Genomic DNA, 144,179 nt, shown 5'->3' on the forward strand with positions numbered 1-144,179 from the left:
AATATAAGCAATTTAACACCAAATTAGTTACGAGGAGTACCCAGTAGTTAATTCCTTAGAGAGCAAATGAGAGAGGAGATGTAGCAATTATTCTATAAAGTCATCTTTAAATAGATCTGAAAAGCATTACTAATATCCAAAGTGATTTTTTTTTTCATTTTTGTGTAAAGAAATGTTGTGTAAGAAATTCTATTTCTCAGAACGCTGGGATGTTTTATAGAGCCTTAAAGAAAGCTGGGAAAGTATAAGAATCTTTTTACACCACTAAGCACAACAACAAGCACTGTTCAAGCTGGCAACATCCAGAGCCCTGTAATAGCCATTATTCCTTCAGAATTTGGAGCTAAGCTAGGAAATTGTTAGATGGCACAATGATCCAAGTATTTCCACTCTGCTCAACACTTCAGAGGTTGAGTTTTTGTCTAGAATAAAGTTAAAAAGATAAAATATTTTACAAACAAAGTGAAAAAGGTTTCCTTTAATGAGTTGTTAAATTTAATAATTCTACATCCTTCCTGACACATTAATCAGTATGATTTATTATGGCAGGAAAGACAAATTCAGAGAAATGGAAAGAAATCCCAACAGCAAATTTGTGCTAAGTCCACTGTTATCATACAAAGATAAGACTCTTTCCTAAGGAGTCTGTCTACAGTGAGATAGGTTTGCTTTAAAAATTTAATATCAGCTTTTATGACTGAAAGAAAAAAACTGAAATAAAACATGAGCATAAAGGAAAGAAATTATACAAAAAATTACTATAATTATGAACATCAAAGTTATTTATCAAAACTCCATCTTCTTTATGCTAATTATTTTCCCAACAGATTATTCTGAATAGGATGAAGCCATCTCAGTCATGAAAGAAAACTAGTGTTTTCCTGTTCCCTGATAATTAGTCATTCATATTTAGATAGCCTTCATTCACTACTGCACAGGTGCCTCAACCTTTGCCACACAACGTGGAGCTGTATTTAAAGAAATACTCTTTGAATACATGCATAGGAATAATAGAAAACTGTATTAACAGCTTAATCGCCCTGCTCTCTCTGAACAAGAGATCTGTCATGTGAAATTCATCTTTTTTTTTTTTTTTTGTCAGAAACATGCACAAAACAGTTCTGACACTAAAATATGACAACGTTGTATCAGCAAGCCTGCTTCAGCAGCCCTGCTAATTTAACACCCTATTCAGCAGATATTTAATTTCCGTGGCTGTTGGCCATGAAGTTTCAGTGAACTTCTATGGGTTGGCACCTGCAGAGCTTAATTCCAATTCCATAAACATAAATTCCTGCCTTCCTCATTGCAGCTATGTTAACTGCTGACTCTGGCTACAATTCTCCTGCATGTCCTACTCCCATAACTATATATAGCAGTCAGCATTACATGTCCATCAGAATGATCAACTTATGTTTGGATAGACCACAAGTAATGACAAAGTTGTGGGAGGAAAATGAGGTAGGAATAATAGAAATACAGGTGTGCTCAGAGGTGTTAAAACTGAAAAGGTTCTCTGATCTATGTATTCCCCTCTGAAAAGGTTATTTACTTACAGGGAGTAGATATCAGAAAAAAAATACCTTTACTCTGAAGGATGACCTATCCCTGAAAGTGTTCGAGGTGTGACAGCTCTGAGAAACCTGGTCTAGGAAGGTGTCCCTGCTCCATGGCAGGGGGGTGGAACTATATAATCTTTAACCTTCCAACCCAAGGTATTCTATGATTATGATCTTCTAATCAGGATCTTCTAAAGGAGAGGGACTGTTAGGGTGCTCCACTGCCTCAGTAACAATGAGCTTTATTCTCCCAGTGATGCTGATTGGTGCATTGTCACCATTGTATTTTCTGAAAAATCTCTTTGCCCAGGATTTTCTCCTGGGAAGCTGAGAAGCCTCAGGGAAAAATGAAAAGAGTAATTATCTGATTTGCTTCTTCTGTATTTTGCTGCTTTGGAATGTGGTTGGAGATTGTTTATCCAGCAGGTGTTTGTTCCATTGGTTTTCTGTGAATTGTTTTGACTTAATGGCCAATCAGGGCCAAGCTGCCTCAGGACTCTGAAGAGAGAGTCATGAGTTTTCATTAGTATCTCTTAGCCTTCTGTTTGTATCCTTTCTGTATTCTTTAGTATAGTTTAGTTTAGTATTCTTTAATGTTATATAGATAATAAAATAATAACTTAGCCTTCTGAGAACATGGAGTCAGATTCATCATTCCTTCTGATGATGGAGGTCCCAGAAAATGCAACAGCCCTCCTCTTCAGGCTTCAGCGGGCTTGCACAGCAGACTTCTTAAACAGTGAGGGAAGGCAGGAGTTAAATAAGCAGTGTGTAAGATATAGAGAGAGCTATCAAGTTTAAAACAGAAAATTCAAGAGCCTTCATGGATTTGATGAATAATATAGGTATAATTGAAATAAATACTCCCAGATAAAATGGAATTTGAGGTTCATTGTTCTAAATCACTAATGGCTAGAAATGGAAAACTGTAGCATTATTATTATTATATTAACTTTATTGGCAATTCAGTTTTCCAAAAACCTACTAATCTTCTTGTCTATGCACAGTAACTTGCCTTTATTTCAGATCTCAGCAACAAAGCTCAAACTGCCCTTGCACTGGTTAGCCTGGAAGAATACCACAGGACTCAGTGCTCCCCATCATGGTTAATTTAGGTGAGTGCCTCTGTGTTGTGGATGTCATGTGACAGCCATCCAGTCAATATCTGTACAGCCAGCTACAGTCGGTAGATGTACCTGCAGTCAATGTGCATCAATATTGAGTAAATGGATGTTGTCTTGTTCCACTGGAATGTTGTAGGCACCTGCTCAGGAAGTGCAGCTTTATTAATGAGAACTTTAACTTTATTAAAGTGCATATCCAAGGGACTCTTCAAACCTAAGTGCATATTCCATTCCTGACTGTTGTCACTGATTGAGAAATATGTATTTTGACTAGGTCTCTGTCAGAATTCCTAGGATCTTTGAGCTGGAGAACCTCACTGTGGCTGGGTTCTGCACTGCCAGCTGTGCCCTGACCATAGATCCTTCTCATACAGCATCACCTCAGGGTTCCCAGCATCAGAAATTAGATTTTATAACTGCTATCACCCTTTTTGGGCTACTAATGAATAGTTATCTGCATTGTGAGTGCATTTCTTATGGGATGTGAAAAGAACTGGCACCTCCTCAGGGCAAAGCAGCTCTTGAGCTTTTTGCTGTGCACATAGGACCAGACCTCTGCCCCTGTGCTGGTAACCTGAGCTAACCTGACTGCAGCAGAAACGTGTTGCATTTTTTTCCAGCCCTCCTACACAGCGTGATGAACTCTGACAGTGAATTTCATCTCCCCAGCCCACTTATGAGCAGTACCCACAGTAATGAGGAACTGTGGCAAGGAGGGCAGTCGGATATTTTTAGAATCAGGAAAACCCCTCAATTTTCCATAAGACAATAAAATATACTACTGCATGCACTTCAGCAAAAAATTCACAACCTGGTCTTCAGTGGTGTTTTTTTTAACTCTTGGAAATTGAACAGTATGCTGAAGTTCCATTTTAACTGGTTTTCCTCATTAATTTGGCCTCATTTCACAAATGCAGACTGCTTGTACCAAGCTTTTATACACTTCTTTTACTTTCTCTCTCTAGTGTGCCAATAAAAGTGTTTTTCATCTGAAGTCCTGTATTTATTACTTTCAGTGTCACTTAAAGGAATAAATCTATCATGGAGCAAAGTGCAAGTCAATAAAGTAATGTACATATATCAGAAAAACTTACCAGCTAAGGTACCTAGTATGTTAGAGAAAATAGAATTCCTTGAAATATACAGTAAGGTAATATTCTTAACTGTAGTTGTAAATTCTCCAGTGAACCAATAAAAGCTTGCTTTTATGCTCTAATAAAAGTCAGTTTTAAATATCTTAGGATGCCTTAGCCTGTTTCAACCTCATCCCTATAGAATTGCTCCTTTAAGTAGAAAATATATTTTATCAAACTTTCCTTAAAAATAATTTAAAAAAATCTTTATTGTTACCATGGCTTCCACAGAAAATCTGTAATGAAGACCTCTATATCCTAAAAGCTCCAGACTCACTAAAACTATATGATTACATAAAATAATGACCTGGAGGGGAGCTATAGAAGTAAAATAAATATCCACAGCCACTTAAGCTGTGCATCTTCTCCTGTTTTTCTGGATGTCTCAGCATAAGCCAGAATGATCCAAAGCTTACCTTAATGGAGTGATCCTTTGGCTACCTAATTGAATTGGCAGGAAGGTTTCACTCTCTCTTTTTATTTTTTTTTTTTTTCAGATGTTTTGCTGGGAATTTGAGAAGCCCAGACAGCAAAGGGATCTATTTGGTGGACTCATCTCTCAGTGTGTGGGCTGAGTGGTTGGCTAGACAACCTTCGGGCTGGCTTCTGTCAAAAATTTTGACGGAACCATCACACCATCCACGGGAACAAAATACCATCTGTAGTGGGCATTATGAGTGCACTAAAAAACAGGCAGATGAACAGGCACACATGGACATTTGTGAAGGAAACTGCATGGCAGTATGAAAGGCAGAAATGTGCAAGCCTCGCTCAGCAATAACAAAAAATCTCTATATTATCAGAGATAATAAAGCACAGCTCCACACCAGCCTCTGTGGAGAGAATTAACTCTACCCCAGCCAAGACCAGCACAAACTCTTAGAGTTTTCTTCAAGATAAGGACTGGTTTGCAAGACTTGGGTATTGCAAATAGCTCCTCTCAGACAGGCCATATGGCCCTGCCACACCACACTGGTTTCAGGATTCTGGGTACGCTGAGAGTCGGTGACTTTCAGATTACATTTGCTCAGTTCACATGCAAAACAGTGTTTTGTTTGGATTTTATTACTAGCAGTTCTGTCACAGCCTGCTTAAATCTGAAAGCCAAGCTACTTTTTTTCTTCCCAGCTCATGCATTTTCCAGTAGAAATGAGGTCTCTGGTGGCCTAATTTCACCCCTGCTCAAACTGACACTAGTCTTGTCCTTAATAAGGGCTTCAATCTATGCAACTTTACAGAAGGTGTAAGAGATGAGGAGATTACACATATAAAGGCAAATATGTTATGACAGAAGAACTGACATCCAGATGTAAATCATTCTCTTTTTGGATTGGCACAGCAGCAGGAAATAAAGAAGAAACCACATACCTGGCAACACTTGCTGCATTTAGATGTGCAACAGGAACACTCAGACAAAGCAAAATCAGAAGTCTTTTTCCCCAATCACTTTTCTGACAATTTCATAATGACACAAATTTTGTGTAGTTTGACTGTGCTCTGTGCACATTCATCAGTTTTTTTTTTTCTAGGGTGTTTAATACCGCACCTCTTTTAGTACTGAATGCATTTTTTGCCATTATAATTTCCAGTTCTTCTGAACCTGACATTTTTTTTCAGATTGAGCTTATTTGTGCAAATGGCATACTGCAAACAGTCTGTGAGTACACTATGCAATTCTTTAAAGAAATAAAATTATTTTCACTGGTTAGCATTGTGATAAGAGTTTAGATATTGCAGTGACAAAACATGTAAATATTTAGCAGCTAATTTATGAATATTAAATGTTGATATTTTGTAATATTGAAGACAATAGAAAAACAAAATTGTTTTTACTGCCTTATCTACCAGCTGAAGAGGTTGTCAAGATTTCCAAGTGCTTGATGATGTCCAGTGACACAGCTCAGAAGACTAATTACCAGCCAAGCCAAAAGGCAGATGAAAGGAGACATTTTTCTCTTTGAGGAGAAACGAGACTGACTAATTTGCAGAAGAAACGTATCAAGAGGGAATATTCTGCTCTGATGTTCTGTTTTGACTATGCACAATGTCTTAGCAAAGACAATACAGACAAAACACTACTGTCAAAATAGAAGCAAAAAGATCCTCTATGCAAGCAGATATCAGCTCCTTGATGGAATGATTTGTGCCCAGCATTATTATTTATGCTGCTCAGCTGTCCTGAAGCTCTGATTGCTGTTGTTACCACCTTTGCTAGGATGATCCGGAAGGAAATCCTGCCTGCCTCAAATCAGATGCTTCTTTTAAAAGAAAAAGACTGATAACTGGTGTAAGGGCAGTGCTGTCAGCCTTACTTTGCTGATTGGGATCTGAAGTACTGCTTGATACATTCCAGGATGCTGGAAAAGCTAGAAATGAAGCCCATATGGCCACAGTGACAAAACCACCCTTTCTTATCATTGGACAGGACAAGGGGGAATGCTTTCAAACTTAAAGAGATTAGGTTTAGAATAATATTAGGAAAAAGATAATCTTTACTGAGGATGGCAAGGTGCTGGCATAGTTTGCCCAGAGATGCTGTGGTTGCCCCATGCCTGGAAGAGTTCAAAGCCAGGTTGGATGGAGCTCTGAGCAATCCAGTCTGGTGAAAGTTGTCTCTATTCTAGCAGGGGGGTGGGAATGAGATGATCTTTAAAGTCCCTTCCAAGCCAGGCCATTATCAGCAATTATGGTGGGTTAAAATGAAATAGGAGCTTTGAGCAGTATCTCTGAGGAAGAGAACACAAAAGAGAGGGAAGGGAAGGGAAGGGAAGGGAAGGGAAGGGAAGGGAAGGGAAGGGAAGGGAAGGGAAGGGAAGGGAAGGGAAGGGAAGGGAAGGGAAGGGAAGGGAAGGGAAGGGAAGGTCCAAATTTCTCAGCTGAGCACAGCAAGGATGTGTAACAGACCCTTGGGACCTCAGTACGTGCTGCAGTTCTAGGGCACACTTCACTGTACATGAATTACAGTCTGACCCAGCACCAGCAATGGCCCTGTGGCTGGGAAGCTTCTGAAGAGCTGCAGCACAGGTCTCTGAGAAGCACTGAGACACATTCTTGAGCCTCATTTCAATCCTTAAGTTCCTGACTGTGTTTCCTTAGAAACTAACCTAAGGTTAAAAGTCTTCCAGAAAAGGGCTACATATGCTTTTATCAACCTCAGTGTAATTTTAGTTTTGTACAGGACTTGTCCTTCCCACCTTCCTGCAGCTGTCCTTGTGTTTATTCTTTGTCACACTGTTCTCACCTGAAATTAGCCACTGTCAAGAGCAGAGGCTCAGAAATGGTCATTGTGGGAGGAAAAAACTTCACCTGTTTTGATTTTCTTAGTAGGTAACTCCACTGCAGCATTCAGTTTCAGGTTAAAAACTTTGCTTTCATTATGAACTAGAAGTAAGGCATTACTGATCAGATATATATATATATATATATATATATATATATATGCTGTGCTGTTACCGTAATTATTGGTCTCGAGTCTTCTCACTTACATTTCATTTTAGGACTTGCAGGTAGAAAAATTAGACTATTCCTCCAGAGGGAAAATTGTGCTTTCTGATCAAGTCTATTTAAATTTTCAGAATTGAATCCACAGCATGCAGAGACGTCTGTGTTCCAGAAAAGCACCTTCCCTAACTCCAGTACTTTTTATGACCATTTAGTTCACCTTTGTTCTCTTCCTCTATTTCACAAAGATGACATGAGTAATGATTATTATATTAGCTCTGGTACCATGAAAGCAGACTTACAGCATAATTCTCTTCCTCCTTAGGGAACTGATATTTTTAATCACAGCATAAGAAAACCTAGTCTGTAGCCAGAATATTTTTTCCCCTATTTCTGTTTCTTTATTTGTTGTTTTGATGCAATAAATTGATTAGATAGGCTAGCCAGTAGTTTCATAATCCTGTTCTGAGCCTACCAGAATTAATTAATGTTCACATGATACTATTCAGGAAGTGTGTTTTAAAAAGCAGAATACTCATTATGATATAATTGTCAAGGATGCCAATTCACATGGAATAATTGCCAGTAGTTATAGGGATATTGCAAAGGGGCAGCACAGCTCTCAGGTGAGGAGGTGTCCAGGGTGCAGCGTGCGGTCCTGTGTGACCACATCTCATCAGATCTGATTCTCCCTCATCAGATCTCACCAGATCAGATTTCCCCTGCCCTGGCTGCAGGTATCAGTGTAATATCAGTGCAGAGGATGTCAAAGAGCTACAGAATGGGTCTGGGTCCAGTGAAATGGGAAACAGCATTAACTGGCTTCACAACACCATGTGTCAGGTGTGCTCAGTGTCCAGTCCCAACACAATCTGGTCTTGAACACAGTGCTTTGGAAAAGACTTGAGACACTTTTGATCCAATACTCTTGCCTCAAATAATCCAAAATTAATAAAAAAGGCACGTGAAAGTGTATCTGGAGACCTTTTTAGCAGCTTGGTTGCTGTCTGGTAAACATTTCTCAGCATCCACACAAGAAGTAACTTGATAGCTGCACTTACAGACTGCCAAAATGGGCTTCATGTCCATCTTGTCCAGCTTGTTTTTGGTACTGCTCTTTTACCTGGTCTGTCCCACCACAAAAGAAGAGGAAAACCTCAGATTTTGTTAGTGCACAAACACAAGCAGCTTTCAGCAAGAACTTCCTAGCACACCCAAATTTCTTTAAATTTATTGCCGAGGTCAGTGCCGAAGGGTTTTCTCTCAGTCTAATCTCTCTAAGCCCAAAAAGTCAGCCAGTGATGACTCAAGCCCTTGTTATTACAACAACATCACAGAGCTTCTCAAATTTATCAGTGAATCAAAGGGTCATCTGAGGTACTTAAACACTACGAAATTCTGAACACTACAAGATTCTGGAAACTGTGGTGTTCCTATGGATGATTCCTCAGTGTCCTGGCTGCAGAGATTGGGCAGAGTTTAGCACCATGTGGGCACAGCTAGATGGAAAAAAACAGGCTTTGGGACTATCTAATTGCAGCCTTGCTGTGCCTGAAGGGAGCTTGCAAAAAAATGGAGAGAGACTATTCACAAGGGCCTGGAGTGACAGGACAAGGGGGAATAGCTTCGCACTGACAGAGAATAGGTTTAGATTAGAGATTGAGAATAAATTCCTTACTGTGAGGGTGGTGAGGCACTGAAACAGGTTTCCCAGAGAAGCTGTGGCTGCCCCTGGATCCCTGGGAGTGTTCATGGCCAAGTTGGATGGAGCTCTGAGCAACCTGGCCCAGTGGAAGATCTCCCTGCCCATGGCAGGGGAGCTGGAATAAGGAGCTATTTAAGGTCCCTTCAAACCATTCTATGATTCAATGAGGATTCTGTGGCTTCAAGGTGACATTTAAAGAATTATATTCTTTGTCAAAATACAAAGTCTTGAAGTAAGCCAACATTTATACTCCTTTGCCACTTCTGTTTTGCACCTTGCATCTGCAGTGGTACACGTGAGTACTGCACACCTGAAGAGCTCTATAGCCCTGAATTCCTGAAACACATTAACAGCACTGGAATGGGCTAAGGCATACAAATCATTGTTAAAGGAAAAGTGGTTGCCACAGCTCTGGGATAGAGCTAAATGTGATCTTCAGAGGCTATTAAGTTAATGCTGTATCATATTGAACAAAGTAAAGTTAACCCCTGATGATTCATGTCCCTTCCACCACAGCTTAATAAATGGATACAGAAGTTATATTGATTTTCATGGATGAGCAAGTAGATCTGAAATCTGAAAACTTGATGAAATATAAATTATGGAATATGGACCATGTGTGATGATCTCATAACCGAGTGAGAAGTCTATTGCTTGAAGAAAGTATGCTGAACTAAAAAGAGTTATTTTGACACACTATCACAATATGTTCTTTCTTTCTTTCTTTCTTTCTTTCTTTCTTTCTTTCTTTCTTTCTTTCTTCCTTCCTTCCTTCCGCCACTTCCTTCCGCCACTTCCTTCCGCCACTTCCGCCACTTCCGCCACTTCCGCCACTTCCGCCACTTCCTTCCGCCACTTCCTTCCGCCACTTCCTTCCTTCCTTCAGCCACTTCCTTCCGCCACTTCCTTCCTTCCGCCACTTCCTTCCTTCCGCCACTTCCTTCCGCCACTTCCTTCCTTCCGCCACTTCCTTCCTTCCTTCCAATACAGTTTGTCAAACTTCTCCTTGTTCTCATTGGGATTCTCAGAAGCTTTGACTCTATCTGCAGAAAGTTCTAATATGGAATACCTAGTTTGTCTTAAAAGGGAAAGTATTAACAGGAAAGTAGCAATGTGAAAAGGGCAACTTCATTCAATACCACTGAATGAAGAAATATGAAGAAAAACTAAGGTTTTGTTGTTTTTTAAATGCGAATTTGACCATCAGGTCCCAGATTCATTGTAATTAGAATAATGAGGAAAAAAAATTACAAGCTATTTTCTACACAATAGTTTCCTCTGGATTTACTTTGTGGAGGATTTCAACCATTATTCCTATAAAAAAAATTTACTTTTTCATAATACAGAAGGGAAAACTCTCAAACTTGTAACTCAGATTTTAACCAAAATTAAGAACTTTTCCTAAGTAAATTTTTGCCAGCTTGCCCTGCAACTGTGAAAATATTTGACATCTCATTCCTAGTCTCTGTGTTTCAAGATGGAAAACAATTTTTATGTGAATGGAAAACTAGGAAGAACACTTAAGAAGAGAGAAAAAACTCCAAAAGTTAAAGTAAAAATTAATTTCCACTCAGATTTTCCTACAGCAAAGCTGTTGCAAGTTCTCAAAGATGCCTTGTGGTTATATTAATTTCCTTAACATGCTTAGGAGACTGGTAGAAATAAAGTGCCTTGCAGCATATGCAATTTATCTCCTACCTTTTTCTGATGTTTTTAAGACCTAGACAAGAGAAATTATTTCCTGAGTTAATTCAGCACCACAACATTCCCATAGCCAACTAAGACCACTAATTCTATCACAGTTCCCATGCATCTACTTGGCTGCAATTCTGCAGTCCATCTTACTGAAAAAACCCTCTCAGGTTTTGCATATTAGGCAGCTGGAACAGCCACAAACACTGAGATGTTTTGCATTTAATGATTTAATCAATTTTGCTCCCTGCTCTCTACAGAGAGGAATTGTGTGCAGCCAACATTGGTGGAGTAGAAGTTGGGGCAATAAAGAGGAATAAAAGAGAGGTAAAGCAGCATCCAAAGGAAAAGATGCATCTAGTGAATGATCATGATGTACTGGAGTTATCTCCATGAGTGGGAAATTTACTTCTAACTTGAAGAATAACAAATATTTAATCATGAAAGCAAAAAAGGTCGAGGATAAAACAGTATGTTTCTGTTGGCAGTTGAATTACTCAATTTGAGTGCAGGACAGGAGATTGGCTTCATGCAAAAATCCAGGAACAGGGAAAGGAGAATCTACAAAGAAAGAAGAGGAAAATAGCCTGATATTATTTTTTAAAAAATAATTATAAAAATAATTATATTAATTTTTGCATGTTTACTCCTAATTAATCATGCAAAAATCCAGGAAGAAGGGAAAGGAGAATCTACAAAGAAAGAAGAGGAAAATAGCCTGATATTATTTTTTAAAAAATAATTATAAAAATAATTATATTAATTTTTGCATGTTTACTCCTAATTAATCATGCAAAAATCCAGGAAGAAGGGAAAGGAGACTCTACAAAGAAAGAAGAGGAAAATAGCCTGATATTATTTTTTTTTTAAATAATTATATGGAGGAATAAGAAAGTAGCAGTTGTGCACTTATAGGTGCCAAGACACTTTCCTGACACGCCCCTGACCCCAGTAGGCGCACTCTTAATATTTCAATTATTTGTTTAGCTTTATTTCCTTCCAGAAAAACCCAAGTCAACCCAACCAACCAATCCACTTAAAAAAGGCACAAGTACCTAAACCTGATCACTTGGCTAATGTTAAGCTAGGAAGATACAGCAATCTAACATTCCTGACGGTATCAGTTATGCCTCTAGAACTCTTTAAATTCCAGAAAAAAGATGGATACATGTACCAAATGACATGACCAATGTCCTTTTCAGTTTTATGGCTGAAGAAGCTTGTGCAGAACATAGGAATTAGTAAGTTTTTGCATTACTTTGTGACAGATAACATCATGCTTACAGCATTTGATTATTTATAGATATCATCACTCTATTTCAGTTGTGGGGAATATTATAGTCTAATATGTACACACATGTAGAATATGCACCAACATGTATTACCATATAACTATATATATATGTATGCCTATATAATATATATTCTCTCATACTTGACACATTTGCATCTCCTTGAAACTAAATGTAAAAAAATATAGTTTTCAAGATTTTTCTCCTATTGAAGTAATCCTAATTAATCAACAACTCCAAAAGAACAGATATTTAGTCCATAATGTGAGCTTTCAAAGATGAATCAGCAGGTTTTCTGTTGCTGCTTATAGGTATAGTTTAAAATATCATGAGCAGTTCTACTGCTCTGATGCTTCCAGAACTAAGATAATAGACACCAAAGGCTGACTCCATAGTAGCTTTTAGTCTTTATTCTTTTATTTTACTGTTATTTCTTATTTAGTTTTATTTAGCTGAACTGTGAAAAGTAACTTTTATTGTTAGTTAAATAGTATATTTACCTCAGCAAAGTACTTGTTAGCAATATTTTGATAAAAAGAGAATCCAAACCCATTCAGAGACACTGGCCTTCACTCGGGAAGATGATCCAAAAAGGTTAAGAGTCATCCTTAATTTTCTCACCTGTGGAGCTGTCCATATGGTGGAAGCTTTGTTGGCAATACCAAGTCAGCAGTTTCACTACATCCATTCCTCAGTAGCTGAGTTGCAAAACTGCAGCTCACTTGCAAAACTGAGGGCAAGGGGTCACACCACATACAGAAGAATGGCCTGGTAACTCCAAAAGAAATAACAAGCATTGTGATCAGTTTTGTGCAGCAAATTTCCTCCAAGAGGACATGAAGCAATTTCCATCCCATCTCCTCATGGATACTACCTGTCATTTGATGTTCAACTGTGGAGACCTGAAGGCATTCCAAGTTTGGAAACTCACAAACCCATGGGTCAGTTTGTGCAATATAGTGTTTGACAAGAATCATTTTAATGAGCATATATCCTTAAGGTATGCCACATATTTAAAGTCAGAGAATGTATTGCACAAGCTTATTACGTGGAGCTTTTGTTGTACCAAGTGCAGCCAGCACTCTTGAAGCGCCTGTGTTTGTTTTTACTTAGGTTTACTTAGGATAAAGTCCCTCAGATGTTTGTTTTTGAAGCAGTATCCTGGGTCGTATATCCTCTTGCAAGAAAAATAAGCTTTGTCAGATGTTCTTAAGGAAGGGAATCTTCTCCTCTTCTATAGAGGTACTAATCTTTCCCAGGATTTTACTAATCCAAATTTTTGTATTGGAATTTTATGTCTTTAATTTCTAGATTTCTTTGGGGGGGATGCAGATTCCATCAATTTGCTTTCCTTGAACAAAACTTTCAATTTTTGAAAGAAGTTTTAATTCAACAATGTAGTCTCACGAGATTATTCAGTCTTCTCTGTAAAGACGAAGTAAAATCTACTGATTAGACTTGAGAGGATGGTTGTTTTTTTTTATTATTTCATGTATGTTATCCATTCAACTAGCTGATGCAGAGTATTTTATGTGGGTTAACTTCCCCCTTCCCCAAGTGCACTTCAAGAAGTTACAGAGATTAAGTGATGGAAAGGAGGAAAACAGAACAATTTAAGAGCTGTAGCATGTTACAGATGGTGTCAGTTGCCAAAGCTCAGTTTTGGACAGAAGCATGAAAGCCAAGTCTCCAGAGTTGCTGGCATCCCCAGCATTGATTAAACCTCATTGGGAATGCAAGAGCAGTAGTTCTAACTGGCACTCCTGCTTCTGCAAGGTAGGGAGGATCACAAATAGCTTAGCTCATGAAAAGAGATACCAGATATCTGTCTAGGAGAAAATGAATTCTCTGTCCTGCTGAATCAGCCACCTTATTGCTGCAGAGCTGAATTAGCAACAAGTGACATCTGCAACAGAATTAAGCTCAGCTCTCCAGGAATTAGAGTCCTGAAACAGTGAGGAGTTGCTGCCACCATCATCACCCTCTAAAATATTCAGAGTTGTGAGGCCATGGTAGTTCCCCCCATTGAAGGCAGATCTATGATGCAGCAATGCCCTGAGGCGTAAGTAGTGTTTCCTCTGAGAACCCCACAATTTGTTCAAGACAAAAAAATCCATGAGGGTCACTGATTTAGTGTTACATGTTAGATTAGAACAGCAATAAGACATTTGGGACAGCTTCTTCCAGAGCTTCATCATCACAGCTCATTTGCTTCCAGTCAGAAAGCTAGATCATGTTAAGAATGAGCCATACTTTCTTGTCTTTTAAATGAAATGCTACAAGGCCACTCAACAAGGCAATGTAAGGTACGAATGAAAGGCAGTAATCTTGCTAGAGCTGAACATTTTCCATAATTGGAATTGTAATGGTTACATGTGCTTGATCTAACAAGTCTATGCTTGTAGGTTTTGCCTAATTTGCATCTAGGTAGCAGCCAGACTCTAGTTTTTCTCCACCCCATCCTCTTCCTCTTCTCAAGCTGTATTCATGTCACTATAGGACACGAAACAACACGAGCGCACACACCGCTGCTCTCAAGGTGAAGAAGAAAAGGGAAGTTTATTTTCTGACTCCAACATTTATAGTTTTACAAAAGTGACAGTGGATTGGAGGGTGAAAGTGCCACCTCTCCAATGACACTGGACAAACCAACAGTCCATCACATTTCTCCTCCTCCATGAAAGAATGCAAAACAATGAGTTATTTACAGAAAATGTGTGAGAAAGTTCGCTACAAGAATGTCAACATCAGAAGGCTTAGAAAATCTTAAAAAATCAGGGTGACACATTCATACAAGCTGCCCATCTTCATTGCAGAAAACTTTCACTTTTAAACTGTTCCAATACACAAAAAAATTCCCAAATGTACACAAGTCTGAGGCATTGACTGCCCAGACTGAAAGGCCTTGGCACCCAGTTATCAGCAGCTGAAGCACAAGAGTAAGGCAGCATTCTCCTCATCACCTCCTATGCTTCCAGAGAGGGGCAGCTTTGGTGAGCCTTGACTTTCACAATTGGGGTTAAAACAAAGCCAGGGCTGTGAAGAAATGTGCAAGAAATGTGTTCTGTGTGGGAATGAAAAGACCAAGGTAGCAAGGACAGCAGCACCTAACCATTACTCTTCAGCAGTGAAGCTTAAGAATTAGGATGATTCCTTCTCATAGAGAGGAATTAAAGAGCTGAGCCACTGGATGTGAAGTCCACAGTTATCCTTCAGTGTTCTGAGGCTTTAGCCTGCTGTTATACTGCAGACATCTACAGTGTCTCTGATCTTGGCCTCTCTCCCATCAAATTTGGGTTGAAGAAGTTACACACCAGAGGGTTGTCATCTCCCTAAATTGAGCTCTTTCTTAGTGGAAATCTGGACTTAAGTGATAGAAGTTTAATCAGATCTGGTGTGTGCACATGAGGATGTCATGAGCTGGGAGGAAATATAAAGATTTCAAGCTATAAGCCTTTTCAAGGCCAGCAAGGAAATGCAGGTCAGAGATCCAGGGATTTCTTACTTCTGCTTCAGTCCCAGGCAGAGATTGCCAGGCTAGAAGTTCACACAAGGTTGGGAAGCATTGACTACATAGCACTGATGTAAACTGATTTTCTTGTGCCAGAGTTCTTGCATGGAATTTTGGTGTGGCTCTTCAAGAAGGATAATGATTTTTTTTCCAGGAAACATGTTTCTCCTTGAAGTTTTTTAAGTGGTATTGTTATGGCTGGCAAGAGTGGACCAGAAAGGCAGCAGGAAATATTTGAATCATCGGCTGCTGACATCCAAATAGCCCCGGGAGCCACATGAGATAATCTTGTGGGTTTCTGGTGTCTCTTTTGCTTTGCTCTTGTATTCCTTCCTCGGTTGGTCCTGCTGCCATTAACTCAGAGTCCACAAAGCTCAGGCAGCAGAGGAGTCAGAAGTTACCTCTGCACACGTGTTCCTTGCACTCTAGGTGTATCCAGCTTGATATTGAGCATATTTGGTCAGCTTTGACACAACATACTCTCTTTCACTCCCTCACTGGAGAACCCATCAGTCAGGCTGGCTAAGAGATATGAGCTGATGTATCCCAGCTGGGAGGAACAGATTCAAGCAGTTCTTTCTGTGAAGAAGACTTGGGGTGATGTTGCCAGCACCAATATTGCCCCTTCTCCTGCTTGGAAGAGAGAGGAACACGTGCACCACAAACTCATAACACAAAGTGTGGTGAGAGTTTTTGCAAACAAATTGCAAAATTTGATCAGAATGCATTAGAAAACAGGAGAAGGCTGTGAAACAAAGGTCTTATTTTCTCTGCTACCCGAATGCTGATTTTAGCTTAGTTTGTTAAAAAGTTCAGACATTGACAAAATCAAAGACAGAGGAACAAGCAGAACTCCTTGTTCTACTTAAGAAATACTAAGTCCTTTCCAGAGAAGAAGAAAGAGAAGACATCCCTCCCATTCCACAGCAGCCTGAGTACTCTCACTTCTTAATCCCATGGTGGATCTTGTGTGTCAGCATCAGAACTTAACAGAACCTTGCTGTTTAGGACACCAGGACTGAACAGCACTGCAGAGCTGCTTTCATGGCATTATGGGGCTTGCAGGACATGGTTCACACTTATCATGAGGAGCAAGAATGAGCTGCAGTTTTATGAGCATCTGCAGAGTTCAGGAGACCAACTGCTGAAGGAAGAGGGTTCACACAGGGTAGCATTGCAGGATTCTTGCAGAAACACCCTCAGAATTATCAAATTGGGATAAAAGGGTGAAGTGCAGAGGAACAGAATAAGCATTGGTAGAGGCAAGGAGAAGAGAGAAGCTTTGCAATGAAGCGCTAGAAAGAAAAAATCACTATGCACCCAAAACAAATACATGACATTCCTTTTGTCTCCACAGCCTTGAACCCTTTCTGTCAGTAGGTACAAATGCCTCCAGGGGAAAGAAGAAACAGAAAAACACAACCCACAGCTCAGTTCCACATGGAAAGGAAAGATCCTGAGGCTGTCAGGTGATCTCTACTGCTGGGCAGACCTGAGTCATCTTTATTGGCTAGGGCATCTCCTCTAAATCACATTTTCTTTTCAAATGCCTGAAAGCAGTTTAGAAGGAAAGAATGGGTGTGTTGGCCCAGTAGTCTTGTTTTAAGAAACAGAGAAAGTTTTTAGGAGAAAATAAGCACAAAATCAGATTAAACAATCACAAGGGTCACAGCAAGAGGGAAATGTGCAGTACATATTTCATACAAGGTACAAGACACGTAAATACTGTTAGTGGCTGTAATACATAGCTGTCATCACCTCTGGTAGGCAGAGAAAACAGGATAACACTATGAAAGAGGAATATTAATCTCAATACTTTTACTCTCAGAAATTTCCTGTGTGAATTTGACAATCACCAATAACCAGGGCTTGAGTTCTCATTCAAGTCAAGGATCAAATAAAGATATGCACATGCTTGTTATCATCCAAAGATAGAAGTTAAATTCCTCCAGTAGAGACCAGCTGGACTTGGAAGCTGGGCATATCTCATAAGAGAATATTGCTATGCACTTGTTGCTTCCACTGAGAAGACAGGGAAAGAAAGGGCTAGACATTTGACTCAGCTGTTAATTCCTGTGAACAACTACTTTTACCCAGAAAAATAAAATTTGAACAATAGTTGTTTTCATTTACCTCCTTGCCTTGAATATGTTTTCGTAGTAAAGTTCTAAAGTTGTCAAAATGTTCTTTTTGGCAGTTTGAAACTCAGTTTACTATCTCAGTTTGGGACAGAACTGCTGCTGACTTAGAATTGCTGCTGGTTTGAGAATCAGGCGTAATTAACAAGCAGACTTCCATTACTGATTAGTCTGATCCAAGCCTGAGAGATATTAATAATTTGGGCCTCTATCCATGAAGAGTTTGCTGAGGAACTAGATTTAATGGGACGTTAAGGGGGATAAGCATGTCATTTTAGTAGATGCAAGATATTAAAAAAATTTGTGAACTTAAAATTTTTGTGCTGATATATAAAAAAAGTCCTGTGGCCTTTAAGAAATCCTGTTTCTCTAAACCGCTTTGTTCTTTCTTTTTCTTTTTTTTTTTTTTAAAGCTACTTCTGCTATATGTTACATCTAAATGGATTATACTAGAAGGAAATTCAATTACTTTGGTGCTCCTTGGCAGAGCTCGTTGTAGCTGTCAGTCCTGCTGCATTGCACGTTCAGCAGGCACAGTGGCATTTTGTGCTGTGCAATGCAGCACGCTGCAGAAACACCCGAGGCAGTGCTGAATTGGCTGTCCTGGGAGCTGCACAGCCCCAGGTGGGAACGCTGCCAGGGGAACCGGGGGACCACTGGGCCCAGCTAGGCAAACCAGTAGCTACCTGAGATCCAAGTAGTCTGGGAATTTCTAAGCCACACCACATTGTGCAGGGTGGACATAAATTTTGAAGGCACTTGAATACCAAATAATGGTACAGTTCCATTCTCCTCTCCTGTTCCCCTTTTATTTATTTATTTATTTTTCTTTTGACTTGCATTAAACTTATGGGTGAATGCTACCTCAGTTGATGCCAAAAGGGGTGAAGGAAACTTAAATTTTTTTGCCATCCCCTGCCCTCCTCTACTACATCTTATATTTTCTTAAATGTTTTTAACATCAGTAGTGAATTCTTTTCCGTAGCTACAGAATAAATAACCCATTAAAAATATAATGCCATTATGGCCCCAAGAAACTTGGCAGAAGGAGCTAAGTAGCTTAAACCATTTTTGTAAGCCAACGAGATATCAAATTGATGGAGTTCTAGCAAAGTTATCTAATAAATTACCCATGTGCAAGCCACTCTTTCTCCTCCTACTTTCAGTTGTGCACCAGGGCAGCTCCAAAGACTAAACTCATGGGCAAATGCCAGAAGGATTTTACATATGAGTGAGAAAACTAAAAAGAAAATATTCATTGCTGACAAATGAACTCAGGAAACAACTGTAAGTCAGATTTTAAACAGAATTTCATGAAAGTAGAGTATAGAGCTCTGCCACTTTGGGGAATCACGAAGTAGAGGAACTCTACTGCAAAGAGCAACTATTCCAACTTAATGTACTTTTTTTACTCTTCTAGCTTTACTTGAAAACTGATTAGTGATACTGAATAGTAGTAATCCTTTAAAATTTTCCAAATCTGGTCTTTTAAGTATTCATAAAGCATTGAGAAGCATTTAATGCTCATATTTATTAAAAAAATATTTGCCTACTTTTTGAAACAACACTGCTCAATTTACCAATGTTCTTCTTTGATTTATTAAATAATTTCACTCAGAAGAAAAGTTACCTTAGAAAAGTACCTAGCCCTGAGTTGAAGATAGCAACATTTTGAAAGCTTCATATTCAGCTAAACTGTTCTCTTTCCAATTTCTTATTTTCTAAATGAGGAAATAAAAGTTTGCAACATGGCAAATAAATGATGCCAGAGAAAACACAGTCTTTCTTCAAAGAGTAATTTAATGGACATACAAGTTGTTAGGATTAAGCCAAATTAATTATAAAATTTTAATGCACTGAATGTTATTCATATTCTGGGTACCAACATCTTGAAATATGTATTGTTAGGCTTCAGAATTAGAATGCAATTATTGTATTTGATAAAATTCTACGTTGCCCAGTCACTTCACAACACTGTATACAATTTTGGCTAATAAACCAGCACAAAGCATGTCAGAAAAGTGATGCATCATTTACTAAAGACAGAATGTGTTATCGTTCTCTTGAATTCTGCTAATTTCATTGGAAAAGAGGTGGTGTGGATGCCTGGAGCCTTTCTTTAGCTGTGCAAATATACAACTGCTGCATTTCAAAATGACTTTAGGGGCTGGCAAGCTAAGAAAACTTGCAAGGGTGTAAGAAAAAGATAGAGGACCTTTTCAGTATCTATGGGTGGTATTCAACACATGATTCCCATCAGTTTAGAGGGGTTTGTCCCTTATTATCCATTCATCATTTCTGAGACAGTAAGAGACTCTACATTCCAGAAAACCAGTAACACCTTTCTAAATTCTCCCACCTCCTTTGGCTGGACATCACTTGAGATCCAAGATTATTCGAAGAAACTTGAACTCTCTCATATCAGCAACTTAGAAAAAGGTTAAAAACATATGGATTACCAAAAATGCTTTAAAATTCTCATTGTATTCATCCTAGGTCTGGATTGTGCTCTTCTCTTTCTGCATCAGTTTTATATGAAGGAAAGGTTGAATCTCAGATGCCATGGAGATTCAAGGTAACTTCTCCATTTCAGAATTTATTGTTCAGTATGATCACTGCTCAACTTACCTATATACACAGAGAAAAATTAGTTATTGCCTGGCAGAATAAATTCATTGGAAGAAATCTGTACCAGTCAAACAAACAAATAACTCTGCTATTAAATCAAAAAAGTTGGCAGCAAAACACAACAGTGCTTAAAAAAAATTTCCAATGCTACTTATGAACCTCAAGGATTTGGGGCTTTTTTTTAGTAAAAAACTGATCCTAGGTAGTTTTAAGGCAGCTAGGAATCCATCAAATGTTTTAAAATCCATAATAATCTGAGATGTATTGACTTCTAAACCTGGCTATAACCATCCAAAGGGAAAATGACTTAACAATATGCCATATATGATCTTTGAGTTCTGAGAAAGATGAAATTAACTGGTAAACCATCTAGTAATTTGCATACAAGATGTCCCTTAAACACATCTGCAGTGATCTATCACATTTAAAAGCAAAGTAAACGAAGTACACGAGTAATCACAGAAATCTCTGAACTGTGTTTGTTGATAAAACCTCAGCGCGACTCTGAAGAATGAGCAGGTCTTGAAAAGATCCAGAGAATTACCGGTGCATTTTTGGAGTGACAGCAATATGGGTTTAACTACAATATCTTCTGGGGCAATGGGCAAAGGGGACTTTCCAGTGTATATACTTATAGTCTACTGTGTGCATGTGCTTTCCAGGTATACACCTGTGTACATATATTCCCACATTTCCAAGCTGGCAACAGGACATTTTTATTCTTCTTAGGGAAAACACGGACCAGGAAGGTCTACAAAGCCATTAACAGCTATGAAACCCAAACCTGGGTATGGATCACACTCCCAAGCCACGGGGACAGTGACTAACCCTAAATGACCTGGCAACGGGGCTGGGAGGGACCCGCTGCTCTGCAGCCTCCAACCAGGAGTGGGAAACGACCGCACACCGGGAACCTGTGCCCGAACTTCTGCGGGGAAGGGGCTGAGCAGGAGGGGCTGGGGCTGGATCAGGGGCTGGGGCTGGGACAGGGCTTGGGGCAAGGGCTGGAACTGGGATAGGAGTTGGGAAAGGGGCTGGATCAGGGGTTGGGGCTGGGACAGGCGTTGGGGCTGGGACAGGGGTTGGGGCAGGCGCTGGGAAAGGGGTTGGGAAAGGGGTTGGATCAGGGGCTGGGGCTGGGATAGGAGTTGGGAAAGGGGTTGGATCAGGGGCTGGATAAGGGGTTGGGGCAGGGGCTGGAGGTGAGACAGGGGCTGGGGTTGGGACAGGGATTGGGACAGGGGCAGGGACTAGAGCTGGGACAGGGATTGGGGCAGGGCTGGATCAGGGGCTGGAGCTGGGACAGGGTTTGGGGCTGGGACAGGGGTTTGGGCTGGAGCTGGGATAGGGGTTGGGGCAGGGATAGGGGTTGGGGGCAGGGGCTGGCGCTGTCGCTGGGGCTGGGGGCGGTGCGGGGGCGGTCCCTCCCCGGGGGAAGCCGATAAATGCCGGGCGGCGGGCGGTGGGGAGGTGGCGGAGGGCAGCAGCGGAGCTCAGTGCGCGGCTCTCGCTCCCCGGCGGCATCGCCCTGCCCTGAGCGCCTCTCGGAGCCAGCCGGCAGCGGGGCAGCGCCATGGGGGCCGCAGGAGGGCTGGGGCTGGCCGTGCTGGCGGCCGCGGTGCTGTGCGGGCCGGGGGCGCTAGCCGGGCGCGTCCTCAGCGGTGAGTGCGCGGAGCGGGAGCGCAGCGCTCCGGGAGCGGACCCGGGACCGAGCCCGCTGGCCAAAGCCGGGACCGAACCGGGACCGAGCCCGCTGGCCAAAGCCGGGACCGAACCGGGACCGAGCCCGCTGGCCAAAGCCGGGTCCGAACCGGGACCGAGCCCGCTGCCGAACCGCTCGCATCGGCGGCGAGCGAGCGCCGGGAGCGCATCCCGGGCGCACCTGGCCCGGCGGAGCGGGGACGCTGCTGCTGCTGCGGGGAACGCGGGGGGATGCGGGGCCAGCGCGGGGGGTGCGGGGTCCCGAGGCAGCCCCAAGCCCTGCCCTGCCCCGGTTCATTGCCGGCTGCGTTCGAATTGCTTCAAAAGATGGAGCGTCTTGCCAAGGAGCGCGTCTGTCTGTGCGCTGAGTTTTGTTGGCGGCTGGACGGGGATGTTTCTTCTTTGTGTGCGCTTTTGTTGGGAGGAGAGGGCAAACTTTTAAGAGCGTGCGGTGTAAAATAGTTTTGTTGGGTGTGGGTGAGTCCGCAACTCTCAAAACCAAAAGGGAGACAATACTTTGGAAACCTGTATCTAGCATTGGAGCTTAGGTTTAAGAGCTGTAGACTCCCACTGTGTGTTTGCAGTATGCAGGTGTATATGCTCAGAAACCGGTAAATTTAGTGAAAAGACCCCTTTTAAGCTTAACTGTCTCCAGACTAAAGCTGACAGGCTCTTGGGGATATGTTGTGTGTGCCTATAGATCCATGCATTTGCCTGGAAACAAAGATTTACACACTCCACTCTGTTTCTTAGCAAGTTGTGTGTGCATGTGTGGCTAAGAACGTGGCTCTTACAAACTATCTCCAAATCATTTGTATACTTTTGTTTCAGAGGATGTAACAATAGCATATCAAAACTTTTTTGTAGGTTTTTTTTGTTTGTTGCAAGCATTTGATTGCTGAATTCAGATAACTTTCTTAGTTGCAGTCACTGGACCATTTTGATGATGCTCTATTTGAAGTAGGTTCTAATGCTATAGCTGAGATGACTTCTTGGGGTTTTGTAAACCAGCATCTTCAGGAAATAATAGTGAAGTAGCAGTGCTTCCAACACTTTGAAAAAGCTTGCTTGCCTCAACACTAACCTGAAACCTTTCATTGACCTCTGTTATACTGTGAATTATACTGGCTTATATGATACATCAAAGTTCTAAGTATTACAATTTATATGACTGCTATGTAACACTGGGGTTTTTTTAAAGGAATAGTGGAGATTAATTATCTATGAGATGCATTTGGCATTAGCAGCCTCAGTGCAGGAATCCATGTGGCTGAGGAAACCCAGTCCCTTAATGTTCCAGCTGCAGCTTCTGTGTTTAACTGAGACATAGGAAACTGAGATGCAGCTTTTAAAGCCATGTGTGATGTGTGTATACTGCCTCGTCAGACTGTTCCTGGATGCACATTAGGCTTTGGGGATTTTGGGAGGGCACAGACTCTGCCCCATATTTCCCTGAAGCATTTCAAACCATGTGATGAGCTTCATGTCACTGAATCATGCTGATGATTCTTGTCTGATAGAATACAGGAGAGGGTTTGAAGCCACTTGAAGCAGATAGAACCATTTTATGTATTATTAGTTTATTGGTTGAAGTTGTATTCATTAGATAAAGGTTTCCTAGATAATAGCAACCACATTTATTTATTTATGCTTATTGCAGATATTCTTATGTACTGGAAGAACTTCCCCCCCCCCCCCCCCCCTTTCTTTCTCTCAAGGACCACACCCATATTCTGGCACATGCACATGGATAGGTGCAGTACCAGCAGTAGCTGACACTATTTTAGGCAAGAAGTATTACCACTGAATAATTGGGCAGTGTGTGCTGTCACCTGACTCCCATCTATCTTACCTCTCTCTTGCATAAGAACCAGCAGTTTGGACTTAAGCAAGCTTATGTTTGAAATCATAAGTCTATACCTTAAACAGACCTATTCCTAAAAAAAAAAATAAATGTTTATGCTTCAGTCATGATTAATAATCTGGCATAGTAGGAAATTCCACTGCTCTCATTCCAAATAAATATATAGTTCCTATCACTCCCCCAAGCTGATTGTGAGGCTGCTTGAGTGCTGGCTGGACCTTGTGAAGAGTCCCATTGACTGCAGTAAGTTTGCAGCAGACCTAGCAATAAATGCAAATTTGCTACCATTTTGATCACAGTGTCAAGAGGATAGAGAAGAAAAGGCCCGCCTTTTTGAAATGCCATTTTTTAAAGTAAAGGGTTTCTGTTGCTTTTTCCAAGTATATTAGATTTCCTAGGATATAATTAAAACCATTGTTGGCATCAAGCCATTTGCATTTTGGTGTTATTCCTTTGCCATCTTTAATTTGGGAAGTTTTAAACAGTGATGCAAAATGCTGTTTAATTTTTAATGTTTCTAGACAGATGTTTTGTGAGCAGTCCTCACAGCCTCCATATCCAACTGTCTAGTGTTGCCAGAGAATTGATTCCTATAGGAAAAAAAGCCAAACCAGTCTCAGGAGAAAGTGCTGAGTCTGCCTTGCTGTCCCATGACATCATAAAGAACATGAAGTGATGATAATGCAGTTTGCAAAGATGCAATTACTTTAAGTATCTATTGGGCAGGAGAGATGCAAGCTAATCTTATTACTAATCATTTAACAGCCTATGTATTAATCATAGATATTATAGCTTAATGACTGCTGTTTGTCTAGTTGTATTTCTGCAGCTTTTAAAGTTTTGCTCTTTGCTATTGCTGTGCATCAATTGCAGATTAAATAGTGATTTATTTTAAAACAGTATGTATCTATTTTGGTGCAAAAGTACTTGGATATATAAAACACTGAATGAGAAAAAACACTTGGTGAGTCAGGAAACTTCCAGAGTTGCCCCTTAACTATAGACTTTGTTGCTTCAGATGCCTTTAAGGAGGTGAATATATGAATTCACATGGCTTATGATCAGATTTGAGTTCTGCATAAAGTACTGCAAAGTAAGAGAATTAAAGCAGTGTCTTCATGGATACTGGATTGACTAGAGATAACAAACCCTTTCTCAAAAGATGCATGATTTAATTTAATTCAATTTCCTTGCTAGCTTATCACACCTGAGTTTTGTCTGTCAAAGTGCAAGCATTTTCTCTATATAAAACCTGCTATAAAGTTGTGCCTTGTTGTTTTTGGTTTTTTTTTTGATTTTTTTTTTTTGGTGTGAACTGTAAATTTCAGTATAAAAATGCAGCTCAGAATTTGAAAGGATAAAACCTGACAAAAAACCTGACGTCTCATCTACATGTGCAACAGGTGTGTGTTGAACACATTTTGTTGGAAATATGTAGCATTTAGTTCTGTACTACAAAAGCTTTTCTTGGATATGCCCGGATAGTACAAGAACCTTTTGCTCAGCTGAAGGTCTCAGGAATCACTAAAGCTGAGACTTGGAGAAGTGCAAGAGAAGCTGGGCACTGAATTCCTTTATTATTCCTTGGACTTCTTTATTATTTCTTCTCCTTATCCAGCTGTACTGAGCACTGTCTTCTTGGGGGCAAATCAATGAGCTGAGCTCTTAGAGTGAAATGAGGTGATGATTTTGGATATAATAGGTGTTTCTGCTAAACACACCTTGCTGCAAACCAAGAAGTTCCACAATGCACTGTGGAATGAGAACCCAGTGGTGGAGTCCTTCTGTAGCAGGGTAGAAATATCCAAGTACTTAAATCAGTTTCTAGAGTCAGATTTCTGTATTAGAGGTGATCCCCCTCTCTGTCAGCCATGTGTAGCTTACCTTCCCCATGAGTGAGAGTTGTGCAGGTTGGCCGAGCTGCAGTTCTGTTCAGGGATAAGGAAAGGGACGTGGAAAATCCTAGTGCTGTGTCTCAGACCAGCATGCTGCTTTCTCAGGAATATGGCTTTTTTGCTCACAGCATTTTGTTCAAAAATAGGAAGGCATTGCAAAGTTCAGACTCACAATTGTCAAGCCCCAGTTTTCCACTTGGCTAAAGAGCCTAAGAGGAAACGCCTGCCATGGAGGCAGCTATGGTAAAAACCCTGTGGAATGGTGTGGACAATCTGCTTGCTTTCACATGGCTTTTCTTGCTCCCAGAGAGAGAAAGCTGGGCTCCTGCCTGCTTGAACTCCTGTTCTGTACCTTGATTTGAACTCTCTGTAGGTCAGGTCTGATCCTATGCAGGTCAAACTTCTCAATTAGAAGATGTTTGCAGGGGAACATGCTTTGGTTCATAAAGGGTTCTGTACAGCATTATTTTTCTGAAACTAATTCCCATAATGGCTTTCTCTTTGCAAATCTCTGATGGATCATAAAAGAAGGTAGATGCTAACGTACAATAGGTAAGATGAAACAATCCTTTGATAGTAATTGCTACACTCTAATCCCATTATAATCTAATTCTTACCTCTCACTCACTAGTTGGAAGTTGAGTTTCTTGCTGTAGCAGTCCCTACTGCCACCACTGACAAACAGTGGGACCTACAGCTCTGACCAATATTAATGAATCCTAACTAAAAGGTTGGCATGTCTCTAAGTAAATCTGAATGTAGCTGCAGCATCCAGCTGATCTAGGCTCACTTTATAAGGAGGGAAGGAAAAAAGTTGATATTTTAAGAGTGGGATTAATTTCATTTAAATTTGAATTTTGAATATACTGCAGATCTGCGCTAATGGATAATGCTGTCTGTGTTTTGTTCAGTTGTCTACACAGTGAGGTCAGTAAGTCAGTTTAGGTATGGACAGGTTATTGGGAAGAATTTATGACTGGTGAGATGATTCCCACACTGTATTTCAAAGACTACATGTAATGTGAATTAACCCGTGATGCTTTACCTCTGAATTTTCTTTTAGCGTAAGTTATCCTTAAAAATATTCTAACAGACTTCTCCTCCCCTCCAACTTTCCCTTGATTTTTGCCTTAAGTGAACTGTCACCAATTTTAAGTTTCCATGTGGATTGGCATTTCCCAGTTTCTTAGGAGCAGTGAATGAGCAAGGCTTTGCTTGTTGCTTTCTCTTTTAATTGTGCAACTGCCACAAAAAGAAAGCACTCTACACTCCTGTAGTGAATGCATAAAAGGTGTTACACCCTAGGAAACTCTTAAACCAAGGAAATTAATACAATTTGCAGCCATATATATTACCTGCATTTATTGCAAATACTTGGGTAACAAATTCATGTAACTACACCTGCTTGGAAAAAAGGCATTCAAATTCACTGAAAATTACTGAGAATGGATGATGCTTGCTATGAAAAATAATTGAGAAGGAGTATGTGTTTTCTCTTCTCATTTTTTTCTTCATTTAATTGACACGGGGATTTTCCGACTGGGGACATTTGTGTTGACTTTCAGGAAAAGGTTCTTTACTCAGAGGGTGGTTGGGCACAGGAACAGGCTCCCCAGGGAGGTGGTCACTGGTCACACCAAGCCTGACAGAGCTCAAGAAGAGTTGGCCAACACTCTTGGTGGGGTTCCTGCGGATGGTCCTGTTCAGGGCCAGGAGTTGGACTTGATGATCCTTGGGGGTCTCTTCCAACTGAATGATACTCTGTGATGATATGACCAAAGAGTTATCAACTGTTTCCTTCTGGAGGCAAAAATAAGAAATAAGCCATCAGCAGAAACTATCAGAAGTGCTTACATTTATGCTAGGGAGAAAACCTGTTGAGGGAACTGACTGATGAGTATAAAAGTGGATAACCTGTTGAGGGAACTGACTGATGAGTATAAAAGTGGATATTTGTGAAAATATCTGCCGGTTTGGGATAGGAGAATAAAACTATTCCCTGCTCCCCTTGGCAGGCACACACACTTAAAGCATTCAGGATACATTTTTTGTCTATTATGTCTATTCCACAGCAAGTTAACAAAAAATTCTTAGCTGCCATAGTATGTCTGTCTTAAAAGTTTCTGTGAATTCTGTTCTGGGCTTCATAGCTACATAGAAAACTATTGATGAATGGACTTAATTTGAATCATAGAACTGTTTGGGTTGGAGGGGACCTTAAAGATTATCTTATTCCAACTCTCTGCCATGGGCAGGGACACCTTCCAGTAGACCAGGTTGCTCAGGACCCCAGCCAGCCTTACCTTGAGCACTTCCAGGGATGGGACATCCACAGTTTCTCTGGACCAGTCTTGTCAGTGTTTATGATTTTTTAATAAACAGCTGAAATTGTAGAGTACTTGGTGTGTCTTCAGGTTATGATATATAAAAAATTTATTGTGTCACTGTGTTTATAAGAATTAACCCATGTGTTATAAGAATTAAAAAAAACCAAATAAAGTAAACCCACTGCTAACAGCTTCAGCTGTTAAGGGGGTATTTTGTTTGGTTGTTTTTTTTTGTTCTAAGGTTTTAAAGTTCTGGGTAAAAGAATCCACATCCCAGAGCAGACTTGTAGATATGTAACTCTTTCCAAAACACTCTATTTCCTCTTATTTTGAATAAGTTAAAAATGGATGCCATTGACACTTGGGTGTTATCATTTGCCTGATCCTGTCCAAGTTTTTCCTTAAAAAAGGGAAGGCAATTGGCAGCTTTAGGGGGTTGTTTTAGCAGCTATGTTGCCACTTTTTGTGAGCCCCCAGGACAGCGCAGCTGTGAGCTGACCCCTTAGAGAAGGAAGTGGCTGACTGCCATGGCGAGCCCTGTGATATACACCTGTAAAGTTCACATGATCAGAAGAAAGGAAAATAGTTATTACAGGAAAAGCTAAATGGATCTCATGCTTGAAATTTATGATGTGTTAGATAGCTGAAACCAGAGCTGATGCCAAATTGAAGATATGTTTCACTAGAAGAAAGGAAACCTGTCAGGGCTTTAATGATTTGACCTGGGGGGAAAAAAGAAATAGTTTTTGGGAAATACTTTAGTGACTTTTTTTTGACTCTGAGTTATGACTTGAGTCAGTGATTAAAATTTTTTCATAAAAATGGATATTAATTTTCCAGTTGAAGACACCCTGTATTGATTCAGGTAATTGTATGTTTTTCTGCAATGGTAATTATGGAGGGTGAAGTGTTGATTAGCTTCTAATGAGGTTTAGACATCAAGCTACTTCTTTACAGCTCTGTTGTCAATGGCCTGAGTTCCCTCCTTTGTGCACCAGGGCTGAGAAGTTAAGTACAAGAAATAAATGTGTGTTTTCTTTGGGAAATAAGTGAATTGCTGTGTGAAGATGGCAGCTTTCATGCTGGCTGGTATTCCAGTTCCAGTACATCAAGAACAAGCTTGAAGCAACACATCAGGGATTTTGAAAATCCAGACAAATTTTGATCTGCTGTGGAAAAGACAAATTCTCTCACCATTTTTTTCAACACAATGAAGATTTTGCAGGACAAGGAATCTTCCTGTATCCTCCCAAAACCTAGAAAAGCACAGGTTCTGAGCTCACAGAGACTTTGACAAATCTCCCAAAAATAACCTGCTTAGATCAATACTTGTCATATGTGTGCTCTTAACCACCCATTTTTGTGACCAGCAATCTTGCTGCATTGTACAGGGAAGCTCTCAGATCCAATTTTAATTGCATTTCTATTCAGCTGATGGCAAAATCCAGGTGTTAGGAATGAGTAACATTTAATATATAAATGGGCACTGCCAGGTGCTCCTTTGCACTGTCTCCTTTTTGATTGCTGGTTTTTCTAAAGGTGTAGCTATTATGGGTCTATTGAGGACAGTTGTCATTCAGAAATAAGCCCACTCCCTGCCCCCAAAAGTGCTTAGAAACACAATAACTGATCTAGTACAGGCTAACATATAGATGATAACCCATTTTCAGCAATAAATCTACTGAAAATCACTTGCCATGGCAAAAGAAAAAAATAAAGTCAAGGACTGGACAGGAAAAAGGCATCTTTTGTAGCTTCCTATTCACATAACTGTATAGATAGTATAATACAGTAATTTGATTTTACTTAAAACTTCATCATCTGGCTTTTTTCTCTTTGCAAAAGTTTCATTAATCCCAGAGACACCTGTTTGTCTGAGGACCTCTTGCATCATCTTTGCTAATTCACAAGATATGGGATGGTTAATGGCTGAAGTTGTTATCTGGCTTGTGTTTGATAGAGAATAGAAAAAAATCCTATTTATCATTTTAGACTTGCTGTCTATGAATGCATCCATCACTTTTACTTGCACAAGAATTTAGCAAGAAGGATGTCCATCATAAGAAGTATTTTAAGAACGGCTGATAGATGAGTTTTGCAGTTTTGAGGTTGTGGGGAGCCTCCATTTAGGCGCCTTAGGCATGGTCTGCATGCTCTGATGTGATGCACACAAACTGTTTGCTGTGCACATCTGCCTGAAGCACAGCTGCTGGACAGGCAAATGTGACCCTCAGGGTTTTTATATAAGCCATTAAAAGTGACCTGGAACCTTTGAAAATTTGTCACCCTGGGAAATCACTTAAGAAAAAGCTCTATGATGACATTTTAAGCATAATCCTTAATCCAGAGTAAATCAGTAACAACTTCCTTTTCCCTCAGAAGGTTTGGGTTTTCAGGAGGATTGGAGCAAAAAGTACCTGCTGAGGTATGGAAGAGATTGCTATGAAGATATCAGATAAAGGCTGGCATGTGATCTGTACAGCAGGTTTTATTTGAATGTCAAATTTATGAGCATGTGGAATTCCTTAAACTACTCAGGAGACTGTGAGCTGAGAAACATCAATGCTTTGAGCACTGGCTCAGCTGGAGAATGATGTGCCTTGAGTGTTACAAACTTTGGGAGAAAAGATGGCAGCTTGCTTTTATCATAAATGCAGACAGAATGTAATTATAAAATGTTATCACAGTTGGTTTTTTTTTTAAAGTAATATGAATCATAAAAAAAAATTATATTTGGTGGATGGATGCAAATATGATACAGTAAAACATCAACAGGAGTAATGTAATATAGCAAAATGTGAGCAGCAGCTGAACCCAGGCAAAATCTGACTGGGTGATACAAAGACCATCTGACAAGATGCATCAGCTTTGGAAAAAAATGTGATTAGGAAAATTTATTACCACTTAGTCTCTTCCTGGCCATGTTCTGGAGTGCATCACTGGGACTTGGTGTAGGGACAGGTGAAAACAAATTGTGGCCAGTGTCCTGCATGCTGATTAATCAACCCTGAGGTCACTGAGCTCATGCAAGCTCAAGGCCAAGACTAGTTTTCATAACACAGGCAGAGAAGATTTTGGTTAGTTGCCATAGATTTCTGTTTTGCTATTTCATTATCTCTTTCACTTTAAGTCCTTGTGTTTTTGTTTGTCACTTTGTTTTCAGAGGTCTCCACCAGGCTCTTGCTGCTCTGGTTATTGTTAAATATTTCACACTGCTTTTTGCCAAGTGCTCTTCTGATTTTCCTGCTGAATCCATTACCTTGGGGAGAAAAAAAAAAGTCAAAATACAAAAACATAATGGAGTTTAGTACATCAGGCTTTGTGCATTCATTTTTGTCTCTCTTCACATATGCTGTGCACATGCAGTGGCAGACCTAATGTAGGTGGATGCTAATGGTGTCAAACCCTGGATTGCAGGTTAGTTTGTAAGATTCAAGAAGGGTCAGTTTGTGTGGTTCAAGAGGAAGAGGAATGGGATTTATCAGCAGGGAGCTTATTTTCTACCTGATGTCTTCAAAGACTCCAGCTAAGCTAGGTGTGTCACTCAAAATGACCTCTGTGCCCCTCATGGGCCTGTGGGGGCTTAGTTTAGTAATAAGCCTGATGCTGTTAGGGAGAGAAGTCTTTGACCTGGGTGTTTTATCAGCTATTTTGCTTCTAAATGACACTTTGCTGTAACTTCTGTCATGACAGTAATCAAGGAACCTACTATTTGTTTAATGAAGCATGGTTATTAAAAGATAATGGAGATATAATTGATGGAAATAACAGCTTGCTATTTGCTTTTTTTTTTTTTCCTTGAAGGAGATTTTCTTTCCCCCCTGTACAATTATCTCCAGAAATATTTTAATGAATAATTTAGTTTATAAATATCCTTGTTCTGAGGCTGATATCTAAACATTCTACTATGGAGCTTCTGGGAAACACCCAAAGATGAAAATTGACCCATATAGATGGTAGCTAGCACTTTCTGGAGCAAATCCTGCTCACTTGCTTTCATCAGCTAATGGGATGATGAGACCAAAAAAAAAGATTATTCATGTTGTATAGTATCTTAGCATGATTCATTCTAATAGTCTTGCTTACAAGTCTCGTTTCTATTCAATTGGGACAGAAAAATTTGAGCTCAATTTATACAGCTGAAATAACAAAATGTTGCTGTAGAACTAATTTTGGAGTCTGCTGAAAGGTGTTAGAATAAGGTAAAGTAGCACATAGTTGATATTTCCATACTTATCTTGTCTCCTGTGCAATGTGGTCCATTCTGTCATTTTTCAGTGGTAAATTATTTCTGCTTTGTAGTTCAGAAATTAGTAGTGAGAGAAAAAAATAAAGCATTAAAACCTGACATCTCAGTGTGTTCCGAGAAGAGCACTAAAATGTCAACTGATTTGCCAGCTATTAAGGCACAACTGCAGATTTCCATTAACACATTTATCTGCTGCAGTGGAACTGGTTCAAAGTCTGCTTCAAAAGAAGAAAGAAAAGATTCAGAGTAGGTCACTGCCTAAACACAGGGATTAAATTAACTAGAACAAGAGAAATTCACAGCTTCTTCCAGAAAGCTCACTGCTCTGCCTCACATGCTTCATTCACATTCTTTGTGTCTATGGGTCTTAATGCCAATTATTTCTTTGTTTCTTGCTGTTTTCTCTGTTGGTTTCTGGAGGTATATTCTTGCAGAAATGATCAGCCTGTGAGGAGGAAAATATTTCTTTTGCCACAGGTAGAGAGAGAAAAAGAAATGAAAGACCAGTAATTTAGGAGTTTGATTTCATTCAAATTTTCATTTTTTCCAATTCTTTCACTTTGTAAAACTTGATTTTAGAGCGACTTAACCCTGCCCAAACATCTGCAATAAAAACAGTGTCTTTAAAAATTATTCTGGTCTGTTTAAGGGAAGGAAGAAAAAGTCTTCCACAAAGCTTCAAGGTTTTAACTTGCAAACCCTTGGATAGAAGTTGGGCCTTCACATCTGTATTCTGATGGCTCTGAGATGGCTCCCTGCTTTGAGTGCACAATGGGAGCAGGCTGGGCACATATTTAGGGCTGTAGTAGCTCTTTGCCTTTGTGCATCACAAATGCTTGTCATCCTCCTTGCTGCTCCGTAGAGTCCCACCTGCTTTCCTTGGTGTGGGTGATGGAGCTGAACATTGATGCAGCATTGATACAGTTGGACAATATCACAGCACAGCTTATGGATACAAGACTTAGAGCAGGTCAGAAACAGCACTTGCTGTGACTTGATGGTCTTCAAGGTCTTTACCAGCCTATGTTTCTGCTTGAGTCCCCATTTAGCAGCTGACTGGCAGATGAGCATCCTGAGAAAGCTCAGCCAGCAATGATCCATTTCTTCTGCTAGAAGGTTTGGCCCAGATTTTGGGATAGTCATAGAAAAGCAGAGGCTGTGAGGGGAGCACTTCAGCCACCTGAGAAACATGCAGGGATGGGGAGTGGATTGTGTGTTATAAAGGCAAAGTTAGCTATTTTCCCATGAGAGGGGGGAACAGCACAGGAATTATGATCCATAGTGATCAGCCTGCTCATCGCAGTTGGTTGAAAATTCCTGCATGACTGAAACTGTGACCAGGATTTTTTGACACCTGAATTTGCTCGTAACTTACTACTTGATGCAAGGGGAAGCCTGTGCACAGAATGAAAGGAATCAAGGAAAGTTTATTTCAAAGATTGTCTGGGAAAATAAAAAGAGCAAGACAATGGACAAAGCACTCTTCCTAAATTTGAATGTACATCTTGAATTATTGCTTTGAATCCAATCTTCAACTACAGGGAAAGGAGTGGTCACTTTTCCTTGGAAGTGGTTAGTGTCCTGCATAATTCAGTGCTGGGATTTGGCTGTTTGTGCTGCTGTGTACACATGTGTACTCTGGCAATGAGCCATTGTCACTCACCCAGCAGTGAGGGTCAAAATGTGATCAGCTCCTCCTTCCCTGTGCACTCTGTCCTGTCAGTGAGACACAGCTCCTGGGGGGAAAATTGATCATGTTAGCAAAATTGGAATGTCAGCATTGTAGAGCAAGGGAGTGAGCTGGGATTTCATTTCAACAATGAGCTTTCATTGGTGTGCTTCTCACTTTGCAACATTTAGACTTATCACTTTGCTACTTTGATAATAGTAGTTCTTTTTGACCAAGAAACCTAGAAGGAAGCCCATTATTTCATGTGCAGCTCTGTTAAATGGAGTGTCCCTTGCTTCTTCAGCACCACAGCCCAGCTAGGACTATGGGCCTTGCTACATTTATTGGGAGCAAGGCTCCTAACATATAGAAATAAGGGGAAATATCAGGAAAAAAATTGGGACATACATTGTGTTGTCAGGACATTATCAGAGAAAGTCAAAATTGACACTCTCTGCCTGATCTTGGAGCCTGTTTTTTTCCATATCTGTGGCACAAGCTTCTCCTTTTTTTTTTTTTTTGACTGTTCTTTGTTCCTGTGTTATTTTGGTAGATTAATTACTGATAAACAGCTAAATTTTCAGAAGTCTGTCTGCCAAGGTAAGAATGAGATTAAAAGATGCTTTTCTTCCTGATAGTCCTTTTCCAGATGAACTTTAATAGGGCAAAGTGAAGGTTTCAGAGTTTGTTGTTAGGTTTTTTTTTTTCTAGGAAGATTACAAGAATTGTTGGAAACCCTAGAAAGTTAAGCATAGTATATCCCTACTGCCCCTATAATTTAGCTTTCTACAACAGAAATGGTTCCAAAAAGATGAGTTATTTTCAGATTTAGCTAAAAGTCAAGAGCTGATCCTGTTTTTCCATTCCTATATTAATGCATCTTTCATACAATCTGCTTATTCTCTGCAAATACTTGAAACTATGCTTTGTGCAAATACAGAGATGTCTTCAACTCAGCCCTTGTGCTGTCTGCTATTGGAAATATCCTACTTATTAATTACAAAAATGAAGAAATGCTATTGCAAAAAGAATGAACTTGATGTAGCTTTTAAGGTTTTTTGTTTACTTTGATATTTACTCTTTGTGCAGAGGAAAACATTGCCTAGGAAAGCATAAATATAGCTGAAGTTATGTGAGGATGTTGCTGTTTCCCAGTGACAAATTGCAATTTTTTTAAGGTGAAACAGAATAAATCATGTTCAGATGTTATTTACATGAGTCACGTATCTGGGTTTGCTTAAAAGTGAGACTAAATACGAGATTTTCAGATGCAAATCTGATACAGTACAATAAATTACTGTACTTTGTGCTGGTGTGGCTTTACCTCAAGTGCTGTGAGCAGTTTTGGGTGCCTCAATATAAGAAGCATACAAAGCTCCTAAAGAGTGCCCAAAGGAGAGCTATGAGGATGGAGAAGGGCCTTGAGGGGAAGCTCTATGAGGACTTACTCAGGTCACTTGGTCTGTTCCACCTGGAGGAGTCTGAGAGGGGACCTCATTGTGGTCTTCAACATCCTCACAAGAGGAAGTGGAGAGGCAGACACTGATCTTGTCCCTCTGGTGATCAGTGATAGGACTCAGGGAATGGCCTGAAATTGTGACTGTGTCAGGGAAGATTTAAATTGGATATCAGGAAAAGGTTTTTCACCCAGAGTGTGGCTGGGCACTGGAACAGGCTCCCCAGGGCAGTGGTCACAGCACCAAACCTGACAGAGCACAAGATGATTTTGGACAACACTCTCAGACACATGGTGTGGCTCTTGGGCTGTTTTTCACAGGGATGAGGTTGGAACTCAGTGGTCCTCAGTGATCCTTCCAGCTCAGCCAATTGTGTGATTTTCCATTATCCATTGTCCAAATTTTCCAGTATAATAATGACTGTTGTTGATTTCTAAACAGTCTAGATAATGCCTGGTAGTTTTTTGTTACTTTGGTATCCTTCAGTCATTCTTACTTAACAAAATAAATTTTCATACTTTTCTTCTGCAATGATAAATTTCTATACTGGGAAAACTTGATTTAATTTTTTTTAAGAGATGTTTCTATTTAGAAGCTTTATTCTGTCCCTAGATAAACCTACTGGAGTTCAGTTGTGGCTGATAAGTGAGTGTGTTAATTCCTCATCTTGTATATCTTGAATAAACTCTAGAGAGTTGAAAATTATAATTATTTTTCTTTTTTAGTAAACAGACTTTCTAACAGACTTAGGAAACAAATCTTTCTCAAACAAAGAACTATAAGGAGCAGACTTTCTCCTCCCATAGACTTTACGGGTTGTGCCTCAGCCCATTGTAGTGAAGAGTTCCTATGGGTTTCTCTCATATACAGCCTCTCAAAGTTAAAGTATCAAAAAAAATTCAGCTGCTTCTTGCCACGAAACATGTGTATTTGAAACTTTTTTTTTTTTTCAAATTGAATAGCTCTGATTACACAATAAAAGTGAAGTTAGTCCTTTAGTATGCAATAGTCAAGGAAATACACTCCAAACAGATCCTGGCTATAACAGAGTCCTGATGGTACAGTCATTATAAAGTAAATATTTTTCTAGAGCCTATTGGGAATCTTCAGTGTTTTGGAGAGTTTCACAGGCCATGGCAGGATGGCATAGATTCCCATGAGCTGTGTGCTGTTTGAAATTTAAATTAGAGCACAGGATTTCAGTGGTGCTAGGTTATCACCATGAATCCTCTCTGGCAAAAATCTCCCGTCCTTCACCAGCATATGCAAGATGTGCTGTATTCTTTTCTTGCAGCTTTGATATTCATCACTGTGCTCTGAACAGCCCCATGTGTTTGTTTTTCAGGCCAGAAGGTGTGCTATGGTGCCTTCAAGCATTCCTGTTACAAACTAGCCTATTTCCAGGACTTGTCCAGACGCGTGGGCTTCCAGGAGGCCCGCCAGGCCTGTGAAATCGATGGCGGGGCTCTGCTGAGCTTGGAAAGTGAAGCTGAGCAGCAGCTGATAGAAAACATGCTGCAGAACCTCACCAAATCAGGCTCTGGGATTTCTGATGGTGATTTCTGGATTGGGCTGTGGAGGAGCGGCGATGGACTGGCCACGTCGAGTGCCTGCCCCGACCTCTACCAGTGGGCCGATGGAAGTATGTCACCATTCAGGTAAGGGTGGGAAACTGCTCCTTGAGAAGGTTCCAATGAAAGGAATGAAATGCCAAACCTTGCTTGTTGGCATGAAGTTTGTGGAATCCCCCCCTTGACTTGTCCAGATGAAGGGTAGCTGGCAATCGGGGTTTTGAATTTGAAGCTGTGACAGGATGGCGTTGTGTGTGCGGCTTCAGCCTATGAATTTCTTTGCTCCCACCCCCAGAGTTTGCCTCTGCAGGATGTTTGGAGGTTGTTCTGCCACACGCAGAGTCCTTCAGATGTGGTCTGAAAGCAGGCAGGTAAATTCTGCAGGGCTCTGGCCACCTCAAATCAGGGAGCCAGCCACCAAATAAATTATTGTGAGATGCTTAGCATAAATTGTTCTGCTTCTACCCTTTTTGAAAATCCTTTAACTTCCTGATGAGGCCAAAGGCCAGAGTAACAGCAAATCATAGAACTGAAAACAAGGGGAGAGATAAGAGTCTTATAGGGAGGAAAGCAGAGCAGTAGGGTGTTATTTCTGCAGAGGTGTTTTGATCAGAATTGTTTAATATTCAGAGATATTCTTGGGTCTTTCACAGAAAGGTTGTGGGAAGAGGATGGGACTGTTTGGGTTGATACTTCTACATTGATGCAAACTCTTTTCCTTGTCATCCTGATGAACCTTATCTTCAAAAACTAGAAACTGGTACACAGATGAGCCTTCCTGTGGAAGTGAAGCCTGTGTGGTGATGTATCACCAGCCAACTGCAAACCCTGGTCTGGGAGGGCCATACCTTTATCAATGGAACGATGACAGATGCAACATGAAGCACAATTTTATCTGCAAATATGCCCCAGGTAGGTAAAACTGAAGTTATATTTCACTGGTGGGACATTGTCTTGTTTGTGAGGGAATCTTCAAGTATCTTTTGGCCTGTGGTACTGATTCCTTTGGTGTGTGCCTGTGCTGGCATTAACAAGGGATATGATATGTCAATAACAACTATTAAAATACATTTTTAGTACATTTAAATAAACCTGTTTACATCTAACAAGCATGATTTCAAAGTTAGCTTCATTATCATGGATTTCCAGGGGTTTTTTTATTTAATTAATTCCCTTACAAAGTGTTTTAAGTGTACATTTTTCTACTTTCTATGGATGACTATGACATCTTGGTCCTACTGTAAAAAATATAGCACTGTCCTCATAGTTTCAACTCTCCCACTTTATACCAACTTACGTGTGGTGGTTGTTTTAAAAAGTTATGGTTTGAAGAACGAAGTCCAGAACAGCAGGAAAAATTTCTGCACTCATGCATGTAGACTTAGAGAGATATGAAAAGCAGATGCATGCTAGTTGAGATGGTGTCAGAAAAAACAGATCTTAGGCAATTTGGCTGTACTTTCAGACATGACATAAGTTCTGTATATGTCAATAGAGGAAAAGTGAACTATAAACTAGAACAAGGTGCAAAACCAGAAAGGACATAAAAAGTAAACTTTCCAGTTTGAGCCTGTAAAATTTTCTGTTCTTGGCCATACTTAAAGTAAATGAAAACGTGTTTTTCAGCAGGACTATGCAAATGTTTTCAAATATTTTTTGGTGTGTTTGTTTTTCAAAACTAACCTGAAAGAATGTATAGGAAATGATGGATTTATTTCATTTATTAACTAATAAAAACTCAAGAGGTGACCCTTGGGAATCTCATGAGGTTTGACAGACCAAGTCCAAGGTGCTGCACCTGGGTCAGGACAGCCCCAGCACCAATCCAGGCTGGGGATGAGCAGACCCAGAGCAGCCCTGGGAGAAGGCCCTGGGGGTGCTGTGGGTGAGAGGCTGCCATGGCCTGGCCATTGGGAGCCCAGAGCCCCCCGTGTGCTGGGCTCACCCAGAGCCCCGTGGGCAGCAGGGCAGGGAGGGGATTCTGCCCCTCTGCCCCCTCTGCTGAGAGCCCACCTGCAGGGCTGCATCCAGCTCTGGGCTCCCAGCACAGCAAGGACAGGGACCTGCTGGAGCCAGCCCAGAGCAGGCACCAAGGGCATCAGAGGGATGGAGCAGCTCTGCTGGGAGCAAAGGCTGGGAGAACTGGGAATGTTCAGCCTGGAAAAGAACAGGCTCTGGATGACCTGATTGTGGCCTTCCGGTACCTGAAGGGAGCCTATGGGAAAGATGGAGAGAGACTATTTACAAGGGTCTGTAGTACCAGGATAAGGGGGAATGGCTTCAAACTGGCAGGGAGTAGTTTTAGATTAGATAGTAGGAAGAAATTCTTTACTGTGAGGGTGGTGAGGCCCTGGCACAGGTGGCCCAGTGAATTTGTAGATGCCCCATCCCTGGGAATGTCCAAGGCCAGGCTGGACTGGGCTCTGAGCCATCTGGGACAATGGAAGGTGTCCCAGTCCATGGTAGGGTGTTGGAAAAAAGCTGTTATTTAAAGTCCCTTCCAACCTAAACCATTCTATGATTCTGTGAAATCCTACTCTTAGCAGCTGTTTGAGCTATATAATTCTGCAGTTTCCTACCTTGTTTCTCTATGCTGATGATCAGAAAATTATCACTCTCTTTGTAGAGATCTGTCTACCCGTACAGATCCAGACTATTTTGTTCCTCTGGTTTTGGTGGATACATATCTTTTTCACTTTTTGGTCACTTAATGGGGATATTAATGGTAATTAATATTGCCAGCAAATATTAAATATTTGGCAGAGTTGATATACCAATGTGTTTTGGCGTACTGCCACCCCCAAAACCTGTTCCTGCCTTTGAAATTGTTAGTGGTTATCACTCTTTATGATAATCACTAATCATCATAGGCCTTTCAAGGAAATGGGACAATTTTATCACTTTTAGAACTGTTAGAATTATTTTGAAATAGTGTAGCAAAATAAAAATGTTTCATGTTGTTAAAAGCCCAACATTTTTACGTCAGAAATTGCAGGCTTTATTAAAAAGGTTTGGTTTCAGGTCTATTTTGTAGCTTTAAAAGCAAACAAATTTAAATTAAATAATTATTCTGTACTAGTGAACGGCTTACCATTCTTGTTGAGATGTGATAAAGAATTGCTTTTTCTATTGCTTTTACCATCTGAGAAAATGCTGGATATTTTGGATTGTCAGAAAACAAGGTGATAACAGTAACAATGAAAATACATTTATATTTCTTTCTCTAGGTAGAAAGTGGGTTATTAGTTTATAATGAGGCATATAAGGCAAACAATGCATAGGTAGATTATTGTTAGTATTGACATTGTTATGCAGCTAAATGCAGTACTACTGAATTGTAGCTATTTATTTTCCAAACTGTTGGAGTTGTGCTCTTCAGCAAAACAGAGTATTCTCCAGAAATGTGTTTTTCTGTCATATAGAGGAAAGGAGTAGATGCAAAATGTATATAAATAGATATATGTAATTTCTTTCACTGCCTGAAGAAAGTAACACAATGTTTGTAGGAAAATTACATTTGTTATCTCAAACCAAGTGAGACTTACAAACGACCTTTTTTCCCCTCTCAAATCACTGTAAAGGCTTCAGTGTCAGCTCTTAGCAGTGCAAAATACATCCATTTCACCAGGAGTGCTGAAGTGCCACATGCATATTGAATTTCAGTTTGTTATCCGAATATGTTGTTTTTCACAACTCTCCTGTCTGCATTCAGTGTAGGGTGCATAATACCAGCCACAGGTCAAAACAGGTTGCAGGTGACTTTGATAAAGTTGCATCTAATTGTATCATCAGCAGGTCTCCAGGACAGTGCTCATTAGGCAGCCTTGCTCAAGCAGCAGCTACATTTCTGGTGGACACTTTTATTTTTCCAAGCCCTCCCTTGACAGCGTTTACTGCTGCAATGTTCAGTCTGGCTTTGGGTCTTATTGATCATTCAGCAATCTAAAACTTAATTATAGGTTGGTAATTGCAACCTCATTCAGTTCCTGTCCTGCTCCTGTAGGTTTGATTATGCAATCAAATTAAAAACTCATCTCCTCTGCTGCTGTCAAGAGACAGCAGCTCAGTTCTTTGGGATATCTTGGTGTCTTTCTTTATATAAGGCCAAATGTAGCTATTTTTTACCAGAGTAGGTGAAATAATTGCCTTTATTTAGTAGGCTTTATTGCTGTTTTGATTTCTCCTAGCAGTTTGCATTTATCAAGACACTCAGAACTGTAGTCACATAGCACTGTTAAGTTAGTATAACCTTATGATAGAGAGAACTTCGTATATTGTTCTAGAATTGTCTGCACAAATTAGGCTTTGGATGTGTTAGGCAATTTATTCAGCTCAGGAAGTTAGGGTTTGACCATTAGCCATTAAATCAGAGGCCACCAAGAATTGAATCTAGACTAAACTATAGCCTTCTAAGGAGCAAAAAGTATGAATTAGAGGTGATCTGACACTAGTTTGCAAAGTGTCTTTGGTAAAAGATGAAATGCTGAAGAATTAAGCAATTATTGTTTGGGGGAATGTATCTATTTCTGTGATACTGCATGAAAAAAAATGGAGACATTTGTTTTATTGCACACATTTTTTTATTCTTCAACAATCAATTTCAAATATTGATTTAACAGATAATGTCTTAGAAAAAGAATTAGGAGACAGAGCAGAGCCAGAATACGGTAAGAAATTTTGATGCATTAAATTCCATTGCACTGGTAAATACATAATTGTAAGGATACCATTCAAGAGCCTCCAAAATTGCTCAAGTTTAACAGGCACAGTTAAGAACTGAAAAAACATAGGAAAAAGTCATTCTTCAGAGAGCAACAGCTACAAATATATGGCTGTTCTTCATCATAATACTGCTTGTAATTCTTCCAGAAATAATTCCAATTTTGTAATAAAATCCTGTTTACATGTATATTTAATAAATCATAAAAACATTCATTTTACCAATATAAATTAAAATATAATTACTATTAATTTATTAACTACATAATGACCATATTTTTTACTGTTTTCCTAAAATGTCTGATCTCCTTTTCAGATATTTTTCCAACAGTGCCAGCAGGAAATCCTTATGACACAAGCAAACCAGAAGATCAGTATCATATTATTGCTACTGAAACAGGTAATGCGTTCATATGAATGTAGTGTTCTGCTAAAAATATTAACAGTGGAATTAAATTAATATTTCAGTTTCCATTTTTGTCAATAGGAAGAAACAGTCTGTTTCCCTGGGAAGTGCCCTGCAAATACATATATTTGAATAACATTTAAAGTGTTTAGTCCTTTTAGTTGCTGTGGAAACAAATTATTTCCTTGTCTTGCCAAACTTAGAATAAACACCATGTCCATAGCTCCCCCAGGTACCCTGTGTTTTTGGAAAACCACATGTTAAGAGGAGTTCAGTGCCTCGCTGAGATTCCCAGTAGAGGTGATATTTGGGAAGTGGATACCTGCTGCCCAGGTTCTGCAATGCCCCTGGCTGCTTCATTCAGCAATTTATCTTCTGAATGAAATCCTGAGGCTCAGGAAGAGTTGTAGGAACTGAACATGTCTAAGGAGCAGCCCTGGATTTTACAGGATTGCACCATGGGGTTATGGAAAGGGGGTACTTTGTTTGCCCACTGGTTGTCTGGATTTGAGCCAGCTTCCTAACTGGTGTTTCCATTATTTTTAACTCCAGAGGAATTATTATATGGATGAACTGTGGTTTGTAATCAATTATAGCTTTTAATACAAATTGTGCCAAGACTCTAAAATTCAAACACAGCATGAATATTGACATTTATTCTTGCTAGGGAAAATATTTTCAAAATAGGACAATAGGTAATAAAAGCTCCACACTTTGTACATTAAATTGTGGAGCTTTTATTACCTATTATTACTTTTATTACTAGTACAGAAGATGGGCATGTGGTTACTGAGAAACAGTACCCTTCTGGAAGCTGCAGACCCCATCCTCTATTGCAGACAGGTTATAGAGCCTCAGCTTGTGCCATTTCCCACTCCTTTTGTGCAGGCACCTGCAGAGGAGCACCTTTAGCTCTCCCCATTAGTCAAGGAGAGAATTTATGTGTCTTTTAAGGGGAAAGGGAAGATGAGAGCCAGGCTCATTCCTCCTGTGGTCCTGCATGGGCAGGGAATCCACATACGAAGATGACAGAGTCTACAGTTGAAATGGACTGCAAAAAAAATTAGACAGTGAAATGTACTCCATCAAAACACTTGAATTGTGAATTAAAAAATTGGAAAATATCAGAATTGAAGACCTTAAGATACATTTTGCATATAACTCAAGCGCTGCATTATTCTTGATACTGCTGACTTCTCTTTGGAGCTCTTCCTATAGAAGGAATATATGTGTTCTTTTGTGTAAGTTAATGTATTCCTGTAATTTTACTCCAGATTTTTCCTGACATGGTTAAAAGCATTTCAACACGGGAGACATTAATGAGAATTTTTGTCTTGTAGGTATAATTCCGAATTTAATTTATGTTGTAATACCCACTATACCACTGCTGCTGTTGATACTGGTGGCTTTTGGGACTTGCTGTTTCCAGATGCTTCATAAAAGGTAAAATATACTTTTCCATAGTGGTTTTATGATGCAGAATTCATATTTCCATTGGCAAGCTATTCCTACTGAAAGACTGCTTACATCTATCCCGAAATATGCAAATAAGTGCCTTTTCATCTATTAAAATGCAAGTAGTTTACAGCTGTTACAGCTGAACATTCACCTTCAGGCTTTTTCCACAACATGCTGAGATAATTCTAGGTCTCAAAGGATGCTGCTGCTGGGACTCCACCTGTTCCTGAAGAAAGTCTCTTTGCAGACCACTTGATAGGCAGGGCTGTTGTCAGCACTTTTATTTCATCTCTTTTATGGTGATTACCACCTCTAAAGTACCTGGGCTATGGGAAATAGTTGAGGAGTCCCTCACAGATACAGGGTGAGCCCAAGGACTCAATTTCTAACCTCAATTAAAAATTTGTTCCAAGGAGAAAACTTAAGGGCCAGCAGCTGCTTAATCCTGTTCCACTGCACATACCATACAAGCAACAGATGGACCACTGGAGCACAGAAATTGAAAATGAAAAGCAAAAGCTTGCTCTGAGCCAGACACTAGTGTGATAGCCTTTTTACATCATGTATGTGCTTAAGAGGATGCATAAAATAAATAGATATGTATTCATAGTTGTGGTATCAAGCAGGGGTACTATTATGCAAAAAAGAAACATTTCAGCCTTTGAAATACAGTGCAATTTGCTTCAGGCTTTTAAATTCTTTGGACTTTTCATTTTTCTCAAAATATGATTTAGATACATAAAGACATGACAGCATATAATTAATATTTTTTTCTGAACAGAGTATTTCTGGAACTCTGAAATATCATTTAGCCTTTAGTTCAGTAAGTCTTTTCAGCTTCATGTAATCCAGAAGAGTTTCAACTGAAATATGTTTTATAGATAAATGCTGTTTACCTAAAATATTAAGAGCAATAAGCAGATTTGTAAGCTGTTTTCTCTCTTGAAGACCAGGAATAACTAAAAGGAATATGATATCACAGTTTTAAGAATTTTTTTTTTTAATTCCTGCTTATTTTTAGCTCTTTATTTTTTCCGTATGGTTTTTACTTAGTATTTCCTGCCAATAGCTGCAGTAACTTATTTCAGGTGAGAAAACACTCCAAATGTGAAGGCTGTTTCTGTGTGAGTGAATGTACAGTGATATTAGCAGTACTCCGTGGTTCCATGCCTCATTGAAACAAGTAGCCATAAAGAACAGACATTATGAGGTCTGCATAACAAACTTGATTTTTTTAAAATGCATTTTCTATAAGAAAAGGAAAATGTACACTTTCCAACCTGTCTTATGACAGGCAAATAAAGATTTCACAAAGCCTGTGAAATGTTATATATAAACCTCACCACTGGGGCTGCAGAGGGTTGGAAGTGCAAATCAGAAAAGAGTAGTAAAATAATAATATGTATAACTCTAACAATTGCACAGTAATTGAATTCTGGAACCCTTATTACAGTGGCCCTGGATTTCTTGGTAAGTATGGTACATCTTAGTAGCTTTTCTGGCAAGTCCTTCATTTCTGAGAAAAGTTTCAGCCCTTGAATACTCCTGGGAAAGCAGTGAGAGATTCATGGCCCACTGAAATCAATGGAAAAAGTAGTGTTGACTTCAGTGGGCTTTGATCAGGCCTTTGATGCTATAGCACTTCATCCAGAAGTAATTCATCTGAACTTCCAAGATTTCAAAATTGCATGACACAGATATTGGAAATTCACCTTGGAAGATTTCATTTTTTTTTTTCTGTTAGCTGATTAGTTTGATAGATGAAATGATACAAAAATCAAGGACAGAATGGTTTTGATGCAACACAGGGTTCTCTGTTTTATTGTTTGTTTGTTTGTTTGTTTTTGTTCCCAGAATGTCTATTTTGAGTTACATCAAAACCTTTAAATAAAGAAATTAAACCATTTAAAAAAATCATTTAGATCAAAAAAACTATCACCAAAAATGAAGTATTTTATCTTTTGACACAAAACTGTTTTTTAAAAAATATTTTCCTATCTATTTTTGATTTCCACCTACGACCTGCCCTGCAAACCATTTTTGTTCATCACAAATATGAAGCTCTTGGGCAAAAACCAAATCAGAAGAAGAAACAATCACTTGAACTTATCATCTGGACACGTTAGAACTTTAGGAAAGGGATTCTGTCCTGCTGGGGAAGGAGGGACCCCCAACTTTCCACATGAACCTGACTTCTCATTCTTTTTTAGGCTTCCACAACATGGTGACCTTTCCTCTGAAAGCCACAACCCATGGCCAACCAGGACATGCCTAGCTTGAAAGGTCATGACTAATTTTGCCTGTCATTGGGCTCTTGAAGGGTAGTAATGAGGCAGAGCAGCACTTCGTCCCTGTAGCTGGCAGAAATGATCAGCTCATTCATGCTTAGATGCTTTCCCTTTCATTTCTTCCAGGGAAGCAAGGAGAAACTGCTTCAAAGACCCATCTCCATTATCATCTGAATGCCTTGCAGAAAGTTTAAATTCCAACCTGGTATATTTCTCAGTTTCTATGATTGCATTTGATGGTCAAAACACCAACATGCTCAAGCTATTTATTGCATCTTACCTTTGTCACTAAAATCTGTTTCCTGAACCAGCTGTGAAAATCAGCGTAGGTGTGTTGAAGATAAGCTCATTTGACACATTTGATCCAAGGTATTTAGAAATTGATCCTGCTGTGTGTGGCAAGGACTCTCCATTCAAAGCCTTTCATCATTAATTTGTGCCTGCTTTTGCTGGATTAATCCAGAGGGGAGTAGTGACTTCGTTTCTTTAAGAAGGAAGCGCTGGAACTACTCGATTCATTGCAATTGCTTTGTTTATAGCATTGTGGCCTGATCTAAAGTCCACTGAAGCCAAAGGGAGTCTTTCCAGTTACTCCAATGGGCTCAGGTACATAATGCATTACTTTGTAGGACTTCAGAGGTAAGTCTGGAGGGACTGAAAACTACTGTAGCATTCAGCACCCTCGAAGTACATTTTAAATCAACTCAGACTCGCTTGCAGTAACTCACCAGGAAAGGAGTAAAACTGAATGTGTAGGACTGTTGGGACTTTTAGGTTTCCACCTTACAGAGTTATGTAGGGCTACTTCTCCTCTTCTGGTTTTTATTTAATTGGGAAAAAAAAAAACCCAAAAAATCACCAGTGTGAAATATTCTACCCAGAGATTGAAGCATTTTCACAGAAATGCAGCTCCAATGGCTCCTGAAGTGGCTCCTATTTCAGTGGTCTGGAGTGCACTGTCATTTGCCAATTTAGGTGAAGAAAGATGGTGTATTGTGGCATTTCTTGCTATGTGGAAAGACTGCCATAAACTTTCAGGGTGCCTCAGGGCTCCATGGAAAAATCAGAGCAAACACAGCAGTATTGCAGAGCAGGTACTTTTTGGAACCAGTTTTATCTTATTTTTTAAATTGAAAAAACACCAAACACAAAACCTGCTGTTGACAGTTTTGACTGAAAACTAGCCCTCGGGAAGCTTTCTACCAGTCATTCATTGCCAGGAGTCTGATCCATGTGCCATCACTTCATGAGGTGTCAGGTCCAGCCCCAAGGGAAAGGGGCTCGCTGGCGCAGGGATGCACAGTGACCCCATTGCTGTACCCAGGGTGGGCAGGAGTCTGGTACCCACTGGGGTGGGTGGGCTGCACCTTGGGCATGGATTTAGGGGGTTTGTGTGCTCTGCTTCCCCCCAGACAAGGGAAGTGCTCAGCTCTCACCAGCCCTGGTCAAACGGAGTCGTTCTCTGAAAAGACTGCTCTGTACGAGAGGTGTGGTTGGATGGGAACTGGGAAAAAAGAAATAAAAAACATCCAGGCCAGTTCAGTGCGGTTCCTGGGAGCAGCACTGCTAAGCAGAGTGGTCTGGTATTTTTGGTAATGGATGGGGAGCCCACACTGTGAGAGCACCAAATGTGGCCTTGAGATCTGGGGATGGGATGCTCAGGTCTGGTCACAGAACTGAATCAGGACTGCAAAGGCACACATGGACTGAAAATGGTTTGTATTTTTATTTTTCAGTAAAGGAAGAACAAAAACCAGTCCAAACCAGTCCACACTGTGGATTTCAAAGACACCCAGGAAGGACAGTAGCATGGAGGTATAATGATTTACTGACTGAAAACGAGGCAAAAATAACATTTTGCAGTGAGGCTGTATTATAATGTCGTCAAAGAACATTAGCTTGGAATGGCTTGAAAATGCAAAGGATCTACAAGAATGAACTGTAAGCTCCCCCTTGAGGCAAATGGTCAGATCATTTTTATATGATGTTTGTTTATTAATTCAGTTACAAAATATGCCATGCTAAATAAAGGGTATGTGTTTATTTTGCTAAGAGATGTAAGTTAGCTAGTTGTGAGCAATGAAATGAACAGAGCATTTGAAGTTTTTATGGGGAAATATCCACAGTGTATGTCAGTTTTAAGACTGTTTGTAGTTAAACAAAACCCCTCTGTTTCTTTTAGTCTCTCATGCATTGTATTGTATAGTCAATGTACAGTAAATGGAACTGACAATTTTACAGTGTAACAATTATTTATCTTTGCATAAAAGTTTGATACAAAATATTTGTTTAGTATTTATTTGCGCACTTAACACAGTTTTTGAACCTTGGGAACAAATATTATTTTATGAAATAATGACATGGTTGCTGACAGAAACAGCCATCATATTGTGACATCAACCTGATGTGGCAAAATTCAAGGATTCATCAAAGTCCTTTGTCATAGAATGAATTCATTTTGCCAGGGAATGACTATAACTTTTTTTCACATTGGCTCAAGGTCAACATAAAACTTGGAAAGTGATACCTCATTAATGGTGTGCCCTTTAAAGGCAGCTATTAGTTGTTACTTCAGTCAAATATTTTTCTGATGGAAAAAAAAATCACATTGGGCAAGAGTTTAAGATTAAAATTACTGTTTCAGTAAGTCTACATAAAAAAGGCATTAAAGGTCATTTAAATATAGCTAATAGTTTGTTAGGAATAATATAATGTTGGAGAAAGAGAAGAAAAAGGCTTTTTCTTGGAAGTGGCACTCATAGATTGATTCCTACATTACTCAGACTATTATCTAGAAACACATTAATTATATTAATTGATGGATAGATTTAGAGGTAACTGTGGTACATTTAAAGCTGTCTTTTAGAGTTATGATTAACGTCATTAACGTCCATTCTCTCTGGTAGCTTAAGAGCTTTCTGTGCCTTAGGAATGGTTGTGCCAGTCATAAGGAGCAGCGTGGGGTGGTGGCAGCAGCCCTCTGGTTGATTTGCTGGTGACAATCTGGTGTCAGAGCAAAAGTTCAGGTATTTTACTGCTGTTGCAGCAGGAGGTCAAGAGCCTGAGTTCAACCTTGCTGGCTTTAACACAGATTGATAACCCCCACTGGCTGGGGAGAGCCTGACCAAAGCAGAGCTGAGGGGTTGCCTGCACTGTGCTGGCTGATGCTCAACACATCACTTCAGACACAAATCTGTCTCAATTTTCTGAGTACAGAAAATTATTTGAAAGTTTCCATTAATACTAATTGTGCAATTAGTTGCTGAAGCACATTTGGAAGTATCTTAAAGCTGCTGTTATGCAGTGGTTCTGCTTCCTTTTCAAAGAAAACTCTCCTGTAGTTCAAATTAAGTACTGTTATTCCTACTTGAAGTATTCTATAGTTCTTCCAGTCAGTAGGAACTTCTTTGTTCAGTCCCCTACTTCAGTTTCCTTTGCAGTGAGAAAATACTATGATCCTACATGATCACCAGGACCAGAATTGTTTTCCTACTGATGTAAAATATTGATGAACTCAACTGAGGGGAGGAGAGACCTCTTTCTTGAGAAGAGTTGTGGTAAAAAGGACTTAGTTCATTTTTATGGTCTTGAAGGATTAACTCCCTTTAACTTTGGGATGAACTATTTCTTCATACTTCCAAAGGACACGTAAAGTTGTCACTATCAATATCATGGTTAATGGCAGCAGAAGTGACTTTGAAGCAGCAGTTAGGAGAATGAAAATACCTTCAGGAGTGCTTTTTACAGAGGCAAAGTGATGGAGAGGCAGGCATTGGCACAGACCTGTCTCAAACTCTGTGTGAAGGCAGATGGGGAAGTGCCATCCAATGCTTCTGTTGTAGTGTGCTCAGATTTTACCTAGACATAAGAAATATTGGCTATTGGGGTGAAATATTTCCATATTTATCACCATGTCCATCCTCTGTTTCAAAGCATCTTGGAACTGACTCAATTGCAAATAATCTGTTCTGCCCAAGTGTTTTAACATAGTATTGACTGGTTTCTTCACAGGTTAATTTGCAGGCAACTAAAGCCGTGGATGTTGACCAAAGGCTAGAATGTGATTGACTGAGGTTATGTTAGTTTTATCTAAACATAATTAGTTGAAATAAAATTGTTTTAAAAATTAAAATAGTTTATGTGATATATATTTTTATGCCAGGGCTTATATAGTATAAATATATAATATATTATAGATATATATAATATATTATATAATATACAAAATATATTTATATATACTTATACAGTTGTATACTGTATAAGTATACAACTTTTTCAGTCTGATGAGTTGTTTTATCAATGTATATCTCAATAGGCTTTGCATTTTGGAAAGCAAGAAAATGCACACAGATAAAAGTACCTTACTGTATTCCTGGGAAGCACATTTTCTGGTGACTGGATCTGCTTTCAGCTGGTTTTTGTATTTCTTTAACAGACTGAAACACAATGTACAATAGTGATCTATGGTAAATAATCCAAAAATAAGGTCATATTTTACTTAAGCATTTTAATGTAATTGCTTAATCCAAATCAATTTGTACCGGTAGGAAAATGCTCTACTTTTTAGAGTAATAGGAGAAACAATTGTTCACTATGAAAGATAAAATTTGCAGCTCTAATATTTTAATGTCAAAAAACTGTGTCTTTCATATGAGAGACTGTGTCTAAAACACCTTCCCTTCTCTCTGTCATAATTATATTTATCTGTGTTCTTTGTGATCACAGATGTCTTTGATAAAGCTACAGATTTTGGTCTGGACCTAATACTCTAATTACAAAGACCTGAAAGCAGTTTGGGACTTATTTTTTTTATCAGTGACTGCCAACCTCTGTTTGCAAGCATTCCATACCTTCATTTAGGGTTGTAAGAACCAAATCCAGGAGCTTTCAAAACCTGTGTGTATATGGGTAGATGCACTTATGCAATAAGTGAGAATGCATTTTGTAGTTTGGGTACTATGGAATGATAAATACATTAAGGTCCTACACTGATGTGAAAACAGAAATGAAGTGCATCACATTACGCTAATGCCATAGAATTTAAGGCATTTGAACAAGTAAGTAATCATTTTTTAATAGAAACCTATTTACAAAAGAGCTCAAGAAGATAAACCCCTTATTTTAGTTTTCATATTCTTTCCTCTTTAGAATGCTGTAATGGGATACCCTGCTGTTTTTTTTACAAAACCCAAAATATATATTAAAAATCATCAGTACAGAAAAAGCTTGTAATATGGAAACACTAATATTCTTGAGGGAGAACTGGTACTCATTATTGTCAAATGTTTTTAGAAACATCACTTTTTATGAGAACAAGTTGCGGTATTGTGAGTCTGTGCTTGGGTGTGGAAAAGCACATCTCTATAATTGTTTGAATAATTGCCAAACACTTGCCTAGAAAGAAAACTAAAAAGCTTTATTCAATCCTTTTTTAACTCTATTAATTCCAAGCACATTACACCAGAGAGAATATTTGGCTGACATTCAGTTTGTTCATTAGAAAGCAGCATGATCCATGGTCAGCCTTTCTGCACAATCCATAAACCTCACTCCAGAGCCTTTTGTAAGAGGCAAGGCAGAGGAACTCCCATGAGCCAGTTTGAAGAGAGGACATGCACTTTAATTTTGATATGCAGAGAGATTGCTGGGAAGAGTTGACTGTGCATTAATATGAAATTGCACATTGAAAAACACAATGTAAAAACAGAAACCAGGTAATATTTCACTTGATAGTGACAATTTTGATTCTTTTCCACTGCAGCATTTACATTTTGCAAACATTTTTTTACTGCCCGGGCTTTGTAAAGCCCTCCACTGTGCAGTTAATGCACTGATGTTCAAAGAACCTGGTTTCCTAAGATCCTGTATAAAACAAATTGTAAAATGACAAAACTATTTATTAACAAAACCATTGCATCTCTTTTGAAATATTGTGCTCACTTGGAAATGGGTCTTCTTAACAAACAGAAGTTACCAGTGTTTTCCTCACCAAGAGTTATGTATTTATTTAGTTTCTCTGTGAGATTGAAATGGCAGCCTAGTTTACATCATTATGCAATGTCTTACTGTCAACATCTGAACTCCATTGCTATAATTAAAAAATATCAAGCTAATAGATGATGGTTTTGATCCAGTCCACAAACATGGTGACTCGAGCGTACACTCCTGGTCGCTGGGGAATGGCACACCCTTCCCCAAATGATGTCACACCAACCAAAAACCACTTGTCCCCATCTTCAAATGTCAGAGGGCCACCTGAATCCCCCTGCAATGACAAATTCAGAAGTTAAAAGTGAGCAGTGTCAACTCTCAGGGAAAGCCTGTTTATGATGTTTGTTCATTTTGTTCCTTAATCATAGATGCTCTACCCCTGTATGTCTTTAGCACCAGAAAGATCAATATGAATATTTCCATGGGAAAAAAAAATTGAAATTATCCATTTATTTTTTCTTTATTTTTTTAAATTATGTGAGCTTAAGCTGTCATCAGTCTTCTAATACAGGACTGGACTTCAAGAGATTTATTTTAAATCTTATTCCTTTTATGTTCAGCCCTTCATATTTCACAAAGCCCGAGTAAATGTGGAGGATTTTTTAAAATTGAATATATTCAGCCAAAACACAGTTCTATTTTCAGTCACCCCAGAGTTTCCACAGTTTCAAATTTAGAGAACAAAATAACAAGATTGCCAGAAGAGGTGTTCTTTTCTCTCACCTCCTTTTCAATAGTTTAGCAGACATAGTATTGTAATAGAGACTGAATTTGATTTAGCTTGAGTGGGGATGAGTCAGCCGTGGGTGTCTTGTTTTGATGAGAAAGAAAACAATTACTATTTTTCATTGTCTATCAAGTTAGTTGAACCAGTATTAATTGTGTCTTCTCCAGGCCCTGTGAATGGATCTTTACCAGAGAATTCTGCAAGGACTCGGCCATTAAAATACTTCTGCCCATAACCCTGGGGCACCCCAGAATGTTAAAGGCTGTGACAGCAGCCTAAAGGGGGATGTGCTATCAGGAATCACTTGTTTATCTTTGCTCATGGCTGACTGGTCATTGATCACAGTGCTGGTCACTTGTACTCTCTATCACCCTGTGGTCCTACATGGAATTGGTTTTTGTTTTGTTTTGGGTTTCTTTTATTTGTTGTTGTTTTGGTTTGGTTTTGTTCAATATAAGGTTCAGAAAGAAAAAGGGAAAGAGGAAAACCATGAGGGGAAAGGACATTAGGCTTGAATAGAATCCTTGTTCTAGACTAAACTGGGCAAAAAGTCAGGGCAGGGGATGAAGGCTTAGGTTGGTAGGGCAAGGCAGTTGGAATTATGTGAGAATGCTCCTCATCAGCCTTGAGGGAGGGCAGCCAGTCTCCATGCCACAGACTCCTATTGCTGGAATAAAAATCATGTGGCAGCCACCTCTGAGGACATTCTCAAAGAGAAGCAGGGAGTTAAAAAGAGCTGGAATGGATAAAAACGAAACCCACGTGAACATATATCAGTGCAGAAAGGCAGCCTCCCTGAAATACTGTGGTGTCTGCTTGGGAAAGGTCTCCAGAGTCTACAGATTCTGGGGAAAAGCAGCTTTGCTCTCTCTCTTTCCCATAATGAAGGATTTCTGAGACTTCAGTCTATTTGGTATTTATCTCTCTGTTCTCTGCATTTCTCTAAGCATGTGCCTCTCCTTCATGGAATTATTCAAAGCCTAGTGCAAAAAATTCCCAGTCCTCATATTTATCTCCCTCCATGATTGTTTATGCCAAGATGACACACACAAAAATAATTTTAACATGTATCCTGATAAATTATTAAAGGAGCAAAGTACCATGAGTAGAAGTTACATTAATGGACAGGGATTGTTCTGTTTTTCATGAGTGGAGGATCAGGGAGAGTTTTTTTCAGTAACTAGATGAGGTTTATGCCAGCAGTGAAAATGAGTTGCTTCTACTTACCTGGCAGGAATCTATTCCTCCCATGTCATATCCTGCACAGAGCATATTCTCAGTAATATTATATTTTGGCATCCATTGCTGGCATTTTTCATTAGAAAGGAGAGGGACCTCTGCTTCTTGCAATATATTTGAAGAGGGACCTGAGGAGAATACAAAGTACATTTTCCTGCAGCATTAAATACATGCATCCCACTGGGAACACTAATGGTTTTGTTCCTGTTCCAGCATGCTCAGCACAATCCTGAGCAGCAGGAATCCCTGCCTTACTGCTGTACTACTCAGGCTTATGCCCCTGAAACACAGTCTCTGATTAAACAGGGCTCGTTAACTGAATCCTGTCTTTCATTTTTGTAATGGGACTGAATTTGGTTATAATTGAATCAAGATTACTAAAATCAATGACTATGAACTCACTGTGGGGAGATCAAAGGGATGATTAAAGACTTAGGAACATGGGCTGTGGAGTGTTTCCTCACTATTCATTGAGTAACTTTGGTTATTTAAAGTTTTTTTTTAATTATTTTATTAATTCCTTCCCAAAATTTTAAATGCAATTTAACGTAGAAGTCAATGTATTCAACTGTGGAAGAGAAATGTCATGTTTATTATTTCAGAGAGACTCCAAATCTCTGAAAGCATATGACATACAAACAGAACATACATTTCACACTGCAATCAGCTTCCTTGACTTCGGAGGAAAATAATTTTCACATTGTCACAAAGACTAATCTTCCTCTTCCCCCACCCAATATCTGGAACTGTGATGTACATATTTCATGTTGAGAAAAGCAGTCATCATAACTTCTAAGTGAATGTAAGAAGCTTTCTTCATAGCCTAATTAACTTAGATATGCATGGGTTTTTTCTAAGAGATGTGTTATAAGTATAATTTTGCTTCAGAGAAGGAATAGTGGAATGGGTTATTTCTTAAATTTTCATGTGGAAGAGTAGCTCTCTAAACTATTTGACCTTAGCAACTCCTGTGGAATGGGAACAAGCCTGCCCTCACAGCTACATGCCTGTCAGAATTTTTGCAAGCAGATGACCCACCATCATTGAGAATAGCCCCCCAGCCAGCAATGGAGCAGTTAATTCCTGGTGGAAACTGTTGGTTTTTATCTGGTAGGCAGATAGGTTGGATGTAATCTGTGAATGAGAAACAAGTAATCAATTTCAACCTCTTCCCTGTATTCAGGTTTTCATGAAGCCATACCAGAAAACATTCATTAATTCAAACCCACTTTTTGCCAAGATATCCAGGAATTACTGAGCAGACTCCCCACCACCCTCATATGCTCAGCATAATAGAATAAATGGGTCTTTTGGGAAAGCAAAAACTCACCTGTATACTGCACTTTGTGTTGAAGGTGCATCAGAGCAATATCACTGTCTTTTGTTTGCTTCATGTAATGAGGATTTATAATTATTCTGTCAATGTTCTGAACCACTGCTGGAGGCTTTGCCAGGTCTGACTGGCTGTACAAGCCAAGAGCTGCTTGCCAATGGAACGGCTTCAGCTGCCTCCTAGAAATTGCAAAGAGAGTATTCACAATTAGGAGTGATTAATGGAAGTCTTGAAAAATGTGTATCAGATAAAATGCTGATATCTAGCCTTGTGGTAATCCGTAGCATTTGGATGTTTTGTCAAATAAATAGAACAGGGTAGATGTGCTTAGAATTCCATGAGTATCACTGTCTTAAACATCCACACTGCAGATAGGCGTTGCTGATTTTTTTATGGTGAGCTTATAATGCATTATTTATAATGAATTAATCAGATGGTGGTGCAGAGGAGGGAAATACATTAACTAAATTACCATGGCTCTTTAAACACTATGAAGAATACCGCTGACTGCTGGCAATTAGTATTGGTCCTAGTTAGAAAATTGTAATGGAATGTCTAAGGGATAAGAGGTCTGAGATGTTGGAAATGCTGCAGCTCACAGACTCAGAACTAACTAGTCCCTTAGTTTTTAATATCAGTCAAACAAGATATGCTAAAACAAAATATGGCATAATCTTCATTTATTTCCTAATCTACACATGCTGATTTGAGGCTGTGTTCATCAGAGAATTTAAAGATTTTCTGTTTTTTCATCCATCATTTTATGGTTAAAAAGTACATTTTCAGCCTGATTGTTGGACTGAATTGGTTTCTGCTCCTCTTTTGGTTTGATATCAAGATATTCTTTTGTTCTAAACTAGGAGTGTCCAAGTTAAATGTTCAGAAGATGAGAAACCACAAGCTTCAATTTAGGAAAATTCTAGGAAAGGCAAAATTAGATTTAGTTGAAAAGAGAAAGGTGATTCACGTGAAAAGGAAGTATCAAGACAATTGTGGATTTATTGTGAGGAAACTAAGGGGCTTAATCCTTCTCATTTTAGTGTCTTTGTGTGGAATGTAGTGCTTGTCATGCCATGAGGCAGTGTTGAGATTTTGGCATAGTTTCCACTGCCTTAGTGTTTAGCTATTTGTAGTGAAAGCTCTATTCTAATTTTGTTTTTAGGTTTTGTTTGGTTGATTTTTTTTTTTTGCCATTCCAGTTTCTATATGTCTTTTACAACACCTGGTTTTATTGTAGATATTATGAAATATCCTAGAAAATATTTCAATAAGCATCACTTCTTGGAATGATACAAATTACACCATAGAGAAGATATCTACTATTGCCTAATCAATGCACATAAATCAAGATTCATTACAGTGATGCACAGTAAATCTTGATCAATCCAGGATAATAGGAAGGAGGAACACTGGGTTTAATTTATGGGATATGATGTCACCTTTTATACCACTGGTAGAGGGATTCACCCAATTTATGGAGGCCCACAATAATTGTGGATTAAGTACCAATGCTCAGTATTAATACCATGCATTTTAAGTGCAATTTCTTATTGTTCAGGAAATGCTGCTTGGTTTCCACAATTGTCTGCATTAAAGTAAGGATTGAGGATTTTTACCAGGAAGTAAAGGAGTTTTCAGCTGAGCCACAAGTGATTCAAAGCATGGTAATTAAACCATGAGTTAGTTGTTAATTTTTCATATCAGCATCACAATTTGTTCACAATCTGATGCCTCCTTAGTGAACTTGAACATAAAAGAAGTTTACCCATAGACACAGTGTGCTGCTGTCACCAGCCACTGGTCACTGACAAGGGAAGCTCCACAAACGGGTTGGAAATTAAAATGGAGTGAAACTATCCAGGGCCAAGCCTCTCTTCTGGCATCATTTCCACCTACAATTCTTGTTCCATTATTCTGAGTTACCAGGTTTTTTCCACAAGCTAAGAGAAAGCAAAATAAAATAAAATAAAAAACTAAAGGGATGTTGCATATTTTATTAGACTAGTCCATTTTCTTGGAAAAAACAAGGCTTTGTAGAATCTGAACTGCTATTCAAAAACACTGTGGGAAAAAGTTTGGGTTTTTATAGCTGAAATCAAGATGCAACTGTCTAAGTTTGATTTAGATGTTTTCTTTCCTCAGATCTTCTGGAATTTTTATAAATTTATTTTATAAATATTTTCACTACAGATCCCTCTCTAGTGTACACTTAACACTGAAATTGAGTGAAGACTAAATTTTCCTTTGTTTATACCATTATGAGTATAGCATTTATAGTCCATTCCCTAACCTTTCCATTCAAGCTATAAACATTTGGCTTTATGGTCTGAACAATTTGATCTCTCTGTGAAGCATTCCTGGATTCTGTGTGCTTACATTGAATATCATTGTACTTACATTGAACGTTACATTGCAGATGAACCACCAGGTTGTCCCGACAGTGTTCTCTAGAATGAAAGTGCAATTAAATCACAGATATCCGTACATCAGATAACTCTGACTGTCAAATATATATATATATATACACAGAGAGAAATGTATACAATCATATATATGAAAGCACATTCATTTAGCAGTATCAGCCTGTTAAGTATATGTTTAAATTATGTTTTAATTATAAGTATACAACATTATATGTTCTACAACTTTAAATGTATATATTCCTCTTCAGTGGACACTTAATTGATTTACATTATGGAAATTAAAGTATACTTTTGTGTTTTAGGGAAATGGATCATCTGCTTGAGACTTGCAATAAAGTTATAGCTGCCTATGGTATTTTCCCTACCTTTTGAGATGTTTTCAACACCTTACCACTAGAGATCAGTGTGGCCAAAGAATTTAAGAGGTTAGTTTTATATCCCTGCATCATTTTACTAAGAAAATAATGCTACTGTAAAATACACAGTTGCATATGTTATGCTAGAAATTATTTAGCAAATATATAAAGCCAGAGTCTGAAGAGCACAAGACCATAGATCAAAACTGCTCAAGCATTTCTGATACCCAGAGATTTTAATATTATGTTCATAGTCTGTAATGAATCTGAAACACTTGGGACAGTGTGCGTGCTAGCAATTCAAATCTGATACACACAGAAATGAGAATGAGGGGAAGACAGAAAACCAAGCTCTGCCAATGGTTTGTTTCCAGTGAGCATTTCCACATTTAATTTGTACATAGAGTAGGTGAAGGGTACTTTAAACATGATAGGGAATGATGTATCCCTCGCTGTGTTTGCTCTAAAATTTGCTATCTGCTGTGAGTGAGATGTGACCCAGGAATTTTCCAATGGCATAAAGGGACATGAAATAAAGTGGGAATTGCAACCACCCACCACCTCCCCAGTTAAACTCACACTATAGTGGGATGCAAATGGGATATTCCTCTGGCCCTGAATAGTCCCATATTGCCATTTTCCATTTCAAGGTAGGTACCTAATTTTAAGTCTGTAATTTAAAAAGTGGAAACCATTTTCTGTGACATGCATCGAAATCTGTAATCTGACAAATATTAAGAAACCAAAAATGCAAGAAACCAAAATCACCTTTGCATAAACTTCAACTAAATACCCTTTTCCATGATGCCTTCATAGGCTTTCATTGGGGAGGCCAGTAGTGCTGTATATTAATTATTTTATCTAATCCTACATTTTCTCATAGGTGGATGCATAAACTACCTGAACTAACAACCAAAGTGTCAGATTTTTCCCTATAATTTTACATTTTTGGTGTAAAGGGAGTTGCCTGTCCCACCACAAGTACCCACTGGTTGGGTGCTTCAGCAGAAATGACTTCATTTGCCTCTGCTTTTTCCTCTTTGTGGAGCTAGCTCCCAGCAGGAGAAGCACATTCCTGCCCGCGCTTCAGCCCAACAATGCTCAGCTGCCTCTTGGTCTGCACGGGAGTGGCCAAAAGGCACCAGAGGCATGTGCTGAGCACCCTCCTCTGTGCCTCCCTGAGTGTCAGCTGTCAAGCAGCATGCCAGGCAGAAATCTGGAGTAGTTAGGGCATCTGTGAGCATGATCTTCACTCAGAACTGGCAAAAACAATTAGTCCCTGTGGAATCTGCTCACATGCATCAAAAAGGCAGGATCTGGGGCTCTTACAAAGCTATCCTGCCAAAAATCACATTACCTAAGGGCACCAGAGAATTCTTTTGCTGTCTCTGTCACTGCAGATTTCAAACCCTACTATATGTGCCCTCCTTTGTTTGAATGGTGGATGCACTTGAATAAAAAACAATTTAAAAAATACGTTTGATAATTGGATTACCAGTTAATGAATTCAGTTGCCTTAAATTATCAAATCTGTGTGATCTTTCTAGCACTCATTATATGTAGGAAAACCATGTGTGAATCTGCAATAGTGTCACCCTGGAAAATTATTCCTGTCAGCTGTCCAGATGAAACCTGGGAGACGACACCTATTTCTGCCACAGAAATACAACTAAGATTAATGAATTTATTCCATTTCCTCCTGCTTGAATCACTCTTAGTGTTTAACAGGTATTAACAGAAGACATCTTTAAATCATTACTGCTCTTCAAGATGTCTTGTGGAAATGCTGGTTTAGACATTCACTCAAGAAAAAATGAAAAATAGGCTCCAATGATATTCCATTAGTTTAAGATACTTTCACCACTCATAAAAATGATAAATGTTTGGGGTTAACAGAGTATAAATAGAACATAAAATGTAACTTTTAATTTTTTTTTTGGGTAGACAAAATAATAGACCATAGAAAATTAAGACATGTCTCTTGCATTGTCACTATGTGTTGTGTTTATTAAGGGAAACTGAAAGAACATGGATTCTTGCTGTCCTCAACATGGTTTCAGCATTTTAGCAATTAGACAGTAATTTTCTGGCTCAGTGTTCTGGTAGAAATCCAGAAAAAATTATACAGTAAAGCCTCTTATAAACAGAAAATAGAAATTGAAGTCATTACAATTTTTTAAACTGATGATGGGAAGCCTTTCTGCTTGGGAGTTGTGTTGTAAATCCCACCATTTCCTGAGGAGGTAATCCTGGGCTAATATCACATTTTCATTAAATCTACAAGAAATTACCAGTTTCTAGTACCCTTCAGAATCCCCTCAGCAGTTATTTGGACTGAGAAAGGTTAGAATAGAATCAAATGTATTCTGAGGATCATGTCATCTAATGATTCACTTGTGAAGGTGGAGATAATTCCAGAAGTCATTTAAGAGTGGGTATAGTTTGTTTAAATATAGATTCCTGTCTGTGGATGGCTTAAATTAGCAATCCTCAGTGTGTCCAAAGTCTGTATCAATAAAGTTAAAGACCTTTAACTTTATTTATTTTTAGAGTGTGACTCATCGTATTTCAAGAGATGCCTTGATGGATCACATTTTAGATCACTATTTTTCTCTGCTGATTACAGAGAGAACCAACTTTGACAACTACTCTGTAACTATGGGTGATTCTCACTCCATCCTAATTCTTCTGCATTATATATAGGCAGTCTTAATTCTATTATAATATGTACTCATAATTTAGAGATTTCTAGATAAGAAATATTTTCATAAAAGAGCATATCATTTCCACAGTAAATGGATAGAGATGTCAGTTAGGATTTGAGCTATATATTAGTGCATAAATAATCACCACAACACTTAAAGACATGGTTTGTATGAGGAAGAAATCTCACTGTACTTACCTTTTTGTGAAAATTAGGCCGTGGTTACCTCCTTTGGTGATGGTGACAAATGGGCCATCTCCAGTGAATAATACAGGTGATGACATATTTGCATGCCTGGGACAAAAAGACACGTGCATATATTTAGATATATACCACCAGTGGAGCAATATTTAGGAAATTATTATGCTGACAGAATAAACACCAGATTTTTAATTGTTTTTTTTCTTCTCCTCAAATAATGACCCTTTAGCAGGGGATTTTTGAGGCTTGAAACTCGTTTGGATTAAAATGTGAGTCTCTTACTTCCAGTCTTACATCTTAGTCTAAGATTTCTAATGCTTCATTCATATTGAAAGGGATATTAGTTCTTTTGACAGCAGTAAATATTTAGTTTGGTTTTTCTGTGCCACAATGAAGGTTTTGAAATACCAGTTCTTAAATGTATGGAGCTAGAACTTAGGGCAGTAATATCTGAAAGTTGGGGTATCACAGTCTTGCGTTTTTGAAGGGTGCAGTTATACTATAATATCTGGGAAAGAAATGAAATTGTATTTTGCATAATGAAGAATCTAATGGAGTAAAAAAAAAAGTTAATTTTCACGTCATAGATCTGCTGAAATCAGAGCGGCTATGGAATAAGTCAAAAGTGTCAAGTTTGCTATTGATCAAGAGTGGGGTGTATTCATAGAGTCACAGAATCACAGAACAGATTGGGTTGGATGGAAGCTTTAAAAGTCACAATTTAAAGGAATCAATTAGTCTATTCTTCAACTAATTTTTGGGGATTTGTTTTGGTAGCAATGGCTTTTTGGTGAGACAAATAATTTTGACATTTAGAACCCATATCCAGATATACTTTATAGTCCATTCTGCATCATGCACTTTGTGATACTTCATATGATCAGTTTGGAACACATATCTATGAAACAGATTTGCTTTCCCTTGAGGAAGCATGGGGAAAAAAGATAGCTGTGGTTAGACTGAATAATTTTGGGGGGATGACAACCTCCCATCTGGCCCTTTAACCTTACACATCTCAGGAGCAATAAGGGAACCATTTGTTTTATGCACGAGGAGCACCTGCAGGTTTAGTGCACAGGGAGCACCTGCACTGTGTCTTCTCCTCAAATGCAGTAAATCTCACTCTCCTGGGGAGGATGAAGTCTGGAATCTGCCTGCAAATCTGCTGTGTATGAAGTAAAGAGGTGTTCAACAACTCTGCTGTGCCACCAGGAGAGCTGTATGATCCACCTGCTGGAAAAGTCACTATCACTGCATTTCTCAGCCTGGAAGTGCTTTTAGACAGTCTGAGAGAGCAGCGAAGTGCCAAGCCAGGTAGGCAGAGTCAAATTCTATAATGAAGGACTTTGCTGAAACCAGCAAAGTATTCCCAGGACCTGATTTCCTTCTGAAGAATGTTGCAAGTTCATGAAGAAAACAGAATGAAGGGTTGAAGAGTAAAGACTAAAAACTCTCAATCTTGTTGGATTTTTAGGTGTGATAAAATTGCCATGTCTACCCCCATTCCTGGGTACAATTTAGCAAAGACCCAGCTGGCTCTGGTCCCAGGGAAACAGGATTGTTTTGCATTGGCCCAATGCAATGGTGAAAAGCTCAGTGTGTGATTTCCTTGCTTCCAGGAAATAAGATGCTGACAACAGATTTTAGCAGAGCTGTCAGAGGCACACAGATACAAGTGCAAGCTGAGCAAAGGATTGTTTTCAGGTTTCTCCAGAGCATCAATTTGTTCATCTTGCAGCCCAGACTAATTAAGAAGATTTGCAAATTATTTGCTTAAGGTGTATTTTGTAGATGCACTATAAGCATGTCCCCAGACTGGCTTCTTGTTTGGGACAAATCACAAATGCAACAGCCACATATTTAATAAATGGAGGCAAAAGGATTCACACTGAGATTTACTGGAACCTGTGAGGAACATGACACTTTGTAGCCCAGGTACATAAATAGTCAGGATATGATACAGGACTCCTATCAGCTCAGTCCTTTTCATAAACTAAACAGAAAGTGAGACTAGCAAATGTATAAGCAATTAATAGTAAAACTAAATTGTCCTAGACGAACTTTAGCCTGTCTTTCTAATAAAACATGATTCTAGGTAGTAATTCAGTGTAGGAGCATGAGCTACAGCCTACTCAGGACCTGCTATTGCAAACATCCATTTAGTAACAAATGTGGTGATTCTTATTGAGAAATATGCTGCTACAGGGGGAGTCAAGGAAAGCAGACTAGTGTGATGCTCACAGAAGTTACACACACAACACACACACACAGAAATATACATATATATATATATATATATATATACACCTATTAATACATTAATACATACATAAATATAGACACACCCATATGAGGATTTTGTCCTATGCTGTAACTGCAGTAGCACCCAGGCTACAAAAATGTGATACAAGTTAGGTTTAAAAACATTTTTTCTAGACAAAGGGAGTATGTAATAAACTGAGAAATGGAATTATAACAAATAACTAGGAAACCTGATAGGAGCTCTTTTAGCAAGTGCACCTGAGTAGTTTACAGAGACAAGCTGAAAGATATTGCTGCAGAATGTTATGGGGGAAAAAAAGCATTAACAAATATTTAAAAGTTAGAATGTCATGGAAAGCAAACTTGTTGAAGCTTATAAAATATGCCAATTAAATCAGCAGACCACAAAATTACTTCTGTCCAGAAGGGAAAGGAGGCAGGGCAGGGACAGAAAGAATCAGAGGAAAAAGGCTGCTGGCCACTCTAAGGAACAAGGTATTTGACCAGAAGCACATTTACACACATTTTGAATGTTCTTACATGTATGCATACCTAAATTACAGCCAGGATTTCTGCATGTAGCTGCCTGATTTTTATGTAAACTCAGTACTCACCCAAAGGAAAAAAGTAAAAAACCCAATAAACCAGCAGACATTAATCCAATTAGAAGCCTTTCTGAAATAATACTTGGATATTTTTCTAAGTCATTCTATCTCTGTGATTGCTGCAATTGATTTATCAGAAGGGGATTTGTAAGCATCTTTCTTTGGTCACAGACCAAAATAATGAATTGCAAGCTCAGGGTTTAGTTTGATTATTGGTTGGGTAAGTGACATTCCCAAAAAACCTCAGCACTGCAGGAAAGCTAATTATTTAGTTGATGGAAGTAGAGTAGCACATGATGTAAGTAAGGCCAAAATTTAGGCCATAAATTTTACCACAGATTGAAAAATGCCACACCCTGCACTCAACAATCCCCATGTTTCTCCTGAAAATTCTTCTGAACAGGGACTAAAGCCAAATCTATTTTTATGCCATATACTTCCCTACTCCATGCCTGCTCTAAGTCTACCCTGAAATTCCATTCTACCCAGCAGAATTCTAGAATTACATTCTATTCTAGCAGAATATCCAAGTGATGATCTCTACTTGGAATGATGAGCAGCACTACAAAAGCAGAGCAGCCAAGGCTGCTGTTGGCTCCAGCTTTACTCTTGAGCTATCCTTATGGAAGTGAAGATGTAAATGATGACATAAAGTGATAAAAGGGTGATGATCCACAACACTTTCCCAGTGTTCTCCAGTATGCATCCTCATGCCCAACCTGCCATGTTCAGAGTCATCAATCCTGTGCTGAATGTCATCAGGACAGGGTTTGCCACATTCTCAAATTTGTTGGCACACCAAGCACTCCACTTGACAGAGACAGATACATTTGCCGTTTTTTTGGAGAGTACACCAGCGAAACGAGGAGGAAAATGCCAATATACACTCAACAAATCTGCAAACAAGTCACAAAGGGCAATGAATATTTATCACTCACCCCAACCCCAGCAGCTGGCAAACACTGTCTGAAATCTCTCCACTCCAATCCTCTGCACATGCCAGGTGCCACGACTCCCCAACCCTGGCCTGTACCAGCCCTTCGGTGCTCTGAGAGCCATTGAGCAATCTCACTGGAGAACAAAATGGGCAGAAACATTTTAGATAGGTGGCAAACCACTTTCCACCCCAAGCAAACAGAAATGTAATATAAAGAGATTTATTATTGCCAATGAAAAACACAAAAAAAAGTTAAAATGCTTTACAGAGGTCATAAACCCAGCATCTCCAAGATGTTGTGCTCCCACAGGAGGGAAATGCTATTGCTATTTCCTATATTTCTGCCACAGGAGAGTTTCATACCTTGTATTTTGCAAATGTCTCAGAAACAGACAATAAACAGTACATTTCCCATCAACTCTAAACCATGCATTTTTTTCTTAGTTGGCATTATATAATTTCCAAATAATGAGTGAAGCCTTAGTTCCATATTGCTCAGTAATACTGACTGGAAATAAGGTTAAAAAAACATTATTTCCAATTCCAATTGCTACTGTTCTCACTGCAGTTTTAGTAAAAACAGTCATACTAATAATTAAAGCTCACTCAAAACCCAGTCCTTCTATAAAAACTCTTCCCAAAAGAAAATATTCAGAACAAGAATTCAGAAAGTCATTAACTTATTGGTAAAAAGTCTTATGCTGTCGGCATAGAGACTAAGGAAGTTGGACTGTATGGCCAACATAATCTCATGTATGTACATCTACATAAAATAAGAATTTAATTATATAATCTTAGATTTATATATAATAATGTCAACAGAGTCTCATATATGTCTTAGCAGCTACAGCTGTATTTTAGGCAGATTACATGTATTGCCATTGTGAAGTAGAGGAAAGCATGCAATGCATTGACATTTATTGTTTTCCAAAATTTTTTTTTTAAAAAATCTTACTTACGCAAAACACATTTTTCACCAAAATGCTTTCACAGAGTACCCATCATAGTAAATAAAACATTTAGATTTCTAGAAATGTCTCTGGGACACCTGGAGTGCATGAATGAAAGAGGTGATTTACAGAGATTCATTAATTAATGGTACATTTTAGATTAAATTAAATTAAATTTTTGAGCTTCTTAAACATCTTGGAATTGTATGCACTGCAAGACTTCTCCAAATTACTTTTGACACCTCTCTTCTTGAGAGAACTTGAACTGTAAGTCCTTTTCCTTTGTCCTCATCAGACCCATGTTCTTATCCAAATACATTATTGGTAAGAAATAATAAAGTCATTGAGGATCCAACAACTGCTTAATTCAGATATCATATCTTTTAAAATTTTGGCATTTCTTTGCAATCCCTGGAAGTTTCAGAAGTTGGAAGATTTGAAAAGACAGTTTGTCTAGTTCAAGTTGCCGCTTCTGATAAGTCATTGAAATTGGTTTCAGGAAAATGAGCAAGGCTTTTGGACACTGGAAAGACTCAATGTGAGAGTTTCTAATTGAATTTTCATTTTCTTTTAAGACCTAGATCGATTTAGCCAAAGTTTGGATTAAATGGATTTTTGGAAACAAATCTCCCAGGCTTTTCATGTGAGGTAATTTGTTATGAAGTAATAGACAATCAGTGGCAAAAGAAATCTTTGGGAAAATGTACGTGATGTTAAAGTAGGTGATGGTTTTCTTGTTCAGATCTTCTTCAGCAATGAATGGAAAAAATAAATTCAAGTTTTTTCTTAAGAAGAAAACTGAAGTGAATTTTATTCTATACATTTTAAAGGAAGAATATGTGGCTATTTTGCCACAAAATAGCCAATGGAACTAATTTGAGGAGTGAATCTGTGTCTTCAGACATCTATCTATCTATTATCTATCTAATCTATCATCTATCTACATGTATTTGCATATGCCATGTATATTTTTATATATATGCATGTCAAAAAAATTTGAAATCAGCAACTGACTGTCAGCACATATCTAAAACATATCTGACCCCTAGTAGAGCTCCTTAAAACAAAGGAATTGTGCTAAGCTTAAAGACCACCTTTAAATCTTCCTTTAGTTCTCCAAAGTAGATTGTCAGAAAGAACAGTTTAACTGCTGTGCTAGGCCAAACATGATTTTAGCATTAGTCTTACATTTAAATTATTTATTTCCCTGCTATGTAAAATGAATTCAGATACTGTACACATGCATTTTGGAATGAATTTGGAAATTTGCATCTTGGAATTTCTTTGGAAAGAACCACTTTCCCAGAGAAGTAAGGAATAGCAGTGAACAGTGGATGCCGTTTTTGAAGCTGTGCCATCCATTCACCCCATGGAGTCCAGGTGGGCTGGAGGGTGCCATGTGTTATAGTTTGGCTTCACACCCACAAAACTATTTGGGAATTTCCACCAAGAACACGTTTATTCTCTACCCTGCACTGCAGAATTTTTACTCTAATTAATTACAGCAAAACCCAGTATAATTTGGAAATACAAAATGAATACAGAAGAAAAGCATATGGTGAGTTTTCATTTAATTTTGAGGCCATTAAAAACAACTACAGTTTTCAGCGCAGAGAAGCTTCCTACCTTTTCCAGAGTTCTTCATCAGATTCCATGCACTATCTCAGAAAAGTGACTGTTTTCCTGGCCCTGACAAACTCAGTGAGGTACTGCTGTGGAAACTGGCATGGCCTGCAGTGCTCTACATCAGCTGAGCTTCTGTGGCTGTTTTCCTGGCAATTCCTGCCAAATATGGATGGCTTGGGTTTGATATTAGGAAAAATATCTTCACCAAAAGGGCTGCTAAGCATGTCAACCTGCAAAGTGATGGAGTCACCATCCTTGGAAGGATTTAAAAGATGTGGAGATGTAGCAATGGGGGACGTGGTTTATCAGTGAACTTAGCAGTGCTGAATTAATGATTCAAATTGATGATCTTAATAATCTTTCCCAACCCAAATTATTCTATGATTTCTTTGTAAGAAGGAAGCCTTACTGCATTTTGCTTCGTCAGAGCCATCTTCACACTGAGGGACGTTGTCACACAGGTTGTGCAATGGGATGCATTTCCCACTACCACACTGGTGCTCATCAACTGTGCAAGCCCCTGAAGGGAAACAAGAGAGAAAAATTATTCTGTAGTTGTGAGGAAGGTTGATGTTCACAGGAGGTCTTACAGTTCACCTGAAGAAAACTGTGTAGATATTATGAAGAACCTTTGATTTCCTTTTATTTCCATTTCCACCCATCTCTCTTTCAAAATAAAGATAATTTTCAGATAAATAGAATATAATTAAGAATAAAATCTGTGGTACTCTGCCTTATACTTTCTGCTCTAGTTAGTGTTGCTCAGTTAGTAGTGTTCTTCCATTGCAAGTGATAAACATGGGATTGAAAAGTCAAATCCTGTCAAAAGTGGCTAATGATTTCAATTTTCAAATGTTCAGCACTTTCGCAAATTTTAGAGATCTTAAGCTCTGTCAAATCAAGCACATGAGCAAAGAGGCAATGAGAGTTGAGAGTCTCTCTCTGAAATTTATTTGTTGGGAAAGGTGGAAGAAATAAAAGTAAATTAAATGAATGAGGGAAGTGTTCATAAAAGCTGCTTCAGAATCAGTTATACAATAAAAACAAATGAGGGAAAGAGTAAATGTAAAATTATAATTCTTTCTGCAGCCAAAGTGTATTTTTAATGGCTTCATTTGTATTACAGGAGATATACAGCCATAAACTTAAATTCAAAAAATTGTTTATTTTACCTTCCTGGACTTACTGACAGAAATATTTGATTATCTAGAAGTCTTATTTAAAGCCAGATAATCGCTTTACTTCTGAATTTTTAATATTCCTGTAAAATGATTCATTCATCAATCAGCATGGTTTGTACCAAATGGAAGCAGAAGAATATGGTTTATAAAAAGCTTGAACCAGATTTTCAAACATTCAGTGTCCATAACTAATGACAGATAAAAACTTAATTCTTAATTGAAAGTGTTCACAAAAGTTAATTCTTAACTTTTAAGATTGAAGGTATTTTTATTATATTGCATACTGCCAAAAATTATTTCTGTTCAAATAAGTCTTACTTTTCCAAAACCCAATATTTCATAGAAAAAATAAAACACAAAGAAAAATTTGATTTCTTTTAAAGTTAATTTTTTTACTGACAATCCTTTTGTCCTTAAGCCTGCATGCTAATGATATTACTCTCTCTCCTTTGGCTGCAAAGATTGTGAATAAGCATAATTCTTTTGCAAATGGAACATTTAAAATATATTTAACCAGAACTGGCAATGGCAACTCTGAGAATTCTGCCTTGCTAAGCTTAATTTTCATTTTACAAAGTGTGGGCAAGGCTGGCACAGCAAAGATGCTGAACCAGCTAAAAAAGAAAAAGGCAGAGAGTTGTTGGACTGAGCAAATGTGATTGATAAGGCAGAAAAAGAAGCAGCAAAATTTTCATATGGACATTTAAACTAACCTCTCAGTCTTGCACAATGGGATTAAACAGAGTCAATTTTATAAATGTAGACCAAAGGTGAAGATTTTAAAAAAGATTAATAAAAGTAATATTACTGTTACTATTGTGAATCCATGAAAATCTGCCACTGGCTAAACAAGCTGGGAGAAACTTGAGAGATTTCTGAGAGTTAAAGTAAGAAAAAGAGCCTAGATCCTTGCTGATCTTCTGTTCAGGTAAGTGCATGGTACTACACACATCTCTCAATACATACTGCTTTTTTTTTCTCTGTTCTTCTCCTGTCAGACTTCCATAGAAGTAATACAAAGCCTCTAATTAATGCAGTCAAGATGTGGCCTAGTGTTTGTATAATTATATGTCCTGCTAAGCTTATTACTGTTCCATGTAATTTACATTATGCTTCATTTTGCATATTTTGGTGAGTTGATTGCTGAATTATGAGTGACAAGTCTAATTGCAGTCCCCAAGAAAATCAAAAGCCTTCCAGAAGGGATCTGGCTGGAACCAGAAACACTGCTGCCCAAATCTTTAGGAGACTAGTTCTTAGATTATTCACACACTGAAGACCAAATTTTTAGAGATGCAAGAAAGACCATATTACAATATTGATCAGAGCTACCACATACAGTGGTATATTCTCTTTTCTAGTGCATGTTATAAATAGTAAATATTTTACAAATGCATTTAAACACACTTTAATGACACACTGAAATGATTTAAAAAGTGATATTTTTTCCTGGGTTTTTTTGTGGGGTTTTTTTTTTGCTCTTTTTTTTTTTTTTTGTGTGTGTGGGGGTTTTTTTTGTTTGTTTTGGTTTTGTTGTGTTTGTTTTTTTGTTTTTTTTTTTAATAGGGAATAGTTAGTATTTGCCCTCTGAGCATCTGAAAAGATTTTGGTCAAAATAATGACTCAATTTTCCGCATAATATCACAGAACTGTGCATGATCTAGACATTGCTCCAGTTACACTAAGAAATAAACCCATCACTTTTCCTGCCAGGAAATGTAAAGTACAGATGGGTAACCAGCCTTTTTCGCTTTAACATTTCCATTTTTTCTACTGAGCAAGTGCTGAGAGTCACTTTGCACTCCCCACGTTTTCTGAAATACATTTGGCCAGTGGTTTAACCTCATAATTACAAAGGTTCAGATGCTTACTCAGATGGTAGCCAGTGGTGAAGTTTGCAAGAAATCCCTTCCCAGTTGAAGACTTGTCTGTCCGGAGGATCACTGTCATCTGGTTTGTTGTAGAGAAGACATCTGGCAGAGGGCCTCTCTCTGTGTAGACAGCTGTTCACCAGGAAAACATGAGTACATTCAACATATTTTGTTCATGTGTATTTCAAAATGTTCTGGGTTCACAAGCAAATATTGCCACCACAGGGATGTAGCTGCTCCCCCAAACCTAACTCAGACTGCTGTGGTCAGAGCCCAACACCAGGTTTGACTAATCAGCATAGAGCAATAAGGTTCGGCTAAGAGATTTTCCATCAGTTTGTCCACACACATAAACAGTCTGACTCCCTGAGAATTTAATCTCACACAGATTGCATGGAGAGCTGAGTATGTGTGCAAATGTTTTGGAATCCTGATGTCACATAAAGTGTGATTTCTCAATTTTTTTTTTCTCTGAATTTCCTCTGAAATGAGGCCCAAAAAATGCGAATGAAATGAGAGGAATTTAATTTCCATGATATTATATCCATCAGTTTGCTCCAGCTGTCTGATTACATTCATTTTAGTCCCCACTGCTGCTACTTGCCCAAAAGTAAAGAATCTGGTCCTCTGCCATCTCTGATTTCAACCACATCATAAATATTTTCCAGATCAAAGACCTGAAAGTGAAGCTGGATGTTTTTTCCATTTTCAGCATTCAAGTACCACACACCTGGAAAATAGTAAAACACACACACATATAAATCACATTTTCAGTAGTTACATTTACTGTGCAATTTTCCTGTTGAAGGGCTTTGGGGGGGGGGGGGGGGAATCTCCTAAATTGTTATTAATCACTCAAGAAATTAAGAAGTTTAAATCTTGTATTTAAAAGCTGTCAAGATCCAAAATTCGATTGTTCCTCATTCTTAAAACATTTTCAAAAACTAATTTTAGGCTTCTACAACATATATACATGTGTTTTTAATCATTCATGTCAGCTGTGAGTTTTCTCAAGGTAGTATATCCCACTATTTTCTGACAGTGACAATGTGACAAATAGTCTTGTCACTTAAGTCTCATTTGATAGTAAGATAATTTTTATAATCAGTCACAGAAGCCTGTCTTTGAAGTTAAAATAGCTCTTTGCTTCTGTTTAGTCTATACTTTCTCATATTTAATCTAAGTGTGGATACTATACAAATCTTGTAAAGTAAAAAAAAATAATTCCATGGAGTGAAAAGTATTTTCTTACTATGAGCAGGAATCTCATTTGGGAACTTGTGGAATGAATCATGGAAATGTGAGCCATATCTCAAGCAGAGCAGAAACACAAAATGACAACTCTTATGATTACCATCCCAGCACAATTCTCCAGAATTGAAGGGATAAAAAATTAAAATTTCATTAAGAAGCAATGACAAAGCTGTCTTTCTTGCTTTATCCATCAACAAGACATAGTGAACCTCCTTGAAGCATTCACTTCTGCCAGCTCTCATTTAATCTAAATCAAGTAACATCAGCAGAATAACATCTTCTCACTAGTATGCTAAGAAACATTCAATACAGAGAGAATTCTTTACAAAATGCATGCACATATTCTTTGCCTTTAGAAAATGTGAGCTATTTAACAGCAGAAGTGATGATATTAACCTGGCAGATACACCAGGTTATGGTAAAATGGGGACTTTCATCACCTTATGCGCTGCTGCATTGACATGAAGACATTTGACATCAGAGGCAGGATGGAATTGGCCTGTCTGGACCTGTTCCATTGGATTATGCTTGTCTTATATATAAAATAAAAAGGGATGATCCCTTTTTAATCAGCTGGCGCATAATTCCTTAGCTTCAGCTCAGTACCATATAGCATGCAGTTAAAACATCCCACTGTATATACCTTAGATCTTTTTTTTTGTTTGTTTGACAGGGTCTGAGTTGGAAAAGCAGATTTAGTATCTCTACTTTTATATGGTTAAACTTCTCCCAAAGATTTGGAAAAGAATGACTTACAAGAAGCTAAATTAGGGTAATTGTTTGGAAAGTTTGCAGAGCTGAATGTACTGTTTGGCTCCCAGAGTTCAACCGGCCCTCCACAGTCAGCTGGAAAAGAAAACATTTCAAAAACACAATTAACCTGCTGTCTTAATACTTTAATCTGTGGTAACAATGATAATTTCTAAAAGTAATATTCATGATTATTGGTTTGCACACGTAACCATGACAGAAATAAGAAGACAAGAATATGATACAGTCATGCGCCTCATTTACAGTATAAAAAACTAGGACCTAGCTAGTGCCTGACCACTCTTTTGGTGGAGAAATTATTCTTGCAGTATCAGCAGAGATACCCAAATCTAAAGCTCCTTTTGTCATCTAGCAAGTAAACTTCCAGCAAAAACCCACAAACCATTCCTTTGTTTTCTTCAGGACCCCAAAACCTTTTACAGTTAAACCTTCTCAGTAGTTAAACCAGTCATTTGCTTTTTCCTTAAAACAACTGTTCTAGTAGGAAAGACCTTTGTCATCAAGATGCATATGTATTTACATATAAAAATAAATAAAATTTCAGTAAAAGCAAATATTGTACACATAAACACACACAACAAGGACACATCTAACTGTACTTTATATAATCAATATTCTGTTTCAGTTATAATTTTGATGGTGGTTTACATCCCAAATATATCAGCTTTGTGTTCAAAAACTTTACTTGATATTGGGAAATATTATTTCTTTTCATTTTAGCCATCAGAATGACTACATGAATCATGAGAATAAACTTTGGTGTCTTCCCAATTTTGTTGCTCACAATTACCTCATTCAAAAATCAACAGTGCTCCTCCACTTGCTTCAGGAAATCGTAGTTAAGGCAAAACAGCTTTATCTTATTTGTTTGTTGTGTTTTTGTTTGTCTGGTTGGTTTTTTTAATGTTTTATTACTTGAATTAAAATTGTTGCATTTGTCTTTTTTTTTACCTCTCAGACTTTGGCTAAACTTTAACTCTCTCCTCCCCACCCCTTATGGGCTCAAATTTGCATGCCATGATGTCTGATAGCATCTCACACTCTGACCCCCTTAGCTGGGGACTGCATAATCTATAAATTTTGCCAAATCTGACCACTGAATCCCATTGGCAGAAAGCTAAAAAAAAAAAAAAAAAAGAACCAAAACCCCAAAACCAAGAAACATTTGAACTTCCTCACAACAGCCGTTTTCTAGAACTTTCTATTTCACTGAATCACTCCTGGCAAGAAAAGCCAAAAGCTCAGAAAGGAAAAGGAACTGCTAACAATCTTACCCTGACTAATAATTATATTATGTTTTAGCCATATGGCTCACAAGGAAGATTATTTTCTATAAATACCATGGACGGCAGATAAAGATTACATTTTTTTAATGGAATATCATGGCTCGTGAAATCTGATCTGGTCTTGACTACACATAAGCCACATTAGTAGTGATCTTTGTCTATCATGGAAAAATGAGAAAAGAAATTGAATTTACTCATGTCTTGAAAAAATGTTTTAAAAATTTCCAGTGATCTTTGAACATAAATTCATAAGGAGTTATTCATACAGCTGTTGCATATTAGAGAACCAAATAGTAATCACTACCAACAATCTTGGTTGAGCACAAGAGATGTGAGAGAGCACAACTTTTCTCAACATTTCAGAAATTTTATATGACCTGTATCTCTGTTCTTTGGTCTAAATTTCAGTTTATAATTGACATAAGTATGGAATGTACACTTTTCCACACTGTTGTTTGTGTTAAAAGATAGATTATAAATTAACATGAAGATGAAAGCAATCTTTGTTTTAGATGAAAGTGTAAGGTGACAGACTTGTACAAAAGACAAAAGCAAATCTGGCTTTCCCATGCCACCATCAAAAATGCCCTTTTTTACATTTCAAGGAGCTTTTGTGGCACTGTGAATGATGCCAGTGACTCATACTGAAGCTCTAATTCTAGTAAAAGAAATTGACTCAGCTCAAATTCTTTCATGTCTTGTTTATGGACATGACACTTGCAGTGAAATCATTAGTGTTAGTAAGCTTGTACACATTCATCAAAGTCATTTCATGCTTTGAAGATGATTGATAACATTCACTTTTTTTTCATCAGGTTACAGATGGCATGTAGCAGCATGTACCAATAAAATTATGAAAGTTGTTTTTTCCCCAGTTTAGGCTCTCCTTTTGTACCATGGATCTCTTTAATCTCCTTCATAAGGAGTTATAAGCCATATTACCATGTCCCTTTTTTGAATGCTAACATTTTATGGCCATGCACTGGGTAGAGATGTATAATTTGATATTCCTTTGGTGTTTCCCAGAAGCACTCAGCCACTTTTAGCACAGGGCTGTTCCACCACTAATCATGAGTGCTGCTGACCTGTGAGGTGTGTTTACCCTGAAGGCTATCTGGAGGGGGCAGGCATCAGCATCTCTCCACAAAATTACTTTAATAAAAACTGCTATTGAATTCCAAAACTCATTTTGAGAAACTAGGACTGAAATTACTACTGTTATTAAAATTTCATTTTGCTTGACAGACACACCTTGTTGAACTTTACCTCCTCATGTCTCATGATGGAGCTCTGAAACTGCATTTTACTCTTCTATTTAAAAGGTTTTTGCTTACCTGTCCTGATGCAGTAGATTTGGAGGTACAGATTTGAGAGAATAATAATAGTATACAGTGTTTCAACATGAATACAATGTGAACAGTCTTACTATTATTTTAATTTTAGACCATTTAGACTATTTAAAAAATTTTTTATGTTGTCAAGAGAGAAACCAGCTGTGCTTTGAAAGACACAGTAAATCTAATAAAAGGAACATGCTCAATTTTTGCTTTAATGATTTGAAGTTCTATCTGAACGGGCCTTTTGTAGAATTTCTTTTTTTGGCCAAAAGTTCATCCACTTGCAGAATAAATGACAAAGCAAACCCCATCTGATATGTTAATGATTTTTCCACAAGGAAAAATCATTGAAATATCAGATTTTTTAGATTTTATCAGATTTTGATTTTTTTTTTGTTTCCTTTTCCATTGAATGGGCTTGGACTTCTTTATCATCATATACAACGTTTCCTCTCCCTTTTATATAAGTTATTCAGATTTATAAGGATAGTTACAGGCATTTTCTCTGGGGGTTTTTTTGTTTGTTTGTTTTTGTTTGTTTGTTTGATTTTTTTTGTTCTGTCAGATTTTCCTGATTAGCTCTGTGAAACTGGAATGTTTTGAGGAAGCTTAAATTTCTAAAATACTCTGCAGCTGGAGGGGTCTGGCTCAAACTGTACAACCTGTCTGGAGAAGAATGGAGCTTGATCTTAGTGTGTTATTCCAGAGATAACGTTATAATGCGGATAAGAGGCTTTGATAAAACTGAGGTTTAAAATTCTGATCCACTCAAACTCAGATGCATCAAGAGGAAATTAACAGTGATTTGCTGTTGACTTACTGGGAGCCAACGGGGTGGTGGCAGTAGTTGGCCTCACAGTTGGCTCTACATAATTGTCTTCGTTGCACTTTCCCTTTGTCAGGCCAGTGTCGTCCAGGGCAATGTCACTGGGACCACGCCTTTTAAAGGCATCAAAAATAACCTGAATTCAGGAAAAAAAAATCAGAATTTTATAATTTAATGAACCATTTTCAGCTTCCTACACTGTACCATTCTGTCTTTGCTTGAATACTCTTATTTCCACTGTAGTCTACACTGGTGCTACACTCAGGCGAAGGTTTGCAGTGAAATTCTGTCTCATGGGGGATGAGACAGAATTTCTCACAAAACAAAACAGCACTATGCAAACTGAGTGGATCATTCTATGTAGTAGAATGTAGTAGCTTCTTCACTAAAATGATGGTCATGATTCAAAAATATTCAATACCTTTCCTTTTTGTATCTATTTTTAAAATGTAATTTTAAAAGCAGTTCTGCATTGCTCATCAGCCCAAACTTCTCCTGAACTAATGGCACAAAAAGCTAAAATTAAACTCATTTGTTCTTTACTGTTGTTTAATATCCACTTATTTAAAGTAATCCTGCAAACAAAGAATTAGTGCTGGTGAACTACAGTTAGGCTTAGCAATCTTTTTGAGATCATATGTGGTTGCAGATTTCCTGGAAATCTGATGCAGCCAGGTCACAGATGCATTTATTCCTCAGATGTTAAATGCATCTTTCTAGCAGTGCTTGCCAGAAATCAATCAAAACTACTGTAGCAAGGCAAACCATCCCAAATGCCTATAAAAAGAAATTGTTTTCAAAAGAGAGGTGCTGAAAGAATTGTCTGGGATAAACCTCATCCTTTTGTTTACAGATAAGTCAAAGTCAGTTGTTAATCATTGCACTTCCATCTGCAACACACTTTCAGTGGATTAATCTGTAAGTAATTAGTGAAAACACTGATTCACAATCTGAAGTAATTTAAATTGAAATTTTCTCATGGCTAAACGCTTCACATCACCCTCACTATTGAGATTTTATATGCCACAGCAGATTTTGATAGGCTTTGACCACTCTTGTTTTGTGGAAAGCTCTCATGATAATATTCATTGTTCCTTGACAATATTAATACTTTAAATTCCAGGGCAGGGAAAACACACTGTGAGAATTCAAAAGGGGAGTCCAGTCTTCTGCCTGCTAGTATTTATTTGATGGCAGGCATTTTTAAAGGATACTAAGTATTATCTTTGGAACAGTGGAATTTTGGATTCATTTCACAAAAATTTCTGATATCAGTTTAGCTAAAATAAATGAAAAAAATAAAAGAAAAAGCAGCTTAACACACCTTAAAATCAGATGTTTCATTTAAAGTTACTTGTCCATAATTCCAGTTGTTTCCATAGTTTCCTTCTTTCTCGAAAATTATCTTTTCCTGACCACGCTCGTTGCTTATGCTGACTCTTAAACGGTAAACATTATCCCCATACATGAAATACCTAGAGGGGGAAAAGCATTTTGGTATTATTAGAACCAAGTCAGATTCCAAGAAAAAATATCACTCTTTTTATTTTATAACGTTTCATGAAATCAGGATTAATTTGAAGCAAGCACGAAAATAATATTTGTAGGTTTAAACCACACATGGAAGTGTAGAGGCCTAGTTAAGCTTCATGAGAAAAACCATTTCAGGGATTCTTTATATCATTTTTGCATAGAAATCAATATTGGACGCAGGGCGAAAAAGAAAATACATCATAGCTAACTGCAAAAGTCAAAGCTATGCAGGAGTTAAACTTCAGGCCTGGAGCTGAGACTGATTGTGGAAATCCAAACAGAACCAGGCTGGTGCTGCTGGCACACTGAGTGGGAATAATATTTTAAATGAAAGAAAGCTCTTTGGGTATATTCTTAAACAAAATATAGGTATACAAAATATAGAATTATGTAACAATACCAGAAGCTTAGACAATAGATGTCTGAAGGGACCAAAGTCAAGCTCAGAATCCGGACCCGCTCTTCTATGAATCCAAGTCCAATGGGTGTTGAAATATAAAATCCTGCAAGATAATGGTCACACTTTAGCCAGGACAGAAGAAATTTGTTTTTTGCTTTTTTACTTATTGAGTTAGAGTTTTTATATTTAAAATGACATCAAGCATAGACAGTGCTGCATGATTTGGAAGATTCCCGAGACAGTAAATGTGAGGGATTATCCCAAGATATATTCATCAATCAATGAGATATTAAATGGAGCTTTTAAGCTTCTTGGATACTCCTCAGAACTAGATGAGCAATGGCAAATTAGTCCTTTCCAAGTCAGTGGGAATCCTGCCTTATATTCTGTGAAGGGAGCAATTCTCCTGCCTTTATAAAAATGGCTTCCTGTTTGACATTGATAGTGATTTTGCTGAAAAACTTCTCATAATAATATAATTTGTATCCACAAATGACAAGACAATGGCAAATATGGATTGTGTGGTGAGAGGGTGACAGAATGACCATGTGAATATTTTATAGCAAGGTGAGGCATTATAAACAAACAAACAACAAAAAAAAACCCTCCTTTATTTGTGAAATAAGGTTTGTAGCTTTTTTCTGAGATAACTTGTTGCAGCTGGGAATTTGGACTTCTTGTTGCCCTATGAGGTCAGGCCATAGAAACACTGAGATTTGTCATAAGAAATGCAAGCTTAGGCAGCTTTAAAATAAAATTACTGCTTTATTTAAATAATGGGTAAAATCTTGTATTTTCTTCTATCTAACTAATACATATATATGCAAATATCATATTACCAGAATTTTCAAATTAATATAATTATATGAATTAAATTATATACACTGTATTCTGTTATTTATATTTCCAGATTATCTAGTTTTTTTCATGTGGGAGGCTAAAATTCCTGAAAATTAATCTGAAATATGAATCAGGCCTTTAATTATCTCTCTTGAGTTAGAGAGCCTGCAGTAAAATAGACATGGTGCCTAACTTAAAGAAAAAAGCTCTTCACATAGTCAAAGGGACAATTCTCTCTCTTTGTTTCATCAATTCTCTGAGCATTCAGAAACAATTTTTGAATGTGTATTAAGGCCTTTACTTTTCAGAAGCAGAAAAAACAAAAAAAAAAGTGTTGCACTGAATGTAATAGCTTGATATTTATGATATCACTTACTCAAAATACAGGTCAGAAATTTAAATACGCAATACAATGGTAACATTACACATGTCAGGAACATTACATATGTCAGCTTAGACTTGGCACAGTAAAACTGAGAGCACCTAAAATGCATTAATATTTTTGAGAGAAAGAAGTCCTCGTCAAGTGTTTTGTTTAAAAAAAATCACATTCTTTCATCTGATTTGCATTCTAGGAGCCCAATGGGAAGACAAAACAGTGTTCTGAAGATTGTTTAGAAAATGTGCTTTCACTCAGAGAGGGGTGAATAATTTCTACCTGATAAAGTGCAGAATACTATTTTTCTTTTCTCAGGAGTAACTTCTTTCAGAATAATTTGCAATTTTCCCACTCATTTGTCACTGAATAAATTTTATGTAAGTCTTGCATAGAATATATATAAACATTGCAAAACCCAATTTGTATTTTATGTTGTTTTAGCTGGACTGACAAATCAGCTGGGACAGTGATTGTTTGGCTTTATTATTAAAATAGAAAAACACTTATGGAGTCTAATGCAGATATAAGGATTCATGATACATTCAAAATCCAATTCCTATCAGTATTGTCTCTTTAAATAGATTCCACTTTTGATATGACCACTCTTCCAATTAAGTTATTTAACTGTGACAGTTACTGGAGTGTTTGTGGTGTGTTTGGCACAGTTGGTGAGTTTGCTGTGCAGTAACCAGGGACACAGATGCCCCCTGTAAACTACAGGTCAGCTTTATTCAAATCAAAATTATTTTGTGACTACCATGAGGATGTCAGCAGGAGAGAGGGATGAAACAGAACTGATTTGCCTAATAACGCAATTATAGTCTTTTTTCCCCCTCAAGTTATACATGTAGGATTTTGACCTATAACATTTTTGCCCAATAGAAATTCCTTTCTCAGAGAAGGCATTTTGGTGTAATAAAAGCATTGAAATTTTTAGCACCTTGCACTCAAATTATTTTACTTATGCTTTTTTTTTTTCTTTTAGTTTTGGTATGTTTTCACAAGATGGCAATCAGAAGGATCAAACATTATATTTGGTAGCCCTGACATTTTTATGGCAGAATAACACAACATCTTAGTAATATCACTATGAAGAATCCATAATGCAGTGACATAAGTTAAATCAAGTTTTTGCTTCAGTCTTCAAGCCACTTTTTTGATCTTACCTGACAAGTTGCCAAATGTATGATCAAATTCAGGACCACTCATCAAGGGAAAGGTGGGACCCTGAACTCTCTCCCAGTCTGAATCATCATCCAAATCTTGTATCCAGAAACAAAAGCCATCTTCAAAAGTGCAATTGATTTTCTCATAATCTGTGAATAAGAACCTCTAGTAAATAAAAGATGACAGAGATGGTGAGTTTTTTCTTAGAATTACATGGGGAGCAGTGATGAATAATGTCAATTTTTAAATATGCTTGCAAACCAGCCTACAGTGACTTAATTTCCTCTTTAGGAAATGCAACAAAATTACTCAACTAAGTGTTTTTTCCTGAATGTTGTTTCTAGATGTTGTTCTGAACGTTTTATTTTATAAAGACATTGTGGTCAATGATTTCATAGTGTTGTTTAGTGAACAAACTGGCTGAGAGGAATCTGATGGAGGTGCAGACACAGTTTTATTTACACAGATGAATTTTGTAAGACATCACTCTACTGCTAGATACAGGCCTGTAAACCTGTGAACGGCCTTACAGGAATAATTTATTTGATATTTAAAACAGTATGAATTTATTCAAAGTGGGTCTAGATATTGGACTGAGGCCAGAAAATGCTGCTTCCCTTTCCACTGCCGTTTTCTCAAACTGAAAGTGTAGATTCACCAAAATTTTGGGATAAAAAATAAACAACAAAACCAGACACATACACAGACACACACAGAGAGAACACTTACTGTTTAGTTCACTTGCATTAAATACAGTGTATGTTGCATTAAAGCCATTATAATTCTCTGCATAATCAGACATAAACAGTGCTGTAGCCTCATGAGAAAAAATGTAAATTGTTTCAGGATTGGTCCCTGACAGAGAAGCTGAAAACAAATAAAAAAACATAAAGTCAGAGAGAAAATAATCACAGGCACATTAAAATTTCCAGTGTTGACACAAAACCACAGTGGATTAGTTTATTGAGTCTTAAGGAATGCTTTTCCTATTGTACTGTGATCCTGCTAGAATAGCTTCAAACTCTTGAAGCATTTAGCTGTTTGGCTGACATATAAATATTCTGCATATTCCATCTCTCATATCCACCAAAATGGATACCAGCTAGTCTTTTGCCATTTCTCATTCCCATTCTCTACCTATTTCCAAAAATAAGGATAAATAGTACTATATCTTTCTGATATACTTATCTTCCTACAGTCTATCTTCAGAATATGTTTTCCATCTCTCATAGAATTCAGCTGTAGAGACTGATTCTTATGAAAAATGGGTACATGCCCAGTTTTCAGAGTAGAATATAGAGACAAGGTATCATCAGTATTTCAAGACCTGAGGAAAACAATGTATTTACAAATACTTGTAAAGATTTTCAGGAAGTTTTGTAGCAATTCTCCCACTTTTTCAGTTTAGCTGCTTTCATTTTATGTTACTGTGTGTGATATTACAGGAACTTCTGACAATATATTTCCAATGAAACATGGACCCCACAAGACTATGAGGCTGATAAAATTATCAAGATCATTTCAATAAGATCTCAAAAAAACAAATAAAAAATTTCATAATGTATAAGGGTTTTATCTGGTCAAATTAAAAGATGGGTACATTGAAATCAATATCTAAAAGTGCAACTTTACACAAATCCAGTCTTCCTTTTAAACATACATGTGCAGCTTTTGATACCTCAGAATGCTTATTTTACCACTTAAGATTTTAATATTATTAGCTGAAAAATAAACTTACCTCTTAAAACTTTGTTTTGTCCTAATCCTTCAAAAATACTCAGCTCGTCTGCATATGGTTGTGTTTCAAAAGAAGTGAAGTTCAGTTTAATGGACAACCCTTGAGGCACCCTAAGGCAACAAAGGAAACATAAACTCAAAACTGAAAATCTATTATTTGACTTCAGTAAAGTCATTGAAGTCACTGAATGTTTGAATGATAGGTTCAGAAGCAACATGAAATTATTTTAATCAAGATTATTAATCAAGATGATCTATTTGTCTAACTTTCAGCTTGTAAAATTGCCAAAGAAATTTGACATAAACCTTTTGTAACAGTGTGTACACATCTTTAAGCACTGGAGTTAAATGTATTCTAGAAACTGAATGTTCTGAACTCTAGAATGGTATTATCAGTTCTAGAAGGGGTTTTTTCCAATGGTTTTGGCTGGGTTTTGTTGTTCTCTGCATCTCATTGAATTGCAATCCCTTTTTTCATACATACTACTCTTAGATATCTCACTGCTCAGGTAGACTTCCCAAACCCAGAGGAACTGTATCAAGATATCAACATGAACAGCAAGATATCAAAATCTCTTTCCTAAAAGCCCAAAACACTGTCTCTTATGACAAAAACAGGGTTTGCATGCAGGTTTGATGATGTAAAGCCCACTCTTTGGGAAATTGTTACAAATCAAAATCATCACACCCAAAGTTCAATGACAGAAGTCACTTGAAGAACGGCGTAAAAATTCTTGGCCTTATTTTGCTACAGTTATGCTCTATGAATAATCTACAGTTATGCTCTATGAATAATCTATATTTAATTTGTTCTCCCATTTCCTTTGCACTAGACACATATGGTAGTCAAAATTCTAAAACATTACCAGCTTAGTTACCACTATGTGGATTTCTTTTCAAAATTCAGAGACTCCATGAAAATAATCTTTTAACAGCAATCTGCTGGTGCCTATCAGTAATGATAAGTAGAAAAAGGTGAAATAAACACTTAGATATTTTGGCTTTTAAAATTTTTTGTTCTTGTAGTAATTTTATATTTCTCCAGATAGAAGAAACAGCTTTGGTTAGAAAAGAGTAAAACATATAGTTGGAAGGTTCAGGAAGCTAAACTTTCAGGGAAATATTGAGCATATTGCTCTCTAAGGAGAGGATGTTGGATCTTCATTTAGAGTTAAAGGGCATGAAAAAAGCTCTTCCTAAAGGTAATGGGGAAATATTTCTAGACAAAGGCAAATCCAATCTCAGATGTATTGTAGGTTGCCTTCTAACACATTTTTATAGGGGTAATAAAAAATGTAGGTTATTGGAAAACCCAAAAGTTCCCTCATGGAAACAACTCTGGAAGAAAGACAAAATTTGAGTGCCACTTTGAATTTCTTAGGGCTTTACTCTCAGTGTTGCCTGATTTCTTAAAGCAGTTAAGTGGAAAATTAATTCAGATGGTTGCTTTTTGTCATTTTTCAGTCTGTAACTACACATATCTGCAGAACCTCTACCATATGATTTGCAATTGCTCATGATTCTTTCCAAAATGCTGTTTTTACTAGCCACATCCCTGGTTTAGATATCTACCTAATACAATGCTTTTTGCAGCTATAGCAGCTCTTGGAGCAACACCAACAGAGTAGAAGGAAGGAGGGCACTGGGACCATGATTATTTACTGAGCTCAAATTCTGCAATGCCATGAAGTGAGGAACAAGGCAGATATACTCAGAAGGGAAAAAATTGTTTTCTTTTCCTGGGACACACCTGTATTCTAAAGCCAGGTGTTGTCAGTAATTACTGGTGAGCAGCACCACTGAAGATGAGAAAGAAAAAATGTGCTAAACAGAAGGAAAACTACAATTTCAGGGTAAAGATGAAAGTTCTGAACAAAATCAAAGCTTAGCACTTTCAAAGGAGCCTTTGGAATGAGAAGCTCAAACCTTTTGCAGTTTTAAAGGCAATTTCTTAATCTCCTTTGAAATCTTCTGCCAAATTAATACTTCTCAGAGTCAAAGAGCAGCCATTATTATGAAACCATAATAAGAATTACTGCCTTTCAAAGCAGTAACTTCTAAATTGGCAGTCATAGGAGAGATTTTTAGGACTGTCTAACGTGTGATCATCCAATTTTTTTTTTTTGATATGTACTTTTGGATGAGATTTATCATATAGTGTGGCTATATTTTTTCTCCCTGTCCTAAGAACTGGACTTAGAGAGTCAAAATAAAAGAGTTGTCTGTAGGTATACATCCTTGATAAAAAAAAAAAAAAAAAAAAATTCTACTTCTTGTTCCTGAGGCTTAAGAGGCATTTGGTGCTATTATGTAAAAATAATATAATATAATATAATATAATATAATATAATATAATATAATATAATATAATATCTTTATAATTCTAAAACATATTTCTAAATTACATGGGCACACAGGTACTCTTAATTCACATATGGAACCTTTACACCTAAGCGACAAGGGAATTCTTGAAAACTCTGTTAAATAAGAATTACATCATATAAAGCCATTATCTGAAGGCCACTACTTAATATAATCCTTCGGGGGGGAAAAAATCCTGCAATTATTTTGAGTTATGTGATTTATTTTAAACTTACACTTATGTTCCTCTGGATGTATATAACACACAAGATTTCTCAAAATTGTACCAAAGAATTTTTGTAAGTGGAAAAATTATTGATATAGTTATGGAGCTCATGCATGAAGGTTTTTAAAGAAAAGTCACATAAACAGAAAGGAGAAAATGATAGTACATATTTTCTATACTGGGGTATTTGGGAATAAAAGCAAATGACATAAGACTATTGTGCAGGAAATAAGATCACCTCATAATCAACAAAAATGTTAGGTACAAAATTATTGGAAAATGGCTTACACTACTATCCATTTGCAAACAATGTTTTCATTATATGGCTTTGGATAATTCATAGAGTGAAAAAACCCAGAGGAGCCAGTCAACATGAATTGTCCATCACAAACTGCAGCTGTAAAGATATAATGAAGAGCATTTGTCAGAATGACATTTGAAAAACAGAATCAGAGCCAAAATGTGGGTGACCCTGGATATTGATTTACATGGATTACCTTGTAACTGCTTTGTAAGCAACAATAGGAAGACAAAATAAAATACAATATCAATTTATTCCCATTTCTAATGCTTATCACTGTTTGATCTCAAAGTACTATAGGAGAAGAAAAGCAGTACAGAAAATTCATTTTTAAATTTGACACAATCCAACTAATCCAAACTAGTCTAAACCAATCCAAATAATTCAAAAACAGCAAATGGATTTAGCTAATCCAATACTTTCATTTTACTCTATACTTTTATAAAAAAGCAGGATCTTGCCTTACCAGTTCTTATCTACAACTACTTTAAATCAGAAATCTGTGTTTGCACTACCAGAGAAAATTTGATATCACAGGAATAAAAGCAAAAGGGAACAAGGTTGACTATTGTTATCTCTACTTTTATAAGCTTCCTGGTTCCTTGCCTTATATATTACTGAGTACTCGAAGAGATAAGTGGATGTCCCAGGTTTCCTGCCAGCTATTGAATTCATTCAGCTGAGGTAAATGTCATTTATCATCATCTATTTTTTCAAAGGGCTTTCAATAGTTTTTTTCCTTGGTGTTGGTATTCTATTTTATGAAAGTTCTTCACTTAAAAAATAGGGGAAAAAAAAGTATTTTTAAGCCTCAGCAAGATTGGAAATGATAATTCACGTAGAGATTTGTATATCAGCAGACACTGAGGAACTGCTGAAGGTTTTGCTTCATCTCTTGAACATTATATTAGAATCTGTCTAATAATGTTTTTTCTTCAGTTGTTCAAAAAGTATCATAGTGGTTTCACACAAAGATAAAATCAATACCACACATGATTATCTGGAGAGGAAAGGACAAGTTCATCAGTTTGAGGCAGCTGATCAGAAATTATACAGAGCTTTTAATTAATTTCAGAAATGAAACCATACCTATAATGACAGTCCAAATTATGAATAACCAAGCATATTGAAAATTAAATGGGAATTTTATTGAGCATAGTCTTCCTCTGGGAAATTATATATAAACTAATAAATTGGGCCTCCTTGTGTGTTGATTTTATAAGTGCAAAACTCTTTCTGCCTATCACTGTAGCAAACACAAAATAAAAGTCAAGCTTTGTTTCATGCAGCCGTACACCATAAATAAAGATTGTGCAGAATGAGCTTTGCCAACATACCTAATGCATGAGCTGAAATAGAAACATATTCCCTTTTGCAATCTTTGAGAGGAAAACAGAACACAAGATTTTAAGCACATAGAGAGAAAAGGTCCATGAATGATAATTATTATTCTATATTAGCATTAGAGCTGGGTATTGGTATAGAAGTACTTTTTTTCTCCACATTAATTCACATGTTTCCTGTCCTTACCAATGAGAAGAAGAAAATCAGTGTGAGAAGAACTGATTGTTCTTGAGCTTGCTATCAGTGAAGATTAGAAAAAAGTGGTGCTGTTAACAAGTAAGACATAATCTGATCTAAAAGGAGTCTCATAGGATGGACAATAATAAAAAAGATAGGCATACTTGTCTAATAAAATCAATGACAACTGTTTGCTCATTCATTTCTCTTGGAATCACAGAATGGATCTGGTTGGAAGGGACTACAATGGATCCAACCTCCCTGCTCAAGCAGGATCATCCCAGAGCACATGGCACAGGCTTGTGTCCAGATGGTTCTGGAATGTCTCCAGTGAGGGACACTCCACAGCCTCTCTGTCTGATCTGTTCCAGTGTTTGGCCACTGCACAGTGAAGAATTTCTTCCTCATGTTCAGGTGGAACTTCCTGTGCGTCCATTCCTGCCCACTGCCCCTTGTCCCATTGCTGGGCCCCACTGAGCAGAGCCTGGTCCCTGCTCTGACCCCTCCTGCAGGCACTGACAGACACTGATGAAGTTCCCTCTCACTCATCTCTTCTCAAGGCTGAACAGCCCCAGCTCCCTCAGCCTTTCCTCATAAGAGAGATGCTCCAGCCCCCTATTATTATGATTGTTCTTATCTTATTGTTCTCTTTCATTTTTTCCTAATCTCTTAAGAGACAGTGAGTAAATTCAAACAGGTCCTTAGTTAAACTAGCAATATTCAGTGCTTAGTGTTAGGAATGAGCAGGAAGACAGCAGAGACTGGTCCTTTTTCCCTAGAGAACCTCCCAGTGCTTCCTCCTTGCAGGGAGAAAGCAGCTGTGGTCAAAGATGGATGGGCATGGAAGTCATTACATATTTGCCTCATCCTGGAGCCCAAAGAAAAGCTGCACTTGTTCTCCTAAGGAGACAGGGGATATCCTTTGAAAGAGCCACTTCTACTCTTTCCCCAGTATGTATCCTGCTGTCCACTTCTATTTAATTCTGTTCCATACATGGGACATTAGGAGGGCTTCATCCTGTTAGCCTTGAATTCGAGGGAGAAGCTCCCCAAACTGGTCAAACCCAGCCCACATATTTCACTTGACAGCATCTTCCTCTGCCAAAGGCCAGTCCATTACTTTGTGATTAATCTCTCAGTGCTGTAGTGATGCTGTGAGGTGAGTAATCACAAAAATGATAGTCTAGACATATAATAACTGCAAAGAGTCTGCAGAAACCCCTCCTGGGATCAGCCTCCAGTCTCCCTTTCTGTACCCCTACGTGGCTGCTTTACAGCAATGCCAGTCATTCATTATTAGTGGCTGCTGCTCAGACTTCACATTTCTCTAGAGGCCCTTTCACTGAAATTGCTAGCTGTACTTTTGCGAAGCCTTTTGTTACTGCACTGCATTGCAGAGCCAGAAAGAAACCTTTCAAGATAATTTTAATCAATAAAACAAACAAAAAAAAAAGGGTGTTTGGTTGCCTGTATCTCTTCTGAGAATCTGAGATTTCACTGAATTCTTTCTAATGCAGGAAAGAGATGACTAAAATTCACTTTTTAATCCTATATTTTTAAACCATTGACATTATGAAATCAGAAATACTAGAGGGAATAACAATCCAGATGAAAAACAAACCAAGTTTTTTAGAGGACAGCAACTCCTTTTATATGAAGGAGCACTTGTAGAATGAATTATGAATTGGTCATAAATCTCATTGTGAAACTCTAAAGAAATTCTGCAAATCTAAACAATTTTAGATTTCATGTGACCATATTAAGTTTCTAGGAATGGGACAAATGTGAAACAATAAAGATGCGGAAAAATTGGGCAGCCTCCTTGGGCAGCCCATTCCAATGCTGGACAACCATTTCTGTGAAGAAATTCTTCCCGATGTCCAATCTGAATTGCCCCTGGCACAGCTTGAGGCCATTTCCTCTTGTCCTGTCACTGGTTCGACCTGCCCTGGCTCCATCTTGCTGTCAGGGAGTTGTGCAGAGTGAGAAGTTGATCCCTGAGCTGCCTTTTCTCCAGGCTGAGGCCTCCTAGCTCCTCACATGGATTATTCTGCAATTTTATTGCCCTTCCATGGACCCTCTCCAGTCCCTCAATGTCCCTTTTGTAGTGAGTGGGCCAGAAATGGACACAGTACTCAAAGATAAGACAAAGGCAAACAATCTGACTGGCACAGAAGGATAAAAGCTCTTTTTGTTAAATTCCAGTGAGGTTTCAGGTCTGGAATTTCATAGAATCACAGATGGGCTGAGGTTGAATGGGACCTGTATAGGTCATCTGGTCTGAACACTCTTTGATATCACTGATGCAAATCTTCACATTAAATTTGTATATTATTTTGTAATTTGCATAGGATTTATGTTAGTAATATTTCTACAGAAGCAACAAATGTGTAACTGTAGCCATGGTATTTTCTGAAAAATCCTTTCCTTAGGAGATTTTTCCTCCTGAGAAGCTGAAAGGCCTCAGGAACAAAATGTAAACATTGATTATCTGCTGCTGTGGAATGCAACAGGTGCATCTGTGATTGGCCCATGTTGGATGTTTGTAATTAATGGCCAATCACAGTCCAGCTGGCTCGGACTCTGTCCGAAACACAAGCTTTTGTTATCATTCCTTCTTTTCTATTCTTAGCTAGCCTTCTGATGAAATAATTTCTTCTATTCTTTTAGTGTAGTTTTAACATAATATATATCATAAAATAATAAATCAAGCCTTCTGAAACATGGAGTCAGATCCTCATCTCTTCCCTCACCCTCAGACCCCTGAGAACATGGTCATGTATAACTTTATATTAAAACAGAAAGACTCTAATATTCATTATTTATTAAGCATATATGCTTCATTAGTGAGAATTTTACAGAACATTGTTTCCTCTTGCAAGATAAATATTATAAAAATCATTCATTATTATGTTTAATAGAATTGATTTGGGCTTCACTGTGCAGTTTACTGCCCATGAACTATTTACAAACAACTGACAGTGTTAAGCATGTGTAAAAAGACTGATTTACAGGAGTTTACATTCTTACCACATCTATTTTCAGATTCATCTGAACCATCTGGGCAGTTCAAGACTCCATCACAAAAGAATTCTTCACTAATACAGGTTGCACCATCAGCACAGAGTTCAGCAGGCAGCAAACACTCAGCTGGAATAATAAGGATGAGAGCAATAACAGCACAACAGTAATGCAGCCTCACTACAAAGGAAAATTGACTTACCTCTGCTTGCTTTACCACAAATCAAATCAACCACTCTATTGTGTTTTACAAAACTGCATTTTTAGAAGCCTGGAATGAAATATCACATACTAAAAAGATAAATTTGGCAGAGAATGGAGAGAGTTCTCAGAAGTGAAATATGTTTTGAAACCAAGCTTGAAGCAAGGCTGGAAGAAAATGTCTGTGAATTCCTTTTTTTTTCCCCCTTTACACAAATAACCTACTTTATGCAATATAATGAATGACACTTCCCAATTTCTTGTGTTCATATAATGTGAGAAAATTGTTCTTTGCTTTAAATAACAGTGAATAATCTCTGGGTTTAGGTAAATAGAATTTAATTGATTTCTTCAGCTTTAACACTTCATAATGTTGCACCTCATCATGCTAAGAAATCTGATTTTTTAACCAGCATATCCTAAAAAAAAGAGCCTTTAGATTCTTAAGCACCAGAATTATCAGAAACCATATTCTGTTCAGATTTACAAATTAAATGTGTAAGTTAAGAGCAAATTTCTGTTAGAAAAATAAATGGGCAGATCCTTGAAATTGTAGGTCCTACTAATAGTCTTTTTCTAGAGCATAAATGTTCATCTACTGCAAACAAACTCTTAGTCTTTAGAGGGTTTTGGTCCTAGATATCTTTAGAATTGAAGTAGGTCCTATTAAAGTGAACAGAAACATGCAGCTAAACTAAGCTTTGGAGAACTACTGATTTGAAAATTGTTAAATTTGCATTAAATTCTATAGAACTATTCACACAGTTCCTTGTCTCTACTTCAATAAATGCTTACAGAAAAAGGTCAGCATTTCTGATGCAAGAAGGAAGAATAGTAATCTGTAAAATTTCATCTTTTTCATTTTTTTTATAGAGCTGTTAGTTCTGTAATCACATTAAATATGATACTGTACTGTGTGTCCCAGACTGCCATTGGTGTGGATGTATTGCAGCACCTCAAAGTGCTTTACAAAACATTCTCAGTGTTGGCAATGCAAACGTCACAAAGCCACAAGATTTACCCTTTTGCATCCAACTGGAAATTAAAATGAACCAAACATCCTCCAGTAAAGTGTTGGAGGTGACACAGGGCCAGTGAATGAATCTCCACAGATGAGCAGAGACAAAACTGAGCATTCTAGACCCAGAGCAAAAATTCCAACCAATAACCCAGGAAGAGATTTTGCACAAGCCCATCAGGAAAGAAATCATTGTTTACACACAACCTGATAAATCCTTCGTTTATTCAACTCAGAAAACTAAACAGCACTGCCACCTCCTGGATTGAAAGAAATCAACTTTTCCTGCTTAAACATTATGACTCCTCTTTTAAATGGCAAATTACCCTAAATTGTGCTGTAAGTGTTACATTCAATTAAATAAGGGCAGTAAACACATAAGACTTGAACACATTAGACTGTTTGCAGAAATCATATATATTTCACTATATAAGAAGGCTGGAGAATGTTTTCAAAGACTCAAACATCTTCAGCTTTCTGTCCATTGGAAGTCACACTTTGCTATCAGTTTGCTTATTTTATTTTCCTCATAAAAGTAAAAAAAAAAGAATATGAATTTTAAAAAAAGAGCAGTTACTATTAGTGCCAATGTGTGCATCAACATGCATAACACATGCAGCATTTTTGTAGCATGTACAGTCTTAGAAGTCCCTTCTCCTTGAGGAGGTCTCCTTGGTCTAAGGCAAACCTGCATATCCTGAATTTTCAGGAATGGAATACAAGGATTGAATGCTGTGAGGAAGAGTCTGCACATGAGCAGTGCAATTTTGCAGTTTCAGATTGCTCTGTGGAACCTCCCTGCATATCCTCCACACACACAGAGATACTCACCCACTGTTGTTGAGGGCTTGCTTCTGGTGAGCTGTCCTGAACCTGGACAAACACAACCCAAGGTTAGAATTCTACTCCTTGTCCCCTCCCTGCTCCTCCAAACACAGTTACTCACCCACTGTTGTTGAGGGCTTGATTGTGGTGAGTTGTCCTGAACCTGAACAAACACAACCCAAGGTTAGAACTCTACTTCTTGCTCTCTGGGAGCACCTTTGTGGTTGCATGGGCAGAATTAAGCAGCAACCAATCTGCTTTTATAGCTGCATTATTGCAGATATTAAAGAAAAAAAAGAAAAAGAAAAGCTCCCCACACTCCAGGTAGTGCCAGCTTGAGTGGCTTGGTCCTGAAGCTCCAGTGTCACAATAAGCATAAGAAAAAATTATGTGAAACCCAATGTTTCAGTAACTTCAAAAGAGTCTTTTCCTCCTTCCACTTTCTCCCCACCAAAAGAGGAGCAATTCTTTCTTGTCTTCCCCTGTAAAGTTCTCACCTGGAGTTGGTGTCAGGGAACTTGCAATGAAACTCGTGGGATCTGTTGAAACAAGAAAAGTTATGGCAATTTCAGCATTAGTACTAAAAGGTAAAGGTTCATTTTCTGACAAATAAAATTGCTCTACAAATAAATTAGGAGCCTCAAACCTACCTAATGTTTGTCTATTTACATACAGATGTATATATATATATATTTATATATATATTCAGGAATGGAATAAAAGGATTGAATGCTGTGAGGAAAGGCTGCACATGAGCAGTGCAATTTTGCAGTTTCGGATTGCTCTGTGGAACCTCCCTGCTCCTCCACACACACAGAGATACTCACCCACTGTTGTTGAGGGCTTGCTTGTGGTGATTTGTCCTGAACCTGGACAAACACAACCCAAGGTTAGAACTCTACTTATTGTCCTCTCCCTGCTCCTGAACCCTTCAGCTGTCCTGAACCTGGACAAACACAAAGTTTGTTAGAATTCTACTCCTTGTCCCCTCCCTGCTCCTCCACACACAGAATTACTCACCCACTGTTGTTGAGGGCTTGATTGTGGTGATTTCTCCTGAACCTGGACAAACACAACCCAAAGTCAGAACTCTACTTCTTCTCTGGGAACACCTCTGTGGTTGCTTGGGCAGAATTAAGCAGCAGTCAATCTGCTTTTATTATTTTAGCTGCATTATTGCAGATATTAAAGAAAAAAAAGCAAAAAAAAAAAGCTCTCCACACTCCAGGTAGTGCCAGCTTGAGTGGCTTGGTTCTGAAGTTCCAGTGTCACAATAAACATAAGAAAAAATTACGTGAAACCCAAGTGTTTCAATAACTTCAAAAGATTCCTTTCCTCCTTCCATCTTCCCCCCTTTAAAATAGGAGCAATTCTTTCTTGTCCTCCCCTGTAAAAGTTCTGACCTGAAGTTGGTGCCAGGGAAATTGTAATGAAACTCATGGGATCGTTGAAACATGGAAAGTTATGACAACTTCAGCATTAGTACTAAAAGATAAACATAGATTTTCTGACAAATAAAATTGCTCTACAAATCAATTAGGAACCTAAAACCTATACTGTGTTTGTCTATTTACATACAGATGTATATATATATACACATTGTGGGTGTACATGTTTACACATGAACAAATGCCTGGGTAAATAAGCAGATTTGTATTAGTTATTGTGAACTGCAAAACATTCTGGAAAAATGGAATGTGTAATTTTGATTGCTCCAAAAGAAGTTCCACTTCATTGAGGATGCACCTGGCGTTTCCAGCTCCCAAACAGTCTTTTTTCTTTTCCTCTCTGAATTTGCTTTAGCATCTCTGTTTACTATTTCTATTACTATTTTATATTACTATTATTACTAAAACTACTACTCTGTTTACTACTATTACTATTTCTACTTTCTAAATTAAGACTCAAATATGTGAGTAGAATAATGATGTCTTTGACTGAAAACAATTCCCAAGTCACTGCAGGTACTGGGTCCTGTACCTCAGTTTATAGGATGAGGGGCCTGAAGGAATAAAGTGGAAGATGCAGTGAGGATTTCTCTATACTTTTGTGGGAAGAAGCTGCTGACCACTGGCCATCACCAACTTACTTTTGTTAGGTATTCCTGCTCTCCCAGACCTAGTGCACAAATTTCCAGGAGGATTTCCCACCAATTTTTGATCAAAAACTGCTTATTTAATAAATACTATTAAGCTGAACTGGGCCATTCTGGTTATGGTGCATTCTGTGTCAGCAAATTTAGGGATTCAATTTCTTTGGCAGAGAGAGAGAAGAGCAGTGAATAGCTGGACTGTTCTCACAGTTACTGCAGAGAAAAAAAAGCTTAATTCATACCATCACAGGTTTTCAAAGAGACACAAACACACATATATACATATATATATACACACACATATATATATATATTTATACTAACATATCTGTCTATACATTTACTACAGGATAACCAATTTAGAAGGAATTAAACATTCCAAGACATAAAACATACATGCATGCAGGAGCAAACAGTTCTAAGAAAACAGTTATCAGGGAACTGCCTCTTGAAAACTGCTGAAAAATTGTGGTTGCTACAGATGTTCCCAAAAGTGCATGCACAAGTTGACAGCAAAAAGGAAAACACAAGACAGTGACAGAAACAGCAGTGATATAAGCACAATTACTAGAAAATCTCACTAAAGTAACAGGTTGAGATGGCAATGGCAAAGGATGCTTTTAGGGTCAGCAGAGCCATAACCCTGCATCCAACAGGTGTAAATGTACCTGGTATGGTAAAATGTGAGTATTTTGTGTCATTTGGACTGAAATATAAAGAACAAGGAAGCGGGAAATATTAACAAAAAATACAAAAGTGACCTCAAGCAGACCCAAGGCCAAGGGAGAAGAAATTCACACCAGGAGTATTGTTGCCATTCCAGCCTTGGGTGCTGACAATTCCCAACTCCCTTCCCCTTTGCTTAGGAACCTCCCCCAGTCTCCAAATTTTGCTTGAGGATGATTAGCAACATTGAACTTAGGAGCAGGGGAGCATTAAGATAGCATGCCAGAGGAAGGGACAGATAGGGAAAAACCGAATGTTAGCAGTTTAAACTGTATCTTTGGGAATAGACACAGTACTTGCACACTTTGGACTATACACGTTGGTAGGCCTGTAACCAGACTAACAGTAACTTTTCCATCACCGTGGCTGTAATCAGAATATCAATAAACACTTGTCTCCTATATTTATAGGGGCAGTTGTTTAGCTTCTGCTCTGGTACCCTGTGCCCTGGAGAGTTTGTGTGTGATAATTTGAATGCAGTTTGTGTGTGACTACCTGCACCTTGTGCTATAAAACACTTACTGCATTGTTTATCTCTCTTGCTGACTTTTGGCAGCTTTGTGAGACTAATTTTGTCTGCTTCGTGTTTTATCACTGTAAAACTTCCAGGGATAGTGGAAGAAAATCTGTCTCTCAACATTGCTTAGTAAATCAATAACCACAACATGAGAGCAGGACTCCCCAGCCTGATCTACCTCCCCAAATCTGCAAAATCTTCAGCTTGCAGCTCAGCTGGTTAATGGAGACTCAGTTTTGGTTTGATACTCTAATTAAGCTCCTACAGATTTTGTACAGACTACAGATCACTCAGTGCTCTCTCAAATACTCCGAAATGGTGAAAGCAGTTAATTATCACTGAATGGACCCTGGCAGTCAAGCCCCAGCTGCAACCAGTGCAGATTTACTAAGTTAGGTGAGCTGAACAGCAATTCTTGTTTTCCTTAATCTTGTATTGGTAACAAAAATTAGTGCCTGCTTTGAGAAAGATACTGACCTGATGAGGTTAAAGGTGTTGTTGTAGTAGGATTTTCAGCAGCTACTGGAAGAAAACAAGTTCATTATAAGCTTCTTTTATAGCACAGAGTCCAGTTTTAGATGACAGAAATAAAGATTAAAAAGAAATCAGCCATGACTATTTCTCACTGAACCACTGTCAGTGTCCTGCTTCCCTCCTTTTGCCTCAGTCTGTTCCCAATCTTTTCTCAAACTCCATGACCTTCCCAAGGAAGAAAGATCCCAAAAATGAGTTGGAGCTATGAGGTTTCAAAGCCACCGCAGTTCCTTTCAATCCTCAATCCCTATTGATTGTATTGCACATAAAATGTCTTCACCTGGAAAATCTCTCTCAAGGCTTTTTATTCTATACAGATTTGCAGAGCACCTGTGTCTTAGAGAACAGTATTTAGAAGAGATGAATGAGTTAAAATTGACCTGGCATAGTTTACTAGAAGGAAAGTTACTTTTAATCGCTGTGAAAACTCACTTCAAGCAAGCCATGCCTGTGTGACACCTCTCTCCCTCTCTGAAATAGGAATGACTCTAGCAGAACATATTGAAATACACCATTCATAAGTGCCTCATATGATTGTGATTTTTAATTAGCTACAATTATTTCATTGAAGCACTCCTGGTAGAATGGACAGGTGATTTCTCATGAGAAAAGAGGCATTTTAATGAACCACAGCAGTAAAAGTTTGACTACTTCAAAGTTCATCAGTGGATGAACCTTTTAAGAGGCTCTTAATTTTTTTTTTTTGGTGGCATTTCTGAAGTAAAATGAGCAATCAATTTCCACAGTGTTGTGTGGTAATTGGTAATAAACAAGCAGTAAAGAGAACTAAATATGCCCAGACTCTGAATTTAGCCTTTGAATATTTGAAGTACTTAGCAAAAAATGCAGCTTTTAGTATAGATTAAGAGACATGGCACAGCAGATTGCCACTCCTCAGTTTTTACTTAGTAGTAACTCCAGCAGGTCTTCAAATGTCAGCTTACCAACTTCTGCTTCAAAGAATTCAGATTGTTTTTTAACCTCATCCTCAGTGAAGGGCTGTTTTGAAGGTTTATTCAGGTAAAAAAAAAAGGATTCTCACTGATCTTGAAGGGCTTCCATTTAGACTTTGGTATATTTTCTAGTACTTACATAAAATATCTGTATATTTGCAGAATTTAAAGCTACCTAGTCCTCAAAGCCCTGTTCCTTTCTCCACCATGTATATTTATCTAGGTTCTACAGGAATATGGAGCCAGTTCCCTGGGTGCACTGCTCCCAAAGCAGTTTGTTTTTCTACAGGACATATTTTTCAGCAAATGAGCCTTTACTCACTGCCACTCTGAGCCCTTCTCTCATTCTTTAGCAGAATAAAATTGTAACTCTATTTACTTATGAAACAACGTTTGGGGCTTAATTGCTTTAATTAGAGGGCTAAAAATTACAAACATTATGCTTCTTAAGAAGTGAAATTGAGTGGTTTTCACGGGGAAACCGCTACCTTGCCCTTTACTCCCTCCTTAGGGAATGTACACAATGCTGGTCATACTTTCCAGTAGAAAAGGTTGTAAATTCTTCTTTAAGCTGCTACTGAAAGTTATGGAATGTTGGAAAAGTAACAATCCAATTACTGTCTGGGAGACAAAACTTTCCTTTCCTGCTACCTGTAGTTCTGAGGCATTTTTAGAATTAAAACCAAAAAAAACCCCAAAAAAACAAACAAAAACCCAAACAAAAAAAAAGGCAATAAAAACCTCAAAAAACCCCCTTTCTAATATTACCTGTGATTTGTATGCTGTTCACATCAATTTTCAAAGTCTCGGTAGGGTTATTTGCAGTGACACCCAAAACCAGCTCATTTTTTATTTTCTCAGCTGTTGCCATCCGGGTAAAATAAAGGGTGAGGATCACAACCACACTAGCAATACAAAACAGAGAAATTAATTAGTTATTTAAACTGATGAAAAAAATCTGCTATGCAACATCATCTAGACAATATTTCATTCTAACTCTGGTTCCAATGGCAAAGGCAGATTGATTTTTAAATATTGGCTGGCAAAGATGATATAAAGAAACATCTCTTAATCATCAGGTCAGTTTGAATCTTGGAGAAACTTTGTTTTTTCTTTATCTACTCTTACTCTCACAATCAGAAAAAACCTTACAAGACAATTTCATTTCAATTGCTGCAATAGAGCTGAAAACTAAAGATTTAGCTTTACGGTTGTTCAACAGGTCTGTTAGTTTTAGCCCTAAAATATTGAAGGTGAACCTGGAAGTATTATGAAAATTGTATAATATGGCAAAATATAATACAAAGTGATCTCTTTTATAAAGCAAATCTGTGGATGCTGCATTTTTGCAGATCTGCTCTGTGATCGCCTGGATTCTCACAAGGAAACAATGATGGCTGAAAACACAGATATTTAGAAATTGTGGTTAAACTGCATTTAACTTCTATGATTTTTATCCAGAGTGTTTTGTTTGTTCTCTCCATCCTTTCCAGACACTATTATGAAGTTTTATGCTTGCAGCTAGAGTAAGGTAATATCAAAGTATGACACTTGCCAAAGACAAACACTTTCTCCTTTACTTAAATTTAGATGTAAACTTTTTTATCCTTAAACTACCCACTTGCAACTGACTCAGTAGTGCTCTTTGTAAGGAGTGATTAATCCTGTGATTTGTCATTTTGCTGAGCATAGTTTGTAGTTTGCAATATGCAGAAAAGCTCTCCTTCTTGCTTATTTCTGATAACCTCTAGGCCATGCTGAGCAAACAAAAGCTTTTATTGCTCTCCTTGTGACTCAGCAGCAGCGTTTCAAGGGTGAAATGCCAAGCAGATTGCCTGAAGGGGTAAACACTTTTTAAATGAAAAGAAAGTAAAGCCCGAGACAAAGTTATTAGATGGAGAAGTTAAAGTAGATCCTTACTGTTGTATTAAAAACAAGATCCAAGGTTCAAACCCAGCAGATTTTCTGCAGTTTCTATGATTGTTGTGTCAAGATACAGTGGTGGGATGAGTTCTGCCAACAGAGTTATTTACAGTGCAGATATCAAGATTCCCATTTTGGTTGATAGAAAGAAATAAGCTGTCCTTTGGCATAATTGGTCTCCTCCTAAAAGGTGTCTAAATTGACCAGATGAGAAAACTAAAAACCCAGCACTTACAAAGGCAGCCTTGAACAAACCCCTCAGAGATGTCTCCATGTTTGATGCCCAGATTTTGATGAGAATAGTCCCTTTCTTTGTGCAGAACCCAAATTTCCTGAGTGGATCTACCTACAAGGACAGCACTTTGGAAGTGTTGCTGCTGCTGTGCAGTCCATTCCCTTTATGTTATATAACCCTTCATAAAGTGATCATACTCTGCTTTCTAGCTAATAGGGTTATGTCCTCACTAGTCCAGTCAAAAGATTGCTCCAATATTAATCTGCTTCCCATTACTTATTGATATTCATGGTCAGATAATATCCCAATATCTTGTTTGTGGTTTTTTTTTTCAAGGACAATCATTCAAATAAACTAATCTCCTCTACATATTTATCAACTTTATGTACTTACACTGATACCACAAGAACATGTGGTAGCACAAAACTATTGATCTGTTTTCATGTAATGTGTACTTTAATTTTCTGGGTTCACCTATGAGACAGCAAGTTATACCATTCATTTCCCAGGGTTCTTCAGTTCTGCTAGAGTCAATGTTTTATCCTCTGTTTTGTTCTTGCCTATCACAGTGTGTCATTAGACTTCTCTTGATTTAAAACTTGAGTTACTGGTAGTGACATGAGATCTGACCTCAGTTTAAGCAGTTTTACATGAACAAACTCAGCACAAACCTATGTCTTTTCTTTTCTAGATAGTTTCTTGCCTTTCTCACTCTTCATTTTTCTTTCTAAATCGACAGTCCCAGAGACTATCACCTTTTTAAACTCTAATCCTAAAGGAAGTTTTAAGAGAAAAGATGTCTTGAAGCTTCATCCTCTTTAGAGGGCCTTATCTAAATTCTAAAAATGTTTGGGTTTTGCTTTTTTAAAATCTATTCACAGTTCACAGAAGAGCTGTCTAAATTAGTAGTATCATTGTCTCTTGCCTATATTTTAAGTAAACTTTATTATATACAATTACCTGGTCTCTGATGTCAATCTGCCATGGCCATCTTCCGATTTCCTGTAGAAAAAGAATCACCAATAAAAAAGAAAAAACACAACCAACACCACATGGTTCCCATTGAGACTAGAATGCTTTGACAGGATGGGAACACATCCTGGAATTGTGGAATAATGAGAGACAGTGTTACAGGTGTTTTGCTGAATCAGAACCTTATTAAGAGTAGTGAAGAAGGAATTAACAGCACAGACCTGGCTGTATAACTTTTGTCAGCAGGTCTTCAGGAGGACAACCAACACCTCAGAATATTGAAAATGAGCTTTACCAAATGAAGCAGATCTCAGTGTACCAAATTTATGGAATCTTTAGGACACAGAGGCTGCAGTTTTTCCTGGTGTCAAGTGACAGCCTTACTTGTTAAAGCCCTAAGGAATGTGAATTAAGTGGATCACAGGGACATATCAGTGCCTGAGCCTCCAGGCTTAGGCCAGGAGATCTCTAACCTGAAATTTACTCTAGATGGCAAGGATCAGCATCCCTGTGAACAGCACCTTGGCAAAAAAATAATTCAGCAGTTCTTTGAAATGTGGAATTTTTCTGAGTGGGTGTTAGGGCTCAGCCTTACTGGTTTGGTCGAGGCAGGGAATTTCACCCAAGGAAACACACTGGTGTCAAACTGAGCACGCTGGAAGATGTTAGATGTAAAAGGCATAACATAGGAGGTTTCCAAGGATGTCTTGATAATCAAGGTAAATACTTCTGAGAGAAATATCTAAGTAAGGACTTTTGACATTTATTTTCAAAGTTAAATTAAGCTGTACCTACCTGAATTGGGAGATTTCACATCTCTCAAACTTGTGTTTCAGATCACTTTTGTGAAAGATATCTTGTATCTATATAAAAAAGAGAAATCTTCAACGAATACAATAATTTTAAAAAGTAAATAAATATAAATATAAATATAAATATACACGTTCTCACAGTATAATCATGGTTTCAGTACTAAATAACTTTTTCTAGACTACAGAAACAAAGTATTTGTTTGATGATTCATTGATTTTCTCAAATAAGGAACATATTGGGTTCTGACCAGGCTTAGGAGGACCTGAAATAACCGTTTTTTGGAAAGAAAAAATATCAACAGCAGTTAATGGTAAGGAATTAATGTACCTACAAATAGTCTTGAATAAACCACAAGCTGATAGGTTCTTACCAATTTTTCGACATCAAAGGCAAGGACTTTGAAATCAGCTGAGGAACTGTTTTGTAAGGTTGAAGTGAAAGACGTGCCAGAGACTATTTTTAATATTCCCGTATAGCTATGAGTAATTCCCTCTGATTCAACTAGATAATGAAAATAAAAAGGTGTTTTAATTATATAGAAATAAATGAAAAATATTACATTAGATTTTATTTCACACAGATCATCAATACAATAATTTCTAGGTTTTAATTTTTTGATCAGAGATGTTCTGCCTAGAAAAAAAAGACTTTTTAATGTTTACGATAGTGTTATTGGTAATCATATTTTTATGAATTCTATTTGCCCTTAGCTCTCATTACTTTCAGTTTTGTTTTAGATGCTGTTTTCCTGGAATACTGTGAGTGCATAAAGGATACAATGATATGCCCAGTTCTGTCTAACACAAGGGACAGAGATAAATGGGAAGGCAAATAGTGAATTATGAGTATTTTGTATGTTCTGGATAAAAAAATATTATGAATTATTGCCTCACACTTTATGTATTTTTGCCCTTTTTTATATGTGTAAACTGTTTTTGATGACAGCACTGGAAACATCCAGTGTCAGAATAGTGAAATTATTTTTGACCTGACCTTTCTCACTAATACACACATGAAATTCTGGGAGAATTTATAAAGAAATTAGACAACTGATCCTTGCTGCAAACTTAATCTTGATTTTAATATGCTACAGGACATGAGGTATACATAAAGGAATTCATTATACATTAAAAAAATATTTCTTCACTGTGTAACACACTGGAAGTTCTCAGAAAATATCTGAATTAAAGTTGATTGATAGGAAATGCCTTTTCTTACTGGCAGCAGTACCAGTGGTATTTTAGGTTGTGTTTGAAGGCATTAACATTAAAGCAAGTTTTAAGACAAAAACAGATGTCAGAGACTGAAATATTATCCTTTATGGCTTAAACATGGTTATAAAGGAGTTTTGTCCATTATGGCAAAACTGCATAAAGAGGCTGTGACCACCAAAGCCCTCTCCTCCCTGAAGACACCTCCTAACAGGAACCTGGGCATTCCTACCTGGCCCAGATGTACATTCATCCACTGGATTCTGTGTTTTTCAAGAAACTCTCACCACCAAGAAGATCATCAAGACGCCATCAGGATCCATGGAGTTGATATTTTCTACTTAATCTTTCTCCACCTTACTCCCCCCTCCTAAGCCCCTCTTTTCTATTTCTTCCTTTTTATCTCTCTCTTGTTTACTTTTACATAAAACCCACACTATTGACTTTGGCATACGGACTCATTTGCACGTTAATTTGGGCAGAGGCATTTCTAATAAATTTAATAACTGAATCATAACAGCAGATAAGCAATAAATACTACAATGAACAGTTTATTATGGAAGGCATAGCATAGTGACACCAACTGAATATCAACTAATACTAGCAGACTGCTTTGAGCTTCTTTGAAGGCTCGTCTTTAAAATAATTGCAAATCTGTTTAAAAATATTTCTAAATAGCAAAAGCCTTTTAAAATTATATACCAACTATATTTAAAAATATGTTCTAATAATATTTTAAAAAATATTTTCCTATTTTTCTTCTAAAAACAAAATCATTAAATAAAAGCCTGTATCTACATTCAATAATACACCTTTTTATTTTAGTGGAGTGTGATAACATTCTGGTAAAAAGGTAAGAAAGTTGGTAGCTGGTGCAGTTTTTAAAATCTGGAAACAAAACCAATGGCAACTGAAGGAACAAGCATGATATTTTGACATAATTGTTTTGGTTGGTTGTTTTTATTTTTTTTTAAAATGTCTTACAGAAAGTTTAGTCTTCATGAAAATTTAGCCATCAGAATGAAATAGTGTGGATTTTTGGCTAATGAAAGCAGCAAAATCATAAATGTAGCACAATATTTCTCCAGCAACAAAAATCACTTTGAGACTCTCTCTGGTAGCTCCATATCCCTCACATATTTTGGAGCCCTGAACAGGATGCAGTCCTCCAGATGTGGCCCTTTCACTTATATACACATGATTTCTTAACCAAAATTTTAATTCCATTTAAAAATCATGAAACATTCTATCTATCTATCTATCTATCTATCTATCTATCTACCTACCTACGTACCCACCTACCTATTGTATATATCAATATATATATAATATATATGTCTATATATATAAAATAAATATATATATATCAATATATATCAATATATATATTGATATTTTAATTTAGTTTGCTTTGAGTATCAGTAACTTCTTCCATTACATTCAGAGCACTGAATAAAGACTAAGAGTGACTTTACCTGGGGCAAATAAACTGACTGATGCAGGAACTCTCTCATACCAATAAATGACTTAAAAATATTTTTTAAATAAAAAAATTAATATATCCCAAGGGATAGGCCCCACAAACTGTAGGAGATTATTAGACTTTTACTGGATTATTTTTATTCTGATTCAAAACTCATGCATGGAGAAAAGGGTAAAATTTCTCAGTTTTCCATATTACCTTCACTAGTTGATGAATATGGGGGAATAACCCAAGCTTTATGGCTTGGATTGCATCTTAGGGATCTTTTCCAAAGCCTAAACCATGAAAATTATTTTATATATCTTCAGAGTATGATTATAGATCTTGGTGTTTCCCCTTATTTTGCTCACATCATTTTTCAGGAGAGGAAAACACATAAACCCTAAAACACCACTTCCCCTGCCCCCAGCATTAAAAACATAACATGAAATAAAAAAACAAAAAACCAAAAAACCCAAAAACAAACAAAAAAACCAACAAAAAAACAAACAAACAAAAAAACCCCTACAATTTTAAGAGCAATGTATTCAAAGTCTAAGAAATTCCTAGAAGTCTGTAGCTAAAGGTTGGCCACTTACCTCGTTCCAACTCCTGGATTGATAACCAAGAAAGTACAATCAGTCCAACACAAACACACACAAAAATTGCAAGCAGAGAAGCAAAGAAAATCTCATAGCTACTAGGAGAAACATATTTCACATCAGATGGTTTTTTCAGCTTCATTTCTGTCTCAAAAACTTGTGTGAATTAAGGCCTGACAAAAGACACAGCTTGAGAAGCAAAGTAATAATCCACATGAAGAGATATTTATAGGAGCTGCTTGTAAATGAATTACATCATAAAACTTCACTGACACAGGTTTTTACAACATTCTGAGCAGTCATAATCATGCACAGGATATGCAAATAATAAGAAAAGAAATCCACTCAGAGGGGAAGCACTGAAGACACTTGTCTCAGATAAAACACAAGCAAACCCACAGAAATGTAAGGTAGGTCACTGGATTTGCACTATTTCTTGTAATTTGATATTTTTAAGTGACAATATAAAATATTGCTGCCAAATTTATTGCTTATACAGTTTTCTTTTGATAATTCCTCACAAAGGTAATTATGAGGACAGCAGTGAAAGCTGTATCTTTCCTCATTCTGCTTAGAAAGTTCTTTTAAAAGTAATTTCATTTATAAAGGAAGTGCTGGGAAATGAATTGTTTAGTAATGTGCCATAGCTCAGCAACATGTTCAGCACTGAGCAGTAATTCAGCAGCACAAATTTAATCTGGGTAAGACATGGTTCTTTGACCACAGAACTGGAGAACTAATCAGAGAAGGCATTGTGAAATGCATGCTTGTTTTGTATTTTCTTGCCAGGCATAAATGTGCCATGGGATGCAAGTCCTTGATAAAGTTAAAGTGCTGTGGAGGGTGAGAGCTGCAGCTTTAGTAGAGCAAGAATAAATTAAACAGGCAGTGTAGTAACCAATTTTATCATTTGTTTATAAATCTAATCTGTCAAAACTTTTGAGCTTCAGAAAAGTAAAGCCATACTGACTCTATGTTTTGAGCCCTGGGAGTTGCTGTTTCTGACTCTCAATCAGAGTGCTAAACCCAGATTTGTGGTATGACACTCTTCCTTGTGGAGAATCTGGGCACACCAGCCATATTCCTGCCCGTCAAAGGAAAGGGAAACTTCTGAGCCAATCTTTGGAAGAGCTCTACCTATTTGTTAATTGACAGAAATAGAGATAATATAAATTAGGAAGAAATGACAAAGTCTTGAAATGAGGTTCTTGATGACATAACAATTCTCTGTCCATATTTCCTTCACTAGTCTGAGAACTAGTCCCTTGTCTCACTCTGAGAACTATGGTATTTGAAAGAAGTGCCATTTGAAAGGATATAAAGCACTAAATCACAATCAAAATATTGCCCTGACAGCAGGAACCTCAATTTAGTGTAATATCATACCATAATGAAAGCAATATAGTAATATTTCACCTTGCTAAAAAGAAATAATTGTTTACTTAAACCCGAAGTTTTTGAAACAAAATTCAGTGCAGCTTAATCATACTGCCCTTACAGAGCAAGAGAAAACTGAGTCTGGATCTTGCAAATGGATTAGATCTCTGGGTCATCTTGCTAGACAGAGGGGGAATTGCTTTTGTATGTATTGTATCTCACAGACACACACATATATGAATACAAATGTGTGTAGATAGAGATGCATAATTATGACCAGGTCATGTTTGTAGTGCTGAGCTCTGCTGAACTGCTCCATAGTGGTGTCTTTGTAACTCTTTGTGCTTTCTCAGCAATAATTTTAATAGCCTTCATTTCAAGGGGTTTAAGTTTCGACATCTTTCTGAACACTGAGTCTATCACACAAATGGAGGATGTCTCTAAATAATTCACTTTGCAGAGTTGTGCCACTGCAGGGAGTAGGGGAAGGCTGTGAAGAGGAGGGAGTGACAGGGAGCTGTTATGGACTGACCACAAGCCCTCAGTCCTCATCTCCCTGCACCCCTTGAGGATGGTTATAAATTACTTTTGCCCTGCTGTGCTGAGGAGGGCACTGAGGAATCTTCTGGGTGGGCATCTGACAGCCAGGCAAGGTTAAATCACTGCAATTGTCCATGGTTTAGTCCTGCTTTATTCCTAATCAAATGTTTTTTGTCACAAATCTGAGGAACTTTGTGTTGATGGACTCGTTTGCCATATTTTGCATAATTTATCGGTTTGTATCATTGACACTATATATAATTAATAAAAGACAAACATATATTACCCAAAGATGCCTCTGCATTTTAAATTCTGAATTAATGCTCTAATGGTGAAGAGACGAGCCCAGAAGAGTAAAAACTGTGGCCACTTACAGTTCACACAGATTGATTAGTGTCTGGCCAAAGACATAGCTTAACATGGGTAGTCTCAAGTTGGAGTTGTGACTCCTGCAAATGAAGTCATTTGCTAAACAATTTTATCTGCCAATAAGGCCATGGTAGCAATAATTAATAGGCAAGCCATGGACACTGAGCAAATAGTAATTAAAAGTGAGTTCTTGGATTAATTGGTTTGCAAAATATTATAGTCTGTACTAGCATGAGCTGGTTCTAAGTTCTAACAGTAGAAGAACCCACATTTCATTTATAAATGAATGCATTTCCACATTTTCATTTGTAAACCTTCAAGATGATGGGAGCAGAATTCAACAGTGAGCCAATGCTTGCTTGCCAGGAATCAGGAATTACAGAAGCAAAGAGGTTTATGCTGAAAGGGCCCTATGACAAGCATCTGCTTGAGACAGGATTAACTGAAATTAGATCAGGCTGTTCAGGGCCATGTCAGGGCAAGATCTGAATACTTCCAAGGTGGAAGACTCCATAAACACAATGCATTGACTCCCTGCATAGTGACTTTCTTCTTCCCTCTGTGTCTTATTGGAATATCAGTTGTGCAATTTGTGTTTGTGGTCTTTTGGTCTTTCCCTTTGCAATTCTGAGAAGAGTGCATTTGCCTTCCCTGCAATCATCCCTCAGATATCTGAAGGCAGCAATTTGACGTCCCTATCAGCTTGTCAGGCTAAATCAGTGCTGGGACATTGGATTAATTTCACCCCAGATGCTGGAGTTTGGACTTGCTGACCTTGGTTGAACATTGTGGAATTTATTCCAGGCCATTTCTATGCCTTTTAATGACAAGCACATCCTGTGACTGCAAACTGTCCTCTAGACATTGACTTAATTCTCTTCTACTTTTATTCCTCATATAATTTTCTTGTTCATTCTTCTTCTGCAGTCTTAGTTGCATTTTTTTTAATTTTTTGCATAATCCTAAAATTTGTTTCTCACTTTAATTTCTTTTGTGGATTGATAGGAACTCTTGAAAGTTGGATTTGGTTGGTTTGCTACATGACTAAACTGGTGAAATGGTAAGATCTACTCAGGAAAAGAGTGAGCATTAGCCACTGTTACTAACAGTTTACTACTATCTACTGCAAGTTGTGAATACTCACAGGTCATGGACACCTTGCAGCAAAGAAATTAATCACCTAAGGAAATAATGCAAAATTAAAAAGAAATGAGATTACTCCGTTGAAACAAATAAAATCAGTTGCATGTTATTTTCTAAACTCTAGTTTTATGACACTACTTATGAACTTTATGATAAAATAATACAATATGATTTTAAAATACTTTAAATTATATAAAGGCAAATACTCTATTAGTGTGATGAAACCCAGAGAAAGATGACAATTTATTTAATTTTGATAATCAAGGTTTCTATAAATTAATATAGCCATACAAGGGAAACATCAGGTTAGGTCATTTAAAAAGAAATAGGCCATTGACAGGGTAGAAATCTAAGAGATTCACAATTTAGGTCATTTATATTGCATCCATATCTGCAGCTCCACAGGTTTTCTAGCTTTATTGGGCTGTTTTCATTTCCTTGCTTGATCAGTCCCTAGCACAGAATGAAAAGACTGCTGACATAGGAGGAGCGGGGATGTTGTGCTCAGATAATTCCTCTAATACCCAGACTATCACAAACATACTTAAAGCCTGACATTACATTAATAGCCAGCTCTCTGTGGGAAAACATTTTGTCACCCCCACAGACTTGCCTTGACCTACCAGAATGAAATGAAAATCTGCTTTCTTTTGGCAGCTCCTTTCAGATGCCTAAAGTGTTTGTCCCTTTCCCAAGGGAAAGATAGAATACCAAAGCAAAAGATTGCTATGAAGGTACAGAAACAGACTGTGAGCTATTTTCACCACGGGAGCAAAAGGAGAAGTTTAAAATGGAGGTTACATGGAAGAGCAACTTCTCAGTAATCAAAGACTGGCCTGGGTTGAAAGGGAACTTAAAGATCATCCCATTCCAACCTTCCACAGGAAGGAAGGAAGGAAGGAAGGAAGGAAGTGGCGGAAGGAAGTGGCGGAAGGAAGGAAGGAAGTGGCGGAAGGAAGTGGCGGAAGGAAGGAAGGAAGTGGCGGAAGGAAGGAAGGAAGGAAGGAAGGAAGGAAGAAAGGAAGGAAGGAAGTGGCGGAAGGAAGGAAGGAAGTGGCGGAAGGAAGGAAGGAAGGAAGGAAGGAAGGAAGGAAGGAAGGCTGATTATTAAATGTTGCCTGACTAAAAGTCACATAATATACATCAGTAATGTGCTATACTCTCTTCAAAGATCTTCTCATGTTTGACCCAGCAAGACATCACTCATAACTTGGCAAAGGAGTCCTAGGAGCAGAGTACATAGCCTTTGTACTCCTCCTCTTTTCACCTATTTCCAGAATAACCCAGCTTGGAGGGCTTGCTGAATTTTCTGTTTTCTGGAATGCCTTTTCTTATCCTGAAGTTCTTAGAGAAGATCCCAAAATTTTAAAAGTGCATGCAGTATTAAAGATGTCAGAAATGAGCAATATTATTTTATTTAAATTGGATTAGAGGTGATACACAAAAGTATTGAGCAAATTTGGAAATATCTGTATTTTAATCAAGATATGAAGGAACGGTGTCTCTGTTTCCCTCCTGAAGTCTTACTGTTTATGATAATTAAAAAATGAACCAATTGACCATGCCAAGCCCTCCAAAACCAAACTGAAAGAACCCCAACCTGCTTTCAAGGCCATGGAACAAGTGAAATTGCCATTAGGTCTAGGTTATGGATGTCTCCATTGGGCTGTGGTATGTCAAAGGTGGGAAGATAGAGAAGGGAAATGGACCTCATATCTGCAAATATCAAAATAATACAATAATGGATAATTTAGTAATGGATGAAGTAACCAATACATTTGCTTTGTGCGGAAGACCATATAGAAACTGACAAAAGGTTCTGAGGAGTTTCACATTCCTATCACACAAGCAAATATCTATGTTGTTTTGTGCATTCATAGTTTAAACTCTGACTTCCAGTAAGACCATAACAAAAAGGAAGAAAAAAAGTATAAATCCCTTACAGATTTTATATATCCCCTGAAAAGTGTTCAGAAATAAGGATTAAGCTGAACTATTCAATTAAAGGACCCAAATAAATTGCTGGAAAGTAACCTGTCTTCATGTTAACAAATCTATATCAGAAAAGTAATTAAAGACATTGTTGTCATTAGGAATAGTTCTTCAGACTGTCTTGGAAAAAAAAATTGCACAGAAAGCAAAACTGGAACATGTCACCTTTCCCTCAGTTTGGAGGAAGGCCTTTTTAAAGCAAATAAAAAACTGACCTTGTTTCAGCACATCCAGGAAGATCTCACAGGACAGCACTGAGGTTCTTTTCTGGGTCAGTCCATGGCATGTCTGACTGGTTAGCTGCAGCTCAGCATTCCCCTCCTCTTCCCAGCAGTTTCCAACACAGAATCAAAGAATTTTATTTTAAGTTGGACTCAGAGAAATGTTTCTGAATATATTATAATAAAAAGTGGAGATAATTAAAAGTATCCAGAAAGGAAATCTGTGATTAATCCAGTTGACTTCAGCAGAAGTGATCACAGAGCCAGCAACAGACACAGAAAAAAGGAGGAATTTCACCTAACTTTAGAGACCCAATGATAAGGGTAAAAATTTGCTTCTGGAGGCAATCAAATCCTTCTATATTGACAAAATATCATAAGTAAATATCTTATCATAAATGTACAATTTTTTTTAAAAAATAAAATTAGATAAAATGATAATATTACCTTGCATTATTACATTATGCCTCGCATTCAAAAAATAAAGTGATAGACCACCTTGAATTATTTAGCTGAGTTTAAACAACTACATGCACATACATCCTTATATTTCCCCTTATTATTAGGGAAAAAAAGGTGTGTATCATGGGAATAAACCAATCAAGAGAAAAACAGAAAACAGCACGAACCATCTGAGCAATGGAAAGAGCATGTCAATGCAAAGTTCTCTGTGACAAGTAAATGGGATGAGTTAGGAGCAGATATGGCACACCTGGGAAAGAATCAGAGTCAGCTCAGCTGATAACACTGCACAGCAAAACAGGCAGGTAAAAGACAAAGGTCAAGAGGAAGTAGAAACATTATTGCTTTTCTGAATTCTCTGATTACCTGATGTAAATTGATGCCCTTGTGGAGCAACCACTGAAAACAGCAGTGAATTTGCCACAATGTAATAGTTTCTATGAATAAAACAAATCACAGGGACATTGCTGTGTATAAAGATTTGTGCCTTGTAGGCTATTATGGAAGCATTGAAAAGGAAATTCAAGTGGCAGGGGAATGGTTCTCCTCTTTCATCCTTGCCTTTTGTTCAGAATGATAGAATAAATGCAAACTAAGTTTTCTGTACTACACATCAAAGGGCTTTGTCAGTATATATTTGTTTTCAAAGGAGTTTGAAAGAAAATTTTCATCTCTGCTTGCAGGTTAAAGGGCCACAAAACACAGAAGAGGGAAAGGTCTGAAACAAGGATTTAGACATGGGGTAGTTTAACTTCTATCTGACCTATGTAAACCACTTCAGGATATCTATAACCACTGCAAAATATGGGGAAAAATCTGGGGGCAAGGTTTCCTGTCCTTACAATGCATCTTCATCTTTTGTGTAGTTTGTAGCAGACTTTCCAAAGTTTGTCCATGATACTTAGAAAACTGTTATTCTTGATGAATACTCAGAGATTTTTGTCTCAAAAATATGAAAAATGGGAAAATTAATTTTCAACTAATAATGAAAACATCAAGATCTGTATTTCATGAGTGTTATTTCAACTGTTCACTGAACACTCTTGACTGCAGATCTTGACAAGCACTGCTATGCCCTGTTCTACGGATTGCCTTGCTGCAGGTACTTAAAGGCCATTAAATTTTAACTATTAAAAATAAGAATAGCATCTGTTTCTTTCAAATTTAGGTACTTTAAAATTCCCAGGTCCTCTTGCTAAGTATCTATCTCTTTTAGACCAACAGATATTTAGGCTCATCTCTTTTCTTAAGGCTATGAAAAACCCTAACCATTGGTATCTCCATAACAGGAGAAGTAACAAATGCTTATGAAGCAATAATTATCTCTGTTGCTAACTTATACAATCAATAATACAAAGACAGCTTTTCCATAACCCTTTGGAATGATTTTGGAAATCTGTATGTGAAATTCAGTCTGGTTTTATGAAGCATTTGCTCTCCTGTGTACCTGTGTTATGGATGTAACTTAACTGTCTGAGATTCTGCAGGGCAGACCATAAGAAAAAAAACCCTCAAATTTCTCCATTATTATACCTTTTGTTGCCACCTCATGTGGTTACTTTTTTGTTGTCCACGTCAGGCAGAGCAAAGGAAAATCAGATATGTGGGTCAGAAACAGATAACCCAAATAAAGGGGGAAGATGGGAAGAAGTAAATCTGAAATCCTTTCAGTTCACTCCCAAACAGCACACAAAATGAGGTGAAAGCTGAGGCCAGAGAAGCTGTAAAACAGAATTGATAAGCATTTACCTAGTGCTCAGTGTGCCAAGTGTAAGAATAAGATTACTCTCTAAATACACATATTCCAAAGCATATTGGCAGCATGACATTTTTTTCATGTTAAAAATTATCTACACTTCCTTCCAAAAACATTCAGCCTCAGCCGTGCTCCTTTCCTTTTGAAATTTGTAGTGCAGCTTTTGGTAGAAGCTGAGCCTGACTTGAAAAAGATTTTATCAGTGCAGATCCTTTGAAAAATCCCACTTTATATCTAATGCAACAGCAAGACAACAATTATGTGTGGGTTTTGGAGGAAAGTTGTGATAAGGAAACTATTGTACCTCTTTTGAAAAGATTCCCCAAACCAAGTAAAACAGACCTCAAGTTAGAGCAGTAAATGATTTGTTAATTCTTATTTTCTTGTCGTCTGTACATGACCCTCTAAATAACTACTGAACTAAAAGTAATTTATATTCTTTTAAACACATGTGGAGAGATATTCACTTCAGACCTCTATGATAATCCATTTAGCTTCTTGCACCAAATTAACTTTTCACATTGGACCTTTGACAAGATGATGAATAAACAAATTTAAGTACAATTGGTTTCTTGGTTTTACTTTTAACATAGTAATTATTTTAGCAGTAGCTGAAAGGTAGCACAGAAGGATGAGGAAAATGCTGTTGGATTTTGAAAGCAACTAAGCATGTAATTACTTTTTCAAAGATTCAAATAACTGGGCTCACCTATTTGAACAGGAGTCCGAATTTTGGTCATTGTGTTCAAATTGTTTCTCATTACCCATTGTAGTGAACTACAAAGAGAACACTCTTAATTTCAAAACTCTTTAAATGCTCCCAAGATACTGAATGGAAAAATGTTTTATAACTCTGTTGTTGAATCTATCAACAACTTCTTTTTTTTAATGCCTATTTAAATTGTGAAAAAAATCTAATATCAAACACAGCAAAAATACTAGCAATGATATTTGAAATTTTGTAGCTTTTTTCTATTACAAGCCTTCAGCTTCAGTTTTTCTTCATTTAAAAATTGGAATTGCCACTGAAAAACCAATGAGAAGTGGACAACTGAGACACAGGACTATTCTGCATGGAAGGATTTATATCCCAATGTAAATAAACTCTTATAGATTTCATATGGTTTGGAGGAAAAGAAACAAACAAAAACAAAAAGAGGAAAAACTTGCTCTTTTATGTCAGTCTGAAACAGGGCAAAAGAATAAAAATTAATAGAAACAGATCAAATACAATGATGTCAAAAACCAGGGCTTACAAAACCCTTTAAGAAGTGACCAATATTTCAGATTTCATCTTTTTTTCCCTTGTAGAAAGGAAGGGGCAGGCAATGGGAATGGGATGATTCAGTGCAATTCTACAAAAAGCATTTAAAAGCTTGCAAATATATCTGCATTTTAGCTTGTATTCATCTATCACTATACAATTACACAAGAGTTTTAGCATTTCCATCTAACATATAAATAAATTATTTCAATAGAAAAGTCAAAACCCTGCAAACATTATATTGCCTATGAACCCTTTGATTTTCTCTCAACTTTGCAGAAACAACACATTTTGAATCAATTTACCTTTAAAAATATGTCGCGTTAAGTACAAGCCCGGCAGATGGATTTGAGATCTCTGCTTTTTTTCATTTACATAAAGAATTGATGAAAGATTACAGAAGTGGAACCAAGTTGGAAATTTCATTGCTAAAAGGCTGCAGTTCCCTCTCTCCTACCTCTGCCAATTCTTCAAATTATAAATGCGAAATTAAACTGTTTCAGTCACAAAATACTGAACTTGAATTTAAAATGGTAAGATCATATTGAGTTGAAAATATAATTTTAGGAATCATTGCTGGTATACAACTGTATTGAAAAATTTTCCTCTTACTATGAACTGAAAAAATACCATATATATTTCCAGTTACTAAACTTATTGTCTTGAGGACAAAAACTTTTAGCACAGTCTTCTATAAAATGGCCTCAAAGTCTCAGCTCTGAAAGAATGACTTTTACGTCTAACAAGTTTTTAGAGACTTCAGTTGACAGAACAAGACAGATATAACATTCAGAATCTGTAAATGCTGAATGAGTCCCACATATTTTATAACAAATTTTAAGCTTCTATTTCTTTTCCGGAAGTAAGAAAGAATAATCATGATTGATGATAGCTTCTAAACAAACACATGATTATTTAATCTAGTTTATTTTGTTTTTTTTCTTATTTCGTAAATAAAATATTTTCCTACACTGTAGCACATGTCTTTCTTCCACAAGCTTAGAGTTTCATTTGGGAACACTAAGATCCTGCATTTTCCCTCTCCAGCCCAGTAGTACTTGTTTTTGCTGGTTATCTTTGAGATTTTATCTTTGAAATCAAGTTTATCCAAGAGAAAAAGGAGGTCATAAAAAATAAAGTCAAATTGTGTCACCACACATATTTTTGCAGCATTTGCAAGAAAAAAGAGCATGTGGAGGCTGAAAACAGCATGATCTCCCACAAAAAATGATTTTTGCTGCAGTCACATGTGAACACATGAACAGTCAAATACAAAAAAAAAAGGTTAACTTTTCAGGGGGAAGCAGGCTGGCAAAATGCCTATTAAATGGTGGAATAGTGCAACTGTACAAATGGTAATATTTATACAAATTCTAAACACTTGGGAAGTAAAAGGATAATGGAATTTTAAATATAATTTCTTCCTGGTTTATAATTTCATATGTTCTCTATTGACTAGGAATTATGTGAAACAAATTAAAATATTTAGAGATATTTTTGTTTAAAAATATTTTTAAATAATCTCCTGTAAATACATGAAAACCATGACATTTTTAAAACAGATGAGGTTGTTAACAGCACTTACACCACTCTTGGGAAAGTCAGCAAGATATACTTGGTCATTCAAAAATCACAGAAATGAAGATAAACAATTTGTTAAATAAAAGAAAAAAGCTGAATTTTCACTTAAATTCTAATAACTAAAATCTTCAATCATCACAGAAAATATTAAAATACATATAATTAGGAGACATTCTGTTCAAAAGGAGTTTTAGCTTTGGTAAGATGAAAGTTAAAGAGATAACATGCCAGAAAAGTAGAAAGAAATACAATCCAGGTAAAAAATAGCAGAAATATCAGAAAAGGTAAAATAAAAAAAAAAAAAAAAACACCAAAAATGAGAGAAGGCAATGTATTTTGAAAACATCACAATGTATAGACTAAACTCTGACATAATGTGGAAAAAAAAATGTCAGCTATGAGTAATTCATAGTGTTTATTATTAAACACTAAGGTGTTTATTATTAAAATTTTTCTTGAAGAAACTCATTGTCTTCTCTTCTCTTCTCTTCTGAAAAATTTTGCATGTTACAGTGAAGAAAATATCAGTTAAGCCCTATTTGAGCTGTTAAAAGAAACAGTGAGCATACACCAGGAAGCTGAAGAAGGACATTTCATCAGGACCTGTAGTGATAGGATAATGGGTACAAATTAAAGGAAGGGAAGTTTAGGTTAGATATTAGGAAGAATTTCTTCCTTGAGAGGGTGGTGAGACCCTGGCACAAGTCTCCTAGAGCAGCTGTGCCTGCCCCATCCCTTCGAGTGTCCAAGGTCAGGTTGGATGGGCTTGGATCAACCTGGGATAGGGGGAGGTGTCCCTGCCCATGGTCGGGGTTTGGAACAAGATGGTCTCTAAGGTCCTTTCCAGCCCTTTAACATTCTGATTTTATGCTGACTTGCTGAAGAATGAGAAACACATTCACCTCTAAACTTCTGTATAGAAATTTCTCTACTAAACGTGTCAGAGAACTGCATTTGCCTGCAACACTGGGGCCTGGCTGCAGGGAGCTGGGAAAGGATGCTCTAAATTTCCCTTATTGAATGTGGCTTTGTTGACATCAAAGCTGTTTCTGCAGTGCAGCCGGACAGGGACAAACACCAGCGACTCCTACGGAGGTGCCATCAGTCTTGCGTTGGCACTGCCACTTCCAAACCACAGCAAGGAATTCCAAAGGTTAAATGAGATACAAGCCAGTGTTGTTGCAGTGGTTTTCATTGCTAAGCATGATGTTGTATGGCATAGAATATCCCTCTGACCTGACTTTGTCCCACCCTGCTCACTGTGGGAGTCAGAATGGGAGACAGAGAAAACCTTGGCACTGCTCAGCCATAGCCAAAATATGACAGAGGTTCAGACACGATTACAAACGTGGTGTTACACAGGCTGCTGTGAGGAAAATTAACTTCACCCAGGCTGGACCCAGTACAATAGATAAAAAATAATATTACTTAATCTAATGATGCAATTTTGTGAGTAAATAAGTATTATAAAGTAGATATGATAACCACTACATCTACTTCAATGATACCAGGCTTTCACATTGGCCAGAGTTGGTGACACTAAATGACAAGGTAAAGAGAGGAAAAAAAAGAAAGGTGAAGGTGATTTTTCCAATACTTACCAGCATTTATGTAATGAGGAATGTTAACCTCCTGGGAAGGAAACTCTTAACTGCTCAATTCTGAAAAGTTGCAAGAAGATATGAATCTCAGCATTAACAAAACTCACAGTCAGAGCAATATTGTTAAAAATCACACTCCTTGCTTGATCTGCCACCCTTTTGGAAACAAAATATTCAATATCAGGAGGCAGCCACTGTGTTTATTGTTGAATCTTATTCTCTGCACAGCATTCCTATTTTAACTCAGAAAAATAAAACATAGTTTTCTTTTTCCATGTTAGAAAACAAGTTTTTTAGTTCTCATTGATCAGGTTTTATACCACTGTATGAACTGCTGGGATTTCTGCTTTGTGCTACAGGATTTTCACTGACCATCCTTTCCTTCTTTTACAGTCTGTTTAACTTTCACAGTCATGTTCCACTGTGCATCAAAGTCAATATTACAAATTTGGAACAGGCATTTGACTGTAGCATGTCCATTGCACTCACTGAGCAAGATACCTGCAGTGATAATTTTGGGACCTGCTGGACAGTTCCTATTTTCAGATACCTTAAGATATATCTTTCTAAAAGTCCTCCTTCCTAAGGAGTGCTTAATGTACACAGATTTTAGACTCCTGGTACATCAAAAGAACTTTTTCAAGAACTTCTGAAGGTTTCTGAATTAGTGGAAGGTGTCTCTCTCCACTGTAGTGGGTTGGAACTCTAAGGGCCTTTCCAACCCAGGCCATTCTGACTCTGTGGGAATGTGGAATAGAATATTAGACTGTATCAATGTGAGTGAGAAATAGCTTGTTTCCAGCTGTATGACATCCTTCTATTGGCTAAATGCCCATTTAGGCAAATCCCATATGATCTGTGACCCTAACACATTTCTCTGAGTCACACAACCTTTTATGCTTTCTCGGCACATTCTGGGCTCTCTAAAGGAGAGGGGATTTTTTGCCACTGGGCTATTTCAGATTAAAATTGTGCTCCTTGAGCTGGCTCAGCTAAGCCAGACACGACTGAAGAGGGGTCAGAGAGAATTAACCCTTCACTCCATACCACTGAGCTGCTCACAGAAAACAAAATGTGGTCTCCTCACGCTGTCTAACAACATCAAAGCAAATCCAGGCAGGTGATCCTGGGGATTGTGGTGCTGATGAAGTGATACACAGGTTATGTAGCATGGATAAGAGAGACAAATTCAGGACCTGTATTCCGGCTCAATTCAGTGGGCTACATATGGAACCAGAGTCTGGCAGCCCTGCAAACACCCTGAGTCACTCACTGCTTCCTTGACCTTAGACATCAAAGTAGGCAAAGTCACTGAATCAATCATAAATTTTTTTCTATAATTTTAAAGACAGATTTAAGCCAAGAACTGAAGCTTTCAGTTTTTAAAAGCTTTCAATTCTTAAAAAAAAAGGAGCTTTGGAAAAAGTCAGTCTGTCTTGCTTGGGAGTCAATATAAAATTCTAGCTAAATGAGAAGTTGAGGGGGAAAAAACCTCTTGTTTTTGGTGTTGTTTTTTTTTTTTGTGGTTTTTTGTTTGTTTGTTTGTTTGTTTTTGGGTTTTTTGGTGTGTTTTGTTTTGCCTTTTTTTTTTTTTGTTTGGTTTTGGTCTCTGTGTTGATGTCACCCAGACTTGGCTTTTTGCCTGGTCATTTCATTTCCTAGTGCCCAATGGGAAACATCAAGGAGGCAGATGCATCAACTCACTATCTGCAAACTAAGAAGGAGAAAAAGAAAAAAAAGACCAATTTCATGGCACAAAGAGTCTAGAGTGATAGTGCAGGGAAAAGGTTTCAAATGTCATTACCTGCTGTCAGAAATGGATCTCTAATGGCAGATAAAAGCTGACCGTGTCCCTGAAGTAAAATAAACCAAAGAATGACAGCAAAAGATATTCATAGGGAGTGAAAGGAAAGTGCTTTGCTTTGGAACCAGGCCACAAGGAAAAGTGCAGCTAAGGATAATTCATTTTACAATCCTCCTCAGGCTGTATTAGTCCTTTTGCAATTTTGGAGAATAATAGAACTAAAATGTTCTTTCCTGGAGCTGTGAGTTCAGCTTCATTAGGTCTTTTTTCTGTATATTGGAATTTAGATAGCAGGGAGATATGTCCCTTTCATCACCCAAAATGTACAGATACAGATCATTAAATTGTCTCTTCTAATATCTGGAAGTATCAGCTAAGCTTGGGGATGTAGTGCATGTTTCTCCAGAAACAGCCCACCATTTTTCTAGGAATTATGTCAACCAACTCTTAAAAACCCAGCTGGTCATAGCTGGAAGTTGATGTTAACAGGCCTGATCCAAAGCCCACTCAAACTGGGAGACTCTCACTGACATCACCATTGCAGCCATCACTGGTGGTAGAGGAAGCTCCAGGACATCACAGAATGGTGATTATATTTATAAAAAAATATTTAAAAAATCATAACTGCATTTTAATCTTGCTACACTTCATATTTATTCTGGTTAAATAAAACTGAAATTCAATGTAAATATCTCAGATTTCAGTAATGTTTTAAATCTATATTAAAATAAAGCTTTTTAAACATATATTTAATTAAGAAACAAGGTTTCAAATTAATTTTCTAACAAACTGTAATGTATATCTCATTGAGTTATTGCATTTACAAAAGAGTCAGCTTAGTTTTAAACTCTTCTCAGAATATAAAAAAAGCTAAGCCACATTAAAAGTCTCTACATTATTTCAACTAATAACTCTACAGTGAAGTTTAGCCCCACATTTTAACAAGGGTTTAGGTGAGATGGTGATAATCTTGAGAATGGTTTTAGAATAATTTGCATGATCATGAATACTAAACAAATTAATTGTTGAGGGAAAAATATTGCTGTGGCAGTTGGAAAATCAGCAAGAGAAAATTAAACCTGACTCATAATTTTATCACCAATTCAGTAAAGTATGAAAACACATGCTTGAAGCTAACACAGAGCTGGTAAGTCCAGTCAGCCTCAAAGTGAAGTAAAAAAGTCCTCCCTCTGAGGAACGTCTGTTGAGCCAGAAAGATTATCCAAGGGTAGAAAATTACTTGGAACATTAAAAATAATTTTTTTTAAGGGAAGATGTGCCAATAAAATCAGCAAAGGAGCAAATGTTGTTTCTTTATAAGAAATCTCAGCCATGTCCATATGGCTAGAGAAGTGAATAATTAAAGAGTGGGTCTTAGCTCAAAGTATGGGTGGAAAAGTCGTGGTGAGAAAGTATTTAGTATTAAGCACATGCTTTCAGCTAACTGGGTCTGAGGAAATTTTTCTTAAGGTACTTAAAAGAAGCCAAACATCTCCCTGAATTAATCTTAAACTACTAGTGTTAAAGGAATCCAGAATGACTTTCACCACGTAATATATTTAGGAAAAAAAGAAAAAAGAGCTGGCCAAAATCCCCAAACCTAGTAGTGCAGGTTGAATTCCCAGGCCAAATGTCTGGAAAAAAAGAAAAAAAATACTCCAACTCATTGTAAGCATCTCAAATGAAACACAGATGTTAGGAAAACATAGAAATTAGCACATGGACATTTTAAAAACAATTAACTCAGAACAATCTCATTAATTTTTTTTTTCACCAGGAGAAGAAGAGCGCAGGTTTAGACAAGATACCACAAAAACAAAAACAAAACAAAATTCCCTGAGAGGTTGCCCATCCCTGGAAGTGTTCACGGCCAGGCTGGATGGGGCTCTGAGCGACCTGGTCTAGGGGAAGGTGTCCCTGCCCATGGCAGGGAGGTTGCAATGAGATGATCTTTATGTCCTTTCCAAGTCAAACCATTCCAGAGTTCTATGATAGCAAAGGTTTAAGATTGGCTTAGTCAGATGTTTTGGCTTAAGCAAACTTCTGATTCTGTTTTATATATAAATTCATCATAATTAAGCTTTGCAAGGTGAATGCAAAGCTTTTGAAATCCTATTCTCAGAAAGCTCTTATCAGTGGTTTGGTACCTGAAAGGAAGCCTGTGAAAGAGTTCCATAAGAATTATATTTCAGCAGAAATAACTGCTTAACAACATTATTTCTATGTAAACATAGTTGTGTATATGCAAATTTAAAACATACACATTTTATTCCTTTGCTGTTTCTGATTAACTTCAAATGAAACCATTTAGCTATTGATTTGAGTTAGTCTTTATTGTGCTTTGTCCAATAACATAAAGATTTTTGCTATTGATTTAAGTCTTTATTGTGCTCTGTTCAATAACTAAAAGAGGAATATTTTATTCCAATCAGATTAATGGCAAATGGTGATTCAGGGTTGAAAATGTGAGACAGTGAATCAGGCATGAAGGAAGTAAACTCACCTTTACTGACGCTGTAGTGGTTTCAGGTTACAACAGACATATGTCCTTTGTAACACTCCCCTTCTATTTTACAGTGATTTCTAATCTTACACAGAAGTATTTTACAGATTTCTGAAAAAAAAGGCAAAAACTAAAAGCACAAAAACAAAATCACAACATATACAACCCCCAAGCCCTCCAAAATAAAAGGGTTTTCATTATTCATATTCAAACCTTACCCTGAAAGTTTCAATCCTTATGTTTTGCTGGGAGTACTGTCTTAGGCACTGCTTTTTAAATATTCCAAGATCTGAAGGAAAACCAAGGCTTCCCTTTGTGAAGGATTAATCTGCCCACCGGAGGGCAGTGCTGCTCTTTCCAAATCCCGTATTTTCCCTCGTTTATTTGGAAGGGAAAAAAGGACAAGCATTAGAAGCCTGTGTTTCAGGGTGCATCTCTGCAAAGTGCAGTTGTACTGCTTGTTTTAGTGTTGCTCTGACAGCTTAGGATAGGGAAAACACACAGAAATGTTCCCAAAGTTATGTTCTGTTTGGAGTTAACTAACCACTGAAACCATGTTTGCATGAAATCTTTGTGTTGATGCTTCCACAATTTAGTTTCACCCTGATATGACAATACTCAGCCTATGCAACTTTGATAGGAATAATACATCTCAGTTTGAATCACAAAAAAAGGAAAGAATTTAACAATAAACTCTATTTCTGAAAATGCCAGCCTTGATTTCTTACTCCAGAGAGACATTTTTCCTGATTTTTTTATTATGGTTACAGTCAGGAAATTTTAGAAAATAATTACAAACAAACTTTGTTTCTGGTAAAAACTGTAGTTACCAGAAATTGTTGTATTTATTCTTCACACATTATATTTTGGTCTCTGAGTAATTATCAAAACCGTTTCATTCTTTCATTCACTTGGAAATTGATGATCACACAGACTTTGCTAGAACAATTCTGCTTCTTGATAAAAGGATTGCCTCTTCCTAAAAATCAGGAAAAGCAATGCATTCCAGATGGCTACACAGACTCCTCAGGCATGGATCCTTCAGCAACACACATGTTTATGTATACCTGCTAGACTAATTTTTTATTCAAATCCTTGAAAACAAGGTAGCACACCATCAAAAATTAATTTAGCCTATTTTTGTTGAAAACTTTCAGTTTAAGAAAGATAAAAAAAGGAATAAAAGCTGTTGATTTTTTTATTAGCATTTGTTCTTACTCCTCTATACTGCATTCATTAAGATGAGACAAGCATTCCTTAGGTTCTGCTTTACCAGTACCCATGTAAATATTGCTATTTAATCAGCTTCAAATGTGTGAAGAGCATACAATGGTTTATAATCACTCAGGATTTCAGCACAGAAAAATAAAACTCCAAAATTTTTTTCTTCATGTTTACAGAACCCAGAAATATCCCACAGAATTTCTAAGGTGATACATCTCCAGCATGGTGGTGATTTTATGCACAATTTACTGTAGTCTTTTCTACAGGATTTTTAATGAAATCCATCAGAGCTCAACAACAGCTGTAGATGGGAAATGAGATTGAATATGTCAAAGGAGATTTATGTGTGGATCATTATTTATAGGCAGAAGAGAATGATAGCTGTCTTGGGGAAAGAATTATGGTCCTGAAACTCTCATCCAGTTACATGGGTTTAAAAAAAAATTACAAGAATGAGGATGGCCTGTTTGTGAAATTATAGTCATTTTTAGTTGGTTTTTATAGCTTAATAGCCAAATTAGTTCTTCTTGAAAAATAATTTCCAGGGAATATTTTCTTAGATAAAGATCAGTGAATCCAGCTTTATTCTGATTACATCTCCCTGATTCTTGTTTTCCACTCTTGCTCACATCACCATTTTTCAAAGGATTTGGATATGGAATCTCTGACTTCTCTTTTGGATAACTGAAAGGGTCCCTCTAGATTTGTTGACTGTATTGGCACCACTCGCACTTCTGACAACTGCAAAGGCAGATCTGGTCTGATATCAAATTAGGACAAGTTTTGTATGGTAATTACAAGGCTCAAAATTCAACTTGGTGCATGTCCCAGAAGTTTTGTATTTTCACCTTCCACACAGCCCCTTCTCCACATCCACAATTCACTTCTAGTAAGATCTCTGTGTCTTCAAATTCACTGATTTTTAGCTGCACAGCAAAAATACATTGGATGCTATCTTAATGCTGGATCCTAATCAGAAACTATGAGGAGAAAGACAGAAAGTTCATAAAGAATTGTTCTTTTTCATTTTCTTACTGCTAAAAGGTTTTTAACTGACAGACTGCAAATAATCAAATAATCAGTAAATAGGGAAACTCAGCTCACTTCTCTTAACCTTTGAACAAGAAGCATAGAGAGCTAAATAGCCACAAATTGCCTGAAAAATGACAGCGATATCTCAGAAGTTGTTGACATAGTCGACAAGGGCATTTGAAGAAAAAGAAGGGGAAAAATAGCTGTCAGCTTATAAAGAGCTAGTGTATCTACTTGCTGTAGCTAATGTATCTACTTGCACCTTTTTCTAAACCCTTTAAATTGGGGTTTAGTTTTTTTTGTAATGAAGTCTGGTGGAATCTGTTGTTTTAGCTGGAGGTTCCACATGTAAACTCTTCTATAATTTCATATGTACTTATTTTTCAATCTTCATCACTTATTGTGAATGTTGTGCTAGGCCTTGATTTTGCCTCAGGGTGACTTAAAAATAGATGTGCAAATCAAATTTTCTTATTGCTTTGCACAGATCTGCTGTATGAATAACACTGAACACCATTAAAAATAAAGTGATGGGTGGAGGGGAATACACATTAAACATGGAGCCAAGAATTTCCTGTTAGCCTAATAAAAATCTTAACATAAATGCAAATGAAGAAGCCGCTATTAGAGTTGCAAAACACTAACACGTAGTTCAAACTAGCAAATAAAATAAAAACAACTTACTGACTATAAAAACTTAGAGCTGTACAGGTAGAGTTACAAGCTGTCTGTGCCTCTGACGTGTCATGCTCATCTTCTCTACAAGTGCTACAGCCAGTTGTGACAATTTCCTTGAGGCAGAGAGATCTCGAGTGGCATCAGCATACCAAAGACTTTTCAGGAGAAGGATGCTGATGGTGGATGTTCTTTTGCCAGAGAAAGGGTGGGAGCTGCTCTGCATCCCCCTGGTAGAGGCCTGCCTAGGGCTGCATCCCTTCCCTGGTGGCACTTCCAGAGATGGAGCTCGGACAGGCTGGGCAGGGGGAGCCCAGCTCAGCCCTCCTCGGGCCAAGAACACACCAGTGCAAATAACACCCAGGAGAAAAACGTATTACTGATAGTTCTAAGCAGGTTTCCTGAGGCTGTCCTAAGAATTTTTCTCGGCCTCAGGGAGAAAACAGTTTGTTCCATGTATAAATAATGCCCATTTTAGTTCATGGGGCAATGATTAGAATACCAACTCACTCTGATGTTTTCTAGAAACCAGAAGAAAAATTAAGGGAACACCAGAGACACCTGAATTTATATTGGAAAGTTGATTTTTGCTAGAGTTAATAGCTAAAAGTAGAATGAGAAAAAAAAATCCTATCCTGTAACCACACTGTAACTGTTGTGAAGCAGCAGGAATACTTCCATAATCAATCAGTCTACTCCTAAGTGGATCCAGAAGACTTACATGTAGAAAATTATATTATATTAGAAAATGATGTTATATTATCTCTTTGAAGAAAGTTATTAGGAGAGAATATTTAGCACATAGAGTCATTCATGAATCTAGAAAAGTAAACTAGGTCAGATTGGAAAAAAAGAATATTTATTTCAATTTTGCCTATTTAAGTTGGGAAAACATTCTCTCCCTTTTCTCTCCCATCAGAATCAACCCATGAAGGAATCCAAGTAATCCATTAAAGAATCCTCAACAGACAGGAAGATCACTTACTGGGAAACCATTAGCTATGCAAAGAATATTTACTTTTCTAAGCATGTGTCAGATACAAGAAGAAATAACAATCTTGCATCCATACAAAAGCAAACAGGTACAAGCTACCTGTAATAAATATTTGATTCTGAGAGAATCTTCCAAATAACGAATATGAAAGATGAACTTTTTAAATAAAGATAAATAATCAGTCCATGAAGAAAATCCCTGTTGACATTTCCTATGGCAGTAGACACCTACAGCTCTTCTCACAGAAGTTCTGAGCACTCATCCACCAGCTGTCAGTCCAGTTTTCCTGGGTCAGAATCTCCTGAGCCAGTCATGATACCTCAGTTATCAGTGTATTTGAATGTCTTTGACTTTGAAGAGGTCGGTGATTGTGCTGCATTCCTTTAGACACTTCCAAAGCATTTGAGGCTAATACATAACATGCAGGCCCTCTGATGCGGTCTAGGGAAGAACAAAATGTGCTTCTGAATTCTTTGAATAAAGACAACCTTATAATACCCAACAATTAATTTGGCTGTCCTGGCAGTTTTGAATTAATGCCTGCATGATTCCAACTGCTCCAGTTTTGGCCTGACACACTGCCCATGCTAAGACCTGGTGGATGCTCAGTTCAAAGACAGGACAAGGTGTTGTTGGGATGCAATGCACAGGAAGGAGCAGAGGCCACTCTGAGCCATTACCACCCTAACCTTGCCCTTTCCTGAAGATATCACCTCCTGCCCTCTTGCACAGCAATTGTCTGGAAGTCTCTTCAGAATCAGTAAGTAACGGATGTGGTACTGACCAAACTTCCAAGATGGAAATACATTGGCTTACCTCAAGCTTAGCCTTAGGCTCTGCCAGAGGAGATTCAGATTGCACATAAGGAGGAATTTATTCACTGAAAAGGCTGTTAAACATGGGAATGGGCTGCTCAGGAGACTGGAGTCACAATTCCCTGAAGTTGCTCAAGAAATAACTGAACATGGCTGTGGTGTTTTGGAGGGTCCCGGGATGAGGTGTGAGATGAGAATTTGACTCCATGTTCTCAGAAGGCTGATTTATTATTACATTATATTATATTATATTATATTATATTATAGAATGCTATACTAAAGAAAAGGATGAATCAGAAGGTTTAACAAGAATAATAAAGAAAACCCGTGACTCCTCAGAGCCTTGACACAGCTGGACTATGATTGGTCATTAAATTAAAACAATTCACATGCTGGATAAACAATCTCCAAATCACATTCCAAAGCAGCAAAACATGGAAAAGCTGAAGCTTCCCGGCTTCCCAGGAGAAGAAATCCTGGCAAAAGGATTTTTCAGAAATTATCATGGTGACACATGGCACTTGGTGCCATGGTCTGGTTGACAACGTGGTGATCAGTCAAAGGTTGAACTCTGTGATCTCAGAGGTCTATCTCAACCATAAGGATTGCATGATTCTTTGAAAAAATGCAGAAACAGTTCCAGCAGCAGCTGGACTGCCGAGGCTTTTGTGCTTCCCAGAGTGATGCAGGGGGGGAAGATGAAGAATGAGTTCTCTCACCATTTTGCTCATAGACATGCGAGTCTGTACAAAGGGAATTGAGGCAATATTTGTCTTGTTTGGTTTTATTTTGGCTAATGAGCTCATAAAATAAAGCTTAATTTACAGAGACCATTGTTCCCTAAATTTGAGATATTCAAATGGACTGTGACAATGATGTTTACTGAAAGAGGACCTCACACTCCTCTGGTGCACAAATAGTATTGTGATTAGGACAAATAATAACAGTATGAATGTTCATATTAACTTAATTATTAGTTATCATTGCTAGCCATGGGACCAGTGAAGTTGTTAATGACTGCTGCATTCATAGACCAGGTGGAAAAGCAAGATAAGGAACTCTAGGAACAGCTACATCCAGGCTGGTATTGCACAAATTTGAGCAAAGGTTGTCATATCATGTTATAAAAGTCTGAGATGGTTCCCAAGCAACCTGTTAAACATGCTTCTAATGCACTGTGCTCTGTACTGCCTGTAGAGTAAATAAATCTGTCCTTGGCCTAGCAGGCTTTTTTTCCTTACTTTTCCTGCTCATTTACTTAGCTTTAAAGCCTGTTAGCAAAAATGACAATCCCTTGCAGCCTTAGACCATACTTCCCCCAGTAGTCCCTGCCCTTCAAAAACTTCAGTGGGCTCATCTCCCCTGTCAGGCTTGGGAAGGTCAGTTTTGAAGGTTAACACCCAAATGGGACATTCCAAAAGTGATCAGTACTTCTGTTCTGTACTGTTGTGAGCTGTCCTGAAAAAGAAGTCTGAGCAAATCATACCTCCTCCACCATTTACAGTCTGTTTCCATCAAGACCAGCAGCTCAGAGTGAATTTGATATTTTTAGGCCAGGCCTGAGGCATGTGTTATTTCTGGGTATCTTTAACAAGAATTTCTAAAGCGACCAAATTTTAAAAAAATGTTGGAGCTCTCCCCCAGTACACAGGTTACTAATGGGATTTCAGAAAAGAGCACAACCTCTCATCACATCATTATTTGATCAGGAAATAAATGTGACTTGCTTAGAAACTCAAGGGTGGCAGAATTCTCAGTGCTCATGTTCTGTACATTAAAATGATAGCAAACCATTCCAGAGGGTACTGGTGTCACAGCAGAAGCTCTGTTGTTCTCTTAGCCCCTGCACAGCCTGCACAGCCCTCATGGAATCACCTGGCTTGGAAAGGACCTTACAGATCATCCAGTTCCAGTCCCCCTTTTATTAAATCAGTGTTCTGGCCTTGAGCACTGCCAGGGGTGGAGCAGCCACAGCTTCTCTGGGCATCTCACAGAACTTTCCATTTACGTCTTCCATTTATGAACAGTTATTTTTTTTCCTTTTCTAGCCCGCCACTATGATCCTGGAGGAGGTACCTATTTCTGGGAATGGTTGTTTTATCTGTGACCTAAATTACTGGAGTTTTTTGCATCTTTAATGACTGGCTAAAATCCCATTGTAGGAATGCTGTGGCAATACAGAAAGAACTCCACAGCTATAAAAAGCTTCAGGCCAAGTATGATTCTGTCAATGATTACAAACACAGGAAAATGTAGAGAAAATGGTACATTTTGGTTTGCTTAATATATGACATGACAAAGATCTTGGCACTTTTAAACAAAATGAGTTTATTGCAGATTGGAATATGGGAGAATAAGGCTGCAGAGAGTGCAAATAGAAATAATTAGACACAAGGAGTAGCTAGTCTAGTGAGCAAACATTATAAAGATTCTTTGAAGAAAAAATAAAAAGCTGAAAAATATCTGAAACCCAGAAAAAAATACTTGAAAGTGTTGAGATATCTTTTTATCCACATTTCAGGATTATTCTCCATTCTCAGGTGTGAACTTTACAGAGACTAATAACATAAACAAAGAACCCCCATGATACCAGAACTTACTCTCCATGAGAAATGAAGAGAGAGAAAAGCCCTTAAGAGATGCATTGTTTAAGCACTGACCTGTGCAATGATAACCAGCATTCTGACAAAAGAAAAAAAAATAACATAAATTTCTGGGTCACACTTTTCAGGGAGGATACTCTGAAATATTGCTATGCATAATAAGATTATGAATCCAATAGGGATTTCTTCTCCATTCCTGCCTAATAAACTAATATGAAAGCACCATTCCTGCAGTTTCAGCTGGGAATCTGACTGTCAGGACTGTATGCTTTGTATCAGTCCTAACACCTGTATTTCTGTATGTACATGGGGTTGCACTTAAGTAATCCCAACCCATTCAGGGTTACTTTCAGCTGAGAGCACAGAAGGTTAGTTAATCATGGAAGGTTAATTTTGCAAGCTATACTGGGCATCTGAACTGCTTATTGGTCTTTAGCTTCCCTGGCATATCTTTCCCAAAAACATCAAATGAAACCTAATCTCTTCTTAAAGCAAAATGATAGCTGGATCATAATCACTTTTGCTTTGGAGCCTTTTGGAATGCATTTTGTGGACTGGAAAGAAAATGTGCTTGACCTAGCCACACAGAAAGCATAGAAAATGGAAAAAGTTTTGACAGTTAGATAATTACACTTACTCTGTTAGCAATTGTACCAAGATAAAGTACATTCAAGGTCAAAGAAATTAACAGATTCAGTGGGTTTTGACTTGAGGTCATTCATAATTTTTTCATACATACTTCAGAGCAGCACAGCCTTGTATTCAGCAGAGAGAGGAAAGGCAGTAAAAAAGACAAATGGCACAGAGGGGAGGAAAGAAATTGTGTGGAGTGAGTTGGCAAATCATAACAGGCATAGAAAACAGTACTGGGAGATAGAGAATAGAAAAAGGAAAAGACAAGGAAAATTTTCCTGACCATAAGGAGACCTTGAGCAGCTGTCCATCTGTTTTTATATTGCATCTAATGGCAGAAGGGTCACAAAAATTACAGGCCAGAAATTCCAGAACTATGGTACCAATATCAGTGATGATAGAGGACCACTAAAAATATCTTAGGACTCCCCACCAAAACCTGATTTTGTCACGGTGGCTACTAACACTGGCCAAAGATATAATGAAGATGCATTTCAATGGTTTCCAGTGTTGAAATGATTGTAGTTTTAAGTACTTTCTGTATGTGGACTCACATTATTGAAAGTATTCAAGGAAATATCTCACAGGTATTTTGAAAGATGTGAGAGAGCATTTGCATTTTTATAGTTTCTGTACAGTTACCTTTTAATAAATGTAATTGTCTCTAGTTGCAGATTCCCCTCTACTTGACAGGGGAATTTTTTCCGTCTATGTATTGCAAAATCACTACAATTTCTTGATTCTCATTGTAGTTTCTCAAGGCAGTGTTCTGTCAATAACAGATTATGAAGAAATGTTCTCTATTTAATAATTGATTTCTGAGAATATAATCTTAGTTTGGAAAATTTGCTTTAAATGTTATCACCTTAACTAGAAAATCCAGACCTGCACAACTTCCTGGTTTTATTATCCAATGAGCTCTCTTTGGGCAAAGAGTATTTTCCCTAGAGATTTCAAGGAATACAGAAGAAATATGTTCTATGTCAATATCACAGAACAGTCTTAGAAAAAACCCAAGCATAACTAAGTTATATTTGTACCATTATTTTTTTTATAAACTGCTAGAAGTCAATTATCAATCACCTAAATATCTAAATCATATCTTTTGTTGTCATTCAATTCTAGCAGAAAGAAATAAAGGTCTTACTATTTGGTTACAGTATAAATATTTAAGTGGTATCACTTAAATGATTTCTCTTCTTTTGTTAAGTATTTTTTTCCAACTAAAGTATCAAAGACACTGTGGCATAAAATATGAATTTCATCCTGTGGATGGCACTCCTGGACTGTCAAAAACCTAGACTTTTGAGAACCATGCCTTTGATGAAATTTTAAAGGAAAATTCAGATTTGTTTGTTCCATATCCACAATATTCAGAAGGCAAGACTAAAATAGCCAAGATACTTGTAAAATGACTGCAAATGCTATTTATTAAGTGCAGGTAAGCAGTTTTTATAGCCTCAGCACCCAGTCAAACTGTCACAGGTAAGTTCAACAAATACAGTATTTCATCAAATGAATGAGAAGCTAAATCTGCTGGGTAAGCAGCAGCAAGACATTATCACAATCCCAGAATAGTTTATGTTGTACATGATTAAAGAAAGAGACCCAGAGCCAGCTCCAGGTCCAGGAGAAAAAAGCAAGAGAATTGTTCTTTTAGAGGGTGATGCTTTGACCATGTCTTTTTCTCTCCCTGGGCATCCTGAGATAATTCTCCCAGTCTCTCATGTAGGAAGGATGAAGATGAAAAAAAGCTTTGGGGTTAATTTCCAGTGATGCATCTTTTATGATGAAGAAGGGATACACAAGGAATACAAGAAAGAATACACGTGAGTGGCCCTATATTTGCTCTTTTGTCCAGCCTAGAATAAAATTCTCTTTTCCTTGGGGGTCACCAAGGTCCCTAGTCTGTCATTGCTGAAAAACTAGCATTTAAGGCCAAGCAAAGTGAAAAGAAGAGATATTTCCACAAATGAAAATAAGCAATGAATTTCTGAAAGAGTAATTAAAAAGGTTATAGAGAGAAAACCATTGAGCAGAGCTGTTTGATTTTGATCAGAAGACAGGTAATAATGATTTTATCCCTGCCTTCATTGCCCAGGGGGACTCTCAGAGCAAGGAGTGCAGGAAACACTGGCCACCAAGCAAAATTCAACTCAATATATTTCATGCATATCTATTTGTATAGATATGCATGAAATATATCTGAAAAAAAGACCTCCTGTGCTTGTAAACGTCTTGCTAAACACCGCTAGGCTTAAAAGAAACCCATTTGAATTATTTTTTTTTTTTTTTTTGCATCTACCCTCAATTCCTCTTCCTTTTCCATTTTTTCTGTCCCAAACAATATCATACTAAGCACCTGCTGTTATTACTATGTTCTTACACCCATTTGGTGCAGCTGTGTTCTGTTAACAGGTTTTCCTATGGAAAACATGTGGCATCCAGAGGTTACATCCCCCAGCTCAATCTAACAGCTGTGACAAATGGGATCATTTACAGGACAGTAAACAATCACACACTTGTAGCTATCTTCTGCACCCAAGCAATAAATTTTAATGCCCTAAACAGAGACAGTCTGTGCTCCATATAAGCAATCTGTAAATCAAGATAGTAAGTAGCCAAATAAAATTGTTCATCCTTTAGTGAGAAATATCTTGTGAAGAGGGAACGCAGAGAAATTAATGAGTTAAGTGTCATCTCTGCAAGGAATAGTGGAAAATAAATTAATAATTAGTAATTCAAGGTCACCCTGGCAAGAGTTGATCAAGTACTACACTTTTGGAGAAAAAAATACATGGAGAACACCATGAGTACATTACACTTCCTTGCTGCACAAACCAAAAAAAGCTTTCTCTAGAAAACATCAAGCTCAAAGTGCTGTGTATCCTAGCTATTACCTCAGGCAAATCCAAGTTCAGATTCATGGTTAGTACTAGCCAAATGTACATAGCAGTGATTATTTGCTTTAGATAAGTATCAGTTTATAAGGATGACCAGACTCATTGTAGGTATAACAGTATTTCCTCCAAATTAGAAGATGTGGTTAAGTTAAAATACTTGTGCTATACTGCATGTTCATACTTGAAATATAACTTAGTTTCAAATGGGCATTAAGGCTCAGATCTCCAACATAAAAACATATTTATTAGTCTTAGAAATTCAATTAAGTGAAATCAGCTGAAAAAAACATCACAAAAGAGAAGATTTTTGTAAGGAATGGAAAACATCTTTAAGGAGATATTTTTTCTTCACAGCTAACTTAACAACCAATTTAAATATATCTAGCTCAGCCAGAATTGCTTTACTTAAACACCAACTGCATTTCACAAGCCATTAATGACATCATATGAGACAATTTCTCTCAATACCTCTGAGAAATTTTCGGCATGCTTCCTTCCATATTATTGCCTGCTTCCAACAGATCTTCACTAAAGCATTCAAGGTACCCACATGGATGTACCAGAAAAATTATTTCCTTGCAAGAAATGTTTACCAAACCCTTATTTACTTCAGTGCCTCAGCCTACCATTGCTCATTTCAGACTACAAGATCCAACACTTGTCCTTTAAAGAAATGACAGCAAATGTCTTCTAAAATATCAGACTCTCATTCTGAGCATAGCACTCATTAGTGCAAAGGACAACAAGAAATTAGCTTAAATAATTTGTGCTAGGGTGGATCTTCAGAGAATTTGGTAGTCACTCTGCAGAAGCTACAAGTCACCCCTGGAAAAATGGTAGCTGCATCATTTGTGAATGTTCTGTTCAGCAGTATCTGCTCTGCAAGGACTCTATTCAAGTGCATTTCAATACACTGCTTGTCAGATACCAGATTCTGAGTGAGACTCAGCTGCTTCAGCATAATAAAGCAGCTAGAAAGATGATATAAAATATTGTGAAGCTTTTTCTTTTTCTGTCCACTGTTAAACACCCAGACCTCAGGGGTAATGAAACTCTCTCAGCACTGGTTTTTTTCCAAAGGACAAAACCAGCACACAACAATCCACACAATATATATTTTTTAATCTAAAAGCTCTTCCTCCACATTGAACTCGTGTCCTGAGGCGCTCCCTTTGCCAGGACTGAAGGGGGGGAAGTCCAGGGCTTTTGTTCTTTCTCAAGACAGACAGAAGAAGCTGCCATTGTCAGGGTCATTGCCCCATAGCCCATAGTGTTACAGACAACTGACACCAAGAAAAAGGCAAATCCAGTCAATGCCTTCATGTAATACATGTGCATGATAAGGAGATTTCCCAGGAAAAGACAACATCACTGATCATTACTGTGAATCTGGAGCTCATATTTGCCAACCTCTGCTCAGAAAAGCCCTGCTCTCACTCTAGAGGTGATTTAATAGGTGTGTTCTTCACCACATGTGCAGTCCAGAGCCCATACAAAGAAAATAGATCCACAGAAACTGGAGATTATCTCTTACTGAGAAAAAAAGGATGAAACAGTGTGTGCAGCTAGCAGCACAAGGAAAGGTGGCATTTGAAAACAGCCAGGTGTGTGATAACTACCAGCAAAAGCTGAGTTTGAAGCGAGAGAGGGAATTTATTTCTGTGTGATAAACTGTAAGTATCTTAATCCATTAAAGGTTTGAGACTGTTTGAGAGGAAGAACTAAATAGGTCTGTGGTACATCACAGCAGTAAATAGAGATACTGAGAACCCTATGGAATTTTATGAGAAGTAAGTTCTTTTTCTAGGAAGGTAAAGACAATTTTCCCAGAACAGCACAGGCCACAAAAATTTGGAGAAGTCTAATGACTTTCAAAAATAGATGTGTCTCCTCAGTGAACAACGTCACCACTTCCAATCGGAACAAGCTGAGCTGACTGTCAATGGGATGGCAAACAAGCCCTTTGTCATATCCACATGGTTGGGGCAATTTTTCCTGATTCTACTTTAGGACTAAAGGAAAGTGGTGGTTAAATGCTGCAACTCCTCTTAGACTGACTAACACACCTGGGTGTCCACAGCTGCTATACAAGTCAGATGCAACTGAGAATTACCATGCTACACCTTCATAAAATCAAGATTTTTCCTCTTTCACTGTTTCATCTATTTGAAATGGATTTCTTCCTTTGCTCACTTTTCTATATTTTCAGCAACAATTTCTACTTCTATTCCTAATGTTGGTTTTCCCTCTATCAATTAAATTGAGATTAGTGACAAAGTCAGAGAGTGTGGCCTGAATCTGGTGGCTTGGTACTTTATTCTGATGCTGCTTGTCTAGCTGCTACTGGATAGAAACCTACTTTTTTTGTTAGATGCCTTCTGAATTTTGACTGGCACGAACAATTCTAAGAGAAAGGCAGAATTCCACACCTAAAATTAATTTTGGGATTAGAGAATAGGGTCCATCCTATTCCATACACTACTGTAGTCCTACACTTGCAGAGTAGAATTTCTGCCTCCTCAAATATTCCTGGTGGTTGGATCCTAAAAGAAAATCACAGGAGATTTTCAGAGACCATAGACAGCTCTCTGGGTTTGTGATAGAGAGAAAGGAAGGTAAATGAAAGGACCTGAAGAAACATGATGTATTTTAACATGTCCTATTTTATTGTGTTTGGTAGTTATTGAAAACGAAGTCCACAACTAACCAGAGAAAATCTGGAGGTGTAAGGATATAGGAAAATACAGGCCAGCTCACAAGTCAAATTCTGAGATAACAGCTCACCTTAACCACCAATTCTGTACTGATGTGGATACAAATTATGTGCTGTGATAAAAAAAAGAAAGGTGGGATGTTTTACTTCAGAATTTCCAGGAAAGCTGTGATACTTGGAATAGTGATGTTGTATAGGCTGCAGCAGTGGTTGTATCAGCCCCCAGCAGTGTTTGTGCTGATGGAGATGAAATTATTAACAAAACTGCATTGGATGGAACAGGTCACTGAGTAAGCAACAATTAGGGAAGGGGCAGCAGGGAACAACTATTGGAGCAGGGAACAGCTAACCAAACATGATAGAAGTGCAGGAAGCTAGAAATAGGTGTTTCTCAGAGGAGACGCAGCTCAAACATGATAAGTTGCTGTTTAGATAAGGGCTCAGTTCCTGGCAGCACCTTGAGAAGATCAACTATGAAGGAGGTGAATGCTCCATGATAGAAAGAAAGCAACCAGCTGATGTAGCAGCTGCCTCATAATCTCATTGGAGAAGTGAACTGTGAAATAGTTCCAGCCACAGAGTGTAAGGTTGCTATCTTATCTACTTTGGGGTGTTCTTTTCTTTTTCTATGTTTGATAAAATAAAGTCAACAAGTTGATATTAAGCAAGCAGAGAAAATCAGTTCAGTGAACCCAAAAAGTGCAATTAAATTTTCCTGAAGTTGCAGGATGAGGCCTGAGCTGCCATGAACTATGACTGAACACAGCACCCTTGTCCATTTTCCTGCATATCAATCCTGACAGGACAGGCATGTTTACAAGTCAGTGAATGATTGGGGTGGGAGTTAAAAACGTGATACACTGTAGGGAAAGTTTAAACTGCAGCAAATATTTTCCAGCATTGTAGGAAGAGGAACCACATAAGAACTAGAACAAAGGAGAGCAATTGCACCCAGTCTTTTTAATCACAGGGAATACAAAGTCTTTAGGATCTGAAATACCGTTGTTCTGGGCAACAATTTGTTCAGCCTGCTCCTGGTCAGCTTTTTCTTTTTTTCCTTTAAACATTTCAGGAGATGATGAGGAGAGAAATGGATGAATTCTTTAGGTGATAACAGCTGGTGCTTAGCTGTCATCCTTCCAAAGGGCCCAGCAGCCTCTCAGTTATATGACCAGGTGTTTGTTCTTGGCATGACAGAGGAGGAGCTGCCAAGCATCCACAAAGGATGGGGACAGCAGCTGTGAGCAGCTATCATCTTTGGGGGGAGAAAATAGCTATTAGCAGAGCATCAGGTATCTTGGAAAAAGGCAGAAAACAAGATCAGAATGTCCTGATGACAGTCAGCCTATGGAGAACGTGGGCTAGGCACACAAAAATAAAGGCAGATTGGAAGTAAACTTTTCCCATTGCATTGTTCAGTGATTTTACAGCCATTTGCAATCCTTTTTTATAAAAAAGGGAGTGAACCTAGACCTTTCTAGAAAATTTTTCTTTGTTAACACATAAATTAAGGCAGAAGCATATCTTCAAGTTTTGTTCCCTACTTAATTTTTGCTTTCCTAAGCACAGTCCAGGTTTTAGGAGCCTAGTATTTTGATTAATAACTCCAAAACAATGAAACACTTCCCTTACCTGCATTTTTTTTTTCATTTTTTCTGTGATCTTAGCCTTCCACATGGAGAAAAACTGACATTTCATCCTGTACTATCTGCTTTTTTTTTTTCTGCTTGAATTAGGACAGGTTTAAATCACTAGCTATGGAAGAGTAATGCTGTTTACTCTCATCAGGAAAGTAATTCTACTTAGCCTTGCATTTGTGATTTTTATAAAGACTGCCATCTGAAGAAATGTTTGTGCCTGAAATAAATGAAATTTTAAGTTCATCCACGGTCATATCATAACGATTCCATCTTGACTGTTCATATAATTCTAGCAATGTCTTCTGCACGTTCCATGTTCCCATTGTGGGTGTCATTTCATGGTCATTGTCACACAAACATGAGGGAAATATTCCCAAACTGCATTGCTGACTGACGGTGGAAGAAAAATATAAATTAAAGCTCCCACTTTAATAAATGGAAGATCTACTACTCTGACTGCTCTTAAAATTTCTGGAGACCTGGAAGTCCCTCATGGCAGCAAATGTCATGCAGTTTATATATAAACAATGATGGACAAAAAAAGCAAAATGCACACCCAGAGCATCCAAACTAATTACGTTGCATTTAGTTCATCGTCATCTGATTAATTATGAAATTCCTATACACCTATTTTATTGAAATATGTTTAGATGTCTTTTTTTAACCAGCGAAAATAATTTTGAAATTGTATAGCCTTCACTCGCAGTCACAAAAGCTTGTCCTTTTTTTTATTGTGTGAAAGCTTGTCAATAACCAAACCCTGTGTCAAAAGGGTCATTCATTGGTACCAAGGAACTTCACTTCTGCACTGGAGAAACTTCTGTCCATGCTTTGGTCTCCTGAATTTCTAGGAACACCCAGAAATACCCATTACACAGACTGAATATAAGCAGCACAATGTGTTTGGCCATGTAGGATAACACTCTCAGGAGGAAACCACTGAGCCATTAAAATTGCTTTTATATTTAGTTTAATTGATTGACTAGCCTCAGATCTTCATCAGCAAATGAAAATAACTGAGTGTGGACACCAAATAGATATATATACAGATATATATATATATATATACATATATCTATAAAATAACTGAGTGTGGACACCAAATAGATATATATATATATATACACACATACACACACATATCTATATATATATATATATATATATACACACATATATATATACACACATACATATATGTGTATATATATGCATATATATATGTATATATATATATATATATATATATATATATATATATATGTTTACATATAAAATAACTGAGTCTGGACACCTTTCAGCCACGACCTTGCATGCCCAGCGACAGCCACTGTTCTATAATACAGGGTGAAACAGAAAAAGAGCCCAGAGTCTCATCTGAAGCATTTAAACATAGAAAATAACTGCAAATAATGACTGTTAGTAGTTCAAAGTCATTTCTGGCCATAGGAAAAGGTTTAATGGTCAGGCCATAAAAATAGGTCATTCTATTGTTTGTATTATCCATACAGATAAGAAAGGCAATATTTGCACTGGTTTCCAAACAAACTCCAGTTTGTCAGCCTCTGCTTTATCTACCTCTTGGACTTAGCTTACTTCAAACCCTTTAATGCTTTTCTATTCATTGAGGGAATGGGAGAAAAAAGGAACCTCTTAAAAAAAAAAAAGAAAAAAAAAGCATCATATTTTCATCTCTTGCTCTTTGTTACTTTAAATATCAATAGTGCTTCAAGGAGAAAAGTAATCTGGAAGTGCTTTGAAAGACACTGCCGATGTAGCTTTAAAACAAGATAGAAAGAAATCAGTTAAAAACCAGGAGATTATCCTAAAATCTGGAAATACTCCTAGATGTATATTCATTATGACAAATAGAAAGAAAGCAGGACAACAATCATATCGAAATGGTCTCAAACAAGCCCAGGAAGCTTCACATTCAGATGGGAGCCAGAAAAATAAACCAGATGCTCATTTTTTCTTCCTTTTCTAATTTGAGGAAGCGAATGGATTTTCTCTTAGGAGTACTCTGCACACAATTGGAGGCACTAACAGTGACACAAAATAGGCATAAAATTCAGGTCTGAACATAAGTTATCATTTCTTCCAGGGTTTTTGGTTTTTGTTGTTGTAATTCTGTTTGTTTTGATTTTAGGAGAAAGTGGAAATTTGCCCTGCTTTCTGAGCAAACCCAACTGTATCCAGTAAAGACTGGAGCAACATCTTAATGAAGAATCAACTTAAGTGTCGATAATCCAATCAAAGGAAAAATTTCTATCTCATACCATTGTACTGAACATGCAACTGTCCAAGGACTGTGCCTATTACCATGATGGTCAAAGCATGGGGAAGAGGACTGGAGGGCAGAAAAGCATTGAACAACAGAGGAAAAAAATCGCTGTTCTTCAATTACAAGAGAGAGATCCTGACAGAAAAATGTACTGAAAACTTGTGGGCTTCAGAGTCACAGATAATTTTGCAGACCTCAGCCTAAAATTAGCAAATGCCTTGGTAATTTCAGTCTAAACCTTTACAGAACTAAAATCTGCCCAAAGTATTTCATGAAGACGCTGTGCAAAGCAAAAGATCCATTGAAGTTTTGTGAGTTCTTTTAAAAACCTGAAAGTCTGATTTATTCCCACTAGGGAATGAAAATGAAATACAAGACTTGCAAATAAACAAATATTTTAAATGAAGACAGATATTCCCACAGTACTACAAGCTAAATTAATAAATAAACACAAATTCTCACTCCACAAATACCTTCATTTCATCTCTATGTCTATAAAGACAAGCTCTATTTATTTCCATGGACACTTAGCAGTACTTGAAAGTCAACATTTAATTACCACTACAAATCTTCAGCAAAATAAACACTGAGGTGGTAGTGACAAACAATTCATAATCCACCTTGTTTTCACCTAAATTGAAAACTGCATTCTTTTGAATTTAAACCTCGTCTCTCTTGGGGTTCACTTCAGCTTGAGCTCTTAAGATATTTGCTCTTCTAATAGCTACATGATTGCAGTGGCTAGACATGTCTTCTCTTTATTAATCTATATTTAAACATCCAAAAGTAATGGCAAGGACCTGACAAGTTAAGGAGATTAAGATTTAAGGCTTATAATCAGAGAAAGCTTTTATTCCAAGCTTTTTGCTGATTAAGGGAAAAGTCTGAAAAAAGTACATTACCTTTTGTTTGGCATATGAGAAACAGAGTGGGACAATGCAGCTTTTATTGCATTTGAGAGAAATCAGCTTTTGAGTAATTTGAGAGAAATAATTTTTTAAATAGTTTAAATTTTGCTAGGGTGTAGTCTGATTTATATAAAACAGAATATAAATTTTTTTAAAACTTTCTCAATGAAAACTCTTTGATCCAAAGCTGTTCTAGCCTGTAACATTAACAGATGCCATGCCTTTGTATCCATATACTGTCACAGACATCTTTTATGAAAAATCCTTTCCTTAGGATTTTAGGATTTTTCCTCCTGAGAAGCTGAGAGGCCTCAGGAACAAAATGTAAACAGTAATTATTTGCTGCTGTGGAATGCAACAGGTGCATCTGTGATTGATTTCATAGAGTTGTTTCTAATTAATGGCCAATCACAGTCAGCTGGCTCAGACCCTCTGTCCGAGACACAAGCCTTTGTTATCATTCTTTTTCTATTCTTAGCTAGCCTTCTGAAGAAATGCTTTCTTCTATTCTTTTAGCACAGTTTAATAGTACATATATCATAAAATAATAAATCAAGCCTTCTGAAACATGGAGTCAGATCCTTGTCTCTTCCCTCATCCTAAGACCCCTGTGAACACCGTCACAACATACCTGTAAGAATTTTGGGTCATGCATTTTAAGAATCCCTGTGATGCTTTGCATGGTGTAAAATAGGTGTGTGTGTACTAAAGCTGAGGGAAAATTTAAACAAGTTCATTTGAGTCTCTTCTGCATTTCCAAAATATCTCTGGTTTTGGAAACAGAGATCTCAAAAAATCCCTGTTTTTCAATGAGGCTTGAAAAACAGGAAGGATCCTCCCCATCATCTAACAATTTCTCCAACTGCAGAAGCCTCTTCCTCCTATTAACAGCACTCTGCCCTTCCTGGCGCAGCCCTTCCCTACAACTTCATGGAGAAGCTGTTCTGCAGGAGATAGGATCAGCTAGAGGAGGTTTCCTAGAATCACAGAATGGGCTTGGCTGGGTGGGACCTTAAAAATTCTCTCATGACAACCTTGCTGCCATGGGCAGGGACCAGGTTGCTCAGAACCCCATCCAGCACGGCTTGAAACATTTCCAGGGATGTGGCATCCACAACTTGTCAAGGAAACCTGTTCTAGTGCATCACCACCTTCACAGGGAAGAATTTCTTCCCAACATCTGATCTAAACCTACTCTCCTTCATTTTGAAGCCATTCCACCCTGTTCTGTCACTTCAGACCCTTGTAAATAGTCTCTCTCTTCATCCTTGTCATGGGCTCCCTTTGGGCATTGGAAGGCCACAATTAGGTCACCCCAAAGCCTTCTCTTTTCCAGGCTTCACAATCCCAAATCTCTCAGCCTTTCCTCTTCTGATTGCTTTCAACAAGAGTAAGACAGTTATTCTGAAATGAGAATAATCTGTTCTGTAAGAAGTTGCCTATAAAAATACATGATTATAGAAATCTTAAAAAAGTAAATATTTCTTCCCTAATCTGCTCTACTGGACACCAAGATCTTCTTACGGTTTCAACCTCTGAGTAGTAGCTGGTACATCATCATGATGTAATTACTGAAAGTGTTTCAGCCACTCTCAGTTGTTGCAGGGTGAGCTCCTTTACACAGAGAGTGCAGTGTGTGCCAAGAGCACTCACTGATTTCTTTTTGCATGCAGGTTTCTGTTCTGGACATTCTGAATGTAGGCTGTGCAGCTCAAAAAAAAGAAGAAAAAAAGAAAAAACAAAAACCGAAAAAAGAAAAACAAGCAAAAAAATGAAAAAAGAAAAACGAAGGGAGGGGAGGGGAGGGGAGGGAGGGAGGAAGGGAGGGAGGAAGTGGCGAAAGAAAGTGGCAGGAGGGAGGGAGGGAGGGAGGAAGGGAGGAAGGAAGGGGCAGAAGGAAGAGTGAATATTTTTGGGGATAATTCTCTTTACCCTTTCACTTCTCTAAACTCCCTTACCAAGCTTTTTTTTTAATAGTCTGCATTTTAGATATTCAGAGTACTTACAGTATTTTACAAAGCTGTGCTTCAATTTAAAAAGTCTCATTTTGATGGCTGAAAGGAATTTGTCTGCTTGAGTTCAAGTTGTCATCTATTCAACAACAGGAATAGATCACTGTAGTGATCAATACAGCTTTCCTTGTGCAGGCTGATGCCCAGGAGGATGAAACAAGAGGCATTTGAGCCATAAATCTTGAGTTCTTTTTCTAACAAGCTGGTAATTTTTGGGGTAGGAGACAAGCAAAGGTTTCACATTAGTCATATGGGAAATTAACGTGTTACTGCTTTTAACGTTGTACAAGGTACTGTTAAGAAATCATTTGGAAGTTTCTTAATGCTCCCTTCAAGGCTTACACGTGTGGGGAAGAAAGAAAAAGATCTTTCCTTTTGTCAGCAGATTTCTTGATGGACTGTGAGGAAGCAAAACCAACTAGAAACAGTAAAGCATAAACTTGATATTTAGCTAACAAAAAGAGGCATCTGATGGGGCAGCATAGCTCATTCTTTATTTTTATTGGCCTTGGAGTCGCTTAGATTTTCTACTTTATTTTCATAGAAATAACTCCACTCACCTTTCAGAGTGCTAACTGCTAATGTACTTCCACCCTCCTTCAACCTTGAGATAAAATACACAAGAACAAAACTAACATCCATAGCAGCGAGACAAAGGCTGCACAGCTCCCCAAATCTGCAGCATTTGACTCAGACTGTGAAGCTGAAAGTGGAGGAATTTACCAGCCCAGGTGGACAAACAATCATAATTCTTGGGAGGACATGTAAGTGACTTGCCTGTGGCATTTCTCTAGACTCAGTTCCTGACGAAGGCTTTTCCTGCTAAAAGCATAGTCCATTTTCATTTCTTTTCCCCATGAGACCCTGTGACTGCTTTACTACTTTCATTTACAGCAGTAGTGCTGTCACTGTGGTGCTGCATGGACCTCAGTACATTTGATTACAGGAAGTATTTATATACAATCTTTTATAACACATCACTCTGGGCTCTTTCAAACATCTTTCCTCAGTTCCTCAGCTTTTATAAAGTGCTGGTACCATCTGAAGAAAATGATTCCAAGTATCTCAATGAGAATTTTCACTGATTCAAACTATGCTGGGCAACATTGCCTCCCATGGATGCCTACAAGGAATCCAGAGAGAGACCTTGCATGGGAAACTGTAGCGAGAGAACAAGGAGGAATGAGTAAAAATTCACAGAGAGTAGGGTTAGATCAGATGTCAGGAATTCTTTTCCTGTGGGAGTGGTGAGGGCCTGGCACCGGCTGCCTGGAGAAAATGTGGAAGCCCCATTCCTGCAATTGTTCAAGGCCAGGCTGGATGGAGCTCTGAGCAACCTGGTCTAGTGGAAGGTGTCACTGCCCATGACAGGGTTTTTGACCTTGAATATCTTCAAGGTCCCTTTAAGATCCAACCCAAATCATTCTATGATCTCACAGCCTCCCTACATCATATAATCCTCACCAGGAACATCACAGAATCATAAACTGGAAATGAGATGAACTCAGAATTAAATAAAATCTATATCAACAGGAGAGAAAATAATCTGTTCAACTGACAGATGCTGTTACACTTTCCTTAAATTTCAGATAAAAAATGCAGGCACACTCTGGAGATCATTTACAGTAAATTCATTGTTTCCAGGCATGCTCTGCATGTTCAGTACTGCGTCAGTGCCTACACACTGCAGACACAACCACAAACCTCAGAGGGATGTCAAGATGAACTGCACAGCAGCTATCATATAGCTGGAAATCCTGTATCACCACAAAAAATTCTTCCATGTGCATTTTTCTGTCAGAAAATACTTTGGGTGATACAGGCAAACTGGAAGCCTGTGACACCTATAAATTATAAATACGTTTGCAATTTATATTACCTTGCACTGAATTAAATTCTACGCATACCAAAATGGTTTAAGAGATACCAGCATATAAATTTTGTGTAAATATTTTACCTAGCTGCATGGGCAACTACTTGAAGTACTCAGACAAGCACAGGCACGTGTCAGAGACATCTAAACTCAAAAAAATATTATCAGAAAGAGAACAAGTTAAGCATAAAGGATTGTTAAAAAGGCAGAACCTACTCCAACTAAGTTGAGAGAGTGAGAAGAATGACTAGCAATGCTAAAAGAAAAGATAAGCAGGAAAAGGAAACATAACGCTTAGAAAGGGGCATAACAAAATAAAAACATGAGGCAGAGTAGGGAAGAAAATCACGTATTTTTCAAGTCCACTTAACGAAATTTTATAAAAAAAATTATTAAAGAAAACAGTGCCAAATTTAATCTCATTTAAAAAAATACTTAATGTAAAGAACTTATGAGGCAGGTTCAACTTGAACTAACTTCAAGGATGGTGAGGCATTCTGAAATATCTTTTTCTTTTGATTAATTATATTTTTCAAGAATTCTCCAGGATTTAATTGCACTTTATAGGCATCCTGTCACAATGGGTAAGAGTACCAACCTGTCCAAAATTAATTTAACTTTACAAATTAGAAAAATCTGTACATTGAAGTAGGGAATGTAGGCATTTCCTAACTAGCTGATAATATCCAGCAGGAAATGCAAGATGTCCCATTTGGAGATGTTGCCATCATTACTGTTTATTACGTTAATCAGTGAGCAGGCTGCTCCAGTCACTGTTGAATCCCCTGGGTGCAATTCTATTTCATGACAGACTATATTTAAACACTTTGATTAGTGGTATGGTCTTCCTTTCACATAAATTCAGTGTTTGCTTCACCAAACTAGACACAGGATCTGCCTGTGGGAAAACTGCAAGATTGGCCTCTAAATACAATGAACAGAAAATCAAGGAAATATAAACTCAGAGCATGCCAAAATATTTTGTCCCTTGAAGGTAGAAATGATTTATGCAAACTAGTTTATTCTTTGTGTTGCAGGCATTAAGCAAAGCCAGGGCTTGCTAATGAGTTATCAGGAGAGTGGGAAAACAAGCTAAATGGAAATCCTTTTAGTGCTGTGACTGGTAAATCAGGTTTATCAAGACCACAACAAAAATACACAGAATAGTCAGTATCAGGTTAATTCCCTTTGTTGATTTGAAAGGTGGGAATTTAGCTGGAAAAAATTTTGAATCTGAAGCAGTTTTGTATTTCCAGGCATCTATCACATATTTAAAGCATGGGACGCTTTATCATTCCACTGCAAAAAGAGGAGCCAAAAGGAAGCATAATATCAGTGCCTATGTTATCAGGGTATTCCCATATGGAACATAAGAAAGGATTGTCAGGGTAAGTTCCATCTGCAACCTTCCTTCAGTTTAATCTGAATTAAGTTAGTAAAAGTACATTTTTTGTAACATTTAGAAATATTTTCATCATTCGATTCCTCAAACTAAAGACTAAAAAAGTAGGTTGAATTCAAAAGCATACCATTTGTTGTGTCAGCTGATTGCTGCATTTGTGGAAAGCAAAATCATTGTTAGTCTTCTGCCCAAAAAATGTCAAGAACCAATTTTCCCATATTGACCTTCCCATTAAATCCATGATACGCACACAACAAAGACCCAAAAACATTAGAAAAGTTTTAGAAACATTTATTATGTAGCAATATTTTTTTTTTTTTTGCTTGAATGTTTGGTCAGTGGTGTCTATTTTGTTGGAGCTTATTTTGCTTTTCTTACAGCTCAAGCAAAACCAAACAATTCTGTGGTAGGGATTTAAGTCAACAGAAGCCAAATCTCAGCTTTGAAATTTTCTAATGTTGTTTTTGCTCACCCCTGAGACCTTTTTATTACGTGGCACAGCTGAGTCAGACCTGGCAACTGTCTTTTAGTTGAGCACGGAATGTCTCAATCTGTTATGCCAAAGCCAGATGGCC

General features: G+C 37.6%; 2 protein-coding genes across 2 annotated transcripts; one reads left to right on the plus strand and one right to left on the minus strand.

Annotated features, from left to right (window-relative positions):
- Window positions 1-21,796: 21,796 nt before the first annotated feature.
- On the plus strand, window positions 21,797-48,080 carry CHODL (chondrolectin). The gene is made up of 7 exons (XM_054270443.1): window positions 21,797-21,884; window positions 36,731-37,043; window positions 37,711-37,868; window positions 41,576-41,623; window positions 41,992-42,075; window positions 43,422-43,524; window positions 47,564-48,080. The coding sequence occupies exons 1-7, from the start codon at window positions 21,797-21,799 to the stop codon at window positions 47,646-47,648; spliced, it is 879 nt and encodes a 292-aa protein (XP_054126418.1). The 3' UTR covers window positions 47,649-48,080.
- Window positions 48,081-51,939: 3,859 nt separating this feature from the next.
- TMPRSS15 (transmembrane serine protease 15) lies at window positions 51,940-103,422 on the minus strand. Its single transcript, XM_054270231.1, has 28 exons — window positions 103,278-103,422; window positions 100,376-100,506; window positions 99,988-100,055; window positions 99,181-99,222; window positions 96,831-96,967; window positions 95,053-95,097; window positions 91,692-91,779; window positions 91,362-91,456; window positions 89,206-89,325; window positions 84,642-84,750; window positions 81,768-81,877; window positions 80,759-80,896; window positions 80,029-80,178; window positions 77,644-77,746; window positions 77,035-77,185; window positions 75,705-75,846; window positions 72,247-72,336; window positions 70,841-70,966; window positions 70,237-70,368; window positions 67,594-67,704; window positions 64,610-64,742; window positions 60,802-60,897; window positions 57,518-57,567; window positions 56,886-57,060; window positions 55,118-55,299; window positions 54,826-54,921; window positions 53,776-53,915; window positions 51,940-52,095 (listed from the first exon to the last, which is right to left on the minus strand). Exons 1-28 carry the CDS (start codon window positions 103,420-103,422, stop codon window positions 51,940-51,942), a joined length of 3,261 nt encoding a protein of 1,086 aa, XP_054126206.1.
- Between the last annotated feature and the right edge of the window lie 40,757 nt (window positions 103,423-144,179).

The sequence above is a fragment of the Melozone crissalis genome, unplaced genomic scaffold (assembly GCF_028551555.1).
Source record: "Melozone crissalis strain CALT ecotype California unplaced genomic scaffold, PUWL_Pcris_2 ptg000009l_1, whole genome shotgun sequence".
Lineage (NCBI taxonomy): Eukaryota > Metazoa > Chordata > Aves > Passeriformes > Passerellidae > Melozone > Melozone crissalis.

Bases quoted from the DNA above. Each gene is read 5' to 3' on its own strand.
- CHODL (XM_054270443.1), top strand. From the start codon at position 21,797: ATGGGGGCCGCAGGAGGGCTGGGGCTGGCCGTGCTGGCGGCCGCGGTG. The intron at 41,624-41,991 runs GTAAGAAATTTT...TCTCCTTTTCAG, and splicing joins CAGAGCAGAGCCAGAATACG to ATATTTTTCCAACAGTGCCA. The intron at 42,076-43,421 runs GTAATGCGTTCA...TTTGTCTTGTAG, and splicing joins TATTATTGCTACTGAAACAG to GTATAATTCCGAATTTAATT.
- TMPRSS15 (XM_054270231.1), bottom strand. From the start codon at position 103,422: ATGAAGCTGAAAAAACCATCTGATGTGAAATATGTTTCTCCTAGTAGC. The intron at 96,968-99,180 runs GTAATTGTATAT...TTGTATTGCTAG, and splicing joins AGATTGACATCAGAGACCAG to TGTGGTTGTGATCCTCACCC. The intron at 80,179-80,758 runs GTAAGTGTTCTC...TCTTATTCACAG, and splicing joins TAATGCAAGTGAACTAAACA to ATTATGAGAAAATCAATTGC.